At 41.5% G+C, this 128,901-nt stretch overlaps 3 protein-coding genes across 8 annotated transcripts; all 3 read right to left on the bottom strand.

The window, feature by feature from the left end:
• Positions 1–10,577: 10,577 nt before the first annotated feature.
• On the bottom strand, positions 10,578–46,000 carry MAP1LC3A (microtubule associated protein 1 light chain 3 alpha). Its single transcript, XM_052789460.1, has 5 exons — positions 45,953–46,000; positions 43,853–44,285; positions 32,076–32,131; positions 12,361–12,467; positions 10,578–11,823 (listed from the first exon to the last, which is right to left on the bottom strand). Exons 1-5 carry the CDS (start codon positions 45,998–46,000, stop codon positions 11,661–11,663), a joined length of 807 nt encoding a protein of 268 aa, XP_052645420.1. The 3' UTR covers positions 10,578–11,660.
• Positions 46,001–49,499: 3,499 nt separating this feature from the next.
• On the bottom strand, positions 49,500–55,077 carry DYNLRB1 (dynein light chain roadblock-type 1). 2 transcript variants are annotated; one of them, XM_052790298.1, is made up of 4 exons: positions 54,967–55,077; positions 52,048–52,123; positions 51,116–51,289; positions 49,500–50,019 (listed from the first exon to the last, which is right to left on the bottom strand). In XM_052790298.1, exons 1-4 carry the CDS (start codon positions 54,967–54,969, stop codon positions 49,976–49,978), a joined length of 297 nt encoding a protein of 98 aa, XP_052646258.1. In that variant the 5' UTR covers positions 54,970–55,077; the 3' UTR covers positions 49,500–49,975. The 2 variants fall into 2 exon arrangements, with proteins under 2 accessions (XP_052646258.1, XP_052646269.1); XM_052790309.1 differs by having other exon boundaries at positions 51,122–51,289.
• On the bottom strand, positions 52,049–123,839 carry ITCH (itchy E3 ubiquitin protein ligase). Of its 5 annotated transcripts, none has more exons than XM_052790263.1 (25): positions 123,735–123,839; positions 96,891–96,981; positions 94,197–94,335; positions 90,830–90,954; positions 89,438–89,575; positions 87,165–87,207; positions 84,887–85,056; positions 83,463–83,697; positions 82,227–82,322; positions 80,736–80,910; positions 79,681–79,747; positions 77,686–77,770; positions 76,177–76,305; positions 75,445–75,517; positions 74,392–74,463; positions 71,581–71,669; positions 70,753–70,912; positions 70,336–70,469; positions 66,396–66,536; positions 64,391–64,511; positions 63,533–63,637; positions 62,614–62,710; positions 62,158–62,230; positions 61,341–61,479; positions 52,049–52,123 (listed from the first exon to the last, which is right to left on the bottom strand). In XM_052790263.1, the coding sequence occupies exons 2-24, from the start codon at positions 96,958–96,960 to the stop codon at positions 61,380–61,382; spliced, it is 2,637 nt and encodes an 878-aa protein (XP_052646223.1). In that variant the 5' UTR covers positions 96,961–96,981; positions 123,735–123,839; the 3' UTR covers positions 52,049–52,123; positions 61,341–61,379. The 5 variants fall into 5 exon arrangements, 4 of the variants coding, with proteins under 4 accessions (XP_052646223.1, XP_052646239.1, XP_052646231.1 ...); XM_052790279.1 differs by having other exon boundaries at positions 83,463–83,664; XM_052790271.1 differs by lacking the exon at positions 123,735–123,839 and adding an exon at positions 97,276–97,667.
• Between the last annotated feature and the right edge of the window lie 5,062 nt (positions 123,840–128,901).

Genomic DNA, 128,901 nt, shown 5'->3' with positions numbered 1-128,901 from the left:
ATATGCGAAAAGATTTTGGCCGCCGTATAGGTGAGCATATTATCACCTGGCTCCTCCGATGCTGGGACAATGGGGCTAATAGCTTGGAATTAGAAGGTAGGGAAGCCAAGCAGCTGGGATCGCTTGCCAGGGAAGGTGGCATTGACAAGGCAATTGGAAGAGGGACACAAGCCATTAGCCTCTGGAGGCGACTCCTGTCAAGTGTGAAGGAAAGGTACCCCTTTAAGGAAGATGTTATATGTCAATCAAGCAAGTGGACAACCATGGAAAAAGGTATCCAATATCTGAGGGAATTAGCTGTGCTAGAGACAATTCATCATGATCCGGACAACCCACAATTACCCAAAGATCCAGACGAAGTCCAATGCACACGACCCATGTGGCGGAAGTTTGTACGGAGCGCACCATCGTCCTATGCCAACTCACTGGCAATAATGACCTGGAAAGACGAAGAGGCACCGACAGTGGATGAAGTGGCTCGCCAACTCCGTCAATACGAAGAAAATCTCTCCTCCTCCCTACAAGCCTGCATTTCGGCTCTGGAGAAGCTGTCCGAGGATTTCCAGCAATTCAAAGAGGAGATGTCCTGTTGCCCACCTGTAAGGACCAATGTCTCAGCTATTAGGTGTGAGCGCTCCTCTGCCCAAGAGAGAGAATATAGAAGGTACACACCGCGAGGTGCCCTGTGGTTTTACTTATGTGATCATGGAGAGGACATGAGGAAATGGGATGGAAAAACCTACCTCGGTCCTAAATGCACGGGTACGTGAGCTGCGAGGAAAAAACACCACAAAAGGGGATTCTACCAGGAAAAATGCCGCTCCGGTTTCCAAACAGAGTAGAAGGGCTGATGTTATTTCTGATCCTCTTGAAGGGGCTTCTGAGCCAATTTTACGAGAAGTGAATACTGGATACTCTGACCAGAATTAGAGGGGCCCTGCCTCCAGCCAGGTGGAGGAAAGGGATAACTGGGTCTATTGGACTGTGTGGATTCGATGGCCTGGCACGTTAGACCCACAGGAGTATAAGGCTCTAGTAGACACCGGCGCACAGTGTACTTTAATGCCATCAAGTTATGAAGGGGCAGAACCCATTTGTATTTCTGGTGTGACAGGGGGATCCCAAGACTTAACTGTATTGGAAGCTGAAGTAAGTCTAACTGGGAATGAATGGCAGAAACACCCCATTGTGACTGGTCCAGAGGCTCCGTGCATCCTTGGCATAGACTATCTCAGGAGAGGGTATTTTAAGGACCCAAAGGGGTATCGATGGGCTTTTGGTATAGCTGCCTTGGAGACGGAGGGCACGGAACAGCTGTCTACCCTGCCTGGTCTCTCTCAAGACCCTTCGATTGTGGGGTTGCTGAGGGTTGAAGAACAACAAGTACCAATTGCTACCACGACGGTGCACCGGCAGCAATATCGCACCAACCGAGACTCTCTGATTCCCATCCACAAGTTGATTCGCCAGCTGGAGAGCCAAGGAGTGATCAGCAAAACTCGCTCACCTTTTAATAGTCCCATATGGCCCGTGCGAAAGTCTAATGGGGAGTGGAGACTAACAGTTGACTATCGCGGCCTGAATGAAGTTACGCCACCGCTGAGTGCTGCCGTTCCAGATATGCTAGAACTTCAATACGAACTAGAGTCAAAGGCAGCCAAGTGGTATGCTACAATTGACATTGCTAATGCATTTTTCTCAATCCCTCTGGCAGCGGAGTGTCGTCCACAATTTGCCTTTACTTGGAGGGGTGTCCAGTACACTTGGAATCGATTGCCCCAGGGGTGGAAACACAGCCCCACCATTTGCCATGGACTAATCCAGACTGCACTGGAAAAAGGTGAAGCTCCGGAACATCTGCAATACATTGATGACATCATCGTATGGGGCAACACGGCAGAAGAAGTCTTTGAGAAAGGGAAGAAAATAATCCAAATCCTTCTGAAAGCCGGTTTTGCCATAAAAGAAAGTAAGGTCAAGGGACCTGCACGGGAGATCCAGTTTTTAGGAATAAAATGGCAAGATGGGCGTCGTCAGATCCCAATGGATGTGATTAACAAAATAGCAGCTATGTCTCCACCAACTAATAAAAAGGAAACACAGGCCTTCTTAGGTGTCGTGGGCTTTTGGAGAATGCATATTCCAAATTACAGTCTGATTGTAAGCCCTCTCTATCAAGTGACCCGAAAGAAGAATGATTTTCAATGGGGCCCTGAGCAACAACAAGCCTTTGAACAAATTAAGAGGGAGATTGTTCACGCAGTAGCCCTTGGACCAGTCCGGACAGGACAAGATGTTAAAAATGTGCTCTATACTGCAGCTGGGGAGAATGGCCCTACCTGGAGCCTCTGGCAGAAAGCACCTGGGGAGACCCGAGGCCGACCCCTGGGGTTTTGGAGTCGAGGATATCGGGGATCCGAAGCTCGCTATACTCCAACTGAAAAAGAGATATTGGCAGCATATGAAGGAGTTCAAGCTGCCTCAGAAGTTGTTGGTACTGAAACACAGCTCCTTTTAGCACCCCGACTACCAGTGCTGGGCTGGATGTTCAAAGGGAGGGTCTCCTCTACACATCACGCGACTGATGCCACGTGGAGTAAGTGGATTGCACTGATCACACAAGGGGCTCGCATAGGAAACCCCAGTCGCCCAGGAATTTTGGAAGTGATCACGGACTGGCCAGAAGGCAAAGATTTTGGAATGTCGCCAGAGGAGGATGTGGCACGTGCTGAAGAGGCCCCGCTGTATAATAAACTGCCAGAAAATGAGAGGCAATATGCCCTGTTCACTGATGGATCCTGTCGCATCGTGGGAAAGCATCGGAGGTGGAAAGCTGCCGTATGGAGTCCTACACGACAAGTTGCAGAAACTGCTGAAGGAGAAGGTGAATCAAGTCAGTTTGCAGAGGTGAAAGCCATCCAGCTAGCATTAGATATTGCTGAAGGAGAAAAGTGGCCAGTGCTCTATCTCTATACTGACTCATGGATGGTGGCAAATGCCCTGTGGGGGTGGCTACAGCAATGGAAGCAGAGCAACTGGCAGCGCAGAGGTAAACCCATCTGGGCTGCCGCACTGTGGCAAGATATTGCATCCCGGCTAGAGAATCTGGTTGTAAAAGTACGTCATGTAGATGCTCACATACCCAAGAGTCGGGCCACTGAAGAACATCAAAACAACCAACAGGTGGATCAGGCTGCCAAGATTGAAGTGGCTCAGGTGGACCTGGACTGGCAACATAAGGGTGAGCTATTTATGGCTCGGTGGGCCCATGATGCTTCAGGCCATCAGGGAAGAGATGCAACATATAGATGGGCTCGTGACCGAGGGGTGGACTTGACCATGGACACTATTGCACAGGTTATCCATGAATGTGAAACATGTGCTGCAATTAAGCAAGCCAAGCGGTTAAAGCCCCTGTGGTATGGAGGGCGATGGCTGAAATATAAATATGGAGAAGCCTGGCAGATTGACTATATCACACTCCCACAAACTCGCCAAGGCAAGCACTATGTGCTCACGATGGTGGAAGCAACCACTGGGTGGCTGGAAACATATTCTGTGCCCCATGCCACCGCCCGGAACACTATCCTGGGCCTAGAAAAGCAAGTCTTGTGGCGACATGGCACCCCAGAACGAATTGAGTCAGACAACGGGACTCATTTCCGAAACAACCTCATAGACACCTGGGCCAAAGAGCATGGCATTGAGTGGGTGTATCATATCCCCTATCATGCACCAGCCTCTGGGAAAATTGAGCGATACAATGGACTGTTAAAGACTACATTGAGAGCAATGGGGGGTGGAACTTTCAAACATTGGGATACACATTTAGCAAAAGCCACCTGGTTAGTCAACACCAGAGGATCTGCCAATCGGGGTGGCCCTGCCCAGTCAGAATTTTTACATACTGTAGAAGGGGATAAAGTCCCTGTAGTGCACATAAAAAATATGTTAGGGAAGACAGTCTGGGTTACTCCTGCCTCAGGCAAAGGTAAACCCATTCGTGGGATTGCTTTTGCTCAAGGGCCTGGGTGCACTTGGTGGGTGATGCGAAAAGATGGGGAAGTCCGATGTGTGCCTCAAGGGGATTTAATTTTAGGTGAGAATAGCCAGAATTAAACTGTATATTAGTTGCTATATAACCCTGTTACTGTATATTATCCTTAATATAATTATGTGCTATATCCATAGTACTATAGTAAGAATCACTTAGATCAAGCAAGAAAAGAACTGTGATAAAACTGAGCAAAGCGCAGTAGTGATGGAACCAGAACTGACTCCAGCATGCAACAATCCAATGATACACACCATCCTCCTGCTGCGCCAAATGTCACCTGCTTGTCACACTGCACTGAAGCCCAATTCTCCTCTACCGACTGAGAGGACTTTGCACCATCCCTCCTGCCCAGAAAAGACTGGTATGACAGATGGAGCCCAGAGTCGGAAACTAAATGAACTCAATGAACATTTTATGAACATGACCCATGAACTAAAAGAATGATATCTCTGTGTGTGTATACATATATATATATCATTGCTCATATGTCTTAAAGGAATAGAAAGGTGATGATTGATCAGGATGTAACTAAAGGTATGGGAACTGTGCATGACGTCAATGGTATAGAATAAGGGGTGGATACTGTCCTGGTTTCAGCTGGGATAGAGTTAACTGTCTTCCTAGTAGCTGGTACAGTGCTATGTTTTGAGTTCAGTATGTGAAGAATGTTGATAACACTGATGTTTTCAGTTGTTGCTCAGTAGTGTTTAGACTAATGTCAAGGATTTTTCAGCTTCTCATGCCCAGCCAGTGAGAAAGCTGGAGGGGCACAAGAAGTTGGCACAGGACACAGCCAGGGCACCTGACCCAAACTGGCCAACGGTGTATTCCATACCATGTGACGTCCCATCCAGTTTAGGAACGGGGAAGTGGGGGGGGGCAGGGATTCACCGCTCGGGGACTGGCTGGGTGTCGGTCGGCGGGTGGTGAGCAATTGCACTGTGCATCATTTGTACATTCCAATCCTTTCATTATTGCTGTTGTCATTTTATTAGTGTTATCATTATCATTATTAGTTTCTTCTTTTCTGTTCTATTAAACCGTTCTTATCTCAACCCACGGGTTTTGCTTCTTTTCCCGATTTTCTCCCCCATCCCACTGAGTGGGGGGGAGTGAGTGAGCGGCTGCGTGGTGTTTAGTTGCTGGCTGGGGTTAAACCACGACACTTACAAACAGACCAATGGTCTAAACTGCTGTTGTCCACTCCTGAAAAGATATGTTTGACTGTTAGTGCTGAAGGAATTGGCTCTAGGAGAAGGTATGAAGTGACCAAAGATTCCCAGGGAATATGGAAAGCAGGTATGGAAAACCTTCCTATTTTACTGAAGCAGTACCCGATTCCCTTAGCAAAAATGCATCACCATCTAGGGCATCTTGGGACTGCTGCACTAGCCCAGACGGTGCTAAAAATCAGTTCACGCCAGGAATTTATGCTGCAGCCAAATAGGTAACTGTGTCTTGCACGCATTACATTTATCCGTAATGAGTATTTAACTAAGACCTCAACAAACAACAAAACTGTCTCCCTGCAAAATACTATTTGAAAGACTGATATAACAGCCTGGAACTGATGTACCCACTCATATAATTTTATTAGCTGGAAATGAAAATGTGACCCAGTATGTTTTACAGGTTCAGAAATTACTAAAATACAGTCAGGCCCAGGCACAGCTAATACAAGCAGTACCTCTAGAAGGGGCTCTGCACCCCTTCAATCCAGGGAATTAATGTTTGGGTAAAAGTACACAAAAGAAACAATAACTTACCTCCTTGGTGGGAGTGACCATTTTTGTTATTGCTAACCTTTCTCAGCAGTAAAGGTGGATGAAAAATTGACTTGAATCCATCACTTCCAGCTGCAGCCAGTCTGGAAGTGGAACGAGGAAACCCTCCTGCCAGTGAGAGAACATCCCACCATTGCAGAGACTGATTTACCCGCAGCTGGGAACTTACACAGAGCCAGTGGATTGGCTGTGAAACTACTGATCTTGCATAAGAATTCAACAACAGGAAAGTGGAAAGTAATCTGATACTTGGGGATTGCACATGGACTGAACCATACCCTTACTTAGAATTAAAGGTATAATTATTTTTGCTATTTATGTTTGTTTGTTTTTCCTGTTAATAGTGATTTGGAAGCCTAGATTTTGGTATGATAGCCCTTCTTATAAGCTTGTGGTGGAATATGGATTATACATATTCATTCCATAATTCAGCCATAGCAACAGTCCAAACTATTGCAGCAGTGGCAAATAAGCCCGACTGTTGGAAATGCACTAAAAGCCCATCCTCTACCAGAAATCAAGTCTCCTGGATTTCTGTCCCATTGAATTCTCAGTGGGACAAGGATGGGCATATGTTACGGATTTTCACTAAAGAAAGGAAGAAGCCTGAGAAGGGTTCGTCGCTAGTTTGAAAGGAGACCGCTGGATATGCTTGGAGAGCAAACCTATTGAGAAGCATACTTGCTTTGTAAGGGCTGGGAATTGAAAATGCCAATATATCTTTAAAATTAATAGCATTAATGGAAATGGGCAATTCACATCTTGGGTCCATATAGATGGAAAGGGGATTCTCATGCCTGGAATGTTCCATAGATCTATTCCTATGCCTAAAGGCAATCAGTATTCATATGTTCTTCCAAAACCTTACTATATACTACATCCATGGAGTGTGAAAGGGAAATTCTCCAAAAGCCCTTACATAAAACCTATTATAATAAGACAACACACTGTAGATTTGTTCCTGGATGGAGTTTATCAGGCCCTGCAGACTCCAAGACAATGTGGATATTCACAGACAGATTAACTGGATATTCTGTAGGAAGCCATAATCAAACTAAAGATAATTATAAAATTCTGGTTTCCACTACGGGCCTATAGGATCCTGTGCTCTGAGTCATCTAATCTGGGTCCAAAACTTACTGGTTTATTTATACAACCAAACCTGGCACATGCTAACCGTTTTGCAGCACATAGTTTACATGACTCAGATTTATTAGAAGATTATAGTACCCTATTTACACAGCTACCAGGGCAATACTGGATATGTGGAGAAAAGGCATTCAAGTATTTACCTGGAACCTGAGCTGAAAAGTGTATTCTGAGTGCATTAATACCATCCACACAGGTTAGCACCTGTATGTCTTCTGCTTCTGTAACTCATAACTACTGCTATATATGAGAAAAAGCGTTACAACCTTCTGACAGAATGTGGCACTGGGTTCCACCTGTTTGTAAGAGCTTTTATCCCGTGGTTAGGGGTTGCAAAACTAGAAAGAGTGATTGCAAATGCGCCACAAGACTTAGAAAAAGCCATTAATGAAATTGCAAATAGTATTATAGCCCTACAGGAAGAAATCAAATTATTATCACAAACATTAATACAGAATCGATTAGCCTTAGACTACCTATTAGCAGCACAGGACAGAGTATGTGCATTATTAAATGATAGCTGCTGGTTTTATGTAAATCAAGGCCAGAAAAATGAAACTGATATAAACAAGATAAAGACTAATTTAAAAATATTACATGAAGAAAGACAGGGCTCTCCCCTAAATCTGTTTGGGTGGTTAACCTCTTGGCTCCCAGACCTAGGTATAGCTAAAAGGATAGTATTCACTACCTTACTTTGCTTTGTAATTATATATGTGTGTTTACAGTGTTGTATTAGTTTATGAACTCAATTAACTACTAAATTAATGAATAGTGTGGTGTGACCCTGATAGTCAAAAGAAAAGGAGGGACTGTTAGGAAAAACCTCATTCCCTAAGTATTGTGCCAATTAGTCTTTATAGTATGAAATTGTATGAACTTTTAAAAGATATATTTACATTGTATACTGCATATTCATGGGGAAGTAAGCATGAGTAAAGGACCCCAGCTCATTGCAAGAAGGACAGCCCCCACACTGAAGAAGAAGGGATACCCCTAGACTATAGAGATAACACCAGCATCCCAGCCCCTCCAACTCCTCTGTGAAACCCTCCCATTATCTGGCATCATAGATAAGTAACTGTAGCAAAACTGACTCCAGGGATGTTTAGATCAAGAAAGAAGCAGATAGATGATGACACCGTAAAATTATAGATGCCTTTGACACCACTTGGGGTCAAGATCTCTCTGCTGCCCAGCTCCAAGCCTGTATTCAGCAGGGCAAAGCTGGGGGAAAAGGTAAGGGAAGTAGAAAGGGGTAGAAAAGCTGTCTTCTTTTACAGGGTCCCTGTCATTCAGAGTCCTTGTGGCCACCTGCTCTACAGTGGGAGCTGCAGCCCTTCAATTGGACAGGGCTGGGGAGTCGAGGGAAGCTCCTGGCTCCGTGGTGCCGAGAGAAAGGAGAACTTGCCCATAGCAGTGCTCCAGGCTGGCTAGAGCTGGATGGAGAAGAGTGTTGGTGTCAGGTCTTCAAACTACCTTCAGCTTTCCACAAGGACAGCTTGGCATCTCTGGGGATTGCAATCCTGTTTTGCAATCAGAGTGAATTGCCAGAGGAAAAGACATGGCTGCAGGCAACATTTCAGCTTAGCTCCTAAGAGGTGCAGCACTGGGCACAACCCTCTAACCCCCGCAGTAAACAGCTCCTTGTATTCCTACAGCAACAGTAGATAGCCAACAGACAGATGATGTAGGCACAGGGTTTCTTCTCTGCTGGAGAAGTAGAGAGATCTTTCCTCTGGGTGGGAAGTAAGCCAGAAATTAGTCTATACCTTGGAGGTTTGGAAATGCCACCCTGTGCGTGTGAGGAGCTCAGAAGCGTGTTCGTCCCTGCTGCTCTCTTCTGCCCTATTCATACTCTAGAACATCTTTCTTACAGCTTCACCAGCCCTCATGCTATTTTGGCCTGGGAGATCCCTCCAGTTGCCTAATGCACACAGAGTACATCAGCCTGCATAACCTGTATCTGCAGGTGTATCACAAATGCAAAGACAACATCTGGAGGCTGAAGAAAGGGGGTTACATCACCAGCAGTGGCAAAGTAGGTTTGGACGTCAGGCTGATAGAAACAGTTCCCTCCAAGCGGGGTTCCCCAAGCGCAGAGAGAGTGTGTGCAGAGAAGCAGCTCCCCTCCTGCTGGGTTCAGGCTGTTTTGGGGAAGGTGGTCTGCGTAGCTGGCTTGATAGTGCTTGGGTGATTTCTCCCCTCGTCTCACTATAGGTGGTTTGCACTCTTGAAGGAGTTCAATGAGTATAGGCAATATCTGATCAGGCTCAAGCTGGAGGCAGAGAAAATGTTCAGGCAAGAAGAGGTAGGCAAAGCGGGGTGTTTGTGAACATCTCTCAGCAGAATGGTGCTGAGGGGAGGTGATCAGTACAGAAGAGGTGAGGGCTGTGCTGATGGGCGGGGTGTTGTGAGGAAAGGACTGCCCATCTCAGAGCTGAGCTAGCACAGGGTGCTGGGGTGGGCTCAGGCAGGAAGGTCATGTGCAAGCATGCAGAGTCCTGAGGGAAGCCCTTCTCTTCTGCCCTTGTCCCGTGGCTGAAGCATCATGCTGGCCTGGGCCTCCGTGAAGTCTCGGTACGCAGGGGCGTGAGCGCTGGTCCAGGCGACAGCGAGCCACAACCTGGTGTCACCTTTCAGGAAAGGCTTTGGCAACACCTGGCCAAATTAAAGGATGTCCCCAAACTGCGGGAGCGATCGACACTTCTTGCCTGTCAGAGTGGCTGCTGCAGCCTCAAAAACCATCTTGCCTACTTCCACCCAAGAGCAGAAAGATCTCCCTGAAATCAGGGTGATGCAGAAGAGTGAAAGCAGCTTTGGATGAAGGCCAAACCTACTCCCAACCTGAGTTGGTACAGGAAGGTGCTAAGCTGCCCAGGAGGGTCAGTAGTGATGCTGACTCCAAGAGGAAGCCAGATGTCGCTGCAGACAGTGTGTTCAAAGCTGCGTTTGAACGACAAACTGCAACTGAAGCCCAGAAGCTTGAAGAGGTGGCTGAGTCTGTGGTGCAAGAAGATTCCCTGCAGGTGTAGGACATAAACAAGACAGCTGCGACTTAGGCAAACAGTATCTAAACCTTTCTCTGCTGGGCAGTGCAAAGGAAGTAGAGCGAGCCGAGGGGCAGGGAAATACACTGAAATGCTGAATGGCCGTCAGCCCCTGCCTTTGGTTGGAAAACACTTTTGACTGAGTGCTCTGGTAGACTTCCTGCACTGCTCATAGTTTCCTTTAAAAGCAGAGACTTTGCAAATGCCCTCCACCTCTTTTGTTTTTTTCCCCCAGATGAGGAAACTTGGTCACAGGACAAGAGATTTACCTAACACTATGTCACAGGTAGGGCAAGGATAACCATGTTTCCCACATCACTGTCCAGTACTCTGTCCTCTAAACTGAGCTTCCACCTTTGCCTCAGCCCCTCAACCCCAGCCAGCCACTTCTGCCATAGCTTGCAGCTCCAGCTCCACATAACCAGCTCCAAAGCCTGGCAGGCATAGAATGCACCAGCGAACGTGGGCAACACGCATCACTCTTACTTGATACTAGGGTCATTAACATAGACAAATGAGATGGGAACAGAGCATTCCTACAAGACACGACTTGAATTTATGTTTATTTTTTATATATATATATTTATATATATATACCTTTGTATAGATTAAACTGAGTGGGATTTTATCATATACATTTTTTTGGTATAATACATGAGAAACAGGAACATAGCAAACATAAATCAGTACATTCCTTGAGTGAACTCTTTGCCACACCGAGACTGAAAAATAGCATGCAGTGGGGAGACAGAGAGAAGGGAAATCAATTTTATTTAAAAAAAAAAGAGAAACAAAGACAATCTAGGTACAACTGTCAACAGAAGAGCAGCACTATATATGGCAAACCTGTATAAATTAAAAGTAAATTCCACTCTGACATCTACTATGCTTTAAAGTGCAATGAAGCCTGATTTATTTACCTAAAGATCACAGGAAAGATTACGCCCTCTCCCCATTCCAATCTATCCCTAAAAAAAATAAAACCAAACAAAAAAACAATAAAATAAATCTAAAGGATATACATTATCCACAGTCCTACAGAGACGCCTACATCTACTCAGTAGCACCAAGAATCTGATATAGGTGTAATTAAAATCAATTAAAACTCGGGAGCAATGGTAGCATCTGTTTGCTGCTTTTGCAGACCTCCTGCCCTTTATTAGTGTCTCGGAGGAGAGGCAGCTCTCCCTGTGCTGAAAGCGAAGGCGACAGTGTCCTGTCCTCTCTCCATCACCAGCCGAACTGTTTTGGCAGCAGGCTACAAACATGCGCACACACACAGACACAGCACAGTGAGAGCAGCTGAAGGTTACACAAAGGGGGTGGGATGGGATGGGAAGCCGAGGCCCCACGTGTGCGCGTGGGTGTCTGTACGTATGTGTGCACGCGGGTGTGTGTGTGTGGAGGGAGCGGGACTAATCTACACAGAGGTGAAGGGTTGCAGGAGTCCAACACAAGCCATGAGCCTCTTTGGTGACAGGTTGATGGGAAGGGGAGGGAGGGAGAGAAAGGGAGTCAGCACAGTCCCCCTCTTGGGAGCCTCTGCTTGTGTTGTCTTCCAAGGCCAGGGGCCTGTGCGCCACAGTTCATCCACCTCCACATGCCACCTCTCAGCAGGCCTCAGTAGCCAAAGGTCTCCTGGGAAGCATAGACCATGTAGAGGAAGCCATCCTCGTCCTTCTCCTGCTCGTAGATCTCCGAGATGGGGGTAGACACACTCACCATGCTGTGCTGGTTCACCAGCAGGAAGAAAGCCTGGGTCGGATTCAGCTGCAAGCGACGCCTGTAGGGGCAAGGGCAGGAGGGCCTGGGTCATCCCACCTGGGTAGGCACCATGACAGCAAGTTCCACCTCCCCCCAGCGATGCTGTTCACGTGGGGCCAGGCCTGCACAGCTACGACCTCCTCCCACACGCTCAGGACATGGCGTCTATAAGCCCAGCTGAGCTGCTTGGGGCTCCAAGGCCTCCTGAGTCAGGACTTTGCAAAGCCCCTTTCTCCAAGTGCTGCTGGCAAGGGGAAAGCAGAGGGGCCTCTTCCATCTGAGCTGAAGCATAAAAGAAGGGGATTGGAGTGCCCCTCATCAGCTCATGGAATGTCCCTATGAGGAAGAGGTCACAGTCCTTCAACAGGTGCTAAGAACCTGCCTCCCCTCAGCTCCCGCAACAGTCTGTACCACAACACAAGAATGCTGGGGTTGTCATGTTCCCATCCCCACCCTCAGCAGCTGCCTCTGCCTCATCCTCACCCCACCACTCTGTGTTCAGGGCCTGTGCGTGAGAACAGGTTCACAGCGTGCCAGTTGCGGCCACCCCACTCACCGGATTATTTTGACCAATTCACTCATGTTGACATGGTCTGGGACAAGGAACTTGGTCTTGTCCAGCACTGGTAGCTGTTTCTCCCCTTTATAGCGTTCAATGATGACCTGGGGAGAAAGTCAATGGTAGGGTTAGCCACAGTTTACGGTGCCAAGCACTGGCCTCAAGGTCAAACACAAATCAAAGTAGCACAAGTGGAAAAGTTGAGGTAAGGCCCCACCTTGCTTCACCCTCACAGGAAAACAAAGAAAAGGCCATAGGCAGTGACCATCAGGTTGGCTGTAGACAGCTCTTCAGCAAAGAGTCATCTGTCTGCCTGAGCCAGATGGTGCAAAGCATCCAAGATAAGTGAACTAAAGCATCAATTGCTCTGGCTGGCTGAGAAACAGTAGGCATTAGCGGATTGATTTAGCTACCGTCCTTGACATGCAGGAGAACTGGAAGAAGAGTGAAGTGTATTTTAACATCACTTTCAGACTGACCAAAACCACGGGTTTTGCTGGTTTGAGCTAAGGACTGCAGTCATAGTGGACAGCAAGAGACATTTTCCTTTGCCTTTGTGCCACAACTCTGGGCTGCTGCCATTCAGCATCACCCTGCTTGCTCAGGAAGAGCTGCAGATATTCCAAACAAGCAGCTTCTAGAAATCACTGCAAAGCCACCCAAGGCATTCCTTCAGAAAGGGGAAGTTTGGATTTCACCAGCCTCCTACTCCTCACGTTAACACTGAGACACTGTCCTGGTTTCAGCTGGGATAGAGTTAACTGTCTTCCTAGTAGCTGGTACAGTGCTATGTTTTGAGTTCAGTATGCGAAGAATGTTGATAACACTGATGTCTTCAGTTGTTGCTCAGTAGTGTTTAGACTAAAGTCAAGGATTTTTCAGCTTCTCATGCCCAGCCAGCGAGAAAGCTGGAGGGGCACAAGAAGTTGGCACAGGGCACAGCCAGGGCACCTGACCCAAACTGGCCAACGGGGTATTCCATACCATGTGACGTCCCATCTAGTATAGGAACGGGGAAGTGGGGGCAGGGATTCGCCGCTTGGGGGACTGGCTGGGTGTCGGTCGGCGGGTGGTGAGCAATTGCACTGCGCATCATTTGTACATTCCAATCCTTTCATTATTGCTGTTGTCATTTTATTAGTGTTATCATTATCATTATTAGCTTCTTCTTTTCTGTTCTATTAAACCGTTCTTCTCTCAACCCACGGGTTTTGCTTCTTTTCCCGATTTTCTCCCCCATCCCACTGGGTGGGGGGTGAGTGAATGAGCGGCTGCGTGGTGTATAGTTGCTGGCTGGGGTTAAACCACGACAGTCCTTTTTGGCGCCCAACGTGGGGCACGAAGGGTTGAGATAACGACAAACCTGACCAGAGCTTGTTAAAACAAATTTGTTATAAGCATTCATTATATCGGTCTAATAGTCGCTGGTCATTATGTTGATTTATGTGTTCTTAGAGTTGTTGCTCTGGTTTTTAAAGTTCTGTTATGTATCACCTCGCTTGCTGTATGTAGTCCCTCTTCTGCTGCTTATCATCCGTGGGAGGTGGATTAAGGTTTTCGCTTTGATGTATTGTATAATACTGGTTTATGGTATGATAAAGTCGTCGGCTGTGGGATTAATCCGGTACTTGCACCCAGCATTGTCACCTTTATACTGTGGAAGCCATCTGTGGGAAACTATTAATAATTATACCATTTACCTTTCCTCCTTGGAAAACCAGTCTATGGGTGGGATACCTTTCTTCCCCTCTCCTTTCTCCTTCAGTCCAGTTACAATGGTGTTTGAGAATTTTGAAAAATTTGAATACTCTTGGGATGTTGGGACCAGCATGGTCCTAGCCCTACTGCTAGGAATTAGCATGCTTCTGAATGTGGTTCAGCTCTCGTTTAAGGTTAAACAACTATTTAAGAAAATCACCCAGAGATCTGCCCCAAGGCTGGATAATTATGAGTGGCAGGGTGTGTGGGGTAGTATGGGCAAGTACCTAGAAAAGTGGGCACCTCCAATGTTTTGGAAATTCACCCCTGAACAAGTGCAGAATCCAGAAGAACTAGTAAAATATTTGGAAAAGGTATGCTGTCACCCCGGCAGCTCCAGAGAGATACAAATTACTGCGACGTGCTGGGGCCTGGCCCATGCCTATCGAGCCCTGTTCGACACCACTCAGCACCCTCAAGGGGAAGAGAAGGTCTCTGGACCCAACAACAAAACGATGAGCACTGCGGTCACTCAAACCTCGGCAACGGGCACTGCGGCCCCTCCAGCCCCGGCGATGAGCACTGTGGCTACCCAAACCTTAGTGACAGACACTGCAGCCCCTCCAGCCTCGGCAATGAGCACGGCAGCTACCCAAACCTCGGCAACGGGCACTGAGGTCCCTCCAGCCCGAGCAACGAGCACAGCAGCTACCCAAACCGTGGCAACAGACACTGCGGTTATGCAAGACCCGGTGAGCGGTACTGCAACTGAACCAGCGGACCAACCTGCACCAGTATCAGTTGCCCCCGTACAGAAAAAGAAATATACAAAAAAATCAGTTCGCTTAGCAAAGGATGAAGGCGAACCAGGGTCATCACGGGAACAGGAGGAAGAGGCAGAACCAGAGGTAATAACCCGGTCCCTATCCTTGAGTGAGCTGTGGGATATGCGAAAAGATTTTGGCCGCCGTATAGGTGAGCATATTATCACCTGGCTCCTCCGATGCTGGGACAATGGGGCTAATAGCTTGGAATTAGAAGGTAGGGAAGCCAAGCAGCTGGGATCGCTTGCCAGGGAAGGTGGCATTGACAAGGCAATTGGAAGAGGGACACAAGCCATCAGCCTCTGGAGGCGACTCCTGTCAAGTGTGAAGGAAAGGTACCCCTTTAAGGAAGATGTTATATGTCAATCAAGCAAGTGGACAACCATGGAAAAAGGTATCCAATATCTGAGGGAATTAGCTGTGCTAGAGACAATTCATCATGGTCCGGACAACCCACAATTACCCAAAGATCCAGACGAAGTCCAATGCACACGACCCATGTGGCGGAAGTTTGTACGGAGCGCACCATCGTCCTATGCCAACTCACTGGCAATAATGACCTGGAAAGACGAAGAGGCACCGACAGTGGATGAAGTGGCTCGCCAACTCCGTCAATACGAAGAAAATCTCTCCTCCTCCCTACAAGCCTGCATTTCGGCTCTGGAGAAGCTGTCCGAGGATTTCCAGCAATTCAAAGAGGAGATGTCCTGTTGCCCACCTGTAAGGACCAATGTCTCAGCTATTAGGTGTGAGCGCTCCTCTGCCCAAGAGAGAGAATATAGAAGGTACACACCGCGAGGTGCCCTGTGGTTTTACTTATGTGATCATGGAGAGGACATGAGGAAATGGGATGGAAAAACCTACCTCAGTCCTAAATGCACGGGTACGTGAGCTGCGAGGAAAAAACACCACAAAAGGGGATTCTACTAGGAAAAATGCCGCTCCGGTTTCCAAACAGAGTAGAAGGGCTGATCTTATTTCTGATCCTCTTGAAGGGACTTCTGAGCCAATTTTACGAGAAGTGAATACTGGATACTCTGACCAGAATTAGAGGGGCCCTGCCTCCAGCCAGGTGGAGGAAAGGGATAACCGGGTCTATTGGACTGTGTGGATTCGATGGCCTGGCACGTTAGACCCACAGGAGTATAAGGCTCTAGTAGACACCGGCGCACAGTGTACTTTAATGCCATCAAGTTATGAAGGGGCAGAACCCATTTGTATTTCTGGTGTGACAGGGGGATCCCAAGAGTTAACTGTATTGGAAGCTGAAGTAAGCCTAACTGGGAATGAATGGCAGAAACACCCCATTGTGACTGGTCCAGAGGCTCCATGCATCCTTGGCATAGACTATCTCAGGAGAGGGTATTTTAAGGACCCAAAGGGGTATCGATGGGCTTTTGGTATAGCTGCCTTGGAGACGGAGGGCACGGAACAGCTGTCTACCCTGCCTGGTCTCTCTCAAGACCCTTCGATTGTGGGGTTGCTGAGGGTTGAAGAACAACAAGTACCAGTTGCTACCATGACGGTGCACCGGCGCCAATATCGCACCAACCGAGACTCTCTGATTCCCATCCACAAGTTGATTCGCCAACTGGAGAGCCAAGGAGTGATCAGCAAAACTCGCTCACCTTTTAATAGTCCCATATGGCCCGTGCGAAAGTCTAATGGGGAGAGGAGACTAACAGTTGACTATCGCGGCCTGAATGAAGTTACGCCACCGCTGAGTGCTGCCGTTCCAGATATGCTAGAACTTCAATACGAACTAGAGTCAAAGGCAGCCAAGTGGTATGCTACAATTGACATTGCTAATGCGTTTTTCTCAATCCCTCTGGCAGCGGAGTGTCGTCCACAATTTGCCTTTACTTGGAGGGGTGTCCAGTACACTTGGAATCGATTGCCCCAGGGGTGGAAACACAGCCCCACCATTTGCCATGGACTAATCCAGACTGCACTGGAAAAAGGTGAAGCTCCGGAACACCTGCAATACATTGATGACATCATCATATGGGGCAACACAGCAGAAGAAGTCTTTGAGAAAGGGAAGAAAATAATCCAAATCCTTCTGAAAGCCGGTTTTGCCATAAAAGAAAGTAAGGTCAAGGGACCTGCACGGGAGATCCAGTTTTTAGGAATAAAATGGCAAGATGGGCGTCGTCAGATCCCAATGGACGTGATTAACAAAATAGCAGCTATGTCTCCACCAACTAATAAAAAGGAAACACAGGCCTTCTTAGGTGTCGTGGGCTTTTGGAGAATGCATATTCCAAATTACAGTCTGATTGTAAGCCCTCTCTATCAAGTGACCCGAAAGAAGAATGATTTTAAATGGGGGCCTGAGCAACAACAAGCCTTTGAACAAATTAAATGGGAGATTGTTCACGCAGTAGCCCTTGGACCAGTCCGGACAGGACAAGATGTTAAAAATGTGCTCTATACTGCAGCTGGGGAGAATGGCCCTACCTGGAGCCTCTGGCAGAAAGCACCTGGGGAGACCCGAGGCCGACCCCTGGGGTTTTGGAGTCGAGGATATCGGGGATCTGAAGCTCGCTATACTCCAACTGAAAAAGAGATATTGGCAGCATATGAAGGAGTTCAAGCTGCCTCAGAAGTTGTTGGTACTGAAACACAGCTCCTTTTAGCACCCCGACTACCAGTGCTGGGCTGGATGTTCAAAGGGAGGGTCTCCTCTACACATCACGCGACTGATGCCACGTGGAGTAAGTGGATTGCACTGATCACACAACGGGCTCGCATAGGAAACCCCAGTCGCCCAGGAATTTTGGAAGTGATCACAGACTGGCCAGAAGGCAAAGATTTTGGAATGTCGCCAGAGGAGGATGTGGCACGTGCTGAAGAGGCCCCGCTGTATAATAAACTGCCAGAAAACGAGAGGCAATATGCCCTGTTCACTGACGGATCCTGTCGCATCGTGGGAAAGCATCGGAGGTGGAAAGCTGCCGTATGGAGTCCTACACGACAAGTTGCAGAAACTGCTGAAGGAGAAGGTGAATCAAGTCAGTTTGCAGAGGTGAAAGCCATCCAGCTAGCATTAGATATTGCTGAAAGAGAAAAGTGGCCAGTGCTCTATCTCTATACTGACTCATGGATGGTGGCAAATGCCCTGTGGGGGTGGGTACAGCAATGGAAGCAGAGCAACTGGCAGCGCAGAGGTAAACCTATTTGGGCTGCCGCACTGTGGCAAGATATTGCATCCCAGCTAGAGAATCTGGTTGTAAAAGTACGTCATGTAGATGCTCACATACCCAAGAGTCGGGCCACTGAAGAACATCAAAACAACCAACAGGTGGATCAGGCTGCCAAGATTGAAGTGGCTCAGGTGGACCTGGACTGGCAACATAAGGGTGAACTATTTATGGCTCGGTGGGTCCATGATGCTTCAGGCCATCAGGGAAGAGATGCAACATATAGAAGGGCTCGTGATCAAGGGGTGGACTTGACCATGGACACTATTGCACAGGTTATCCATGAATGTGAAACATGTGCTGCAATTAAGCAAGCCAAGCGGTTAAAGCCCCTGTGGTAGGGAGGGCGATGGCTGAAATATAAATATGGAGAAGCCTGGCAGATTGACTATATCACACTCCCACAAACTCACCAAGGCAAGCACTATGTGCTCACGATGGTGGAAGCAACCACTGGGTGGCTGGAAACATATTCTGTGCCCCATGCCACCGCCCGGAACACTATCCTGGGCCTAGAAAAGCAAGTCTTGTGGCGACATGGCACCCCAGAACGAATTGAGTCAGACAACGGGACTCATTTCCGAAACAACCTCATAGACACCTGGGCCAAAGAGCATGGCATTGAGTGGGTGTATCATATCCCCTATCATGCACCAGCCTCTGGGAAAATTGAGCGATACAATGGACTGTTAAAGACTACATTGAGAGCAATGGGGGGTGGAACTTTCAAACATTGGGATACACATTTAGCAAAAGCCACCTGGTTAGTCAACACCAGAGGATCTGCCAATCGGGGTGGCCCTGCCCAGTCAGAATTTTTACATACTGTAGAAGGGGATAAAGTCCCTGTAGTGCACATAAAAAATATGTTAGGGAAGACAGTCTGGGTTACTCCTGCCTCAGGCAAAGGTAAACCCATTCATGGGATTGCTTTTGCTCAAGGGCCTGGGTGCACTTGGTGGGTGATGCGAAAAGATGGGGAAGTCCGATGTGTGCCTCAAGGGGATTTAATTTTAGGTGAGAATAGCCAGAATTAAACTGTATATTAGTTGCTATATAACCCTGCTACTGTATGTTATCCTTACTATAATTGTTATATGCTATATCCATAGTACTATAGTAAGAATCACTTAGATCAAGCAAGAAAAGAACTGTGATAAAACTGAGCAAAGCGCAGTAGTGATGGAACCAGAACTGACTCCAGCATGCAACAATCCAACGGTGCACACCATCCTCCTGCTGCGCCAAATGTCACCTGCTTGTCACACCACACTGAAGCCCAGTTCTGCTCTACCGACTGAGAGGACTTTGCACTATCCCTCCTGCCCAGAAAGACTGGTATGACAGATGGAGCCCAGAGTCGGAAACTAAATGAACTCAATGAACATTTTATGAACATGACCCATGAACTAAAGGAATGATATCTCTGTGTGTGTATACATATATATATCTATCTATCTCATTGTTCATATGTCTTAAAGGGATGGAAAGGTGATGATGATTGATCAGGATGTAACTAAAGGTATGGGAACTGTGCATGACGTCAATGGTATAGAATAAGGGGTGGATACTGTCCTGGTTTCAGCTGGGATAGAGTTAACTGTCTTCCTAGTAGCTGGTACAGTGCTATGTTTTGAGTTCAGTATGTGAAGAATGTTGATAACACTGATGTCTTCAGTTGTTGCTCAGTAGTGTTTAGACTAAAGTCAAGGATTTTTCAGCTTCTCATGCCCAGCCAGCGAGAAAGCTGGAGGGGCACAAGAAGTTGGCACAGGGCACAGCCAGGGCACCTGACCCAAACTGGCCAACGGGGTATTCCATACCATGTGACGTCCCATCTAGTATAGGAACGGGGAAGTGGGGGCAGGGATTCGCCGCTTGGGGGACTGGCTGGGTGTCGGTCGGCGGGTGGTGAGCAATTGCACTGCGCATCATTTGTACATTCCAATCCTTTCATTATTGCTGTTGTCATTTTATTAGTGTTATCATTATCATTATTAGCTTCTTCTTTTCTGTTCTATTAAACCGTTCTTCTCTCAACCCACGGGTTTTGCTTCTTTTCCCGATTTTCTCCCCCATCCCACTGGGTGGGGGGGGAGTGAGTGAGCGGCTGCGTGGTGTTTAGTTGCTGGCTGGGGTTAAACCATGACAGACACACTGACTCCAAAAAGGATCAGAAACCCACAGGCACTTCTCCCGTGTGCCACCACAACTGTGCGGTGAGATTCCAGGGCACTTCAGCAAAGTGCCACCACAGGGATAGCCTAACCTGTTCTCCCCTGCAAGAGGTCTTGCTTGGGAAAGCTCTTACCACACCTACATTCTGAAATGGCTAAACAATAATTTCTGTTCGGTTTTCCTGCTATTATAATTAATGAATTTCTTCTGTTAAGGAGTGTCTGCTGACAACTACAATTGCTATTCTAAACCAGCTTGGAAATGTACTATTTGTATTCTAAGAAACAAGGTGGTAGGCAGTTAAAATAAGTAATAATATTACTTATAAAGCTCAATACATTCCCATTACAGTGATACTCTGACTCTCGCATCTCTCCAGTACCTAGCTGTTTTCTCCACAGAAAGACACTTGTATACTAATCAGTTCACTGTCGTCTCCAAGTTGATACTGAACATTATTTTTCACTATAAGGCAAGGAGTTCCCATAAATCATTTTCCCAGGTCTTTTCCAAAAATACACGGGAGACTGCAAATGCCTTTGGACAGTGGAAGGATGGAGCAGCATGCAGAGATCAGGATCCCCAGAAGATGGCTCTGTGGTGTGGACACATATTTAGCTAACGGTCGCAAGATAACGGTCGCAAGAGCATTCCAGATGCCTTTAGAAGACCTTGAACAGAATAACCAAGAAGACAAAAAAAGGAAGATGCCAATTAGAAGAACACAGGTGCACATTCCAAGATAAAGGGAACTTGGCACAAAGAACCGCAATTTGGCAGTTTATCTTGACCAATTAGACTGAGACAAGTTTCGCGTGTTTTAGTTAATATAACCAATTGTGTCCTATGTTTATGCGCGTGTACAGTGTTAGTATAACCAATTATATCTTATGTTTATGTGCGTGTACAGCGTTGATATAACCAATCATATTTTATGTTTGTGCGCGTGTACAGTGACTTTGCAGAATATATGACTGTAAGTATGTGCGTGTTTTAGCAATAAAGGGTCGTCTGCTGTCTGCTCTCAAGATTACAGGCGTCCGTCTACTTCAATCTCCTCAAATGGTGACCCCGACGTGATTGCGGGCCGAGAAAATGCTGGAATTGCTGGGAGTGTGTCTGGAGGAGACTCTAGCCGAACGATCGTCTAGCCAGCTGGACTGAGCGGACAACCTTCTCCCGGGAGATCAATCACCCTGCTCATTTGGAAGTAAGGTGAGCGGCTAAGAGAATTAAAATGGGTGCCCAGATGTCTGTGGAAGAAGGGGCAATTGTACAAATGCTTTCGCATATCCTCTCCATGAGAGGGATTAAGTATGATTCAAATACTTTACGTATGATGCTGAAGTGGCTTAAGGACCATGGTGCCCCCACTTCGAATGTAGAAGTCTTTGAAGTTAAAAATTGGGAAGAAATGGGAAAAGTAATTTGGGACTTTGTATCGCGTGGGGATGTGAAGGCTCAGAAAATCTCCGCTACGTGGAGATTGGCGCTGGAAACGTTGAAAGCCTTTAAGGCAGAAAAGGAGGTGGCTGCTGCTGTAAAAATTTCAATTGAAGATACCCCGGAAAAAAAGAGAAGTGTGTGTGGCGAGGTGGTAAATAATTCGGACAGTGATGAGGAATTAAACACCAAGGGAGATGTCATTAATGGAGGCAACGATCAACCTTTAAGTAACCTGCCTCTCGAGCAGAGACCTATCCCCTCTGCACCTCCCTATGAGACAGATACATCCCTAGGAGAAGCTATAAAAAAGCGATGGAAGGACATAAATGATAAAATGTTAACCGAAGGTCTAAATCCTGTGGCTCTTCCAGTTACAGTCAGGCAGAATGCCCCAAACGTGTGGCAACGTTTCAGTTGGGATTTAATAAAAGAAGTACAGAAAACAGTAACGGCTAGCGGACTGTCTGCTCCGTTTAGTCAGGCATTATTGGAGAATATATTTTCTGGTCAAATTTTAACGGGCTTTGACTGTACACAATTGGCTACAATGATTTTAACCCCGACTCAGCGTCTATTATGGAAGGTGAAATGGGCAGAATTATGTGATTTAGCGGCACTAAGAAATTTGGACCGCCCAGAAGGAGATCCGAGGTATATGATCACTTCTGCACAAATGATGGGGACTGGTGACTTTGCAGATGTTAATAGGCAAGCGAGGCTACCCGTGGAAGTATTACAAGAATCAGCTTCCTTAGCTCTGAAGGCAATGGTAACCTTGCCTGGAGCTGGAAAGCCAGAACAATCATTTACAAGTATAAGGCAGGGTAATACGGAACCTTATATGTCCTTTATTGATCGTCTGCGAGATGCTGTTGAAAAGCAAATAGATAATGCTGATGCCAAAGAAGCATTGATAATAAAATTGGCTGTGGAAAATGCAAATGCAGGCTGTAAAAAAATACTACAATCGATGCCAGGAAGAGTGACGCTAGTAGGTATGATAGAGGCCTGTAACAAAGTTGGGTCTTTGGAGCATAAAACTACATTAATGGCCAATGCTTTTGCTGTAGCCATGCGAATGGATACAAAAAATGTTAAGAAATGCTATAAATGTGGACAACCGGGACATTTGCAATTTCAGTGTAAAGAAGGGCGAATCACAGTGGAAGCTGGGCCTAATATATGCCCTTGTCATAAAGGGAGACATTACGCTAACCAATGTAGATCTCGTTTCACAAATGAAGGTGTAGCTCTGCCACCTCGAGGTACCCCATCTCCGGGAAACTACAAGAAGAGTGCGAGGAGCGGTGCGATGACCCCAACAGCTCCGAAAGGATCCCAGAACGGCGCCAAGAAGGATGTCTGGCAGAATCGCCAGCCCGAACAGCTGGAAGTGCCGGAGTGGATGTCTCAACAATAGAAACCCTTCTACTATGGAACTCTCAGGTACACCATGTACCAGTAAACGCACAAGGACCATTAGGTAATGGGCTTAGTGCCCTGTTGTTGGGACGGTCTAGTATAACATTACAAGGAATTTTTGTGCTTCCCGGGGTGATTGATGCGGACTATGCAGGTCGCATTTATGCTATGATTTGGACGCCGTCTCCACCAGTATCGATACAGGAAGGAAGCAGAATTGCACAGCTAGTCCCTTTTAAAGCAAATGTACCATGTAAGGTTAATCAACAGCGTGGCAATGCAGGGTTTGGATCTACGGGATTAGAAACTCAAATTATGCAGTCAATGGAGATCAATAAAACAAAACCTAGTATATCAGCAGAGTTACAAAATGCAAAGAACAGGCCAGAAAAAATAAAATTACAAGCATTAGTGGACACTGGAGCAGATGTAACAGTTCTGTCGTGGGAGGACTGGCCTGTTACTTGGGAGCTTTCTGAGATGGATTCGAAACCGTTCGGTGTGGGAGGATTATCAAAAACTCGACAAAGCAAATATATGATTCAATTGATTTGTCAAAATTCAGTTTCTTATATCAAACCTTATGTAACCAATATCCCTATGAACCTGATAGGCAGGGATGCATTAAGTCAAATGGGATGTGTGCTTAGTACAGGAGACAATTTTGTGGCACGGCCATTGACGGGCGACCATGCCTAAAACTGAAATGGAAAACAGAGGAACCGATTTGGGTAGATCAATGGCCGCTGACTGAATCTAAGGTCGCCATCTTGAAACAGTTAGTACAGGAGCAATTGGAACAAGGGCACTTGGTGAATACCACGAGCCCTTGGAATACACCAGTTTTTGTCATTCCAAAAAAATCTGGGAAATGGAGACTATTGCATGATTTAAGAAAGATAAATGAAGTAATGGAAAATATGGGAGCCCTTCAATTAGGGTTACCCACGCCTACCATGATTCCACAAGGATGGAACATTTTGATTATTGATTTAAAGGATTGTTTCTTTACAATATATTTAGACCCAAAAGATGCAGAAAAATTTGCCTTTTCTATCCCCACCATAAACAAACAGGTACCCATGGAACGTTATCATTGGGTAGTTCTGCCACAAGGAATGAAAAATTCTCCAACCATATGCCAATCCTATGTATCCCAAGCTCTAAAAGGGTTTAGACAACAAAATCCAGACTTGATTATTTATCACTATATGGATGATATCTTGATAGCAGGAAAAAGAGAGTTATCCGAAAAGCTCAAAGAATTGACTACACAATTGTCTGATTTTGGTTTAAAAATAGCACCAGAAAAGGTACAAAAAATGCAACCATGGAAATATTTAGGCTGGAAGATTTTAGAAAAAACTATAGTTCCAAAAAAACTGGAAATTACAGACAAGATTGAAACATTGAATGATGTGCAAAAATTACTGGGGACAATCAATTGGGTTCGAACACTGTTGGGAATAGATAATGAGCTTCTGACCCCTTTATTTGAAATGTTACGAGGCGACACTACCTTAATGGCACCTCGACAATTGACTCCTCAAGGTAAACAAGCATTACAAAAGATAGCAGATATAATATCCCAGAGTCAGGCTTTTAGAATTAAAGAAAATCTTGACATTAATCTTAGCATTTTAAACCAAGAAAAACAACCCCTCAGGATCATATATCAATGGGAGGGAAGTCACAAAGACTTGTTAATAATAGAATGGATCTTTTTAGCTCACCAGGCCCAAAAAAACATATTTTCTCGAATTGAAATGATTTCAGAATTAATTATAAAGGGGAGACGTCGGATTATTGAGATTTGTGGACAAGAACCACACACGATTGTCATTCCTTTGACTCAAGGATATTTACAATGGTGTCTACAGAATAGTCTAACTTTACAAATTGCTTTTGCAGATTTCGAAGGAAAGGTAGATATTCATCTTCCTGCACACAAAATGTTTACCTTGCTACAAAATATACAACTAGAAGAAAAAGAATTGTGTGCAGAGTTACCTACTGATGGTCCTACAGTATTTACGGATGGCAGTGGAAAAACAGGAAAGGCAGTAGTAGTTTGGAAAGAAGGTCAGGTATGGAAAAATCACATTGTCACCTGCGAAGGCTCCCCCCAAGTGGTGGAACTTCAAGCTGTAATAGAAGTATTTAAAAAGTGGCAGCATGTTGAGGTCAATATTATTGCTGATTTTTTATATGTGGTAGGTGTAGTAAAACGCTTGAGACGGGCTTATTTGAAAGAAATTGATAACATCACATTGTTTGAAAAATTTAAGATGTTGCTATTTCCGTTAAACCAACGGACAAAGTGTTATTATATAATGCATGTGCGAAGTCACACCAGTTTGCCTGGATGGATCACAGAAGGGAATAAACGAGCTGATTTGCTAGCTGATCCTGTATGGACCCCCCAATAAACTTCTACAGGCACGTGGAGCTCATAGTTTTTTCCACCAACCAGCGAAAGTATTAGCCAAACAGTTTCAAATTTCTATAGCAGATGCCAAAGCCATCATTCAATCCTGTGCTGAGTGCCAGAAATTATCTGGGCACGGAGATGGCACTGTAAATCCTAGGGGTCTGCAATCCTTGCAATTGTGGCAGACTGATGTGACTCATGTACCAGCTTTTGGAAAATTGTGTTATGTTCATGTTTCTGTTGATACATATTCCTTGATGATACGGGCCACAGCACTTGCGGGCGAAACAAGTCGACATCTACAAACACACTTATGACAAGCATTTGCAGTAATGGGCGTCCCGGCCCAGATAAAAACAGATAACGGACCATGTTTTATAGCACAATGGACTCAGGAATTTTTTCAGCAATGGGGAGTTACTCATATTACTGGCATTCCTCATTCTCCCACAGGTCAAGCTATAATCGAACGTACTTATAAAGTATTAAAAGACTTTTTGGAAAAACAAAAAAAGGGGGAATTAGGGGAACCTCCTTCAAATAGAGTCATGAAAGCAATATATGTGATGAATTTTTTGACCCTGCGTGGAGAGTCAGTTGTCTCCCCTGTAGTTCGGCATTTTCAAACAATGAATAGTGGGATTCAAAATATTGATAATGGGTAGAAAGTCTGGGTTAAAAATATTGAGCGTCAGCAATGGGAGGGACCTTTTAAAGTAATAACGTGGGGCCGAGGTTATGCTTGTGTCATTACAGAAAATGGGCCGAAGTGGATTCCAACTAAATGGACGAAACCTTATGCTGAGATTGATATAGAACACGCTGACTGTAGTAAGCAGCATGACAGTGGCACCAGTGATTGATCCACATCATTTAACACCGTGGGACATTAAGAATGTTTGGGTGACACTGACAAAAGCTATTAATCAAACCTCTTTTTGTCTGTCATTGGCATTACCTGAACAGTCTTTTATTCTTATGTATTTTATTAGGTATAATGTTGCTTTTGCCGTGTTTAATTAGCTGTGTTCATAGGTTTTTGCAAAGGGCAATACAGCATGTTGTTACTTGTCGAAAAACAAAAAAGGGGGAATTGTGGACACATACTTAGCTAACGGTCACAAGAGCATTCCAGATGCCTTTAGAAGACCTTGAACAGAATAACCAAGAAGACAAAAAAAGGAAGATGCCAATTAGAAGAACACAGGTGCACATTCCAAGATAAAGGGAACTTGGCACAAAGAACCGCAATTTGGCAGTTTATCTTGACCAATTAGACTGAGACAAGTTTCGCGTGTTTTAGTTAATATAACCAATTGTGTCCTATGTTTATGCGCGTGTACAGTGTTAGTATAACCAATTATATCTTATGTTTATGTGCGTGTACAGCGTTGATATAACCAATCATATTTTATGTTTGTGCGCGTGTACAGTGACTTTGCAGAATATATGACTGTAAGTATGTGCGTGTTTTAGCAATAAAGGGTCGTCTGCTGTCTGCTCTCAAGATTACAGGCGTCCGTCTACTTCAATCTCCTCACTGTGGAGCCAAAAGGACCAGGCGAACCTCTGGGAACATTGATTTGCCTTTCCCTTAATCATTTGTTGACACACAAGCCTCTATCAGCAGCAGCAATGTACGTCCTGCTGCCTGCCCACACCAAAGCCAAATCAGACACTCTGGTTGGGATGCTGCGGTATCACCAGTGAACTGGGAATGTCTGACGAGCTCCCCAGACTGCAGGGCTTATCTCAATGCCCACCAGGATGGGCCAAGCTATGTTGCAGGCAGTTCCCAGATGAGCGAGTTGTGCGAGGCACCTTGGTGACAGCCCTGCACCTAAATGCCCTCTGAAGAGCCCATCCTGGACAAAGCTCATAAAAGGAGAACCTAGGAGCCCAAGGGCCAGACAAGCAGCATATGAAGGCCCCCACGAGTCCACCAATGTATTCTCACATTGGCTAAGTTTCCTCTTGATACTGAGCAAGAGTGCCAGAGAAAAAGACCAGGGAAAGCCAGATATTGCTCCTTTGGCCCCTTCTGCAAGATGGGGACCTGATGAAAGAACAATCTTCTGCAGCAGATCAAATCATGGATCAGGATGCCCCCTACCAACCTGCTAACATCCCTTCCTCCCTCCAGGAGGGCAGAGGAAGTACGAAGACAAGCAGAGCCATCCTGCTGTATTTGAGTCTTACTTGGACAGATGAGTATTTTGGGTATAGGGAGATGAACAGTCTCAAGGGGCTGGCCACTGGGAAACACAGAGGCAACAGCAGGACCTTGAGTTTTTACCAGTAGTCTGCACAAAGGGGCAGCTACGTAGGAACTGTTTGTGCATACACCTTCACATGCAGAGAGGGCCCTGTACACCTGGGCTATGCCTCATTTCTCACATCTAGCAGGAACAGAGGCAGACATCTCTAATTACCAGCCAGTTCCATCCCACAAAGAAAAGCCTCTGAATTAATCCAAGAATGGGCCAAGAAGGTTGTCCTGGCTGTTAAAGCAGCAGCTGCCTTGTGCCCTGAGCAGACAGAGAGCCTGTCATGTAGAACAGCTCCAAGAGTTTCTGTTTCCAGAACATGAGCTGCTATTTGGGTAACCCAGCTATGGGAACAGGTGGCCAATGGACAAAACGTTCTTGTCTAGCTTTGGAGGGAAATGCATGATCAAATGCTAATATTACATCCCTGCGGCCACAGGGCTGGTATACAATGCCACCTCCCCTCCCGTATCCTTTTCCAAGCTGCTGCCTCAGGGCAGGGGGTTCCTCAGTGTGGGACACCTGCTCTTGCAGTGGGAACCCACCACAGATCTCACTGCAGAAATAACATGAGCTGGGCACAGGTGGAAAGGCTTAGGGCAGAGCCTGGGGTCCCAGTTCCATCACAGAGCAGGCTTAGGCAGCATTTATAAACTAAACCCTTGTTCTGAGGCCAGTCTGAAGAGATGGAAAGGGATTTTGGTAGGGAATGGGGCCAGATCTGGCAGCCTGACAGAGGCAAGACTGCCACTGCTCTATGCCCCCCCCCCAGGTCCAACCAGCAGCAAGGCTGAGAATGTATTCCCAGCAGGCACACACACACAAATGTGTATATGTAACATATACATACCTATATACATGGCCAGCCACAGAGATCAACACAGACATGCAGAGCACTCACACAGAGCACCAACAGCCTCATCCTGACCCCCTCTGGCTAAACAGGGTGGAAGTCCTTTAGTGTGAATATATACAGTAACCCCCCTCAGTCCAAAAGGTGCTCTGGTGTTGATCCATCTTGAGTCTTGTCAGCCTTGGGCACTGGGTCTGCAGCTCCCCAAAACAGCTCTCGCAGGAGCCCAGAGAAGGTTGTCACTTCCTCCAAGTCAGTAATTTGGGTTTCTGTCCACCATTGTGCCAGGGCAGGGCATTATTTGGGCTCCTTCACCCACCATAGCCTCTCTGTGCTCCTCAGTGGGTATGCAGATGAGCTTTTTATCACAGAACCTAACAGAGACCTCGCTGCATGGCCCAAACACACCTTCACCCTTCCCTATCAGCATGAGAGGTGACTCTCTCCTAACCCACCCTCTGCAGCACTACAGCCTGTGACACACTAGGCCTCACTGAATTTAGCATTACAGTGCTTTGGGAAATGGTTTGCTCCTGTTGCTGCCCAGCACAAGCTGTTCTCCTGTGACTTTAGACTCTCCAAGGCTCACCGGAGCTGACTTAAAGCTTGTAGCTGCTCCTCAACAGGCCCCAGTTCAATGGGCTCCAGAAAGAGAGCACTGGAGCTGACAGCAGGCAAGAGCGATGGGCAGGCATAAACTTGGTCTATCCTCTAACAGGACAGAAGATGATTTCTAAAGCACCTGCTGAGGCTGTGGATGGAGGTCCCAGCGAGAAGGCAGGAAGCTCTCTGCTTGCTCTGACCGCCCGAGGAAGAGCTGCCTCGCAGCTGCCTGCAAGGGCTAAGCTAAGCGTGGGCAGTATCTCACTGCCAACACAACCAAGCCCTTCCCAATAAGAGCTGTGTGTTCCTGTGGTCAGCACTTTTTACCATGGAAGTGCAGCCAGATTTGGGGAATGCAGAGACAGCAAAGGAGCCCCTGGCATTAGGCAGATACGGAAACACTGGGGAACCCCTAGCTCCTGCCTATCTCTTTAGTACATGTGCCAGTGAGGCATCCTGGGCTGTGATTTCCCTTCAAACAGAAGCAGATAACTCCACGCCTCAGGCAGAGTCCAGGTTATCTACTGCTTTGTCTCTGTTGAGCTCAAACAGACACAGCCCTCTCCCCACGCAGTCCCCCCCATGTGTATGTGGCACAGTCCCTTCCTCAGCCTCCTCTGGAAGTACCCTCATGGAAACAGGAGAGAAATGCCTTTCCCTGGGCATGGGCACACAGCCAGGCCATGCACTCTGCAAATCCTCCTGGGCCTCTGTCAAAGCAAAATGGGACCTGCCCAAGGGCTCCAAGTGGAAACTGGAGATGCAAGAAGAGGGCAGCTGCTGCCAGCAATAAGGGTGTGACCTGGGCTGTCTTCTCCCTAACTCCCCCTGGGCTGTGGGCTCAAACCCCTTTGCTAATTGCAGGTGCCTCACCAGGGAAGCCGGTCACTTGGCAAACACAGCTCCTGCCTTTCACAGAAGACCAAGACCTTCCTGCAGCCAATTTGCCTGCACTGCACTGCTCAGACCCACAGGTATCCCCCACACCATGCTCCATTTTGCAGTACAAGGCTTTGCTCACAGCCCTAGCACTGAAAGCTACATACAGTGGCTTATAGGAACTTTGCTGTGTAAAAGAGAAGAGACAGCATCAAACTTGGTGTCAGGGTCTAATCAGGACCAGGCCTTTAGAGATACCAATGACATAAACACAGATGGACCCCCCAAGGCCTTCAACACCCTTCTCTCCTGATTTTTTACTGCTCCAGCAAAACTTGCAGCTAAACGTATCCTCCCCTGTCATGTCAGTCAGCCCAGGAAAGCAAAGCAGCTGGGCGTTTAGCTCAGTCCCTCATCCTCCCACAATGCTGGCACTCAGGACACCATCAAGGACAATATGGCACTGAACAAAGAGGTCACTGGAACAGGTGTGGGAGGGCTCAGGTGTCTGCCATGGCCAAACCTCCCCGTGCACACACAACTCCCCAGACAACCACACCAGTGGCCAGGCCCTGATGACGCAGAAGCCTTCTCCTGGGGCACACGGTGTTTGACCCCAACACAAAGAGCACTCCAGCCATGGAAGTGCTCCCACCATGTTTCAGTAATGCTGGTAAAACTCTGCATGTGGATACAGAGCTCTGGCTCCTTCTGTTCACTTCCCAGGCAACGCGTTTGTGTACAGGCACTTGATTAGGCATGTGTGTACATTTTATGTACAACTTATTTCTAGCCTGTCCTTATTGCTAGAGCTTTAAGGCATTGTAATTAGCTCTGCCACAGCTCTGGAGAAATGCAGAGCCAGCCTAATGCCATGAAAACCATGTTAAAAGCAGTGGTCAATAAATGTGTAGATGATATGGCATGCTGGTATTCAGCACGCTGCAAGGGGCAAGTCCTGCTCTGCTGAGCTGACAACACATGGACACCACAGTGGTGGTGGAACAGAAGGAAGAGAAAGAATTATTTTTGCTAGAAGGCGCTATGCTAAAAATCAAAAGAAGAGTGAGGCAGGAAGGGACTAGTATGTGCCAAGAGCAGTTTGAGACATTAAGCCCTGAAGGCTAAATACTGAGAGATTGTATGCAATTTTAAGACAAGGCTGATGTTCAATACTGAGAGCGAGCTGAACTAGGAACACGTCCCATTTTTCGGTCATACATGCTATGGTATTGCAAATACTAACTCGAGCAAGCCCTGAGTATGTTATTTCTGTAAGTTCTCCATCTTAGGAAGAGAAGCAAATACTCAGCTAGGATATCAAAAGCACACTCACAGCCAAAGAGCAAGACAGCATATTAGGCAGGAAGAACTGGAGGCAATTCATGGCGTCTCACCTACGCATGTCAACAACAGGTGCTGGGAAAGCACAGAACGGGTGTGACTGTTTGGCTGCATTATGAATTATCCTAACAGAGTCTTTTTGCTTTCAATACAGCGAAGATCATCTCACACATCTTTCTCTGGGCAGATGTAGAGAAATCTTTACCAGGTTATCCAGGAAAAATCAGGTAGCTACTGCAACAACAACAACAACAACAAAAAGGCCATTTCAGAGTTTTCTCCTGCTGCACTAGCTTGGAAGTAGATTTGAGATCAAATCAGTTCCTTGCCTCTAGGGCAGGCATGAAGCTTAAGAAAAAGACTGTATTTTGCACTGATGAGAATGCTGTCTACTACTGAGCAGCTGGCATGCACAAGGCACTAGAGTCTCATGGAGAGCATCCTGTGTTGATTCTGGGGAGCAAAGTTTTGTACCCTCCACGGCTGGCTGGTGGAGGCTATCAAACAGCACAGAGGGGTCACAAGAACAAAGTCTAATGCAGAACAGCAAGAATGATAACTTACCGGGATTTTGTTTGGATGCTGCTCTCGGATCTGCTGTACTTCTTTACAACGATCCGCTGGAAAGAAAGAAGTGAAGAAATGAAGTTAGAAACATCTGGCTGTGCTAGTTCAGGCAAAAACCAAGGTAATCACCCTGCAAGCCACAAACTGACAAAGAGGAACATGGCAAAAGAAATGCAAATTCTGTTCATCGGGCCTTTTCTGAACATTTTGCAGCAGTGAGAAGGTCAGCCAGATGTCGGCTTCAGGGATCAGCCCTTCATGGCTTCCTACCACCTCAATCATCCCCCAAGGCAGGGACATGCTACCCTGCCCGGTAAAACTGGGCAACAACATAGAAACCAAATGACTTAAATGAGACCATAAAGATTACAAAACCGTATTCCTAAATCTACCTTAAGCAAATGCAGCTCATGACCATCAGTGCTGGGCAGCAGCACAGCGTTAGGGTCTCAGCTCTAGAAGTTCAGGATCTTTGTGTCCCCTGGCTGCTTCCCCAGAGGAGATGATTCTCCAACTAGGGCTGGGTTTTAGCCATTTCCTTCTGCCTGTTGCGCACTTCCAAGCACTATCAGGCACAGTGCCTCAGTCCAAAAGAGATACACCTTGCCAAGGAGGACTCCTTCACTATTATAGATCTACATAGTAGCTACAACAGCTATTGGCCTGACAGAAAGCATTTCTAGACCTGTCGTGGAAACAGGAAGAAAAACTTAAGCAAGGAGATGACCCACGTACTAAAAGATTTTTTCTACAGTTGTTCTCATGTTTTCTAACCCATTTTCCTCCAGAGTTCACGTGGAGTGTCACTGACACACACAACAGGCAGCACATAAAAGCTGGTATGGTCTTTGAGCTTACAGGACAATTTCAATGCCCCCTCACTGCTTTACCAGAGGGCCCTCCACTTTCCACAGTTCAAAGCAGCAGAACGGAGGGGAAGAAGCCGTACCAGGGCCAGGTATGGCTCCGTGTGTGTTCCTCCTGGGACACTACAGACCTAAGCTCCTCCTTGCATTACCGTTACTCTAGGAAGTGATTCACAGCCTACAATGGCCCCTCTGAAGTGCCCAGGGGAAGCAGTTTCAGGATCACAGTAGGTAAGCTGGGAAGTGAAGGCCAACGACTAAGGACTGCCTAGAAATGCAAGATCTGGGTATCACAGGATCTGTCATGGGATCATCCTGCCACAGACACAGTCGCTGGTGCAGCACCTGCTTCAAGCCCGACTCCCCTTACCTGCTTCACACAGCCCCAGTTTCTTGTGACCCAGCAGGATCATACAGGGCAGGATAAGTGCATGTGTCTGAATGTGTTTTTTCCCCGCAAACGTTGAGCATTTCCCCTCTAACCACTCAGTAAAACCTTATTGCTTATAAATTGAATTTGGCTAGATGCTACTTTGGGAAAAGACTGGAGTTTCTTTAGAGGCCACAAGAGTACAAAATCACTGGATCACAGAAGCTTTTCAGCACCATTTCTGTCTCCTCTGAGAGGAAAATACCCCTCTGCTAGGAATTGCTAGACCTTTCTTCTGTAGGACTCCATGGGCTAGCAAGACAGAGCAAGATTATCTGGATTTAATGGAAAATTCAGGCATATTTGTTTTGGGTTTTATGACTGAAGATGTGGTTCTTCATGTTTCCTTTTCACCCTATTCAATGCTCCAGGGCATCCAGAGTTATCCTTGTGATACAATTTTCCCCTGAGGTCCCAATCAGCAAGGAGTTATGCAGACATCAGCACTGCACGTGACACTAGTACAGCAATGCCTCTTCAGGAATGCTGAAGGACATGGTGACAAGAAGCACCCAGCATGCAAGCACCCAACACATAGCACCCAACTTGAGCAGCCAGCCAGAAGCGCATGCCCCACCTTCTGCAGAGCTCCGCTCCCACATGTTCATGGTGTACAAGCTTCAGCAGGTCAGAGCATCTGAAAGGCTGGAGATCCAGAGCATGAGCAGACAACACTTATTGGTGTAAGTATTTTAGGCAGCTTGATTGCAGTCAACTCAGGCTTGCTGGGTATTAACAGAGCCTGCAGAAAGCTGTGTCCTCATGGCTGGCTAGTTTTTCCAGCTTCAGTATCTACCCTATCCTGCATGTCTCTCCATACTATCAGATGGCCATGTGGATGAACTTCCTAGACATCTTGCATTTCCCTGTAGGGTCACAGAACTGTCTGCACAGGAAGCCCCAGCAATGCAGGTAATTATGAGACAGGTCTAGAGAAGCAATTTGCCAAAGGCAAATCTGCAGCCTTTGCATGTTATCACGGTTAGCAATGTAGATAATCTCAGAGCATCCAACTAGTCTAGGCTGCGTGTGCCAATGGGCAGCTACATGCCCAATACCCCTTCTTGCTCCCTGGAAGCATCGCCAACTCCAGCACAAGGCTGGCAGCCATCATCACCTTTGCTTCCACAGAGGAGCCAGGGGTGCCCCCTGCCTATCACACTGAAAAAGATACCACACAGAGAATAAAACACTACATCATCCATCCAGTTACACGCCAGCATCGCAGGATCCCACCCCTGAAACCACAGTCCTTTGTCTCCCGAGGGCTGCAGACTGCAGGTGCCTCAGACAGAGGAAGGCCAGGCTGCTGCTGCAGGACGTTTCTTCCAGGTCTTGCTGACTCCACACCCAGCAGGATTTAAGGGCATGAGCAGCCACCAGTGGTAAAGCTCTCAACTAGCCTCAGGTCTGCTGTACCATAGTGGCAGCCTCCCTGCCTCACTCTTTAAGACCTGCCATGTGCCCAGGAGCCAGTCGGTCCCTCTGATCACATGGGCCCAGGGCATTTGCAGCCCTTCTAACCTCGGAGGACCCTGTGGGAGGTGGCTTGATTTGCAGGTTAACGCAATGCAATGACAGTAGGTGCTGCTTTGCTCCAGGGGCTGCTGGATCCCTTCGGCAGGTACGTGTGATTGCAACTACAAGCACCTAAAGCACTGCACTTCGTCCTCTGCCCAGGAGATGCCCATTTCAGAAACTTCATTCAGGAAGGCAATTGGGAGCAACCCCACCTAAGTTGTTCAGGTGCCTGAAGATTCAGGCAGAAGTTTCCAGGACATTTGAAGCTCTGCTAAGGAGCACACTCAGTCCTATCCTAGCCTTGGAGATACAACCAAACAGGCTTGGGAATCAGGAGAAGCTATCCTGCATCAAACCCTGCACAAGGGTAATTTCTGTGCGCACAATAGTTCAGGCGCTAGAGATCTCCTGCTGGAAATAGGTGATGGTCACCCACACCCTCCTCAGCCTGGAGTGGGAGCTAGCGGTTGATCCTGTGTCTCATGAAAGCATCTTCAATATCACACAGCAAGGAATGATTATAAATACCACCTTTAATTTAATGTATATGTAGTCTAATCTAAGTCACAGGAATAAAGAGAAAACCATTAAAGGGCACTTCAGAGGGACCGAGGGAAATGCCAGCCTAGCACCCAACCTCACGCCACATACGGCACCGCAGACAGGAACGCTCCCTCCACCCTTTCATTAGCAGTGTCTGCACACTCACATTTCATACACAACGGGTCTGATTTTACAAGTCTTGTTCTTCTCCTGCAGCTCTCCCAAACTGTAGCTGTGCTAATTGAGGTTAAGACCTTCCCCTTTTCTGTAGCACCTGGCTATCGTAAAGCCTTAGCCCATATGTAAAGTGAACCAGAACTGTTTACACAACCCAGTCCGTATCTACTTTTTTTTCTCTGACCCCTCCTCGCTGCATGGAGAAGCAGACCACCACAACTGATTTCAGCAGCTCAGGGACTCCAAGCAAGAGGGGATGAAGGGGCTACAGCCAGCTGCTGTTTTGAAGGAGCTGAGCAAAGATTAACAAACTGCACACAGAGGGAAGAGCACAGTCTCTGCTCCCAGGTGTGGGCACTGCACATCTGCCATGAGGGAAGCCGGGCTTCTCCCCAGTGCCAGGATGTGAGAGCTCAAGATGGCAGCAAGATGAAAACCACACACTTTTTATTGGTTATTCCTGGCAAAATTTGCCTGCTAGGGCCTGCTGAAAGACAGGAATATTTTTGCAGCATTGCATATGCCAGGAAAATTGCCTATTTCTCTTCCAACTGCTGTTTCAACTGTTAAGTAGCAACAGCAAAGCTTGTAAATTGCCCCAAACACCAGAATCTCAGCTGTTTTCTTGACTGAGGTCCTTCTCAAGCTGTTCTCCCAAAGATGTGGGCACATAACATATCCCATGGCAATGCAGGATGAGATCATTATGACAGTTAGGGAGAAGAGTAGAAAATTTTAAGCCAGACTTTCCAAGCATTAACCTTTTTTATCAGCAGTGCCCAGGAACCTTGGCTATGGGAGTGTATTGGCTTTGTGTGGCAAGGTTTTGGTAGCGGGGGGGGTTACAGGGGTGGCTTCTGTAAGAAGCTGCTGGAAGCTTCCCCTGTGTTCGAGAGAGCCCATACCAGCCGGCTCTAAGACGGACCCGCTGCCGGCCAAGGCCGAGCCAATCAGCGATAGTGGTAACACCTCTGTGATAACATTTTTAAGAAGGAAAAAAAGTTGGGACAGACGGTAAACGGCAGCCGGAGAGAGGAGTGAGAACATGTAAGAGAAACAACCCTGTGGACACCAAGGTCAGTGAAGAAGGAGGGGGAGGAGGTGCTCCAGGTGCCAGAGCAGAGATTCCCCTGCAGCCCGTGGTGAAGACCATGGTGAGGCAGGCTGTCCCCCTGCAGTCCATGGAGGTCCACGGTGGAGCAGATATCCACCTGCAGCCCGTGGAGGACCCCACGCCGGAGCAGGTGGGTTCCCGAAGGAGGCTGTGACCCCGTGGGAACCCTGCGCTGGAGCAGGCTCCTGGCAGGACCTGCGGATCTGTGGAGAGAGGAGCCCACGGAGCAGGTTTTCTGGCAGGACTTGTGACCCCGTGGGGGACCCACGCTGGAGCAGTCTGTGCCTGAAGGACTGCACACCGCGGAAAGGACCCATGCTGGAGCAGTTCATGAAGAACTGCAGCCCGTGGGAAGGACCCACATTGGAGAAGTTCGTGGAGGACTGTCTCCCGTGGGTGGGACCCCACGCTGGAGCAGGGGAAGAGTGTGATGAGTCCTCCCCCTGAGGAGGATGAAGCAGCAGAAAATAACGCGTGATGAACTGACCGTAAACCCCATCCCTGTCCCCCTGTGCCGCTGGGGGGTTGGTAGAGAATCCGGGAGTGAAGTTGTGCCCGGGAAGAAGGGAGGGGTGGAGGGAAGGTGTTCTGAGATTTGGTTTTATTCCTCATTACCCTACTCTGGTTGATTTGTGATAAATTGAGTTAACTTTCCCCAAACTGAGTCTGTTTTGCCCGTGATGGTAATTGGTGAGTGATCTCTCCTGTCCTTATCTCGACCCACAAGCTCTTTGTTATACTTTCCCCTGTCCAGCTGAGAAGGAGGGGAGGTGATAGAACGGCTTTGGTGGGCACCTGGCATCCAGCCAGGGTTAACCCATCACAGGGAGACAGGTCTCTGCTGTGCTGGGCGCTGTGCAGACACAGGATGAAAGGACAACCCTGGATGCAAAAGAGCTTAATCAGACAAAAGATACAGATGGTGGAACAGAAGGAAAACACATGGTAAGTTCTCCAACAGTGCAGTTGCGTAAGGGACAGCATTTTTCAAGAGACACTAGACAAACACTGGTCAGGTACTGGTGCTGCCCTGGGGCAGCAGATGGACTCTACAACCAGCCCTACTGCCTGTGACCAACAGGAATGCTGCTAAGAAAATACCATTAAGAAAAAACACGACCTAGAAATGTCATCAATGTGCTACCAGGTCAACAGCTCCTGAGCTGAGCAAGAGCTGCGTGTGGAAAGCAAAGCAGAGAGTAGAAATTCAGCCTTGAGCTACTGCCTCTCCCCGTGGCCCCACATCCCAGGGCTCTGGGTGCAGCTGCCCACGGCACAAAGGGAGCGTGCAGACATCCCTGCCACTTGCAGCAGGCTGCCATATAGCTTTCTTGCTGCCATCCACAAGACACTCTGCCAGTCAGCTTGGGGGTGGATCTGCCTCAGATCTGAAGCAGATGCAAAAATGAACATGTTTCTTCAAGAAGCTGCTGCAGTCAGTCCCAGAGCAGAGGGTTGCTAGAACATGGTCCCCTCTCCAAGATATTTTCTGCAAGGAGAGGAGGAATTGGATGGTTTGAAATCAGGATGTCTGGTATGAGCTGGCAACTGCTGAAGACACAGGCAAGTTATGCAGGTCATTCCAGATGAACGTCAATAACTATTTTTGTAGTATCACACCACCCTAAGGCCAGACACCTCTAACCACCAGGAAATACACCCCTGTGGATGTGTCATGGCTCACACAACAGCTGACCTGCCCTGCCCTTGCCCAATGCTGGAGAGCTTGTTCTCAGAGGAGCAAGAGGAGACTCCCACATCCAGGAAAGGAGGGCAAAGCTTGTGAGGCCAGCTGTGCCCTGGAAAGCTGTCGTCACTACTAAGAAAGGGTTATTGTCCCAGGCTACATAGCACAGCAGTGTTGCAGAAACTTGACAGTGATTCTGATCCTTGGTCGTATTTTACTTCTTCTGTCTGCAAAGCTGGGGGGCTCTGGACAGGATGAATGACTCAGGACCAAAACTACACCATTTTAAATTTAACGTCTGATAGAAAGTCTGTCTCTGCAACACGGTGTATTGAGCCTCATATGCTCCACTCTCACAGGAAGGTATTACCAACATGAACGTGGAGCAAGGGATGACCTCTCTGCATGACTACCCATTTCACTATTACAGCTTCATTACAAGACGTGTGATGTCTGGAAGGATTTTTGAATGCCTAGCTCCTGGAGCCCTGTGACTGCAGAAGGATCTCAGCAGTCTTGTTCATTTGTGTAAGTTCCCAGTTTTCCTGACTCCAGAGTAGAGCCTGAAAATGGATTTTAAATGACAAACAGGAACCACCTTGATTTTTTTTAGCAGTTTCAAAACTTAACTATGATTTTGAGCCTGGCTCCAGGAATGAGTATTTGTCTCTGGCAAATCCACAATAAGGGCTCAGCTCGTGACCAAGCAGAGCCACACAACAACCGTGAAGTCTAAATTTATGTCAAGACACTTGTTCTCTGGTTGCATAGTACCATGTCCCCCCTGCTGCGGGCCATGCAGGATGAGCATCATTAATGACCTCCATCATTCAAACAGCTTAAAACAGGGTTTCCAACTCACTACACCTCCTGATCATGGGGGTCAAATGGGCAATACCTTCTGTGCCATGTTTGGATGGCATACGGAGTATTTACATCAGACTTCCAGATAAGGAGCTGTTTTTTTGCTCAACATTTAATCAGTTTCACTAGCCTTGGAAAAAGAACAGCAAGGTCCCTCCACAGGAGCAGTCAGGAGGCTGTCCTCTGAAAGGGCTTCCCTCTAGCGTTTGTTTGACCTTTTCTTCTGTCTTGACAACCTTCACAATTATAAGCCTCCAAGACCGCAGGAATGCACTCAAATTTCTCAGAACTACTCAGGACACTTCAAATTGCTCAAACAAAGAACTAGCACTCCTGACAGAACTGTGTTTTAATGCAGAACAACACACACGTGCATGCACAAAGAGACTTTGCACAGCACGGGTCATTGCTGTGTACATATTTGTGAACATATTTGTGCACAAACAAGCACGGATTTGCAGGGCCTATTTGGGGGGATGTGCCAGACACAAGAGTCTTGAATTTATTCCTTCGTTTTCTCTTACAGCCTATTTCCAAACTGCCTTCTGAAGACAAAAGGCAGCAAACAACTGCACGACCACAGTCAGAGGTGTTTACGCCCTGCAGGTTGACTGCAGAACGTCACACAAGCAGGGTGACACACTGGAAGACCTCCTGAGTGACTCTCCCAACCGTGATCCCCGCTGGGACTGATCAAGGAAGGAACACAGAAGCCAAGGGAGGTGACTTGGCTGTGGCTCGTGGCTACTCGATGACAGAGGCAGCAAGAGTCTACCAGTCTCACAGTTCCTAGATTCATCAGTCTCCACCCTTCTGGCTCAAGGGGATATCTGAAGTTTTTGTAGTGAAGAAAGTATTAAGTAAAGAACAAAGGACATACAGGTTTTACTGTTCTTGGCTGCCAGTCAGGACCTTTTGTTATATAAAAGAATAATAATAAAAAAATCAATATTTGTGGTCTACATGTCCAGCTGGCATTTGTTCTGGATGTTTGTTCAGTTCTTCTTGTACCAATATTTTCTTCAATGCTGATCATTAACCCCACATCAAATCATGTCACAGAACGTCCTTGGTAATTAGCACAACTAGACACAGGCAGCTAAGCATCAACTTGCAACAGCAGCCTCATTTCAAGGAATCCCAGCTCTTAAAGCACAACTGCTAGAGCATGAATACTCCGAGCACAGAGTATGAGGACAAGCTGACTCACTAATCAACCTCAGATCAAGATCAAGATGCTTTTCCAAGCCCCCAACAAGCAAAACCATTACAAGCACAGGATGGTGCACGAGACAGACAATTCATCCACTGTTGGTCTTTCAACTGGTACAAGCACAGCTGGCTTATGCTAGATGAGTCCCTAGAGAAGACAATGCTTCACTTTTTCCCAGAGCCAAGAGGAGAAGATACTCAGCTCCACACACTGCCTTTATCTACCACTGCCTTTCCTCTAAAGAGAAGTGGCTTCCCAGAACTAAAGGCAGATCTCCCACAGGACTGAACCCGGGATGGGAATACTCAGTCCAGAGAGGCTGAGGCCAAACCTCTATCTATGTTTGTCACCTAGCCAGGGGCTCCAGCTGACCCATCAAGACACACATGTATGTGTCTTACTGTGAAGTACCTCCATTTCAGCAGGATGCTGAGGCACGAGGCCAACTTACTTTCAGTTAGCCGACCAGTCTAGGTTTAAGGTCCACGTCTGTAACCACACTGGTTATGTACTGCATTGAAAACAAAGCTTGAAGCCTGTTGGCAGCCTTGCAACAGCAGACCAGCCAATTCAAAACAACCACTTCAAGAACAGTGGGAGGTGCGAGCTCTACCCAATACTCTGAAGGACTCGCCCTCTTTAGGGGAAATGCAACGGTGTCATCAGGCTGCTGCATGCTCTCGCCACCAGCCAGGACACCCTGTTCCTTTAACACAGACCACAGCTTTGTTCTGTTCTGGGAATTGTTTTGGACTCCTACAATGGATCTGACTTACACAGAAGACAGCCATCTCAGCATCTACACTCAGGTTCAGCACATGAAAGCAGATAGTTACTGTCAGATTTTACCCCCATGCACCCAAACCAAAGATGCTCTGCTGCAGATGTGCCAAGGACCAGACCAGGTCACAGAGCATCACCCTCTTCTCTCACCACTAATGGCACATCAGATCATGGGAGAAGTCAGCGCTTGGTGCCCTCAGCACACCTTGGCTCAAACCCCTGGCATTTCCCAGCCAGTCCCTTTCTAAAGTCCTCAACGATGATGAATAGAAATCCAGAAATTTTATTCAGGATAGACCCAAGACAAAGCAGATGATCAAGAAGAAGAAATTAATGGAGAAACAAATCTAAAAAATACAAGAAGGGGGAAAAGATGCATTGACAAAAGCAGAATCTTTAGCACGGGGTGGCAGACCAAGACCTAAGCAAGCCACTTGCCGTAAAACTGGAGCCTGGGTGCCTTCTGTAAACAGTCGTATTCCTGACTCTGCCTTTTCTCTGTTTTTTTGGAACCGTTCCACTTCTATAAAGTTTTGAAGCCTTAAAAGTTAAGCCATTCTGAGGGTACAGTGTCGCTGGTGATGTTTTCCATCAGCCCTCTCCAACTGCATTGTAAACAATCGCTTCCTGCTCCTGTTGTGTAATGATTCAAAGACGAAAACAAGCTGTATTTACTTTCTCCAACCGAGCAATTCCAGCCCTGACCCAAAGCAACGGAGTGGGCTGCCAGGCCTCCTCCTACTCGTCCTTCCCCTCCCCCTGGCTGAGCTCTGCAGACCAGTCAGCTGAGAGAGCAAAAGGGCAGAGGAAAGACCACAGAAACAAGAAGCACTTGCAGTTGCCGGCACCCAACTCCCCCACCGCCCCCCCCCTTTCCCTCCTGGGCTATTTTAATCCTGCTTTCTTTCAACTACTCTGAGCCACGGATTTTGTTTTCCTTCTGGCTAATACAAAGTCTGAGCGATCTGCAAAGGCAAACCAGACTCCTCCTGACCATAATAAGCTGATTCTCACCAGTTTAACAGTAGGTAGTTACTAAGGGTTTGATTTAGGACTTTACTGCTTTTAATATGTAGCTTAGGAGAACACACCAGGGTCCCAAGGAAGTATCCCAGGGCTCCCAGGCTTCATTTTATTCTTGTTTGTGCATGTTCACTCGGCTCGGTCGCTGTGGCAGGAGAAGCCTGGGTAAGCATTCAAGGCCAGAAGGGTTGCACCAATAAATTACCAAATATTTACAGTTTCCAAGAGAGCAGCGAGGGGTTGAATCAGCAGTTCAGTAGGAAAAAGCTCAAATTTTAAAACTCCCATAGGAAACATGCCCTCACCTGCATCTGGACAGTATCTGACACAAAATGAGGCCTCGTTTGGCATGAATACATCGATTTCAGCATTAGTCAAGCAGTAAAGCTCAACTGATACCCCCCTTGGGATGTAACCTGCCAGAAACATGCACCTTTCCCAATGCTAGCTAGCAAAGGTCAAGAGAAGCAGCAGTTGATGTTTCATCTGATTTCACTATCAGGTCTGGCAATCAAATCTGGTACCTTCTATGGTCACTTCCTTGTCATTTGAGTTTTCCCACCACGTACATTTAACAAAGGGACGGGTATGACGTGAGCATTAACTCTTCTGGGTCTCAGGGACAATTAGAGAGGGTGTATCAAATTCTTGGAACAACTACTACTCTAATGCTAACTAGATGGGGAGCACGGAAGGTAGTTTTTGAAGAGGGCATTGTGCTCTGACACCCAAAAGCGTCAAGACTGGACCCAGGGAAAGAGTGAAACAAGAACATTTACCTCTTGGCTACTACCCTCGCCCTGTAGATTTCAGAGCCCCCCACAGTCATCACCTCACCCCAGTCACTCGGATGGATACACAAGATGGGAGACAGGAGGGCGATGGCTCGGCAAACACCACACACGCGTTTCTTGCCCTCAACTATAGCAGCTGCCCTTCCAACCACGCTCGTCCTGGACAAATTCGCTGTTCCACGCTTTATAAAAACTGCAGGCTTGTTGAGCGACCGCCTCCCCTGTCGAGGGGTAACGACCAAAATGGGCAGAGACGTACTTTGGTGAAGAGTAACGCTCTGCACGCTTCGGCCGTGAGGCACCGGGGCCGGTGAGGTACCGGGGCCGGCCTGTGCTCGGGAGCACGCCCGCCAAGCAGGCGCAGGGCTCCTGCACACCCGCGGGGTGAGGCTCCAAACGCCCCCCAGCCCGCGACCCCTCCTCCAGCTCTACCGCCTGGTGTCGTGTGTGTCCCCCAGCCCGGGGCTGCTGTCCCAGCCGCACGGCCCGCGACCCGCTGCGGCCCCCGGTGCGGGGGTCGGCGCCCCGCCGCGCTGCCGGCCGGGATGACATCATCGCGCGGCGGCTGCGGCACCGCCACCCCCCCCCCCCCCCGATTCCCCTTCCCGCGGCCCGGCTTCTCCCGGCGGCGGCCGACCCTCCGGCCGCACCAGGGCACGGGGGGGGCGGGGGGAAGTTCACCCCGAAGGTCAGCGCGGCGGGGAGGGCGCGGGAACCCCCACCCAGCCCCAGCCCCACCCCCGCCCCCGCCCGGCTCACCGAAGGTGCGGCGCTGCTTGAAGGGCCGGTCCGAGGGCATGGCGGTCGGGGGGGGGGGGGGGGGGGTGTGGGGGGCGACGGGCCGGGCCGGGCCGGGCCGGGGCGCGGGTGCCGGCGGACGGCTCCGTCTGGCGCCGCGGCCTGCGCTGGGGCTGCGGCGGAGCGGGCCGGTGACGTCACCGCGGCACGCCCGGCAGGGGCGGGGCTTGCCTCCCGAGGAGGGGAGGGCGTGGCCAGGCCCCCGGGTGTTCTGGCGGGGGAGCGGCCCCCGCCGGAAGGGAGCGAGCTGTCGGTGGTTCCGCGGGTGACGGCACAGCTCGGGCCCTTCTGCCGCCCACCCCCGCTCTGATGAGCGGACTGCCAGCAGCAGCAGCAGCAGCAGCCGCCTCTCTGCAAACGCTGCTTGTGAGCGCCGACCGTCGCGCGCGGGGGTCTGGGACGGTTCCCCTCAGAGGGGTGTTTTTTTCTCGTCATCAGCACGCAGCAACCGCACCGGCCCTTTGTGCTGCGAACACGAGAGAGAGAGACGTCACCATGGCTTGAAAGGCCGTTTCTAGTCCGTAAGGAACGCGATGACAGAGCACGGCTGTTTACCAAGAGGACGTGGCGGTTTCTTCAGAGGCTGGGCCCAAACGTCAGCAGGTCTCTTGCTTCAGTCAGAGAAGAGCAACCAGAGGGCCTTGTCTGGCGACAGCAGAAGCACAACCTGGGCTGCGATTTTGAGAGGTGCTGGAAGGACAGAGGTGTCAATGACTCCAGCACTGTGTGGCTGCCTCTGGAGATCTCGGCTCAAACGTCTCCCCAGTGTTACCGCTGGCTCCCCTTAGCCAGCACTGGGGGGAGGGAAGCATCCATGGGGGGATGCCAGCTGAGGCAGTTCAGACCGTGGGTCCATCTGTGAACTTCTACAGTCAACAAACCTGCACGTAAACCAGTCTCACCAAGATAATCAGGTATTTGCAATTCCCACGGCTACCTCTATCATTTCTCAACTAATGAGCCTGTTGTTTTCCCTACTGCATTCAGAGCCTGGATATTTTAAAGACCCCAGCACAACTACAAATAGGGCAGGCTATTTCTGGAGCTACTGTAAATGAATCAAAAAACAACTGCAAACAGAATGTCAATGTTTCACAAAGAGCCATATTTAATATTCCCCCTCAATGTATGCCGCAACACAAGCTGTATTCTGCCGAAGCAATGGTTCATTGTTTACAGTGAATTGGCATGGAACACCAGTGAATGCAAAATGTTAAAGGATTAAGTACAACCTTGGTAAAAAAAGACGTGAAAGATGCATCTATTAAAAAACTGCTTCAATTATTACAAGTGTTACCAATTAAAATAATCAAACAAATTCTTTTCTCCTTGTAGAGTTTACCCAAGAAAGGAAGCAATTACTTTCATGGCTAACATAATGGATTTTCCTTGACCAAGCAGTAGTTAATTAAACACATACTGGTAAGGAAGTGTAAACTCTTCAGATCCACTTTTATGATTAAGATACAGGTAGAGGCATTCATTTCCAATATAGATCCTTTTAATCAGAAAATAGGTAAGGGAAAGCGGTAATGTTGAATTAGACATGGCAAGCTGATCAACTTTACAGACTGCATCCTCAGGCAAAGGATTTTTTATTACCATTGTTATAAAGCGTTAACCCCTTTTTGATGAGAGGCATGAGGAACTCTTTGGGACCATAATTCCACAGAAGATTATTCATACACCCGGGGTGGGAGAAAAGACGCTGGTTCATAGAAGCTCTGGAGCTTCTCAGCATGTTAATGTACTTAAAAAATGGGGCATGGATCAAGGAAGTTTTACTTCTAATCCAGCAGAGTATGATTTATACACTTCTTCCTTCAGCCCTCGGCTTTCCTGAAAAATCTTGCACACACTAATACCTCTCTTGCCTATTCTTACTGATGTCATTGGCAAAACTCCTTATTTAAGGAGGTGCACTTCAGATCCAAAAAACCCCAGAGCAGTCAAAGGTTTAAAGATGGAAGGAACCAGCTGTAACAACCCAGCACCAGCAAGCTGTCCTAGCATGACCTAGATCAACAGCAAGCTTTACGTATAGCATGCCAGTATTCATACAGGGTAAACGCCGCTGATAATAAGCACCCCAGATGCTTGTGAAACCATGCTAGCGGAGGGAAATCTCCCCGAAGGAATCCTGTCACACTGGTAAAGGAAGTGTGTTTTTGTCAACAGAAATCGTGTTGATGCTCAGGCTTCTGCTGACATGGCAGTGTTTGTCAGAGCTCACTGCCCCTGCACACCCCAGCTGCCACAGCTTTTCCTACAGATTATACTGGTTCAAGGAGCTGCTCTAGCTCTACTAACATAAGGCCAGCCTGTATTGGTGTAACTATCTATGCCAGACTTTCATCCCCTTCAGATGTAGCTATACATAACAAAAGTGCTAAGACAAGATCAAACATAAACGTCCTGTATGTGAAGAGGAGCACTGCACAACCAGAGCTGAGCCATCTCAGGCAGACGAAGAGTTGCTTGGGAGGGTGCTGGAGCAAACACAAGCTGGAGCAACTTAAAAGAGCTGCTCTAAGACCCATAGAAGATGAGTTTCTACAAGCCTAGCTTTTGCAGTATTAATATGTTATCACCTCCATTCCTCTGCCAGAGACTTATCTCAAGAGCAGAGTCAGCACAAGAGAGCGCATCCTTCGGCCTCAAGTGCTGCTGTTGACAGCCCAGAGCCATACCTCAAACTTCCTTTCATTAGCGTGTTAATGCATTAGGGTTTGTTTCCCACATCTCAGCAGCAGATGCTTCCTCTGCCTTCAGAGAGGGATCCACGAAAACTGACTTCTCCAAGACAGCAAATTAGGCCAGTCTCCAGCCACAATACAAAGCAGCTCTAAGGCACAGATCGCAAAGGTTATTCCATCCCTCCTTTGAACCACGTCGTCATGCTTTCTGGCTAGAAAAAAGGACTAGAACCATAATGCTTATTTTGCCATTCTTCCTCAATTTGACAATAATTTTATCATATGAATGAGTAGGCCCAGACTCAGCAAACACAGGACAAGAAGCAGAACTTCATCCCATCTCTTTCTTGACCCTCTTTAAGTTAACTAAGGAAAAGTGAAATCCTCCTCTAACTTGCATACAGAGCAATTGCTTCTGGTCAGATCTCTGTGACTCTCTAATGCTCCTGATCCGAGTAAGACACTTTTTCTCCACAGTATCTAAATGGAAATCGTTGTTCTTCAGCTTCATCCAGCCCTCCCCCTTTTTTTTAAAAAAAAAGTGAATTAACTTTGAATGCTAGTGTAAAGGTAGCACTAGCACGGCATAAGCAAGGCCCTGCCCTGAGCAGATGGATTTGACAAGCTCCTCCAGACTCCAAAACCAGCTTCTTCAAGACCACTTTATTCAAATTCCTGAGTATATTTCAGGTCAGACTGCTAACAGTCCTTGAAAAAAAACCAAACAAAACCAAAACACCCCCCCCCCCCCGAATCAACCCCCAACCCCCCTCCAAAACCCCAAACAATCAGCATATAGCAGGAACTCAGTCATTTCACTGCACATTTATGATCTAACACAATGCAGAAAATGGGCATGATCTTTGTTTTGCAACAGGGTTATTTATTACAGTTTGTTTAAAGAAAAAAACACCTCAACATTCTCTGTCCCAAAGTCAGACATGACACAAAACCACTGGTAGAACAGCTATCCTAAAGGAAGTGTCCAAAAGAATGCTGGACACTAAAGAAATCCTTCACTGTTCAAAAGAGTAACACTGACACCTACTAGGGAAAGCCAAAACACGTAAGCAGGTCACCACTTCCCAGGAAACGATTTCTCTGCCTATGAACAACAAAAGATAGAGAAAATAACCGAAGTCACATTTTTCTTCTGCCTTGCTTCACTATTCAGCTATTATCCAGAGACTTCAGCTTGCTGGAAATCATTTTTTTGGAGACAGCACTCAATTAAATTATGACAGATCACATGCATTATATAAGCTGCTGTGTATCAGGAACTACTCCAAACACAGAGCATGATTTCAGACCCTATTCATTGGTTTGATGGTGTGGCTTAAACCAAGATGCAGTAATAAAAGGGCCAGTGAATACATGCTATGCAAGTTATCTGTCAGTTTTCTACAACTAGGAGATGGATGTTTACATCAGTCACTTCTTGGCACAAAATGTGATCCCAGGGCTACACCAGTTTAGTGTGGTCAGACATATGCTGATGGGAGAAACAGTTCATAAACTGAGTAACAGCCAACACCGAGTCACGTTGACAGCTGAGATACCCAAAATACTGCAAAGCACCCTCACCCAGATGCTGCAGGACTGAGCACAGATCTCAAAAAGCATTTCTGAACTTCATGGTCATAAACACTACCTAAAAAATTAGACACAGTCTATAAATTAATGCCCAAGTCTGAACATGCACAGAAAACAAATGCTGAGCATACAGGTTATCTTAGCTGTTTGAGTCACCACATACCCACCCCATCACTTTGTGCTCTGAAATCCAGAAAAGCATCCAAGTCAGCACTGACATTTTTACTAAAGACTCCAAAACTGCACTGCAGCCAATTGCCTGAAATACCCCCTAACCTGCTGAGATTATCCACAAATTCTTAGTCTGTTCCTCAGTACAGAACTGGACAGGTAGCACATGTTCCTACTACTCCATGTAATTTTGAAAGAGCAGGGCTAACTCCCTTCTGCTAGCAGAGATATATGAGTCAGGAGTGATCCCTCACCAGCACAAGAAACAGCATCCCCTAATAAAACTGCAGGTATTCAATCAAAGTTCTTTCTTTAATTGCACACTATGTTTCATGCCTGTAGGCTGTGCCTCTTTGCTCAGGTGCACATTGGGAGAAATTCCTTTTCAGGCTGGTAAAACACTTCTATCACAAGCAGTCTGAGGCCAGGCATGTGATGAGGCTGAAGCACAAGCAGGCAGCTACACTACCTGCAAGCCCCCCCTTCTCTGTGGGACAAACGAGACTGGGGAAGGAACCAGGCTCTCTGAACACTGCTCCCTGCTGTAGCAGTTAGCTGTATTGAGCTACCTGAGTATGCAACGAAAATGCAGTGCAAGCCAATATGCATCATTTCTGAATCTGGGCTATGGCGTTCTGCACATCACTAAGACTCTTCAGTACAAGCCAGAGTTCTGTCTGTCACACACGTCACAAACATATTCAATGCAGACATTCTGCACAAATTCTTGAGCTCTGCATGCAATTAAAAGGCTCTTTCAAGACTACAGAAATAACCCCTTTATTATTTTGGAGGAACCAGATGACCTTTTTTGTCCTTAATGGCCATCAATAAAAAATTACTAAAGGAGGATACCAGATCAAATTGGCTGCTGAACTGTGATAGTATGAGAGCTCCAACAGGCAGTCTTGATGGCCTTACTTAGCCACAGCACTTCTCTGTCTGAAACAAAAAGGAAGTGGTAGGAAAATGCTCTAACATAGGAGGCAATTCTAAGTACATTGCACATGCACTTAGACTAAATCCTTGTTTAGAGAAAGCAACAGAAGAGTAAAAATAGTCCTAGGATGGTTCTGGTTTTTGAAGAAAAAAATCAATCATGGGAATAATTAAAATCTTCAGAAGGAAAACACATAAGACAAAAACAGTCACTGATGACACTTTTTAATTTGATATTGTCAGACTTTTTCAAAGTAACTTGTAAAACCAACAGAGTAAGACACAACTAGAGGATAGGCAAGTTTCATATTTACAGTCATTGAAAAGCAGTAGTGTAAAAGCATATCTCAAATAGTGGTGACAGAAGCATGGAAACATACAAAGAATAATCTTTTTTAGAACATTATTAGAATTTTATTATATTACCTTCTTAACTATTAAAAGAATCTGTTGCATTTTTTACTGCCTGATTCTAATTCATCAACTCCTCCTCGAAACAACTTGTGATACCAAAAAAAAAAAAGCCACTTTTTTCTGTTTGTAAACAACAAAAACACCTGCTTTTGTTTTTCCAGACATTATTGAAGTGGCACAACAGAATTAACACTAATGCTCTATTCTTTACCATTAAATTAAAAAAAACCAGTCGGGCAAAGGGAAAAAAAAACAGACCAAGTCAGCGTAATCATTCAGTTGGGTTCTGGATGACAATCAGGAAGTAGTCTTTATCTGGAGGAAAAAAAAAAGAAAGTATTCTTTCATTGCTGATGTTTGTTCACAGCAACAATAAATTTCAGCATTTTTTCATATCTCACTGATACACTGTGGAAACTAGAGTTCTGACATTCATTCTCAATGAGCAAAAGAGGCTTGGCATGTCAGATCACTTATAATTTTTATGAGTCTTACTGAGAAAAAGTCTCAGTTTTAGAAACTGCATGCTCCCAAGCCAATTGAATTTAATCCAGCTTGTGCCTAGGAAATAACAGTAACTGGCACATGCAATGATGGAATCAAAATAGGTGGTACAAGACAGTGATTTCCCTTATCTCACAGGCAGACTGCTGGGCTGCAGCTGTATTTTTTCTGGAGCAATGCTTATTCCTCTCTTTTCATCCTTCAATATGGAAATTAGAAGGTGCCTCAGCATAAACCCCAGAGCCTGTCTTAAGATCTGCCTTGACCAGTCCTTGCAGAGCAGTCTACTGCAGCCTCTCCATCAGCACAATCCCACCATGGAGCCAATGCAGTATGAAGGCACAAAGCTGAGTTCCTGCCACATTAGTGAACTGTACCCATCTCATTGCTTCCCGTTTCATAATTTGCTGAAATACTGAGGATGTTTCCTGAAAAGAAGGTTGCTGCTGCTATATTCTACAACTCATGATTACAGCTACAATATGCTCTATTACTTTTCTCTGAACTGGAAAAATCTGTTAAACTGTTTTGCTTTATCACTTAGTCTACAGTTCTGAACTGAAATTGCTCTCAAAACATATTCCTTTCCAACTCTTGTGGTTTTATACTGAAAAACACAAAACATGAGAGGCTGCAACACGGTCTCGAACACTATTGAACACTTTCTACTTTGATCAACATGAAATGAGGAAAGTGACTTCCCACATTCAAACATGAAAAAGCAAACTTAGGTCAGTGATAAAAGCTTTCAACTCTGACGAAAGCAAAACAGCTTCTTGGAAAAGAAGAGATTATACAATATGAAAAAAACCAGCAGGCAGAACTCTTCTCTCAGGCTGACACAGCGTCAGTCTCATGAGAAAAGAATTCTGCTGGATTCGCTGATGCCTGCTTTCATGCCACTCACTTTTACCTGGTGCAACCATGATTTCATTTTTCTTGGAGCGGATCCGCAGGAATGTGAGGTCATTCTGGGGATCAATGTCTCGCACAGTGCTCCTTGCCTTCATGATGAAGCTGTGCATGAGGCCCGCATACTGAATTGTTGTGGAGTTGTCCATAGTACTTTTGATAGGAATACCTGCAAGAAACAGGGGACAGCAAGGGTCAGTGACATAACTCCAGAACTAACCCCGCCTTGGGCATCATCAGGTCCAGCTGGGGTGGCTATTTAACCTAAGCAGATGTTGTCACTACACCAGGCATTAGGAGTGTTCTTTTTAAAGGCTTAGAAGAACATGAACAGAAATGAGATGTGGAAAGGCTACGATCTGGAACCACAGGTGTAGGTGAGAACAACTGTTTATCTCTAGTAGCATCAGTGCTTTTCTTTTCCTTTTTCATTTATTTGTTTTTTTATGAGATCTATACATAGAAATAAATAGTAACAAAAATAAATATCTGTGGGGAGACAGGAAATACCAATGTTTCAATCTTGTTCTCCTGACTGGGGACAGCTTTTCCTTTCAGAAAGGCTCCTGAACATCACAGTTAAATGATATTCAAGTAAGCTGGGCTGGGATCAGTGTTGATTATAGAGGACATCAGCTGCTGCATAAAGGCTTTGACAGAACACAGGCTCAAACACTGGCATAACTCAAATATTTCTAAGCTTTTGCAATTTATTTTATTTCCTAAAATAATAAAGTGAGCTTGCAGAACAGCAGAAATAGGAACCCAATTTTCTCTTGTTGCCTAACTATTGTCCATCTGCTTTGGCGACAGGAAAACCTTTGCTAAAGACAGACTGTAATCTAAATGCAAGTAGTACAATCAGTGGTCCTTAAAGTGCATGTTTAGAATAAGTTACATCTCAGAAAACCGAGACTGACACAGTACCTTCAGAATTAACAACAATGATTCCCTGCACTCCTTTTTGGCTCTGAATTCGCTTCAGTGTTTCTTCCACCTCAGCCTGCAAACAGAGAAAGCACAAATCAATAGAGGATTTCAGCTGTTACTTGCTTTCCACCAAAGCTTTGAGATAATGTGTCTGAAAATAAAGCTGCACAAAGATGATTCAAACAAATACTACCTACACCATTCTGTACAGCAAAGCGTCTGTACTTTGGTTACTACCTTTTCTGCATGACCTTTTCAGTTGTTTTCTATCTGTCTTCACTCTTCACTCATTTGTGATTATAATCTTGTGGAAACCTGGAACTCCCCTCTAATCTTTCCCTCTCTCCTCCTCCCCAACCCTCCCACAACCTCACGCATCAGTTCCTTACTGTAGGCTTGCAACCAGAAGCCTGCTTCATCAGACTGCTACAATTTAGGTGTCAAGCAAAAATCGTGTATGAAAATATACATGGAATTTATGAAAAACATAGAAAAAGATACATTCTGGGTGCAAAACTACCTTCCCTTATATAAAATGAATGCTAAGAGCAATTACAAATAAGAAAAGTCAGGGGGAAAACAATGAATAAATGCTATTTGTTTATAATTACAAATCCTGCTGGGATAGCTACAAGATTATAACCACTAACAATAATTTAGAGCTTTGCAAAATCAACTTAACAAAAAAAAGGAAAAATGAAAACTGAAGGCCAAGGCAGCAGTCCCTTTTCCTTCTCTGTAAAAACCACCATCAACAGAAGAGCTTTCAAACCCTTCTGCACAACTTCCTTTGCTACAAGACATCAATCAAAATTTAGCTACAGGTTTTCTAAAACCTCAGCACCTGAGCTGCTTTCCACAGCTGGGTGAATATTTGGCATTTTTTATTCCCACTAAAGGAAACAGAGACAGGCAGCATCTTTCAGATCCTGCATGACAGAGTCCCACAGAAATGGTCTAGGATGGAAGACAGGTATCACCTGAACTCAGGAAAGGTGACTTCCACCCAGCAGCAAAGCAGCACAGTCATGTTATAAGCCTTGTTCCCTGGGAAGAGGACTTCTCCTAACAAAACAACATGGCCTCAACCTGAGAACTACTAGCAAACTTCCTGCAGAGTGCTGTTAGTTTAAGTAGCTTGGAGTAACACAAACTGTTGCAGGTAAGAGATGGTACCACCTGAGTTTGTCTTTATGAAGCAGAGTTTTTCTGTCTTACTCAGCATAGAAAAATTCAGTCATTTCAACAAAACTCCTGATTATTTTTGAATGCTGGACTATTTTCAAGTGGAAGACAAGGGAAGGGAAACAAAGAACAAACTACAGGGTGTACAAATGCTGAGAGAAATATGGCGGCACACTGTTAAATCCGAAATAATTTCCTGACTTCTTACTAGCAGTATTTAAGTCCTGATTCATTAAATACTTTCCTTCATTGGACCTTAACAAACCTATCTGGATGCAATGAAGCATCCACAGAGAATGATATTGATTTTTAATTTCTTCTAACAACCAACAGATAATCTAACACACAAGGTGGAATGATCTGCTCTAACAGTTTACTGCTCTTGACATAGGAAGGTCTTGCTCCTCCTGTTCTTACTCCGACACGCACATACCACTTCACACACACTAGCTATGGTGCTTGTCCAACACCCCTGCAAGCCAGTTCAACTCACCAGACTAGCAAAAATATTACTGAGAAAAAATTTATAAATTTAACTTGTGAAACAAACAAAAACTATCTTAATAAAGGGTTGAATAACTACAAGAAACAGTATATGGAGAAGGAGAGATGCACTCTAGAAAAGGAGAGTAAATACTCCCCCATCACCCATCTGCTCTTATATAACCTTTGCTGTATGTACAACAGTAGCCTTTATCTTCCTGTTTTCATCTAGAAAGCTTTAACTCCTGGGTTTGCCTAAAAAATATGTCTTATTAGACCATTTTAATTTTCCACCTACAACTTAGGTCAGTACTTATTTCTTTAGAAGTTTTTCCACATATTTTGATCCCAAATTTCATGAGTGCATGTGTGCTAGCCAACAATACATTCGAACAGGAAGCAACCTTCAATGCAATTACAATAAAATAAATACGTTCCAGGTTCCACAGGATATTAAACAGCCAGATGTCTTAAGCAGTCTTTTTTCCTGATTGCTTTCCGCTTCAGGAGTTGTAACCCGGTAGCCGTAAGAAATGCAAAGATTTTCCTCTCAACGTATCTTCAGCCTGCCATCCCACGGCGCTATTTCAGTACTTGACAGGGTTAACTGAAGGTTTATGGGAACGATACGCTTTCCGCCGCAATGATTTTGGGACAGAAGCCCACGGCCAGCACTGCCGGGCAGGCTGGGCTCAGCTGTCACGGTGAAACCCCCCCGTGACAAAGCAGGGGCCTCCCGAGCTGCCCGACTCGGCCGCTGCCCTGTGAAACACCGGCGAGCCGCAGGAGACAAGAAACCTCCCGGCACAACACCCACTCAACAAGAAAGGGCCAGACGCGCGCGTTCCCAGCACAGAAACCGAGCCCCAGGCAGACTGGGAGGGGATTGAGAGACACCGGAGAGAGATCAAACAACTGCCCACAGCTGGGTCCCGCTTCTACTCAGTGCAGGGCACCGGCCGGCCCGGACACCCGCCCGGGGCGGGGGCAGCCCCTCTGGCCGAGGGGGTCCGAGGACCGGTCCTCTCCGCCTCGGTCTGCGGGCGCTGGCGGTAGCGCCAACAGGCCGGAGCCCCCGGGGGCAGGGCGAGAGAGGTGGCACGGGGCCTGCCCAGGCGGCACGGGGCCCCCCGGGCCTGGCCGCGGGGCAGCGCCAGACGGGAGGGGATGCCCCGGCCCCGGGGGGGTGACACGGCCCCGCTCCCGCCGGCCCGGGCAGACCCCAGCGCCCGCCGCGGCCTCACCCACCATCTCGAGCCGCCGCCGCCGCCTCTCCGCCCAGTCACGGCGCCGCGCGCATGCGCCGCCCGCTCCGCCAATCCGCGGGGAGGAGCGGCGGGCGGGCCGGCCGTCACGACGTAGGCCCTGCCCTGGAAGTACTTGTCCCACGGCGGGGCGGAGGGGGGAACCGAATGGCGGCGTTTCCGCGGTAAAGCCCCGCCCGGATCGCCTCAGGGCCCGGTGGGGGCGGGTCCGGGGCAGCCGCTGCGGGCGGGGAGCCGTCGCTTGGCGGCTGTCGGGTCCTTGATTCCGCGTAAGGGCCGTTGGTCTAAACCCTCACAACTTTACCCCTCAAATAAAGCAAAGAGTTGACACACACCGCCGGTGCGCGAGGCGCCGGGCAGAGCGGGAATGGTCAGTCCAGGCCCCACTGCCGCGGGCAGGCATCACGCACCCCTAAAACTGCCGGGCTGGTGGGAACCTACCTGCCGCGGCCCCTAGGAAGTGAGGTGAGGCGGTAAGGGTGTCTGCTGCCAGTATGGCTCAACTGCGTGTAGTTAGACAACCTAACCCATAGTGGTTGGTGTGATGGATTGCTTTCTAGGCTGCACAGACTGTGACTGTGATCTGCTGCCTAAAAATTGCCTCTAGTGCTATTTGAAGTTGCTTAGATTATCTGAGAAAACAGATGGGAGATCCATGCCTACATGAAGAAGGAGCTGGAAGACTAGCAAAGATAGTTTAGGACTCAGATGGCACTTGCTATATCTCGTGGAGATTTGTACACATAATTCACATGTAGACACTACCCATGACCATTCAGGGGAATGACAATATATCACAGGTACCATGTGACTGCTGTTTAATCAAGGTGTATCTAAATAATAGTATAATTAATCAAAGTACATATAATCAATATGTTGTTAATGTACATGTATTCAATGTGCATTTAACCATATGTATATTGTCTTGTCCACTGGAAATACTATAGGCACCTCTTCAGGAACTGTAATTTTATTAATGAGATTAGGATGTTAGAGTGTGTTGTGCAAGAGATTCTTCAGACCTAAGTCCAGTAAACGCTCAGCCCGCCTATATAGGGCCATGTCCTGTGTTCTGAAGGCAAAACGAAGTAACACACTCGTGCACCCTATCAAACACAGCCCTAGCTAGTGTTACACAATAGTAGCAGTTGGTACTTTCCCCCTTTCAACTGGAATCCAGGCTATGCTTGATTTCAGTGCTGCTTCTTTCAGCACTAGCCCCGTGCAAGCAGAAAACTGCCATTCAGCTAACACTCGGCTCCTCTCAACAGTTACAGAAAGCAGGTGTTTGTTGGGTAAAAAGTAGAAGCGTGACCTCATAAAGTATTTTTGGGGTTTTTTCTAAGATACTCTGAAAACCAGGATTTGACATAGCAGATAAGCTCACTGGTCCTTCAAATCTGGCAGGGACTACTTTCTGCTCAGAGAAAACAGAAGATTTGTCCAACAAACCCTGTCATTCTTGCACTACTGTAGAGCTGACAGGTTGAGAGTGGACATGAGATCAGGCACCTTCAGAGATCAGACACAAATCCTTCTTTAGGATTCAAGAGATGCTGCTATTTTCTCTTCTAGTGGATATTTACAGCTCTGCAACCTAATTAATTTAAATTCTAATCTCACTTACCAGTCCAGCAGTAAGTTTTAAAGCTTGCTTACAGAAAACTCATTCTACCATAGATTGATTCCACTTCTAGTCCCACCAACGATGACAAGATTTGGTCAATAGGTAAGCAGTGCAGAGCTGCTATTAGAGACCTAAACCAAACAAGGTTTTGTTTAAACTAAACAAGTACTCCCCATCTTGCCAACTACAAACCCATCAATAACCCCACCCAGGACTGGTACAGACATTAGCAGCATCATCACAGAACAAAATAGTGAGGAACTAACGCAATGGTGCAACTGAGGTGTACATTTATCATACCATACATTTACCGTGCATTGCACTGTGATTCTGTTTTAGTTCCTTTGCCCCCCCCCCCCTTTAAACTTCAGATATATGTGAAATATCCTCATAGCTGTACTAACTTAAAACTACCCAAAGCAGTGTCAAATTTTGGGTTTACACAACTTACTAGCATGCTTTTAAGTGATCTCATCCAAATCATGGAGGAAGCAACTCAAAACCAACCTCCCCTGCTGCAGAAAAAAGGCAGTTATTATTGCATATATTTACTTGGCATAGAAAAGCATACGTGGGATTTGCTGCTACTAACAAAATTGTAATAACTGAGCCTGCGTGAACATCTGGGAAAATATGCAGAGTGAAAACCCAGTGGGAAGGTCTGCAGCAAAGAAGATTACCCTCAGTGGAGGACGATCAGTTTAGGGAACATTTGAACAAACTGAATGCAAACAAGTTCATGAGACCTGATGGGATGTACCTGTGAGTGCTGAGGGAGCTGGCCAATGTCATTGTAAAGCCGATCCCAATTATCTTTGAAAGGTTGAGGCAATCAGGGGAGGTTCCTGATGACAGAAAGAATGTAAATAACCGCTTCTCCTTTCAAGGAGGAGGATTAGGGTAACTACAAGGCTGGCCAGTCTCATCTGAGCTTCTTTCCCCTCCTTCCTGTCACCCTGTCATTCCTAAACAGAAAACACAAACTTGCACAGTCATACCTCATTTTTGTTATCACTGCAATAGTGGTACAAGAAAACGTTAAAGCTGTGGCTCCTGCAGAACCTTTCTCCAGACCATCTCCCTCAGAGTACCACCACTAACAGACCAGCAGCCTCACTGTCTCCTTGGGGCAGCATCCCCAGCACCATGAGCACTAAAAAATTCAGGAATTGTTGTATTTGCAGTTTCTAACCAGTCACAGACAGCTGTGTCTGAAATCTCCTAATGAAGTTCCAATGCAACCAACAATAGCAGAAGAGGTCTCAGGAAAGAAACATTCCTAAAGAACTTTGCTAGAAGGACAACTTCAGGCAGCCTAAGCCCTCATCCCCCAAAAAGCAGACAGACAATTTATTTGCACACGGATGCTTCATAACGCAGAAGAACAACGACGAGACTACCAGCTCTTTAAGTAGTTTTATAAAAGTATTTGACTTACTGAGATACTGTTACAGTTACCTGAGTATTTGAAATTACAATGCAAGGAAATTTCAACAATGAATTTCAGTACAGTATTTTACAATCCAGTGCTGCTGATCCCAGTTTATATACGAGTTCACTAGAGCACATATACACAAACAGTGATTCTTGAAGAAAATTAAAAGACACCACAAAAAGGGGGCTGGAGATACCAATATAACAGAGAGAGCTGAGATTACAAATCCAGCGCAGCATGTAATAAAAATGCAAACAAACAAAAAAAAAACCCAAGCATTTTTTTTGTTTTACTTTTCTCAGAATAATAAAAAAAGCTTTTTTTTTTTTTAAAACACAAGTAACTGGATTAAAAAAAAAAAGAAATTCCATACTAGATCAGATGAAGACATGATGCATTTACTGTGCATTTCATTAGTATATTAACATTTCCTGAGCTACCCACAACAATAAGGCTTTGTTAATTCTTAGATCAGTGGCTCAGCATTTAATTTTCTCATGTCATTCTCATAAGGCAAAATTCTAAATAAAAGGTATTTTAATAGTTGAAAACTAGGATCAATTGACAGTTGCGTATGAATATACATTTGTGACATACTATGAATTTATGCAGCTTGGGTTGCTAAATAATTTGAAGTAGTGGGAGACAAATTCGTTAATCTCTGCTGAAAATCTTACTTGGAAGTCCAATTCATAATAACCTATTATCTGGGATACCAGATGATGTGGGCTCATCCACATGTTGTTTTCACCAGATCCCTATAAAGAACAGAAAAGTGCACCAGTGGCTTACATTAATTCCTTTTTATTTCTGCACAACACGCTGTAAAAAATTAACAATTTGTTAGCATTCACAATGCTGACAAAGTAAAATGCCTAAGTAATCTTAACCTCTGACTTCAGAAACATTGCCAATTTAACACAGTAAAGTTGCTTTGTATTTTTTATATTTTGGCCAAATCCAATGTTTCACAGATTATTCCCCCCTGCCCCCCTCTTTATTTGCAACATTTTAAAATCATATCTGGTGCTTGGGATATCCAGCCCCCTTTCCCCCATCCTAATACAGCAGAAGAGACATATAAACATGCCATTTAAATTAAAGAAAGAAAAATGGAGTAAGTGGAATCCCGGACTGCAAAAATATATACAAGCATTTACCTTTTTCCTGAACTAAACATTTCAGCCATAAAAATATTAAACAGCCATACCCTATAGAACTAGGGCTAAGGCTATTTCAATTATAACTATTCTTTATTTTAAAAATATAGGGCTGAAAGCCTTTTGGGTGATATTTATACATTAACAATAGTTCTAGGTTCCCTACATGAATCATAAAGCATTATGCAGAACACAGACTATTTTTCATAGCTTAATCTTGCATTATCTTGCTTAATTTAATCTCTCTTGTAAATATGTTAGATAACTACATTTCATTGTAAGAATTAATATAAACAGAAAATATTTATAAGGCTTTTTTCTCCTCATGAGCTGTATGCTGTAATATATCCATCAAATGTTTTGAAGTTGGCAGATTTTCCTCCTAGCAAAACCATGAAGTCAGGTTAGTTCTCACCATCCATGAAACTGTAAAAGAGGGTCACTTCTGCATCATCAGAAACTTTTCCTTGCCTTTCTTAGAATATGCATGACAAAAGAGCTATTCACTCTAAAGTCTAATCATTCTGCCTTCCAATAAGCATTTATGACTTTGTATGACCCAAAAAACTCTTGAAGTCAGTTAAAAACTGTAGTGTCTTGGTTATTCTTAGGCCTGAATCAGTTTTTCCCTCTTATAGTTTAGACAGAAGGGACAGCAGGAAAGAAATACTCTTTTCAAGACTGGAAGTTCAGTTCTATGGTTTCCCACTGTCCTGTTTCAGCTCCAGTATCTAGAAGCCTCTTAAAAACAGCTCCTGTCCCAATGCTTTGAGCTGCAGTTATGCTTTACTATGTGCTACACGCTATTTCAAGTGTCACGTCTCTTACTATGGCTAACAGCTCATCTCATTGAAGTTTGCTTTCCTCCCTTCAGATAGGGCAAGAGCTGACCATACCCAAAAAGTGCATTCAGTCTAAAGGAGCAGTAAAATGCAAAATGTTATTGTAAACCAGAAGAGAATTGAATATGAACAGATTCTAAAAGGAAGTAAAAGATCTTATTAATACAATAGGAACTCACTACAAAAGTTACTAGCTCTAAGCAGCTTAGGGTGAATTAGCTTAGAAACCTCCCCCAAAAACTTTAGTTTCAGTCTTTATAGAACTATTTACTGATGCTCCAGCTTTTATAAAATCTGTAATCCGTGTCTGAACTTTCTAATCCTCTTAGCCTTAGCCAGTATCCCATATCAGTTCGTCAGCAAAAATGATAAGTATTATCATTTTCTGAATCCAGTTGTTTTGTACCTCTTCCTGAGAACCCAATATTGTCTTCAGAGCAAACTGGCTGCAATATTGAAGAATAACACTGAGAATAATGTCTGTTAACACTTTTGACAAGAAACATCAGTCTGCAAACAGGAATCTAAATGGAATCAGTGCAATCCCAGGTGGTCTTGTCTTTTGCAAAACTAGTGAAGTACCACAGTGTTAAGATCGATTTAAAAGTTAAATGTGTTACACAGAAAAAGATCAGAATTCTTCTGAGGGCACACAGAAATGTTCCAACAACTTTGGGTGGGTGTCTGTTTTGCTGAAATTAGCAGGATTGGGAAAAAACAAAGCAAAGCTATGCCCTGGATTTGTGCCACAGTTTGACATCCCCTTAACAGCAGCTTGAATCCAGCTGGCATGTGAGCAGATTCCAAGCAGGGAAAAAACAGTCTGGCCACACTTGAGTTAGAAAAAAGGGGCTTAAGCAATGAATTTGCTCACGGTACACAGAGGATGGTTACAAGCTGGCTCTAATAACCCTGCTGTAAAGAGGCTTATGATGATGCTGCAGCATTGCAGCTACCAATGAACTTCCCAGTGCATCAGTAGCAAAAAATGCTACTAAAAAGGAAAGACAAAACTATTGTTAAAAATCTGTCAGTCATTAAGGACACATTCTAATTAATGAATGGTAAAACAAAGCAGAGCCCAAAGCTGTATTAAACCTCTACTTAGGTCATAATTCATTTGTAGCCATATCTGCTCATTTGATTTCTGAAAGTGCTCAGTAGAAATCCAGAGTTAATGTGGATAAAACCTCAGGATAACATCCATTTACTTACACATTAGTATTGTTAAATAAATCCAAGTCAAGTCTACTTTACAATGAAGTGTGCAACAAGCAGAAGTGAAGAACATACATCGTGTTGAGTTCACATTCTTCAAGGTGCAAATTTTAGCTATTCTTGCCCAAATCCTTCTGTTTCTTCAATTGCGAACAACAGCTTTTCCTTCAACTGCTCGTAATTCTTATAGGGTGGAAGGTCTAAGCGATTGAAACTGAAAATAAAGAAGAAACTTAAGTACTGAAAAATAATTAAACCATCACAAAAAAAAATCCATTATGAATACGGGTAATTAAACTTTTTGCTGTGTAGATGGATACCTGGATTTATACCCTGTGAAGAGCTGACCACTGACAAAAAATTATATATTTCTGAAAGCAAAAGTCAGAGTTCAAGTGCTTGAACAGTGATAGTTTTCTAGAAATGCAGTGTACGAGGTAAGAAGTTTCACTAACTTTTCCTAGTTGTTAACTAGAGACACCATTCACATTTGAAGTTTTAAATTTGTGTGGTTTTACTAACCACTAATACACCTGAGGAACTGAATATAAGCTACCTTTTCTTTAGGGAAGGGAGAGTGAATGTGGCTACTTCACTGTCAAGATGCAGTGTAGTGATATAAACCCCAAATTCTTTAGACAGTACTGTTTATTACTTTAAATTTTCAGTAATACACAAATCCATGGAATTTACAATGGAATCTACTCCATGCCACAAGAGTTTTTCAAAAGTTTAGCTATTATTCAACAATGAAGTTTATTGGTATAACTTGGTGTTTGCTTTCACACAGTCTCAACCATTTAAATATATTACCCATTTACTAAAATCTCCAAGTACATTGTTGTCAGCAAAACCAGAACAACAGTAATACTCCGATTTGTTACATACTCACCAGGTATGACTTCTAGGTAACCAGTTTTCCTTTCCAACTTTTTCAATACAAAATTTTTGGGGTCCATTGCTCCCTGTAACAAATGCCAATAACAAGGCATAGATCTAGCTATCTTTGTAATCAGTAGGTAATACATTACAACTGAAGTATGAAAGGCTTAAACACAAGATTATCATTACTTGCACAGAAAAAAAGACATCTGTCTTTCACTACGTAACACTGTCTAGATCAAAGTATGCTTGTGGTGAAATGCATAAATTTGAAGAGATTTTGAAACTCAATACAACAGGTGTAAACATTCCCTCATCTCTTTTTCCATCATAGCTCAAGTATATGCAGAACTTACAAATAGCATTTAATATAAAATTCATTAAAAATGTCCATAAATGTAAAACTTGATTCTTTAAAAAAAAAACCCAACTTATTTGATGCATTAAAGGGATTATTAATGCATACCCATGAGGTCAGCAAATCCTCCCACTGGTAATCTGCATGTTCCAGTAACAAACTGCAAGAGCCTCATTCTCTTCTCATTATCTATTTCTTTCACAAACTGAAAAATAGTAATTGAAATAAACATTTGGGTATAGATTTGATATTCAGATTTTCACATCATCATCATCTATAGATTAACAAATTACATGACTGTCACTAATAGCTGGATGTCCTGGTTTCGGCTGGGATAGAGTTAATTTTCTTTCTAGTAGCTGGTACAGTGTTATGTTTTGGGTTCAGTGTGAGAATAATGCTGATAACACACTGATGTTTTCAGTTGTTGCTAAGCAGTGTTTATACTAAGTCAAGGATTTTTCAGCTTCTCATGCCCAGCCAGCAAGAAGGCTGGAGGGGCACAAGAAGTTGGGAGGGGACACAGCCAGGACAGCTGACCCAAACTGGCCAAAGGGGTATTCCATACCATGTGACGTCATGCCCAGTATATAAACTGGGGCGAGTTGGCCTGGGGGGGGGGATTGCTGCTTAGGAACTAACTGGGCATCGGTCGGCAAGTGGTGAGCAACTGCACTGTGCATCACTTGTTTTGTATATTCCAATCCCTTTATTATTGTCATTTTATTATCGTTATTATCATTATTATTTTCTTCCTTTCTGTCCTATTAAACTGTTCTTATCTCAACCCATGAGTTTTACTTTTTTTCAATTCTCTCCCCCATTCCCCTGGGTGGGGAGGAGTGAGCAAGCAGCTGTGTGGTGCTTAGTTGCTGGCTGGGGTTAAACCACAACACTGGATTAGCAGTAACAATTTATATTTACACACTACAGATCTGTTTGTTTGATAATTCTGACTGTTGTTTACTAAGCTGTAGCTGTGCTCTGTAATTTCTGTTGGTCTGAGAATAAAACAAAGTCTACAAACCTGCCAGAACCATACTATCTGTCTGCTGGTCCTGGTATAGTGCCGGTAGATGGTATGCCTCTGCCAGTCATTCAAATCAATTTCTTGCATTCCACACAGAAGCACCTTTAGGGGAGAAAAAGGGAAATCAACCTGTGAGTACAAGTTACGACTTTTCTTCTATGACTTCCCACATGGCAAAATAGAACATCAACGGCACCCATACTTGGAAGCATCTGCAAAGACAGTATACTTGGTTTTTATTTTAAACTTTATCCAAAATTTCTACAACAAAAAACGATGACTGCTTATGAAGCGTATTTGGAGAGGCCACAAAATAGAAAGCATCTCTGTTATGAAAAATGGAATAATTGGTTGCATTTACACATTCAAGCCAGGAAGTTTATCATTGCCCAGCCATACAATTCTCTGCTAGGAACAGGATATTTTGTTTTTATGTTTTTATCTTTTTAAATTGAACAGATGCTTCAGAAAGTGTAAGTTTAAGAGATCAAAACCATCTAGAACCTGGTCCAGTCTGTATGCGATCATCCATTGCATATCTGGTTTTATCTCCCTCTCTGTCAAGTTACTCATTCTTTGAACACCAGCAAATCAAATTGCTGAGCATTACAAAAGCAATTAGATAAGAAATTTCTACTGGCAGAATCTTAGCCTTTAGAAACATTTAAGTAGGATGCAAAGAGGAAAGTGAAAGGAAACACACTAATCAAATACTACTCCGTAAAGTTTCCCTCATATACCCTATAAAACCAAGTTGTCAGCCTTAGAGAGTCCTGCTCTTCAGACATAATAACTGGAGTTTAAGTATTTTATGAATAACAACCTGGATCTAGCAATAGCCAAACAATCCTTTACCTCCAGTTCCTTAGCATCAAAATACTGCAAATACTGTTGTGGCAGAATTTCATTAAAGCCTTCAAAGAAAGCCTGTGTCTGCTCCTCAACACCTCGGGAAAGTCTCCATTCTGCTACTAGCCTGTAAAAGAAGATACAGAAAGATAATTTAAATGGCCTGTGCTAACCCAAGTCCACATCTTTGTTAGCCTATTTTGAGATGAACTGTAAGCCAGGTTAAAAAAAAAAAAACAAACAAAAAACAACCAACCAACCAAACAAAAAAAGTCTGGAAAGTTCTGGGGATAGAGCATTGTATAATTTTATTAGTAACCTTTACTCTGTGCAAACAATTTTGTTTTTTCTTTAAGTTAAAACCCTGTGTTTCCAACCATTCTGCTAGAGAAAGTATTTTAGACTCAAAGAGGAGGCAGCGTCTATTCACTGATTATATTAAAGAGAGCACAGCAGTCCCTAAATATTTGAAGAAAGAAAAAAATGCAGAGCTATATTTGTCTAATATTCTCCCCAGAAATCTCAGTCATTATCCATGAAAAGGTAAAAACTAGGTCAAGTTGTACTGGTGAAGATAAGTAGGACTGCTAGCTTACCAAGAAACGACTATGTCCATTTGGAAAGTTCCATATTTGTTTCTGTTAATCATGAAACTTTGCTCTGTGGCAGAAATTCCACTCTCCATTAATAAAAAGGTGAAAAGCAGGCAGGAGACCCGAAGAACCTGAACCCAGGGAGAAGCAGATATTATGCTGAATTCAAGCCTAACCTGTCAGGAGAACTGGAGTCTAAAGGAGAGATGGCTATTTTCTGATTTTAATCCTAGAAGCTTTGGGGACTTAAAGCAGGACTGAGTAAGACAAAAGAATATGAGTGAAACTGGAATCTGAGCTCTCCCTGGGTTCCTAGAAACTAGAAGAGAATGGTTTTCTGCAGATCCTCCCCATTTGCAACCCCAATATTAATACTTCGCAAAACTGCAAAATGCCAGTATGTTTCTTCTGCAAATACTACCTTTTCTGTGAACCACTGAAATGTCTTCAGAGTACTAACGTGATGAAAACAAAATCCACTCCCTTCTCCCTCACCCCTTCCTGTGAAAGAAGTCTTCACAGAACACTTCATAAGAGAAGAAAATTCTGCTGTGGTCCAGTTTATTTTGTGCCTGCAATGTGTGTGACTTTTTTTTTTTTTTTTTGCAAGCACATCCTCCAAGCTTATACGTTGAAGTTCACACCTTAAAGCAGAGCTTATATACTGTTGCACATTGAGGAAGAAGGGGATATTTCAGGACAAAGCAGGTCACTGTTCACATTTTTATTCTTTAATTGCTCTTAGGCTCCTTCCCTCTAACCTATTGCTTTAAAACATTCTGGTACTGCAAGCATAACCCTTCATTTATGACAATTCAACTTATTACACCATTCATAACACTGTTCTGTTACAAATGCCAAGACCTAATTATAACATAAGACATTACGTTATAATGTCTTATGTCTAATTATAACATATAACATTATAACATAAGTTCAGATAAAACTAGTAGTGATCCGAAGTATCTTTAAAAAATAAGAATCATCACAAAAGCATCAAAAAATGTTCTTAAGTTTAAAAAAACCTCAAACATAAATGGCTGGGTAGAGTATCAGCAGGCTATAAAGCAATATAATTCCAATAATAAACACATGTAATCAATGATTTCATGAAATACCTGACATTCACATTTGTTGTCATGATGCTCTGCTAAACTTAAATATCTCTAGGAAAAAGGTGGACCTTCTACTAACTGTAATCTTTGGGAAAAGTGGATTTTAGAAACTTATTTCTATCAACAGTCTTCTTTCAAATATGATATCCATATAATTGCCACTTGTTGCCAACATCAGCAGTTACTCAGAGACAGAATTTCAACAATACTTCAGATTACATAGTTGACAATCTTTTCTTGCTAAAACTAAAGAAAGAAAATGATGGAGATAAGAGTATTTTCAAATCTTCCATTTATTCTTACCTAATGTATTCTTCTTTGTTTTCTTCTGTGACCAGAATGTTGCTACCATTTGGCTTCAAATCATGGCTTTTGATTTCACCTAGAATTTCTTTATCAACTGAGAAAAACATTTCCAAGCCACATTCTTCAATATCATTCTCTCTGTAAGGAAAAAATAAAAAATAGTTTTAAATAACTGTGTGGAGACCTTGTACTCAGTAGAGGAGATGGTTATGAAGAACCTTAAGAAAAAAAGGTTTGGAGCTAAATAATCAAGATAAGGAAATGTTCCTTACACAATAATTATGGTTTTGCAAGAAGTACTGACTCATTTTACTAATATGCATATATGAATTGTACTCCTGATCAGAAATTTTTGATCAGTAGTACCCTTAAAGTTACCAATCACAAGGCTGACAAACTACCTGCTGACTATGATCTGCGGAATGTCTATGGAATACAGGAACTTTTCAAGTAATGACATTTTTGCATATTTCATTGCATGATTGCTTCTTCTAACAGGTAACGTAAGGACCGTGTTAAAACATAGCTGTCACTTTGTCAGATAATAGCAGATAAGAGGCAACTAAGCAAGACTTTGCATGCTTAATGAATTATCTTCAACTCCAGTAGATTTATGGACTATCTTGTAAGCATATACTAAAATGTCCCAAGCTCCTAAGTTAACAAAGTACAATTACTCCTGCTAAAGAGGAATTCTTTTAAAAATTTCAACATAGGAAGAATCTGTAGCCAATAAACATTGCTCAAATAAACTCTATTCTCTTTATAGGTGTTAAGAGCCGGGAGAATAACAGGTACAACCCTGTAATTTATGTTGATAAAGTGCTTCTGTAAAGTGAAGAATCACCTGCATACGCAGAGGTTTTGATGACCATTTTCCCCCCAAATAAAGCGCAAAATCAAGATATTTGTCCTGAACCGTAACACAGAAATGCCAGTTTTGAAAACATCGCTGTGGTTTACCTAGTACCATGATGCAACAGTGCTTCTGAACTTGATCTTTCCAAAATACATGCTATTGCATGAAATCTCAGATGAGGAGGGAAGGCTTCAGATGGATGGATGATGAAATAAAATAACCTCTTCCTTTTAAAATGAAAGATACCTGCTCTAGCTCAGTTTGAGCAGAAAGGTTTGACTAGATGACCTCTAGAGGTCCCCTCCCAAACTCAATGATTCTGTGAAATTTTCAAAATTGTGGGACTGAGAAAAATGGCCACCTGATAGGAGAAGCACCAAGAAATTAAAAACTACTGAAAGCTTCCTGGAAAGTTATAAAATTTGGTTTTTTGGCGAGGAACAAAATTATGTCCACCCTGATAGACATGACTTTTTTCCCTACAAATTTGCAGTCATTTCCTTAGAGGATAACTTCATCAGCACTACAGATAAGCAGGCTCAACTATACTAAACTTGAAGTTTGGGTCTCTGTACTTAGAGGTCACTGTGCACCCCTCAGAGGACTGAAGGTTTTTTCTCCAGAGTTTTCATATCCTCAAGTGTTTTTTCAAAAGGGCAAAACCTTTCATGGACTCCAACCTAGAAGATTTCTTTATCACTTCAGAAATTGCTACTGGTATATGGGTCATATTTGCTCTAGAGACAGCATTCAGAAAAGTTCTTGTTACAGCCTTAAGCTTCCTTATTGCTTTCTTCTGTGGTAAAAAAAAAAACCAAAACACAATCTAACAAAAAAACCAAACACTGACTGCAGAATAATAAAAGCGTATGTAGCCAGCACAGCTTAGTCATTTGATACCCTCATATACAGAGTGAGATGTAAGAGTTGTTCTTGACAGCAAGTTCTGAGTTTTCTAGTTCCTTACTACAGATGCAGGCTTCTCCTGTCTTTGACAAAATCTTTCATTAAGGACTGCCAGTACCCAAGAATTCAGTCTTGGAAGTTTCACACCAACAATCCACTGGGTGGTATCTGGCAACACTGCATACTTTGAATTAAAATGAGGAGAAAAAGTAGTTTGTGATGTCTATGACAAGTCCCCATTTATTACCATAAACAAGTAGCCTAATATTGACATCCAGAAGCCTCTGTGCTTTCTTTTAGACCATTATAAATTACATACGCACCAAAAGAACCATACATAGAATAAATGTAACACTCTCAAGCAGCACTGAAAGACCTTGCAATTATTGGGTGTTATAAAGAAAACCCATTGCTTTGAAATGTGAAAAGTGGCCAGCTTATGTGCACTGCACACACAAATGCAAAGATGCAACTATGTCTACATATAATGGCTTAAAAACCCCACCCTTTTACTCTAGACTTTCCACAAAATATTAACAGATTGATACTGTTCATAAGGTAAATGTTACATGTGCAACTCGTTACAATTTAGTCAGAAGATCATTCACCAGTAATAGCTTCCCCCACAATTTAATGTAAATTTCTTCCCGATAACGTGCATTTTCTTGTCTCTTGCATATTTGCTTGGTCTCTAAAACTCGGTAAGCCACAAGATGAGAAAAAAATGCCCTTATTTAAAAAAAAAAAAACATACATACATTTTCTAACTACAAAACAGATAACAGGATTCCTTAATTACAGAAATTCAGACTTACAGCTTCGAGACCTTTTCTTCCCTTTCAGGTCTCAGTTTCATGGCATCTTTACTCAAATAGCAACTATTTTAAGTTTTCCTAATGGAATATTAACTCGCTACACCTTTTAGCAGCACACACACTGAGTACAGAAAATACTACTCTTTGAAAACCAAATCAAAATTCCTATCTCAATTTGTAAACATCTCGTAAAGCTGCTTTCCCCCTGCCTCGTTATTTAAGATAATGCTTCCAAGATTCATCACTACAGAATATTACAATCTTGTCTTTTATATTTATTTCTGAATTTTAAAAACCAATCTATACCCACACCTTTTATGAATTTCTCAAAGCATTTTTAAAACTATTCTGGTTTTGTATGATTCTTTAGTAAAACGTTTTATCTCTCTAGTAACATAAGAAAAAAGGACACATTTTTCTGCTAAATTGTTTCTACTATAGCAGAAGAAAAAAATTTTAAATGAACTTGTTTTTTTGTCTTTCCCTTGTAATTTTTTTTTTTTTAAACTTTTGGGAAAGGAAAATCACCTGTGTTACTGAAACAAATGGTACACAAACCATGGACTACAACATCCTGGAGTCCTGCTATTATAAAATAAGTACAGAATTACAATCTGGAGTTTGTAGATCCTTATTACTTGCTGCCCTCTGGAGAGGAATCTGCAAAGGAGGGGAGAAGGAGGACTCAAAAAGAGTATGAATGTAGAATAGACAGATGACTGACAATGCATACATGGAAGGCTATACGTAGGAATGGTCTTGAATCATTCAGCTTGGAGCAAAAAAACCAAGGACAGCTAGAAGAATGCATGAGCATTAACTTCTTTAAAGCATGAAATCTTCAATATTAACCTTGAAGCCAAATTTCAGGTATGACTAACAGAAGAGTTTTGTGGTTGGAAATAATAAACTAAATTTGTTAACTTCACATTATTGTAGCACTAAACTTTTTATGTTTTCCAACTAAACCAGGTACTAGAGAAACATTGAGTGGATTTTTGCTGATTTCTTTTTATCAGTTATCTGAAAAGTTTCAGTGGAATTTACTCAAGCCATTTTATTTGTAACAGTGTTCAAGACTACCACATCTGTATAATGTCTAGCTAGATTTATTAAACAACAGCAAAAATGGAATGCAAGATGCTGTGTAGAATATTCAATGAACCAGAAAGGCTTTTGCATTATCAAATTATTATTTATCTAAAATTACAGTAAAAATTCCAGTACTGCTCTGCAATTGATGTATTATACTTTCCAGTGGGGTTTTTAGTAATAAATTTTACACCTACTTCCTGACATAAGTGAAAACCAAAAACATTGTATTGCTATTTCAAGAACAAAATCAAGTCAAACTCACTTTACCCAGATGAGAGAGTTGTAAAACTCTGGGTCAACAGATTCTAAATCCTTGAGTCCTACTGGCTTGTTTAGGATACGTTTATAGAACGGCAGAGAGAAACCAGTGTCAATGAATTTCCCATGGAACAAAGCCTGAAGAACATGAAAACAGACAAAATAATGCAAAGGATGATTGAATACTTAATATGACAACATTCTGTACTCTGTACCAATGAAATCTGACAGCCAAAGAATTAAAACAACCTGGAATATCATGACTCCTAATACGCTGAATTAATTTATACCAACAGTAGTTACATCCAAACACCTGATAACAGTTTCAACTCAAAAATGAATTGTTTCATTATCCATCTGATGGTACAATATTTATTTATAGGAAAATAACATGACAACCTTTTTCTACTTTTGAACTTACCATGGCAATGAATCTTCCAATAAATCGGAAGTATTTCAGATGGTCTGGATTAATGTAAGAGGCTGGATTTATCTGTAAGCAGTAGTTATCTTTCCCTGCATATTCAAACAGGCAATACATTGGGTTCAAAACTTCATGTGACAATAGAAAGAACCATTCCCTGGAATCACACAAACAATAAACACACATTTCAAAATAAATTCAATTAGAAATTACTTTAGCTAACTCATGTTGACTTAGGAACTTGTTGGCACATGGGTAGTCAATCTGGCTTCTTTACCAGAAAGTATGCTAGACCAAACTGAAACCAAGTTGAAACTAACAAACTACGAATTAATGTACAAAGATGCAATGACATACAATTGTCAGTGGTTTGGATAAAAACCACCCTTATCTAAATAAGCAGATTAAAAGTCTACCACTGATTTAAACTTTAGGGGTTTAGGGACTGCTAATTAATATATGCACTCAGTTACATTCCAGTAAAGACTTTTGACGTGAAAGTAGATTTCTATTCACTTTTTCAATAAACCTCCACTTTGACATTAATGGTTGTACCAAAGGTTTACTGTAGTTCAGTAAACTGTGCATCTCCAATGACTGAGACGATTAAAGTAATTCCTAATGTGAACTGAAAATAATTTTACACAATTTTAAGACATGCATACATCTTAAAGGACTGTCTTCCTCAGATATTCCAAGGAAAGATAAGGAATAAACTTCACTAATATTTTGAAAGCATTGCAGTTGAAGTATCTACTTTGGGGGAAGTCTTCACACCAATAACTTGCAGAAAAAGATATTATTTGCCATTTCAGTTTAGTTTACCTTGCAACACCTCCATAATCTAAGCCTTCTTCACCAGGGAAAATAACCCATAAGCGTCTCCGTAGATCCTGAGGGCTGAAGCTCATTATCTTAGTAAAAGAAAAACAATCAATTCTTTTTAAGAAAATAGCTATAAGCACTGGCTAGACTTGCTACTATTTGCTATCAAGCAATATAGCATTTAATAATTCAGATCATAAGATGACTATGAGTACATGAAGTACCTGCTTATGGGATGTTCAGGGAATCTGAAGCATTACTGCAAACTTATTTCCATAGATTAAAAAGTCAAAGATGCAAGAGAAAAGGAAATAATAATTGTGAAATTAAAGACTCAGGATACTTAGGCCAGCAACCTGTCTATAAGGATATGACAGAAATCCAGCCAATAAATAATGGGCCCAAAGTGAGTCAATCCAGCATTTGTTAAATACTATACTGAATGGCATCCCAGTTACAAGTAATGAAGAGACATGATCAAGGACTCAAAGAAATAAATTAGAAACAAAACAATAATAAACTTTTTTTTTTCTTCATTTTATAGCTTCATGTCCTAAAGAGGATAATAAAAATCTAGCTGGTTTGTTGCTTTTTTTTTTAAAAGTTAGGAAGAATCATAAATGCTAAGGAACTTTACTGATGCTGGTTTTAATACAATGACCAAATTTGTAATTATGCTGATTTGGTCAATTGTTGTAGGTTTACATAAAAAAATTTCACATAACACTTTTGTGTTTCCAAGAACCTTAAGTTTTTGTTTGCAGCGAGAGGCACAGAATTTGGATCAAGATTTGCACTTTCAAATCTCTCCTAGATGTCTGTAGTAATCATCACAAAAAAATTTATAACCCCAACAGGTATCTGCAAATGATCAATGACTAACAAGTATAAAAAAACTTAACTCAGGTCTTTGAGATTATGTCATCTAAATTATTGATAAGGCACCCTGTGTTCCTAAGGAAACCTACATTTGCTGATATTTACATAATTACATAATCTCTCTCTTGATTCTTTACAGTACAGTATAATTTTATTACCTCGATGGTTACCGTAAAAGGACCAAGTGTAATTTTAGAAGTAAGGCTAGAGCTAACTTTCAGTTACAGGATTTATTTTGTCCCCTTCTAACCCCTTCTATTTGAAGACATCATTGTTCCAAAAGAAAAGACTAGCCATCTGCACTATTTGTTGCTTCTGCTAAGCCACTTTACAGTAATTTGAACAAGAAAGCATTAATCCTTATTTAGGAATATATTTGTCTCAAAACATACTATTCTATTTGTTCAAATTTCCTGGCTTGACACATCTGTGATAATTCCTACAAGAAACGAAGCCTGAAGACATATAGGAAGATAAAAAACAATTCAGCTAGGGACAGAGGAAGCTAAAAGTTCCTATATTCTTAGATAAGGTATGCATTTTCTTAAGTTACTTTTAAGTCAGAAGAATACAGAAGTGTCCAAGAGGAGTATCTGCCAAGAGGAATTGTTCCATGCACTTCCAAGCCTGTCTCTATGTATCTTACTAGACTGACAAAGAGCTGCTTTTGGCTTCAATTTAACAAGCAATGGGAGTGATTTATTGCCACAATGAACATTCAAAAGTAAAAGTAAAATTCAAAAGCATTTTAAAATATTGTATAGGAACAAATTTTAACCATGGTTTAGGTCTACAGACATTAATAGGAATTTTGCTACTATTAATCTAAATAGAATGAATACTTTTTGTTTTCTTTTAACCATTTCATTACTCATTTAAGGACCCATAACACCCAGACTGAGATCAACTTTATATATTTCGGTACATAGCCCACACTTATATAACACAGTTAAGAAAAATGTGCCAACAAACATAAGCACAACACGAAAACTTCCTGGGAATGGGGAGCTGCTCTGCCACAGCGCTCCCCTCAAAATTAACTCAGATTTTAGTTATTTTTTTTTTCCTCAGAATTCTTTAACAAAATAACCTTCTCTGTCAGACAAATCAGTCTTTAGAGCCAGAACTTCACATTTTAGCATGATCTTTTAATATTGTTCTGATTTTGGCTGAGATAGAGTTAATTTTCTTTCTAGTAGCTGGTACAGTGTTTTGGATTTAGTGCGAGAACAATGTTGATAACACACTGAATTTTAGTTGTTGCTAAGTAGTGCTTATCGTAAGTCAAGGATTTTTCAGTTTCCCATGCTCTGCCAGCAAGCAGGTGGCACAAGAAGCTGGGAGGGAGCATGGCCAGGACAGGTGACCTGAACTAGCCAAAGGGATATTCCATACCATAGAATGTCATGCTCAGCATATAAACTGGGGGGGGGGGGGGGGGGGGGGGGGGGGGTGGCTGGGAGGCATGGATTACTGCTCAGGCATCAGTCAGTGGGTGGTGAGCAACTGCATTCTGCATCACTTGTCTTCTCTTGGGTTTTATTTCTCTTTTTTCAAAAATATTCCTATTGTTAGTATTTTCTATTTTATTATTATATATTATATTATTATTATATTTTACTTTAGTTACTAAACTGTTCTTATCTCAACCCACGAATTTTACTTTTTTTTTTTTTTTTTTTCGATTCTCTCCCCCATCCCACTGGCAGGGAGGAGTGAGCAAGCGGCAGCATGATGCTTAGTTGCTGGCTGGGGTTAAACCACAACAAATATGTAAGTATGAATGTATCCTAACTATTAAACTAGTATTTTTTTGTAAGACTCAATTAAAATAACATTAGCAAGACATCAAAGGGTCAAGAATGACATGTGACAATAAATTTAAGCAACTCAACTTTTCATGCCCACTACTAACACGTTTTAATACAATACCTGTTGAAATGAGTCCTCAAATAATGTTTTTCTGCTCACTGTAATCTTTATGTGTTGTGGCATTGCCAGTTGCTGAAATGAAATTTTTCAGAGGTGAAGTGTACAATCACTTAAAGTTTCTAATACTGAGTTTGGACTGTTAAAAGTTGTATATATTGTTTGAAGAGGTACAGCTGAATTTCACTAATCCATATAAACCAAAACCAGTAATCAAGATATTTAAATCGTAATTTACTCCAAGAACAAATTGCTTCCAATATTGATATCTACAGCGAGATATACATGCCTCCAGATCCTGCTTAGAACAGGTTCAAATACTGTACTCTTACAAGACATCAGAAAACATTAAGATCAATAACATATTCTAAGTCAGCAAGTCTTTCTACCCCAGAAGTTAATAAAAAATTAGAAAATTTAGGTTATTCTGCACAAAATTCAAAGTGAAAAATTAGGCTAATCTCTCTGCTATTTTTCAAAGGATAATTCATTGACTCTTGAAAACTGGAACATTTAAACCTAAGACTTTTTCCTAAACACCAAGTTATTTAATCTTTTGATATACATAGAGTTTAGAGGACCAAGACTGACACACTGGAATTTGATATTATTTTAGAGCACGCTAACGTGCAACACAGTACATTCTTCAATGTTTAGATATGCACATTCTGTGTCAAATGCCCTGCATTTTCTTCTGGAGGTATGTATTTGTGCAGAAAGTAGATCTTGTATTAACTATAAAAACACCGTGCCTCCATATATTCCCTTATTAACAGCAGAAAGAAAACACTATTCTGAAATGCACCACTTACAAAAAAAAAAGTAGCTAAACTGATGTTCTCCTTTACTCTAAAAAGTTTTAAAGCCATAGCTTACCTAGCTTTAAAGCTTACACAAGTTCATACAAGTCCTGTATTTACTTCCTCTTAATTTAACTCACCTTTAACCTTAAAGTAGTTTGATTACCTTTACTTGCAAGGCATTGAAGAGTTCATTTAAAGCATGTAAGCAAAACCCCAAAATGCAAACAAATACTCCCAATAAATTAATCCGTACCTGACACCAGAATCTGAAATAATGGACCTTTGCCTTGAAATCGCGCACATAAGCTATCTGAGGTCCATTGTCTCTGGAACCAAAAGGAGAAGAAAAATGAATTTCAAAAGTGGTTTTGTAATTTAAGTACAAACCTGCAAATGTATTAGTTATATAGTTGTATGGTTTAGTTGGCTATCTAGTTGGAAGATTCTTATTCACATTTTTTGATTTTGGGGTGTAATTTTCTTGTTTTTAAACTAAAAAAAAATCTTCCTTTGTCAATTGTGGAGTGCATACACAGTACTTTTTAAACAGGATCTGATTATTAACTGTAAAAAAGATTCAAACAGTACGGATGGGGTGACATTCGATTAATTTAAGTTGGGAGTTAAATCAGAATTTAACTCCATTCTGATTCCTAAAAGTCAAAGAAAGAAAGGGTTGAGTGTACTTTTTAAAAGAAAGACTAGTAACTGGAAGGAAGGGATCTGGTCATCAACAGTACTGATGAAGCTCCTTCATTACCCACAGATCTTATATACTACTTGACAAGAAGGATTCTAAAGTGTTCAAAACACAGCCTTCTTCAGGGACAGTTATCAGTGGATGAAAAAAGCTAGAAAATAAAGAAGTATTACTACATGTAAAACTTTCTGCATAAAAAAAACGTACAAAGAGAAAGAAACTTTTTAAAATGATGCGTGCTAACCTTCACTTTTGAAAACTTAGTATAATGTTAAAAACACTTACAGAGCAGATTTGCCCGTGCGGGGATCTATATATGTAGTGGTTCTCCTATTGTGATCCACAAAGTATGGAATACCATCCACAGTAAATCGCATTTCCCAGCCTTCTGGTAAGGGTTTCTCATTTAATTGACTATGGATACAAGAAAATATACGGTAACTGATCAACTAAATACATTGTCAGTTGATAAATACCTGAGACAGTAAAAATTTTGGCATATCTAGAAAAACTATGGATTGAGAAACTTTCCATTCAATATTTATTCTGCCTTTTTTTCCTCTTAAATTTTCATGTCAGCTCTCAATTAGACCAAAATGACTGTTTAAATAAACATTAGCTCATTTGGTTGCACTACCTGGAATAATGGCAAATAGAGACTTATGGGAAAAATATAAGCAAGGTTTATCGATGCTTCCTCCACTTATACAACAGAATTTTATCTTCTAACTATTAGATCTTTACTCAAAAACTGATATAATTTTAATAAGTAGCTTTTGGTACCTCATGTATAATCACAGCAGCCAAAAAAGAGTTTCAGAATGACAAAAATACAAGAAAATGCAAATACTGATCTTGTATGATTTTTCAACAACTTCCAACACCATTTTGGTATAAACAAAAATGGATCTCAATATATTTGGAAGACCTGAGTAGTATCACTCCAAAGTGCTCTCAGAGTGACTTCCCTCCATAGAACTACATTGTAAGACCACGTTTCTAATTGTGAAGCCAGCACGTTGGGTTATATAAAGAATAATAGTGTACTCCACACAGTCAGCTGCTGCAGATGTAATTGGGATGGAAAAGTTGTCATCTCTGGCTACAGGTATTACCTCTCCACACATACTAGGCTATTCCCCTCTCCCTCCTCTTACTCCTCTATGGAGGACAGATGAAGTTGCTTCACCAAATGGAAGTTTTCAGCTCAACCAGGAGGAGTTGTGATTGAATACCCTTCACCCTCAATTTCCTGCCTACATTCCCTACCTCAAAGAGTCAGAGTGACCAGAGCCTGAAATAAACAGTACTCCATTACTTTTAGTAGTGCCTCAAGTTCTCTTTCTGTCTTTTTTCTTTTCTCCCCCCGCTTTTTTTAAAAGGCATGAGGAGGGGTGCTGCAGTTTTTCAAGTTTGCCTTCTTTGTCTTTTAGCTATTAACTGTCTAGGAAATAAATTCAGGATCCTCTGTGCTATCCCATCACCGTATGAAAGAAATCCCTCCCTCTCCCAATGATACAAATGTTTATACATGCGCGTCTTATTTATAAAAAGAGTAGGAGCTGTTCTGGGGAATGAACTTATTGCTGTTGACCAAGACTTTCCCAGTAATTGTACTATTACTAAGTAATATTTTGACAGCTTCCATTTTGGCTAGTACCTTTTAATATTTTAACAGAATTTTGTGTAGGACAGTCCATGTTTCAGCTGTGGGCAGCATTTCCTAGGTCTCAGTCTCACTACTTTGTTACATTTTAATTCCAGACTTACATGAAGCTCCAACTGATTTCTTACCCCTGGCTCCTGGGATCTTCCCACTGAGTGATTCGTGTATTGTGATTGACAAAATACACTCTGCCATTGCTGTCAGTTCTCTTTTCTGAAAAGATGTGAAAGGAAAAAAAATTCAATACCTCCTTAATGTATTGCTGAGACTACATCAAATAAAATAAATTCATAAAATCAATCAACAGACCCTGCCACAGCCTCTGCCGATTTCTCTGTACTTCCTTTGACTCAACATCTTTTCACTTTCATTGACATTATTCCTTAACTGGCTATTCACGAACAGGAACCTCTCTTAATACTACTGACTGCTAATAGTCATACAAAACTGCACCATCACCTACCCTCAGTGAAAAGCTGCACTTGATGGTATTCATAGGTAAATTCTTTGTATCTCAGTTCTTACCCTGAAAAGTTCAGCTACCTCTACCTGCGCTGCTTATACCAACAATCCTGACCACAAGAGATATTCTGGGCATCATAACAACAATATAAACATTGGTGTGAAGGAAGTAGCTCATCACAAGAGATCTACCTTCATTAGATCTACTGGCCTACTGTTTACACTTTTAAAAAAGGTTTTTCAGTATTTTTGAAAGTTAAAAATTTATATAGCTTAAAGTATTGATGAAGTTGAAATTTCTGTCTTAAGATCCTTTACTATGCTATTTATTTTTCAGTTGTAAGAAAAATTAATTGGAAGAAAGAAAAAATGTAAGCTGTTTTCTCCACAGAAAATTTCCAGCTGCTTCGATTATTGTGACATACCTTACAATCAATATAGACAGTAAACACAAAACAGGTAACAGATGTATACACAAGGATCAAGAAAGTACAAGGGCTTCATATTCAAATTATGAGCAGGGAATAAAAAATGATCAAAGCAGTTTCCAAGAAAATACTTTTATATTTTCTCTCAGATAGTTTAGTGTATGCCCGTGATTGAACAAAGCTTATGATAAATGCCCCTGCTTGGTCTTCTGTACCATTCTGCAGCTCTTTATGCAATTTTTATTTAGTGTTGCAAGAGAAATACGGAATATAGAATACAAATTATAAAAACGGGCCAAAATCTGACTACCACAGGTAAAAAGCTTCAGTTTACAAGAGAAGTCTGGAAGTAGACACTTGTCTATGAGAGTTACACTGATAGCAGATTTCAACACAATGTGGCAACTCAGTTTTGTTGTTTCCTGGGCAATGTCAGCCTACAGAACTTTCTTTGAAATGTTATATATGTAATGCAACAAAGCACAAGTGTGGTGAACAACAATTTTATGGCATGAAATTGTATCAATACCAGAACTAAAAATCCAAACAGTTACGTTTGAAAAACAGATGAGCCAAAAACCCAGGACTAACTGCCAACTAATTACTTGCTTTAAAATTACACAATTCTGAGAACTTTGCCTAGGTATCATGAAACTTGAATTCTTATATCTGCTTGACAGTCACACAAGAAATTACTTTTACACTTACATTTTTGTACACACCCCCTCCAATTATATTAATTGTAAATTGTTAACCCTGTAAAGTACAAAACCAAATTTATTACAGGGAGAGGGGCAAGTCAAGAAGTCGTTAGCTGTCATTATAAAATGCATTTTCAGATCAACAAAACTCTCCAAGAATTAGCTTGGAGAGAGAATTTGGCAGTCTGATTTAGAGGGGATTTGGAGTCTGATTTGGCAGGAACGGGATGGTGGGGGGGAATCCCGCCTAATGAAAGTGGTAAAAAGGGCATGACAGTGTGAAAGAAACTATTATGACAGTTACAGGGAGTAAACCAGAATACTTTATAGCTTCTAATCTACTTTGAAATCGCACATCCTTGTCAGGACTCTGTTTTAACAGCACATTTGATTAGATTTAATTTTAAAAGATTTTAAATCCAGATTTTAATTTTAAAAAACTAGCCTAGAACAGCTGACAAAATAATTTGCCAGAAGTATGCTTTAATGTTTAATTACATGGCATTACAAAACACTTTCAAGTCAGTCTTACCCCATCCATGTGGCAGAGGGCCAAGAGGATCAAACTCTTTGTTCTGTGTGGATGAAAAGTCCTGGTTCTGCAAGTCACACAAACAAATGGTGCATTAATGACTTGTCATTTGCCTTCCAGATGTTCTACCATAGCAATCACAAATTACTGAAGTAAATGCATTTTTGTTAATGTTACATATAAGCAAAGATGCCAACAATTTATTTTTCTCCACAGAGAAGGCCTACTTTACAGACCTTGGCATGCTTAATTAACTACAGTGCCAAGAAAATAATTATTCTTTGTTTAGTGCCCCTGCCTACGCAGAAGGGAAATTAGTACAGCAGCACCCAAAACAATCAGAAAGCAAACCACTTCATTCCTGCATTCAGTACGGTTCTCCCTACAACCATTTATGAGGTCCATTTTTACTCTCTACACACATGGCAACTTTAGAACCTACACTATTCTTGATAAACTAGTAGCATGAGTTGGAGTCATCTGAAGACTACTATTCATCAGAGGTAAACAATGGATTTAAAATTCTGGAAGGATTATTTTCAATTTCCTTGCTTTCATAACATTCATTGTGCATATTTCATTTTACCCAAAGCAGAAATGTACGTCCTATGAGATTATTTACCTTCCAGGTCTTTGGCCAAGCCGATACAAGACACAATACAAATAAACCAGCTTATTACTAAGCTGTAGGTTGTTTTGAACCAATGGCTTTTATCAATATAATACATCAAATTTTATCAAAGAATACCACCTATCCAGCTGACAAATAAAAACCATTACACTGCATGTGCTGCCTGCAGTCACTGCAAGGACATGAACTAAGGTTACCAAACCAATTATTACTTCCTGCCATGCTACACACAAAAAGATACTATATTATCATAAAGAATAAACCATAACAAAGTCTGATATCTTTATGGAGAAAAGTCACACACAAGCATGCCCCAAACCCAAATACATATATACTTTCAATATGCAGAATAGAGACTAATGGGTTGAAAATTTGAAAAAGATGCCTCTCACTTAACCTTTACGGTCATCATTATAGTCCTTACCCCATATATAAATCTCTGATTAAACTGCTGCATAGCTCCTTGAAGCTGACTGCGCTGAAGCTGCCACTGCTCATAATTCCGGACAGACTCTAATGTTGGTCTCTGCCACGTTGTTGTTCTAGTGAAGTGGTCAACATAATAAATTCTCCCCATGTTGTCAACTCGTCGCTCCCAGCTTTTAAAAAAATTACAAGCAACAGTTCTCAATAGCAGACAATTTTAAGGGCTCAGAAGCACTTTTAGGCGAACAGGCAGTATGTTGGAAGTGGATATAAAGCATGGTCTCATCAGCAGGCTATTTTTTTTCTCCTTTTACCCTCCACTAAAACTATGTAAGAGCTAAAATAGTTTGAGGAGAATCACTTCTACTTTGTTGCGTATTATACTAAGTCAGACTCATTCCATTTACTGTACTTTTTTGAAATAGTTTTCAAGAGCTACACAAACCACTGTTAATACTATACCGTCATTACTGCATTTATCCTGCCCAACCCATAAGAAAATAGTCTGCTGGTTTCTCCTAAGACAACAGTAGAAACCCTGGCAGTTTGGACTGTACAATGCAAGATTTCCTCACACTCTAATTTGGCAGAAAAGGAATGTGTGGGCATTGGGTTTTGGTTTGGTGTTTTGTTTTGGTTTTGTATTGGGGGTTTTTTTATTATTTTCAGTTCATATGAAATCAGTACTGTTTACAAAACTTGAATGAAAACACTACCATTCTGAGTAAGTTTAAGTAATACACTAGTCAATCCTCTCAAAAAGTTAAAAATAAATTGAGTATGACAGGTGGGTTCCCTTTATGAGACTGCCTGCCAGTTTTTGTTCTTTAATACCAAGTTTTCTTTACTATCCCATGTTTTTACTCTGGAATTCTGTACAGGGTGTGAACCACTTGAGTATGAATGAAGTGCAACAGAGTAATTCTTACATTTTTCTTACATTCCTTAAAAAATAAGAAACGTAGAACAAATGTGAACACCACTTCCATGTAGAGACTAACATCACTGGCTGTTCTGATGCTAGCAGCTGGAAAAGCCTAATAACCAAAGTTGTTTTATAAAAGCATAGTAAATTAGCAGCTGGGAACCCCAAGCCAAGATCAAAGGACTGCAAACAGTAACCTCAGGATAAAGAGGTAACCAAGGGCATTCTTCCTCAAGCTCAATCCCCAAATACTTTTCTGTGGTTTTGGTTCTCTTTTACAGTTGGGGATGTCTATTGTCTTTAACTTAAATCCGTTTCTCAGTAAAGATGCACTTGCTTAATCTTTGACAGGAAATTCAGATTCTGTTATTTTTGACGTTCAACTCTTTTCCATACTATGTACATTTTTGCAGAACTCCTTAGAGATAACCTGGAGCAATTGTTTGCACTGGGTTCACATTTCTATTTACAAACATGCTTTCTAGCTTTAGTAAACTGTCAGTTAATTAGTTTCTGAAAAATCCAGACATATCCTAGACAATCATATAACTTAAGGTGGCTCACCTTGGAGGAAGAGGCTCTGGCCGGTCCCACGTTGTTCTTTTTTCAACATGATCTACATAGTATACTCGACCATGTTGGTCTACTCTTTGCTCCCAACTGAAAATAAAACAATATTTTTATCTTCCTCCAGATCAAACTACTCCAACCATTCATCTACAGTATAAAGATGAGAAATTTTTTTTTTCATAAAATGCTTATTTCTAAATAAAATGCTTGAAACTAACACTTGGTTCACGAGATGCACCAAAATGCTGTAGCATATACAGTGGTTCAATGTTCCTATTAACAGTAATTCTATGTCAACTAGAATACAAAAAACATTCTACATGACCACCTTCAGTTTCTGGGAAACTGAAGCTAAAATTCATGCCTATGCATACAATTTTAGCAAGCAATGAAGCAAAGTTTTGTATTCAAGCATATCAATAACCTGTTGAACAGAGTAATCTGTAGAGCATAATCCCCTTTTAGAGTAACATTAATTCAATTTAAATCCTCAAAACATGCAAATTTTGCACACATCACGTATATGCAGAGTTCATCATAAGGGCACTGGTCACGTATTTTCTGCATATGCAGCATTTGGGATACTGACTTACCCCTGTATTTGCATCAAATGTAACATTGTGGGGGAAAAAAAGCATGCTGATTTGCCATTTCTGATGAAATCAAAACGGTAAAGCAACAACCGATGCTTTCAAGACTGCTTTTATATTTCACAGTTGTCCTGTAAGTGAGGTAATTCAGATCTCTCCTACCTTTTGGTTCAACTGCCTGCAAATTAAGGCAGATATTTCACCAATTACACCATTCACATTGGTAAGCTTTTGCTTTCCCTCATAGTCCAGAAACTTCAAGACATATTGCAGATTATGTACTGCAATAGCAGATTTTCCTCTACTTATCTACACTAATATTTTACTACCTGACTTCATTCCAGTTTGAAGACAGCAAGCTGCTGCACTATTTAAAACTTCTATGTTTCACTGACATGGGAATGTATGACAAGTATCAAAAATATCTGAAAGATTAATTCTTTTCTTGAATAAACCATGCTTGAAGGCCTACCAGACAAAACAGTTATGACAACCTCCAAATTAATATCAGTGCGGGTGGGTTGTTGTGCACCAAAAGGCAGATGTTATGAATGTTTTGTTACACCTACTGTAAGTAAAATAAAGTAAAACCAGAAAGGTCAGCACAAAAAAAGAAAAAAAAAAGTCATTAAACTCGTACCCAGGTGGAAGAGGACCTTGACTGACTGTAGCAAGCGCCTGAGGTGGAGGATTTACTGGCTGGACTTGTCTGGATACTGGAGGTGTGGTGAGTGCAGCAGTTGCAGGAGCTGTTGTTGCAGCTGTTGCCCCCTCAGGGCTCTGTTCTGAAGATGTATTTGCAGCTGTACCTGCCAGCGATCCTGCACTGGCCCCATCACTTTCTGTGGATGTGGATGAAGGACCATTTATACTTGCTATGATGCCAAAGATATCAAAGACAGAAGAAAAAAAGCCTTTAACTGATATTTATCACCAATCTATTTTAGAAGTTGTAAACCACAAAAGTAAACATGCAAGAACTGGTATTTCAAAGTGCACACATACAGCCACATTTTACAGCTTACACAAGAACTAAAAAGCAATTTTGTCTCACTTTGTAAAAATGCTTTAATCCAAGAACTGCCATCAACAGCACAATTTTGGTATTTCTGATAGAATAAATCATATTTACCAAAGCAAGTTGTCTGCATTCCGTAAACACTAATTATAAACAAAAACCTACTTTCTTGCATTGATGAGTTAATTATTTCCCATTTATTATTCAGAATAATAATTTAAGAGATAAGCACAAAATTTTCAGGAAGAGATTTGACATTGCATGGAAAGAAATTACCGGAATGGGAGGGGAATACATACATTCTTTTAACATTTTCAGTTTTTTCTGAATGCCATTTGGTGGGTGGGATTAAAAGTTGTATACGAGTCAGGCCTTGTTACTGAACTCCACTGGATTAATCTTTTAAAGTAATTACTGTATTGCAGTTTCGCATCCAGACTCAGCATTTATCAATTGTAATAATGAGACTACTGAAACAGATTGCAGTGTATGGGCGTAAAGGAGTTACCCTAAATCATCGACTAACTTTTCAGGACTACTTGTCCTAAAGTTTTGTAGTTTTTAAATAATCACATAAAATTTTAAAAAATTATCCATTTCAGTGCAAAAGAGTAATGAATGTTTTAAGTGCTGCTATTTCACAGAATTTAACTAGAATTGTAGAAACAAATAACTAGTGTTTCAAACCCTAATATTATCAACTTGAGACAGTTCTGAGTCCTTCACTAGATTTCATCTCAAGCCTCAAACTCAGTGGATCTCTTAGTGCAGTAGTAGCATTCACTTGTGTTCTTTTGGTCCCAGCCCCACTGTATGTAGCAGTATCTCTGCAATCATTACTTAGCAGACATTGAAGCAAGAAATTTCTAATAGGAACAATGATTAAACAACATGTAATGAATGCAAGCTTAAAAATAGTTCTTCAGAAGTTATATGCCAAAGAATTTACCTTGAAAAAATGTAGTTAAAAATCAGCATCAGAAACAACAATGTTCATTCAAAGAGTGTGCAGCTTTGAAATGAATACCTGGCCCTAGAATACGTACCAGCTACTGAAGTGGGTCTGCGGGGAGTAGGTGGAGGTGGTCTAGAAGGCCTGGGAGGTCTAGAAGGTTTGCAGTTTCCATTTGTGAGCAATGGAGAATCACTGCCATTAACAGTCTTGTTTTCATTGGGAGCAGCATCTTCACAGCCTTCAAGGCCATTTGAGTTAGTCCTTTTGCAGGAAAAGACAGAAAGGAGAACTGTTCTAATAGTGTATGGGTGACATCAAACTTTACAGAAGACACTAAAATGTAATAGTTAGGACTAGGTGAGACTCTTACATTCATAATAATTATAAAAACCTATACATCTGTATAAACAGACTAAAGAGTTTATCTCCTGAGGTATATGAAACCTCAACTGATGAAAAGGTTGTGAAATAGATGTATATAACATCTGTCACTGAAATCTCCTCTCATTTCCCAACTCAATGCACCTGCCTTTAGGCCCAGGCTCTGGATGTTGCTGCTCAGCTATTTTCACCCATGAATTCCACTTGTCTCTAATGAAATGGGAAGCTGACTAACATCTGAGAACAGCCTGTGTGCATTTGCTCCACAGGGCTAGTATATGCTCAGAACACACAGAATGCTTCAAATTTTTACAAAACTTAATTACACATACACCAATTTTCCCCTAAACTCAATTCTGGAAAGGACTGGAGAATTTACGACTAAGCATTAAGGTTTTGACGAACAGCTATGAATATAAGCTTCTCAACTTTACAAGAATTAACAAACTAAATAGAGTACTGACCCATTCTCTACTGTTCAGTAATACCTAGCAATTTATTATTTTGATATATTTGTAGCTCCTTAAGCAGAGTTACAGGTATCTACATCTTTACTTCTAAAGCATTTTCTTTTCAGAATATGTTGAGGAAATAAAAAGATTGTCAACTAAAACTCCAGTGGACTGACAGGTCAAGCACACAGGTCATCAGTAGTAAAACCATAGGTTACTGGTTTCAGCCCAGTACCTCTAAATTACATTCCTTTAAATGTACACAAAATAAAAAACAAAGGGTAAGCCTAAGTAAATCAGAAGTCACAGAGGATCAAGTAGAATCATGTACATTTGACCTCAATATCATTGTCAAACACACTTTTGCTCTATAGCAGGTGTGGTGCACATAATTCATACCATACCACACCAACCCCAAAGTAAATGACTATGAAAGCATGTACAAATCATTAGTGATCTGAAGGTTGCAAGAGCTATAACCGAGGTTTTCCTCAGTCCCAGAAAGCATACTGCTGTTGTTTGAACATTAAAATCAAAAGTGTAACCTTTTATCTTTAGTGTATTTGACCAGTTGGCTTAAGGTACAACAATACATATCAAAACAGTATTATACACCAACACAATATTATAACAATAACCACTGCTAGACATATTCCAGATCATTTACATGATCCTCAAACTGGACCATTAATGAACACAAAACCCCAACTGGTTGGTACTAAAACCAAATCAGCTATTATTACTATTATTATTATACTATCACACACTCAGGTATTCTGAATACCCAAGCATGGAAACATTCTTCTGAGCATGAAAAGGCAACAGAACAAAAAAACCCCAACATTCATGGGAAGACTTCAGACAACATAGCTAAGAGAGTTACAATCTATTAAAAAAAATAGTGAAATTTAAGTTGGCTACTCCAGGCATCATCCAAGTGTTGTGCATAGTACAGATCCTTAAAATACTTGTACTGGGAACTAATTAAAGTGGTATGGTGCTCATTGCAGGTTAATCTACCATCAAGTATGGTCACACTTTTATCCTACCAAGCAGCAGGCAGGGTACATAATCTGGTATTGACTTTAAAACACTGCAACTGCTAGACAGCTCTTGGTATCTTCTTAATAAAGCTAAATATAATTCTGGTATCTCCATGCTATAAAGCAAAACAGTGTAAAAATAACCAGTGCCATTTACTCACCACTGGGATTTTTTTTTTTTTTTTTTTTTTTATATTTTACTTTGGTTAATCACTGGGAGAAGGATGAGGAACACGAAGGGAAAAAAACCAAAAGATCAGTCAGGTATGGAGTCAAACTGAAGCTAGAAGATGGGGCTCAGATTGAAAACAATTTAATATGTGAACATACAATGGTACAGTATTTTTGTTTAGGACATGCTCAGATCTTAACAGATGCTGTTGCAGGGCATGCTCAGAAATTTTTCAGTTGTCTCCTTTATAAAACATACAGTTCCTCTTTCAAAACCGCAAACACTAAAAGGCAGTATAAAAAAAGAGGAAAAAAGTCTTACCGTGCATCATTCTTTACTTTGGAGCTATCATTCTGTGTAGGACCTTAAATACCAGAAAGAAAAAGACAACAGAAGTATAAGAAACATTCTGAATAATTTCCAAGAAAAGAAGCAGTCTTTAATGCTCACATTTCTTTCAAATGTGGAGGTAATACACTATGTGCTGCTTATATACTGTCTTATTTCAAAACTGCATACGTTTTGCATGTCTATGTATATGTTTGTGTACATCTTTTTTTAAACCACTGCCACTGTGACTAATATTTTTCACTTTATGGAAGATATAACAGGGTATCATCTGACTGTATTAATATTCCAAAACACACACAGTTCAGTAACATTGTCTCCTGTCTTTGTAGGAGTATGAAGCAGTGTTCTTCATTCTTGAAGTGGAGCTGGCTTTTCATATTGTCTCCCTTTTCAATGATGACAGGCAGAGCAGGAAGGGCAACAACTTCTCTAAAATCTTCTCTCTGGTTGGCTAGCAAGCAACTGCAGGGGCTTTGTTTTCTGGGGCTCTCTAGCCTGGACCTTTCCCTTTCTCTGTACATTAGTTAGCATAAAGACATTCAAGCAGGTACAAAATACAGCTGTACTCCAAACAGAACTATAGCAGCTCAGCCTAGATTTGCAAACTTTTTGCAACTGCTTGTTCAGCCAACTTGGAAATATTTGCCTTTTGTGCCAGCATTTGCAATACTTGAATATGTAGCACAGAACTGCTCATTCGTGTAGACAGCACAAATACTTTATTTCCATGGAATTAAACAAATGTCATTAACAAAGAAATGAATTATCAATTCTGATGGGAACTATGTACAGATTTAAGCCAAAGACAAGGATGTAGTCATGTAAAGGCTTATGATAATGCGCTGTTAGTGGGCTGTGCACAGAAGTGATTTTAATTCCAGATACAGAAATCTTAACTTAAAAAGCTACTCAATAAACAACATATTTGCCTGTAAGTACCATTAGCCTGTACAATAAGAATGTGTTAGACTACTTCAAGATTTAACTCTTTCCTCATGTGCTCCAGTCCCCTGATTATCTGGGAACCCTCTGCTGAACTTCTGGCTTGGTATGTCAATGTCTGTCTGTACTGTTGAGCCCAAAACTTTATATAGTATTCAGTTCCACTACCTGCATGCCTTTTTCTACTTGCTAGCACCTTTTTCTCAGTAGGTGAATTTCAGGAAATGGAAGAAAGCACAGATGAAAACCAAGTATTGCATAGGAGGAAAATTTGTTACTTTCACTACATATTTCTATTAACACACCTCAGCCCTGCTCTGAAAGCCCCACACAATCCCAGCATTTGGCTTTTATTTTAAAAAAAATCCCACACCATCAGATCATGTGAATGATCCTTTTAACAAGATGCAAAGAAAGATGGACTAAAAGCCTTAAGAAATGATGGTTACAAAGCTAGTGTATTCAAGTTTCCTATGATACTTAGATGGAAACTCAAGGCAACTTCCTCTAGTCTTCTAAAAAAAAAAAAAAAACAAAAAAACAAAAACCAAAAACCAAACCAAACAAACCCCAGAAGCCTAAAAATTGCCAATTAACTGCCTAGCTAGTTGCTACAGCAGACAGCCTCTTCAATGCTACCTTCTGGAGAAATAACCTCTTGTCTATTTCTACTTTGTAACACACAATACCCTCAAAAATGCTCCCTTGCCTGTCCTGCACCAATGGAATTAAAACCTCTCACTTTTTATTTTAGTGTAATTACACATTTTACCTGTATTCAAGATTTTCAGTTAAAAATCATACTAGTTATCTGAAGACACCAACTAAACAGAATAGTGGATCCTTCTCTGCAGCGCTCCACAGCGAATAAAATCTATTATTTAAATGAGATTTTAAGAAAAACAAATATAAACCCTAGTGAGCAGAATACTTATTATTATGATGATGATGAGATCAAACTAACTTATTTTATATTGTTTTCTGTTTATGATGTTATTAAACATTCAGGGTAGCTAGAGGGTTTCATTAAAGTTTGGGATTGCTAGATGTAAGTTAACAAAGTCTGGAAAATAAAGATGCTGATCTTATTTTCATTACAGTAAGGCTGAAAATCTTCACTGTGGACTCCACTGAGGATTCCACCTCAAATAAAAACACATAAGAGTTCTGGTCTCTACAAACAGGAAGTTATAGAAACTGCTGTTATTATAATTATTAAAACACTGTGTTAAAGCTTCCAGAAAAACCGCTTTGTACACCAGATATATGTAGAGGGCACATTCAAACTGAAAGTTACTTACTTCTTGTACTTGAGGCATCACCATTGGTTAGGAGCTCAGGATCCACCTGCATCCCATCTAGACAGACAGACAAATCTCCTACCACTTCTGCTGGTTCTCTGTCACCAACAAGATGCAATGTCACCACTACCTGCTCAACTGAAAAAGTACAGAAAAGAATGGGAGTTTATCTTGCTACATGACAAAAAAGTGCATTTTATTCAAGAAGCCAATCATAGACTACAGTGATCAAGGGAAAAAAAACCAAACCAAAACAAACCCCAGAACTACAGCTCTGTCTCTCCATAATTTTTTGTGTTTTGTGTGGTGAAACTAATAATTTCCAGATGCCAGTAAAAAGTTATTATTTCTACAAAAAGGGGAAAACTGGAGCATAAGCTTGTTGCTGCCTAAAGAAAGGATTATCATTACAGCAGAGATTGAGTCTCACGTTTCTGCCCACACTTCTAAAGCAATTAATACACCTGTCTTCAAAAACCCATAGTTAGGAAATGTAATTCACCTTATTCTTCATACAGAACAAATATCAATTCTATCTTCTGATTAAAATATTTCACATTTATCTAATAACATCAAGATTCACATTTTGAATGTGAAGATTTTGCATCATATCCCCAGACCAAAGGTATTTTCAGGGTAAATAACTGTTTTTCAGTGAAACAGAACTGTAAATAAACATTTTTGACGAAATGGTTTGAAACAAAATCCAGTGAATTACAGCACGGTGTCTGGTGTCACACAGAACAAGGCAGTCACCCAAGGTAATTTTCACCCAGATTCAGCAGGACAGTAACACTATCAGAACAGCTTATTACACTGCTAACATGCTGCATTTACAATGCCCACATCTGCAAGTCTGGAAGCAAACACTTCTTTAAAGGATGGAACATAAGTATGACAGCACAAAGCTATATGTTGTAGCAACATAAATTCTGTAACGGGTGTGTAGATTTCTGTATCTCTCTTTCAAGCTTCTTAAGATGCACATACTGCTGAAAGGCTACCTAGTTCCAAGATGCATGAAATAATACAACACATCCCTATAACACTATTTAGCACAAAAACAACCTTACACAATTCCTGGTCTAGCACCAGGAACATACCAGAGTTTTCATTTTTAAGCTATATAAAAGTAAACACTTTTATTTAATTAGGCTTTCACTCTTGCACATACTAGCAAAGTAAAAAATACAAGTTTTCAGTGACACCATAGCAGACTGTGTATAATGAAAAAAGACTACACTAAAAAGGGAGGAAGAAGCTCATAAATGGAATCTGTAGCAACAAAAGCAATTCTTAAGGGCCATCTACAGAGTTGCACAGAGCACTCATTAACAGACAATTCCTGACAAATTCTGCAGCATTCCAAGGTATTGTTAATCTTATACTTACGTTTCATACTGTTTGATTTCAAAGTCTCATGAATATCCAGAGCAGCACTTCCCAGAAGGACATCAGATTTTAATGTTTGATGGCTCCAGACTCGAAAGTTTAATTTACTTACAGGAGTCACAATTCTGAAAAGAAAAAGTTGAGCACTGTATAAGGGCATTTGTTGGCAGGGGAAGCGGGTGAACCAAGCAATCTACTTCAACTGTCACTTAAAATTATTTAAAAACAAAGAAATAATGGTGGTAACATCAAACCGTTTCTAATTATCCCATTCTAGTATGCAGTCACATTTGTGTGTCATGTAAATCAAGACTGTTGCAAGACCATTCACAGACTGAGTACATTTTTTATTATTACTATTTTAAGGGAAGTATCTATAGAAAAACTGTTGGCTCACTATCAGCATCTGAGTGTAACCAGGATTAGAAAAAAAGACTGATTCTTGCAGGTTCACATTTCATGAGTGTTCCAGCATTTGCATACCTTGATGTGAGAATTTTTCACACAGAGAGGGAAGACAGCAAATTTGCTTTCTGAAGAGGTTATCAGAAAATTTTAGGACATCCCATAAAAAGGGAAGTACTCGGAAATACTAAAAATTATTTCAAGTATTTTTAGAAGATGACTGTTCCCCTAATAAGCTGGCACATACTTACATCATATTATGACAAAGAAGCAGGAATATATACAAAATTATTTAACATTTTACTAGTGTACTTCTGGCTTTACAATGCATTTACTGAGAACAGAATAACACACTACATCTTCCATGGCTTAACAATTCAAAAACTTCCCTCACCATTTCCAGGAGTAGGATGTATTACTTCTACAGTGTGCTAATTTGATTATGTCCCTGCAGAACTGGTTCCGGGTTTACTACCAGAAAAGTCCCTTATGGACGCAACTATCACAACAGTTTCTCTTCATTTCAAATCAATTCAAAAAAGAATTGAACCATTTATTTCAACCCCCCTTCACTTCCCTGAGCCTTTTCTTAAATTTTTACTTGTTTTAGTGATGCAAAAATCTGAACTTCATTCAAAGCATGGTGCTACAACCTGGAAAGATGCCTTCTAGAGAGCAGGCACAGGACAAACAATGGCAATGTAAGCCTCTACATAGTCCAAACAAGAGCCAAAGTTCTCTCTGAAAAACCTTGTGGACTGGTAAGGTCATAAAACCACAATACTGTAGCCTCTGCCAAACACACAGACAATCTGAATTTGTCAACCTGTGGCAGAGAAGGTACATCTCTGCTCCTAGAAAAGCCATCAGCAGAGTCAATCCCCAAACCTGAAAGCTCTTGATCAAGGATTGCCTATGCAGTAAAACCCTCCACTCCCAGATCTAGGCCAGCAGTTATGTACTGGGAGAGCCCCTTACTGGAGAAGAAACACATGCAAACGGAAATATTTTCTGCCACAGCAGTTACTTAGTCTTCCTCCCTCCAGCTCCAAAACAAGCCAAATCAAACCACGCTCATTTCAAAACTGCTAAATCTCACCAAACATTTTGCAGCAAGATGATGACAGTTGAGATAATGTATGCGATCAGGCAAATCTTGGAGAATAAAGGAACTCTCCCAGTGATAAGAAAAACCTAGAAGCCTAGATTTTTCTTTTTCCTTCTTAAAGGTATTCCAACAACAGCAGAAAGATGGGCATCACAAAACAGCTGATATTACAATTAAGAATGGAGTCACAAAACTTTTTTTTTTTCTAGAAAGTTGCTCTTAGAGGTAAAATATTTACCTGTCCCTCATGCTCTCTTGAGTTTTGAGAAGCCGAACAAGAGAAACAAATTTACGTAAGTATCAGTTCCTGACATTGTATGAACACATTTCTGTTTTTTTTAAAGAATATCCCCAACAGCAACTTCAAAGTAATTTTTAATACGGATATTCTTTTTCTATAAGGAACACTCTAACATTTATATATTTTTAAATTATTTCAATTGTGAGAAACAGGTATTAAAAGACTGTTTATTTTCTCAGTGGATAATTTCACTTGTATATCATTGATAAGTCCAGACTTTCATAGTTAGACAATCCCTTCAGAATATGCAGCTTCACCTAACAGACTGCCTCCTAGAAGAAGAACCCATGGTCCATACCCATTTGCAGAAGCCATTACACTTTTCCTTTTTATTCTGAATCTGAATGTAAGCAGCTGTGTCAAAATATTTCCTAAAAACCAATTAACTTACTCCACTAAGTTCCATGTAGCATTAGTTTAATCTTCAATGAAGTTGATATGCATTGGGTGTCTCTGTTCGGCGCTTACTGAACAAGAGCAAAAATTACCCATGTATTATTGTGTGGACTTGCACAGCTCAAGCCACAAACATTTCAATTAAAAAAAAAAAAACAACAAAAAAACCCCCAAAAACAAAGAAAGAAAGAAGGCAGTCTTTAAAAAGCCAAAAGAAAATTCTGCTCTTGCACATTGATACGCATGTAAGGCACAAAGTTTTCTCTTTCTTAAAATACTACTTTGCAAAGTAAGGTAAATAGTAGTAACTAAAGTTACTTATAGTAAGGAAAGTAAGGTAAATAGTAGTAACTAAAACTTCATAATAATCTGAATTACAAGAAAAGAACGGGCACAAAGAAGGTTTTCATCAGGCAGGAATGTTCAAGGTGCCTCAAGAATAATAATCTAGAATTTAAGCAAAAGCAAATGTGCAAGCACAAGACTGACCTTTATCCCAGTATTCCATGTGACACATTCTTAAGAGAAAACTAAATTTCACAGAAGCTGCAGATAATTTTTTTTCCTGTGCTTTATACTTCCTATCATCTCACAACATAAATACTGGGCCAAGCAAACATCACCAGCTGTGTTCATCTTGAATCTGATGTTAGTTTTGTACTCTGAAGGCACAAATTAATCGGGAATTTTGTACCTGTGATTGAATTTAGACATGCGCAAGACAGAGCTAACTACCTATGCTATGGCATGGTACACAACAAAGTGGTACACAAAGAACAGCTACACACTTCAGCCACAGTATTTCTAAAACACCGTAACCTTAAATGTGACAACAAAAACGTGCATGGGACTGTCAGTTTTAATATCAAATTACCTTACTTTCCTTATTACTCACAGAATTAAAGCTCCTTTGATATGCCAATACATTAATACAGAACACATTCCTGCATAAGCACTGGGTCCTTTCCATAGGACATAATGCAATAGTTTGTAAATATATATTCCAGACTAATATATTCGCTCCAAAAATTACACAAATATCTTCATATCATGTAACACTGAATGCCTTGCTTAAAATAAAAATGCAACCCGTAAATCCACTGTCAATTGCATTAATTTAGCTCAAATAAATTGGAAAACAAAACCATCAAACCTACACTGTTAGATGCTGTTTCCACTTGGGGCTATTTGTATTGTTGCATTTTTCTGTCTTCTTTGACTGTCCATCTACTGAGACTTCCACATAAGGGCTAGGTCCAAACCATTTATTTTTTTCTTTTAGCTTTGCTGAAATAACTGTTAAGAAAGAGAAAAATAATAATTTACTCAATAAGATTTCAATTGCAAATAGTATTTTTCAGTTGTGTGCTTCAGTATTCAAGTATTGGGTCATTGATGCCTGACAGTAACACTCAAGAAAAAAAACCACATTAGATGGACAAAAACGCTCTTGCATTCCAGATCATTTTATACAACACTATAGCTCACACAAATGCCTAAAACATGCAACAGTACTTCTATAACATCAGACACTGTAATTAATAATAATCAATATAAGATCCAAAAAAGCAGTTAGGTGTTGTAAGTAGAAAATACCCTCTATAACCTCCTCCTGTCTATCACCAGCCAAGAGAATTCCTGGAGTTTATTATGCTTGCTTGTTAAAAAGCTCAAAACATAATCTGTCTCTCTCATTAAGAAACCATGGAAAACTGCCACTACTTCTGGTTAAAAGAACATCATTAAGAAAAAGAACTTTGTGTTAAGTTTTCTGTATCAAAGCAAACTTACAGAAAAGCTCACTAAAGGCAAACTTTGAGTTCCAATAACTACCTACTGTTCTAGAAACAACAAAACCTGGACAGGACTTGCAGTTCTAGAGCTTTAATTGGGGGTTGGGGGGCAGCTGTGCTGGTTTTTTTGTTTGGTTTGGGGTTTTTTTGGTGTGGGTTTTTGTTTTGGTTTTTTTTTAAACATTCAACATCATTGACTGTAATGCTCCTGTCTTTCCAAACACTGTGGCTACGTTGCCTCCATTTCGCCAAAGAAGTATGCATGTGCATCAGGCCACACTAAACTCAAAAAACAGTACTTAAAGATATTATAATTTCCAACTGGCCAGTGAACTCCACTCTGTTCTTACAAATAACAACTTGGTCTCCTGGGCTTTTGTTACCCACCTCAGCTGCACTACATCCTTAAAAAAAGATGACTAATTCAAGCCCATATGGCTAATCTACCTAGATTCCCTTTATAGTCTATGCTCCTTTAGAGATTTAGAGAAGTAGCTTAGTATAAACTGCTCTGAACTGCTCCCAAGGGAAACTCTTTCTCTCTGTATTACAAATATCTTACAGAAATTAACTTCAATTAGCTAACATTAATTTTCACAAATAGCTCCCCTTCTTTTCCCCTCATGTGTCCAGTACTTCTATACTACAGCATCTCGTATCTCAACATCACTAGCTATCTCAAAGGCATCAAGACCCACTTTGAGGCAGCATAATCAGCACCTTGTACCTACTTTCAAGGTTCTTACCCAGACAACCTGAAACATCACTTAAAACTAATGAAGACAGCAGAATGGGTTGGTGAGGGTAGGGCAGGTGGGGGGTGCTGTTTACAGAAATGTCTACTAAAAGGTTAACGTCTGCTTGCACAGGAAATTGCTTGCAGACTGTGGCTGAACTACAGAAATTAAGAACCGTTCAAACATCTTAAGAGTCTCAATTCTAAACACTGAGGTATTTCTTCAACTTCACTTTCTTTGTGCGAGTCACAGGCCTTTAATGGAGCAAGCCTTAGTCAGCAATCACCACTTCAATCCTTAGCTCTGCTCTCCATAGCTATGTGGAGGATGTACCTCCTTCTAAACCTCTTCAATTTTCTCTTTAGTATCAACCTGTAGGGACAAGATTTCTCTTAAAGTCTCACAGCCTACTAAGAAAAAACAAGCTTGTGACCTCAGTGTGACAGCTAGAGTCAGTATAACTTACTCAGTTCCAACCTTCTTTCTAGTCTAAAGCTTTCCCATCTATTTTTGACAATTCTTTTCATCCCCACAAGATCAGCTTCGTGAAACTTCTGCACATACCCACATATCTTCCACACTAATGGTGCAAAATTTACCCTTGATGCTCTTAAACATAGACCTGCATACATCTACAGGTCTCCCATTCCCAGGCTTCAGCTTTTATGCTTCAGTAAAATTTGTGAGAGCGCAAAAGTGAGGAAAACTTGGTCATTAAGTTTTAACAGTTGCTCTGTTGGTGGGGCACTACAAAAAGCAAAGCATGTCATGTAAATCCATTCCTATGCAATCTACAGGTGCTCAATTACAGTAATATTCTCACCAACACTTTTATTAAAGCTCCTTTACAATGGTGGCCACAAAAACATGTAACAAGGGAGAAGCAGTAAGTCAAATTTAATGAACAGCAGTTCAGATTCACTTAGCTTGAAATGTAAAAAGATTGTTAGGAGAAAGTGTTAGATTTGGTACTACATCAAGTGCTAGTAACTGAAAGAAGTATCATAATACATTATTAAATTTCAAAGAGGACTGTTCTGTACAATTTAACAGCATTCAAGAAGAATTATTCCTTCACTTTTTTTTTTACACAAAAATGTATAATTTCAAAATACGTTTTAGATAAAATCCTGAATAAAATAGCTATATTTCTGCCAAGTAATGATGGCATAACAGCATCAATTTTATTGTGCGACTTCTCTTGGGTTTTGTACACCTCAAAACTTCCTGAAATGCAACATACTAGTAACTTCTGTTTAACTGTGGGAAAAACAGTTTTACATTTCTAACCAGAAAAGATATATTCTTTCAAAAGGCTTACCAGTGATCTGAAGCTGTGATTTCATGGAAAATCCACTGGATGGTCCTGATCTGGACCCACTGCCAGCCATAATATGGACTGGATCTTGAATCTGCATGAAGAGACAATGTAAACATTTGAATCCTCAGAAACTCAAAAATTAAATCATCTGGATTTTTGACACGTAGATACATAATACTGCAAACAAACCCACCACACAGGTTTTCTTTCTAGGTCCTTTCCATTTCCCCAAAGTACAGAAAAAGGTTTACAAAGGGCTTAGTCTCTACTGTTACGTGATCTGTAAATATTCATGTCCTAGACAAAAGAGGTCTTTTGATTTTGTCCCTTCAATTTGCCAATTAACTGAGAGTGAATGATGTTCTAATCACAAAGTTTGCTGTACCTCTTATGTCTGAAAGTATCTGCCCATTCTGAAGTAGTAAGTCCTGGATAAGAAGTTTATCTTCCTATGACAAGTATTACTTGGTTTAAAAAAAAAAAGAAAGAAAAGAAAAAGAAAACCACAATCCACAAGCATAGGGAAAAGGCTGAAAATGAATTATGAAATTAAAAAGGGAATTTCAAATTTGGAGAAACTTGCTTCTGACTGTCCTTTGTTTTCACTTGGTCAGATCAAGTCTACAGACAGGGGCTGTAATTCTTCAAAGCACTTCATTAAAAGAGGAAATACATCACTTCTGAAAGGGGGTAAGACAACCTTCATTTACAGTCCAACCTTCTCCCTTACCACACCCCAATCTTCACACCAATGCTAGCCTGATCCTCCCAGCACCACAGCAAGCAGGTATTCCTACTACATTTTGAATTTAATTCAATTCAGTATTTGGTTTTGGGGGGCAGGGGGGGACAAAGTGGACAATATGCATCACATAGCTTCGATATTAACAGACATAAATTAAATAGCGTGCTATTACATTAAAAAGACATCACTTTGGAAATACCCAGGTATCCTTGTCTCCTATGCATTTTTAAAACACATTTTCAGCTCAACATCCCTTACCAACTAAACTAGATATAAAACTACAGCAGATTACCCTCTGAAAAATGAATGGGTTACTGAAGACTCCAAATTACCTGCTGGATACAATTTCCAGACTACTTACTGCATCCGTCTCATGCCACGTTCCCTCCTTTGTGCCATTTCCTCACTGCCTTCTGTGGTCATAACCTACTGCAAAACCATTCATCCTCCTATACATCTGACCTATCTCTCTTTGGGCTCCCATCTATTGCGAGGCTCAGCTACTCTGGCCAAGGGGTTGGCTAATCAGCATGTGCAAATCTCCCAAGCCCAGTGCTGCACATCCTTGGTCAGCCACCAAATCTGAATCCCAGAGCAGATCAAACATCATGTGCCACCTCTCAGGTCATTTTCCGCACACAACATTATTTCCAACAAGGAAAGTAACATGTTAGCTTAAGCTGCCGATATCTGCATCTTGAGTACAAAAGGCTATACATATGAATTTACCAACTGGTAACACCACAAGCAGTCTAAACAAGTGCTTGTCTTATCCTCTGCATGCCATGCAAAACAGAATTTGTAAAAGGAGACCAGATCTGAATAACTCAACTTTCTTTTTAGAGGCTGCAATCTGAAGCAAAAGTCTGGATCCTGTGACAATTACTGTGAAATTGATAATTCCACAGGTATTTTGAAAGTGGTAAAATGGGAAGTTCTTGCATCCTACAGCTTGCTGATGCTAGTGTTAACTACTGGAGAATATGACTCCACCAAAAAAAGTACTAACGACTTGCTTAAATAGTATATAGTGTTATTCGTGGAGTTCAGTACTGTTAATTACAAGATTCCCAATGTGAATCACACAAATCTAAATATTGCTAGACTGAAAAAGCTTTTGATATAAGTATTTCAAAAGTAGTCTAAATTTAAAAGATTTAGAGGACAATTCTTAATTCTGATCCTGTGATTTGTTCTACCAAACTCACTAAGTATCCTTTATGCTTTAAGAAAGCAGTTGAATAGCATCTAGACCAATGTAGACATACTGGATAGCAGAAAAGCTGCTATTTTCCACCTGGAGAAATAACACTGCACATAATACAAATACAGTTACTGAAGGTAATAATTTTTAAGTGAATTTATACAGTAAGCATATATGGCATACAACATTCATTGAGAAGCACATGTTAAAGCTAACTTTCATTTCTAAGCTGGCAAAATACACTCATTAAGACAATTTTATTAATATTTGATTATTTTCATTGAGAATATGCAGAAAAATTTCTAGCAGCTTAATCACATCTGAAATGACTGTCCTGCAAACATTTGTTGAGTTAGCACATGTATATGTGCAAGTGTGTATGTAGTATGCATAGTTTTCACTAACAACTAGCTTAAGTAAAATTTCAAGAATCTATTGCCTCCCAATACTTCTAAAAAAAAAACCCCAAACACCTACATTATACATTGTTTAGGTCTCTCAGCTACCATAACATTTCTAATTATTTTTTAACAGTAAACCTGAAGAGTCTTATTTCATTGCACGCTTGCTAAAATGAAGAGGCTCTTCACTTAAGCAAGCTCCATTAGTTAACCAGGAAAAAGGAGAGCTCCACAGCAAGAAGCAGAAAGCAACAATCTACCTGTGCCCTGCACTTCAATAGGCCTAGTTCTCTTTTCATTTTTTCGAATATCTTGACTCCAATGCCTCTTCCGCTCTCCTTAACTGCCAGCTGAGAAAGACTCAGCAAACAGAATAGCTGGTTCCAAGCCAGGCATCCAGCAAGGAACAATCACTGAACTCACATTGCAGCTTTTCTCTCAGCTGGGCACTAATTTAAGTCTCTTCCCTACCATGCATGTATATACTCTATCCAGATTTTTCATAACTGATAGAAATTTAATCAACTTTGATGCCTCCATCTCCATCAATTTTTAGCTGGAATCGATCAGCAATTAAGTTTGTAGTGCAAGACACAGGAAAAGAGGAAGAAGAGGGGAGAACAGGATTGGCAGGTAGAACTGTGTACACCTCATTTTTTTAGGAAATGAGGCTAAAATACATTAATTAGTCAAATAAGAATCCATAATGATTAATGAACTACACTTTGAAGAAGCATAAAGAGATTGCAGAAGACAATAACCCCACAAATCACACGCATCCAGCTGATTACTGCATTTAAACTTAATTTTTAGCATTCACCCCCTCTTTGTTTATATAACAAATACACACACAAATCTGGTAAGAAACTACTGTATTAAGAGCTATTTTTAATGGTAACACTGCATATGATTTCAACTCAAAACCAGCCTAGGGCTACTTATAAGCTTAATCACAAAGTAAGACAACATAGACTTTTCAAGCATTATTAAAATATTTCCATTTAGTTTTATTACAATAGAAACAATATTTAGGATTCTGTGAAAAGCAAATGTCTTTAAGACAAGTGATTCTGTCAGCAACTGGATGTGAACAGGCCATGATGTGTGAACAACAGCAGGCATTTTAACTGTACTAGACCTTCAGACCCCTTGCCATGAAAAGAAGTATAATGATTGCTTTCAAACTATGTTATAATCAATCACTTTTATGAACAAAAATATAATTTGAGGAATCATTAAAAACTAGGTATGTCTGCTTCATAAATTCATTGTAATGCAACAAGTACCTCCAGAAGTTGAAACTGTCATTCCAAACAACTGAGAATACATACTCAAGTTTTTTCTGCAGTAGAAAATTACACACACATCTTCATAAATATTTAGGGATTTGGCTTGGGGGGGGTCCCTCCTCATTTGGTTTTGTTTAAAATTATAGTAAGCTCATATTGCCATTTTCTCCCTCAGATGTTGTTACCCACTTCCAAGAAACCTGCCACAAATTGAAATTTAGGAACATTAGTTGAAAGGTTTGAAAGCTGTGACAGAGAGCCCAGGCCCGCGTAACAGACACTCAGAGCATGATCAAGTAAGTATAATTTTTTTAGAAATTAACAAGACAAATTATTTGGCATATAAAAAGATATAATACAGAATTAATATCTTCTTGTCATTAAAAATAAACCATTCAAATGCTTGCCTGAATTTCTTTGTTGGCTGCATACCTACTCCCAGGTAGGTTTGTTTGTTTTTATAACATGCTACCATAATGTGTACATTATTAGATAAATTATGCTCAGCTTCATAATTGCATATGCCATTGTTTGTACTAAGGCAGGTTTGAACAAACATTGCTTAAAATAAATCCGCATCACAGTAGGAAACTTGGTCCACACATCCTTTTGGGATTCAGTTCTTCGAATTCCACCTGTAAATAGAATGCTTTCTCAGAAGGCTCCCCTATGGCATGACCTGATGCTGTTAGGCCAAACTGCATCATCTTCAGTGGTATTTTAATCCAAGACAGCAAACTTCATCACCAGATTTTTCTGAGAGTGGTGTGGAAGAAAGAAGAAATTCTAGAGGAGCACAGCCCAGATGCTACAAACACTTTCAGAAAGGAAGGCGGAAAGGGAGGATCCTCATTTATTTTTCTTTTAAGAACTCATGAGAAATAGTGCAGAGAAAAGCAGCTTTGAGTGCTTCTTGGTTAAAGCAAAGTAAGGGAAGAGGTGGGAAGGAGCTTCTTACCCCACAAAATCAGGGAGTATAAACAGAAGAAAAATGCTATCAAAGGCTTGAGAGATCTTCAGAGCGTCACACCAATTTAACTTACGGTGACTTTTTTCAGCGATGGGATCCATCTGTTAAAGAACTGACTTATCGAAGAAGGTAATTTTTTTTCATATTTATTTGAAAGAATAGAAGACACAACCACGTCAGAATGAAATCCTGTGACTCTGTATTATATATTATACATGCATAGCTTTGAATATATGTTGGCACATGCTCTTTATAATTTAAAAAATACTGAAATAATTGCACATTGTTGGCTGCTGTAAGCCTTATGTTTACTGATTAATTTTAAGAACAGGCTAAACTGCTCTTTACAGGTGTACCAATTCGAAGTGTATTTGCTGTTTCAATAGTCCAGTAAAAAAAAAAAAAGCATAATGAAAGAATTTCCTTAACATAACTAGTAATTTTAACGATGGTTTTGAAAACCATTGTGTAACACAGGAATACAGACTTTTAGAAAAAGTGTAAAATATACAAAGTTTTGTTTAAAAAAACTGCATGTAAGATGTAACATGTCCCCTTTACAAGTTGTTTGGTTTTTTTTTTTATCAACAGGTATGTGAGTTACAGACAATTAAGAAGAGATTAGACTAGATATTTCGGAGAAAGTTCAAAGTCACCTGCTTACACTAATACTGCACTTTTTTTCTGTGCGAGAAATTAAATACGAATGCTTCCTTCCCTTCCCCCAAAACACTGAAGCCTCTTTTTAATTGAAGGCATGCATATTGTGGAAAAGTTTGTTTCTCTTAAATGTTAGATATAATTACCCAGTAAGCCTAGGCAGAGACAGCTAGTTTGGCAACTTACTTGTTTAGCAAATTTGCAGTTACTTTAACTGTTCAACTTTAAAGCAAAAAGTGGTTTAACAAAGCTGTTTTTATTGTTTTACATTTTTATCATTTTTTCCCCTAAAATAAATTTTAAGGACATGGTCAGTTTTGACCAAACAAGTAAGACGACATACAGAAAGAAACTGCTGAGTAATCAACCAGGAAGAAAAGAATAGACACAGATTATAAGAATGTTGAGTACACACTGGAAAGGGAAGCAATTATGAGGTTTGCATCAAGGGATATTCATATAAAGAATGGAAACAAAGAGAGTTTTAACAGCAGAATGCAGCTTAGCTCCCTTGGCCGTTACTGCATGTGAGTAGCACTACACCTATTTACCAAAAATGCACTAAAATCAAAGTATTCTCCGCCATAATACATCTGTTGAAATTCAAAATCCAGATGCCTAAATTGTTTTTGGAGCAAATGTGAAATACAGTGCATACTGGGTCCAAAAACAGACTCCAGGTTGAATTACTGACCTGTTGTTGTCAGATCTCCACTGCTATCAATAACTGTACTCACCAGATTAGAGCCAGCACTGATATGCCAGTTAGCACTATAGGCACACCTCCCTTTTGCTGTGTACACACTAAGTTTAACTATTTACAAAGCTAACATACAGGCAGCTGTTCCGATAAGAATGAGTGAGATGCAGACTCAAAGACAACAGTTGAGCCAATTCAATATACTAGCTAAAAATATATTTGTGGGAAAAACAACTTAATCAGTTTGGGAAGCAACCCAAGTGACATGACCTTCAGAGGCTGCAATGTGGGAAAAGCAAGATATACAAACCACAAAACATAGGAGAAGAGGTGCCCAACTTCTGGCCTTTCTCTCCTATGGACTTGCTAATGAGAAGTCCTTGACACTGAAGTAGAAACTTCATCCATTATAATGTCTTAAAAATGTGTATTTTACATTTTTCCCTAATTCATGTATACAATATATACGATCCATTGGACTTTTGGCTCAACACAGGAACCACTTTCTTGTTATATCTGCTTACAGACTATCATTTCTACACCCTTTCAAAGTACAGTGATATATTGGAGTCAGAAGTCACATCTCCTTTAAATCAACAGGTCTAATTATATTTTATGACATTATCTGAACCTATTCTAAAGAACTACCATCCTGAATCTTTCTATTGGATGTTTTTCTGCTACAAGTAAACATGTCTTGTAGAGAATTGTAATGGAGATGTTAAGATTGGTATGAACAAAGAAAGAATGGAAACATGCGTATATAAATCAGAAAAAACAGTAAAAAAAAAAGGTTAAAAGAATGGCTTTTATTGATAACAAAGGACACTTCTTGCAGCAGTAAAACTGAGGAGTGTTTGTGTCAAGACCAGGGTGCCTTCACTCTGATAAGAATACAGCACAGACTGCCCAGCAAAAGAGCCTGTGCTTTGAAGGGAGGAGAGTGCCAACAGAGTTACATCACATCACATATGTCATTCCTTTTCCTGTTAGCCCAACAGGAAAACATACTGTAGCTATAAAGATATGGATATTCCAAATAAGGAAAAAACAACTAGCATTAGCCTTCGCTTAAGATTTATGGAGGCTGAAGTAAGCCAGACTCTAAAGCAAAGGAGTAGCTTAAAACAACTCTTGACTCCCAGAGGATATAAAATATCCATCTATAAAGTAGTTTGTTGTCACCAAAAGGAACCCGAAGCATGATAAATAGTTGACAGATACCATTAGTTCCATCTTCCATGTTGCACATAAGACACACTGGCTATACCACCTCAACACACACAAACATCCTGGTGCTTGTGAGTACGAGTGTGAGAGAGTCAATGAAATGTATGAGAGAATGAGTGTGAGTAGCTAAAACTGAGACTTTAAAAGTAAATACCACATTCCCTTCCTGTAAAGTCTCACACTGAGTTTTGTTATACTAATTTCCTGTGACCTCATATACAACATGAATGATAATCAGTCTGACACCATATTGATATCCTGCAATAGGATCAAAAGATGGCTCTATTCTGTGTCATGAACAGACTTAAAACTACAGTAGCAAAGACTAAGGAACTGCAGGTTAACAGCCTTAAATACTTTTTCTGAAAACACTTGGACAATTATTTATGCAACACTAATCCTCAGCGGTGATTCCTTGTTTTTCCTAAATATCTACCACTTCAAAAGAGAACTGAGCATGGGAAACTCTTCTGAATCCAAAGTTTCTAAGTTGGAAAAGCTGAAAAACATTTAACCTGACTATCAAAACAAAGAGATTGCCCAAGGAAAGACAGAATAACTCTGGAAACATTGTGGCCAGACACTCAGTGATATTCACACTGTAACTTTTACCTCAATACCAGGGATCACCAATGTTTCTTATGCAAAGTGCACAGATTAGAAAAACTGGTCCATCAACTTCAACCTGCAGAGAGAAATGCTTCCAACAACACTGCTTGCAATCCAAATTAAACTATGTCTTCAGGCCTCCCAAACCAAAGACTTACATCAAAATTATAGAGAATTCAGTCATTAGCATTTCTATGCACCAAGAAAACTGCTTGTATAACCTGCACCTCAGCAGAAATATTTCATATTACTTTTTTCTCCATACATAGAGTATTTGATACAGAATAAAAGAATTGGAAAAAAGACATGTAAAGAAACAGTACTGCAATATAAAAAATTCAAAGAAAAAAAATCATGTAATTTGACATTTTTTCCCCCTTTCAGTAATGCATCAGTAATTCCCCAACCACGAACTGTTCTTAGACTAAAACTGTGGCAGGCAGGACAAAAGGGACAGAACAGGCTTTGCCACCAACTCAGATAACTTGCCAACGAATTTCCTTCCTAACTAAAAGGATGTTAGCTTTTACTAACTTTTAAGAAATGATCAAAGAGGGGAAAAAAAGACAAAAGTGTACATGAACATCATGCTTTTTGCTTGATTCCAAAAAGCCTGGCAAGAAAAGCCACTGCAGAGAGCTGCACAAGATAATTAAAACCATTTGTGAAAACAAAGAGATAGTCTATTTTTATTTCAGCCATTTCCTTCTCATGGTATAATCCATTTCAAAGAGGACAACAATTCATATATGCAAACCACTAAGCTAAAACTGGTTCACTGCTGTAATCTTAGAAAGAGAGCAATACTTAAAATGGCTGGTTCTTAAATACTACTGTTGGAAAACACGATATATTAAATGTGGCATGCATGTTAACCCACAGTAGAAAGAACTAAACTGGTAGTAGGAAGACAGGAGAAGACAGTGAAACTGGCATTGTTGTAACTACCACAAACTTAAACAGATTTTTAAACTGCTGGATTTACTGGGATTAACTGGACATTAAGTGGATTAACCCCTGCGTTTTACAGCCGCTGCTTTTAGAAATTCATTTGGGCCTTTTAAACTCTTCTAAAAAAAAAAAAATCTTTTGTAATATTATACTTTCAACACAATGCTGCATTGACTCAGAACTGCGTTTCATCTTAATACTTCTGGGATGAGGTTTCAGGAAAATTTTTCAGTGGTAGTACACAACCAGAACAATGTTACAATCTGTGGACTGGAAAGTAAGCGGCTACCTTGCTACTCGCAAAACAAGACAAATCGTTTTTCATTCAAGAAACCAGATATTCAAGCCTTTTCCTTTTATGGCTGAAAGTACCCAGGTGTTATCATGGGCTGACAATACATTCACAAAGTAAAAGTTCATTTATAAGGGTTTGTGCTCTTTTATCCATTTCATGATGGGCAAAACTATTTTCCTAGGCCCCCTCTTCTGGAAGCTTACCCTACACATCAAGATTTTTAAATCACTGTTGGTTGCCTTTTCTTAATGGAGTAACAAATCCCTAAAGGTATGAGTACAGAACATTCTTACTTAACTTATCAAAGACAACTAATCAAATTTAGCCCCAAACCTGTCTCCATAGTAGGTGGTTGTATTGGATTTACATGGCATGGTTTTGGTAGCAGGGGGGCTGCAGGGGTAGTCACTATGAGAAGAGACCAGGGGCTATGGCCATGTTGGACAGACCCAGCTCCAGCTGGCTCCAAAACAGACCCACCGCTGGCCAAAGCTGAGCCCATCAGCAATGCCGGTAGCATCTCTGTGATAACATATTTAAGAAAAAGTAAAAAACACTGCACAGCAGCTGTGTGAGAGAGGAGTGAGAAAACGTGAGAGGAACAACTCTGCAAACACCAAGGTCAGTGAAGAAGGAGGGGGAGGAGATGCTTCCGGCAACAGAGGAGAGATTTCCCTACAGCCCATGGAGAAGACCATGGTGAAGCAGGTTGTCCACCTGCAGCCCATAGAGGACCCCACACTGGAGCAGGTGGATGTGCCCTGAAGGAAGCTGCAGCCCACAGAGAGCCTACAAAGGAGCAGGCTCCTGGCAGGAGCTGCAGTCCATGGAGAGGAGCCTGTGTGGGAGCAGGTTTTCTGGCAGGACCTGTGGACCATGAGGAACCCATGCTGGAGGAGTGTGTTCCTGAAAGACTCCACCCCATGGAAAGGGACCCATGCTGGAGCAATTCTTGAAGAACTGCAGCCTGTGGGAAGGACCCACATTGGAGAAGTTTGTAAAGGACTGTATCCCACAGGAGGAACCCCACGCTGGAGCATGGGAAAAGTGTGAGGACAAAGGACTGGCAGATACAAAGTGCTACGAACTAACCGCAACCTCCATCCCCTATTCCCCTGTGCCACTCAGAGCAGGGAGGAGGTAGAAGAGTTGGGAATGAGGAGTGAAGTTGAGCCTGGAAAAAAAGGGGGGAGTGAGGGGGAAGGTGTTTTTAGTTTTGTTTTTATTTCTTTCTATCCTGCTCTATTTTTAATTGGCAATAAATTAATCTTCCCCTAGTCAAGTCTGTTTTGCACATGATGGTAACTTGTGAGTGATCTCTACAGCTTATTTTCAGTCTTATTTTCTTCCTCTTCCAGCTGAGGAGGGAGAGCACAGCTTGGTGGGCACCTGGCAGCCAGCCATGGTTAACCCATCACACTGGTCTACTGTGGCCATCCCATTTCAGCTGCACCACATTTCTTTTAGGATGGTTTAAAGGAACTTCAGCTTCCAACGTACAAACTAAACTCACGATCTGAAAGCTACCAGCTGACAGTATTATGATCAGAGAGCTTATGCCCTGAAGAGGTGAAGGTTCCAGAACTGGGGGTTCTGGATTGACTACATATTGACTACATAGTGAACCAACTTCTCAGAATGAGCAATATTATTCTTTCATAGGGAAATATCCTTTTAACACCTCCAAATACCAAAGTTCCTCTGACCTTATACAATTCCTGTTATTAGGACTGTTAGACTGTTATTATAGATCTCTAACAAAAAGGCATCAAGTTCTAGCAATTAGAAGTCTCACATCTTGTAGAAATTAACTACAGAATTATTCTACTTCCTTGCACTGTGAACCATGTCCTATATGGAGCTTTGCGGAAACAGAGGTTAAAAAAAAATAATTTGTGCTGTATCTTCAGGGACGGCCTTCCTCAGAGAGGAATAAAAGACAGCTACGAAGACTGAAGCAATGTAATCGACAGACATCTATTGACAGAGCCCTAAGGGGCAAAAAATCCTTTCATATTTCACTCTTAAAAAACAACATTGTTTTATTTCCAGGTTTCTAAAAAGAAAGTACCTACAAAGTATAAACAACATTTTCCAGTGGTAACATTAGAAGAAAATTTTCTCAAGGGAAAAGCAGATAGTGTGGCCAGATAGTTACAAGCAGTCACTGTTAAACTGTGCACTAACAGTAAGCTGGTCCAGTATCCAAAAGCATTTAGTGCTTTCTTTGAATTGCAGCTGCTTCATAAACACAATATTCTACAGCATGCAGCCTTGGTTACAGTTTACCTGAGTAAGATTGTACCCTAACTGTAGAAATACATGCATTTGTTTCGTAATTTGGAGATTATGTTTCTCAACACTACTCAAATTTTATCACAAAGGACAACTTTGAGCACAAAGAAGTATTGAACAGAAGTCCAAGATAGTTACTAAACAGTGTTGCCAAAAGCAGCAGGTTTTTTTGTTCTGTCTTCCCTATACAATCGCATTGAGCCTTACAGCTATGTTTATGCTTCAGCTGGCTCTGGGGCTAAGAGGTTCCTACAAAGCAAAAATCGCAGTCTTGAGCATCTCAGTCAAATATTAACGTTGGTGTAAGCAACAGGTTATTTTAAACCTTACCATGAAAGCATGAAAAGGAAATCTTCTGAACAACTTTACCCAGTCTCTTTCTGCCTGTTGCTATGGGAAGGGGAAGGAAAGAATTTATCATCTGGAGGCCTCCACTTATCACTGCTTTAGCTACGTGACACAGTAGTGAGAAGAGATGGTCACGCAAATCCACAAGCCATAAGCTACTTATTCATGTTATTCAATTAATTTTTAATTAGGGCAATGAAATAATCTTAACATGATCACTCAGAGCAAAAACATTTAAGTCAAAATTGTAAGCTATTTTTTCCCCTTTAAACAATTTTCTTACTTGTAATCTATTAACTGATGATTGCCTGCAAGAGGTATTTCAAATTACCTCCCTTTTACCCATCTTTTTGCAGTTTTAACAGTTTGCCTGAAATGCAAGAAGTTAGTAGGAACAGTCAGGAAAAACACAAATTAACATTTCCATATTTAAAGCAAAGATATTCAAGGATTAAAAGTTATTTCACAGAACACATGAATAAAACTTGAAAAGATAAAAAATGTACCACAAACCCCAAAATTTTGCCTGTTATGAAGTGCGCAGAAAATTAAGGACAGGTATACAAAATACATAGAACAGCCACTGACTTTAAAGTCGTGGTACAAAGCCTTGTGAAAAATTTCACACAGGATGAGAAAAGTTTGCTTGGTTTTACTCTCAGACATATCTGAACATAGTCTAAACAACTGTCAAGCAGCATTTATATCTTCCCTCTCAGAACCTTCCTACGTTTATTTTCGTTCTCCCCTATGCTGTGCATTTTAAAAAAAAACTAACTAAAAATTATCTGAAAGTAACATAAATGAAAATGTGTTACTGAAAGAGTATATGAGGAAACAAGGGTATCTTAAAATGAGAACACACTTCTATGAATTACTTTCTAATTTCCTCCCAAACGTTTTTTTTATAGAACTGAACAATAATTTAGGCTGAAAAGGACCTCTGGAGGTCATCCTGTCCAACATCCTCCCAAAACAGGGCCAACTTCAAAGTTAGACCAAGCTGCTCAGTGTCGCATAAAAATGTTCAGTTCACTAAACTAGCAGCAAGATATAAATTGTAATAAAGTTATCTCAATAGATATTCAAGTTTCCAGATACACTAACAACAAAATGAGTGGCTCTGTGGTTTTACACTAATGCATACCCTATTTTCCTAACGCATAAATGTGCACAAATGCCTTACATGCTTAGCATTTCAGGCCTTTCACATACCCCTGCTATACTGCTACTAAAACATATGAACAGAAACAAAACATACTTAACATGAAAGTTAATATATGAAGTTACCTAAAGATGCATTCCTTAGAAATTTTATTCCTCTTGATACTTGCAATAATAGGGAGAAATAGAGTGAATAAAGATAAACAGGTGAACTCCAAAGACAACTGCCTCTTCTACCCTAAGCAGTCACCTTCCAATCAAGTTCAATTACAAGCCAGCTTTCATTTCTTAAGATACTTCTCACAGTCAAGATAATTTACTTCTTTCAGGACTTCATGCAAACCATAAATCAAACTGCTTTACTAAAACCAGAGGGCAAATCTAATAGTTCTAAAAATAAAGAAAAACATTTTACATGACAAGATTTATTTTGTTACTTGATTTAATGCTTAGAGATGTAATAATTTTTCCAGTATATGTTTGTACATTCATTTCATATGGCTCTCAGTTGAAAGACTGAGAAGAGCTTCTAAGCTAACTCCTTCTGAAGCATTCTTCATCTCACTGTTTTCCAAGAATAGTTTTGGGTTTAATTAATGTTAATAGCTAGTCCTTTAACACCTTAGGATGTGTTTCCCTGCACGTTTTGTTAATAAAAATCCATATAAATGCTTCCCTTTCTATCAATCTAGGTTTCTTTTTGGTTTGTTTCTTTTTTCTTCTTGAAGACTTTTACTGCTTCTTCATTTTCTACACTTGTTCATATTGTACACATTCAAGGAAAATGAAAATAATTCCTTTCTAAAAGTTGTATTTAAAAATAGAAATAGGTCTATTCCCTTTTAGCTTATATTAGCTTATTCCACTGTCTTATGGCTTCTAAGCTTCACTGAGGGAAATACTTGCCAAAACAGATTCCTATTGTGTTACAGACAGATTCTTCACCTCCTGTACTCTAATCTTTCTAAAAACTCCTTGCACACACCTTTCAGAAATACTGTAGTCAACCTGTCTCTTTTTTGTTATGGTGTCTTTTAGAATGGCAACAGCCTTTTTCCAGTGATGACAGTCTTTGAACTCTCACTGTATCCTCCTTAATCTGATTTGCTGTAGCTATGTCCACATCAGCAAGCAGTGCAATGTAAAAGAAGTGGAGCTAGGAAGTAAGACAGGTCTGTAGACCTAATACCAATATTGTATACATTCGTGGAGTTTTATTTTGGAACAGTTCTGCTCTGATCCCATAGCCCCACACCAGCTGGACTGCAGCTTCCAGTTCAGATTTATCCAAAAGCAATTCAACTTCCTTGATCCAAGATCATTTCACCAGTCAAATCAAAGTGCAGTCTGTGAGAACAATCAGGGGATTAATTTCCAAAGTGCACTCCTTGTCCAAATAAAAACAATTAAAACACTAATGCAGATGCATTCCCTGTTTCCCCTTCACCTATTCTTCTCTAGTATGCATTCTGGCCATATGGAAAACCTCCACGGGTCTAAGTTATGTCCACTGACTCAAGGTCATTCTTTTGCATCACTTCTGTTCTCTTTCTTTAATTCTGTGAATGTCGATATAAGTATTTTCATGCACAAGCACGCTTAGTCACTAAGACTTCTACCTTTCACTCTGTTTTGACAGTTTCAAAGGAGATTCTTTCATAGAATGCTTTCCTTTATAAAAAACTCCAAAGTTTCCCACTCTCCATCATTGGGACAGATCTGCCTTTCCCCTTCTTCTGCACAAAATCTAGGCTAGAAAATTGTTTCTGCAAAACTACTGGAAAGACATGACCACAGCAATTAAAACTAAGTAAGTAATAAGGATCTTTTTAGTCAAATAGATTAAGATTGCATTTAAAGCATATATCTATTTAACTTGAATGATTAATGCTGTAGGTTAAAAAAAAGCTCTGTCATAAAGCACAAAGTATTTGTGTCTTCAAATAGGGTAACAGATTGTGTTTCTCTGAGGCCTAAGCAATGAGCTGGACCACAGAACTACTAGTTTCATGTGGAAGGAAGACCAGTAACTGGGTACCACTACCTGTGTAAACACAAACGTTTGTTTTTACAGGGAGGATAAATTTCAAGAAGTATTAAGCACCTAAAGAGATGCTGAAAAACTCCTTTCCCATTCATTCTATGTGCTAGAGAAAATCATTCACTAAGACTAAAATTTCTGACAAATCTCTGAAGTCATGTTTGAGCTCAGTGAAGCCCATACCGCGCCATGTAAAAGTGAAAAGGTCACTCAACTCCACATTCCTGGGTACTGTAAAGAGCAAATGTCACTCCTTTCTTCAAAAGAGCAAGAAGGATGATCCGAGAAACTACAGGCTGGTCAGTCTCATCTCAGTCCCAGGGAAGGTGAGGGAGCAAATTCTCATAGGAACCATTTCCAAACATATTATGGACAAGAAGGTGATTTGGATTAGTCAGCATGGATTTATGAAGGGGAAATCATGTTTGACCAACCTGACAGCTTTCTATGACAAGATGCCTTGGTAGTTGAGAAGACAGCAGTGGATGCTGGTTATCTTTGACACTGTCTCCTATAACATCCTCATAGACAAGATGAAGTATGGGCCAGACAGAGGACTGTGGGATGGACTGAAAACCTGGCTGAACTGCACAGCTCAAAGGGTTGTGATCAGCGGTACACAGTCCAGTTGGGGGCCAGTCATTAGTGCTGTACCCCAGTTATACATACTTGGCCAATACTGTTTAACTTCTTCATTTATGACCTGGACAATGGCACCAAGCTCACTCTCAGCAAATACACTGATGAAACAAAAGTTCCACAAGGTGAAGTGCAAAGTTCTGCACCTGGGGAGGAATAAACCCATGCACCAGTAAAGGCCGGGGGACAGCTGGACAGAAAGCAACTTTGCAGAAAACACTGGTTTGTTGAACATGAACTAGCAATGCTTCCTTGCAGCAAAAAAGCAGCGTCACCAACATCCTGGGCTGCATTAGGAAAAGCATCACTAGCAGGATGAGGAAGGTGGTCCTTCCCCTCTACTCAGCACTGGTAAGACCACATCTGGTGTGCTAGTGTGTCTAGTTCCAGGCTCCCCAAGAGCGACATAGACATACTGGAGGGACACCAGTGAACAGCCATAGAGGTGATTAAGTGATTGGAACGTGACATATGGGGAGAGGCTGAGAGCGCTAGAATTGTTAAGCCTGGAAAAGAGAATGCTCATGAAGATCTTATCAGTGTGTGTAAATACCTGATGGGGATATAAAGGGTTAAAAAAGATGAAGCCAGCAGTGCTCAGCGACGGGACAATAGGCAGTGGGCACAAATTAAAATACAGGAAATTCCACTTAAAAACAGGGGATTTAGTTACTTATTTTACTGTGAGGTGGTTGAACAGTGAAGAAGCTTGCCAAGATAGGTTAAGTCACCATCCTCAGAGATATTCCAAACCCAACTGAACACATTACTGACCGCTCTAACTGGCCTTCCTTTAAGCAGATGGGTTTGGACCAGACAATGTCCAGAAGTCCCTTTTAACCTCAATTATTCTGTGATTCTTTAACTTCCCTAAAACAAACTCAATAATTCCTGTTGTACCTGTCCTGTTCTTCCTGCTTACTCTCTTTAGGTCTCTGTCTTGTAGCAGATTCTTCCTCTAAAGAGACATCTATCGAGTTGGTTATATAGTTTGTTGCTGTTTGGTTTTTTTTTTTCAAACTGAGGTTCCCTTTCAGTGCCCAGTTATTGATTACAGCTTAACTTTTACTAGTTTGAATAGAAAGGCACAGACTGCATAAGTCAGCATGTACCTTCTTCAGGTTCAGTCATCTTCATCTCGAATATCATCTAATTTCTGCAGCTTTTCCCAAGTCCTATATTAAAATTCAATGCACAAGCCTACACTAGGTATTTTTTCTCACTTTAAACTACTTCCATTTACCTTATTGCTACTCTCTATTAAAAAGAGCAATGCAATACAGCTTGAGTCAATCTTCTACAAAATGTCCAAGACTGTACATAGCAAAGTGTTAGCTAGCTGCAAGTAATGACAATCAGGTAATATGAAACTGAAAAACATGCAAAAATCAAGGCCAAGTTCAACTGTCCCAACAGAAAGAATGCTATTGTACACTTCATATGCACACTGCTTTCCTGGCTTATTTTAATCCTCTTTTGACCTGATAAGAAACCTCATAAAATTTGCACATATCACTGCCTTGGAACCTGTGGTATCCCTTCATAATTTATATAACAACAGAAATGGGGGAAGTCATTGAATATCATGGTTGATAGTCTGTTTATTCAAAAAGACATTTTACTTTGCTATTGGCACATGTCCAACTGTTCATACTTTTAAGAATTCCCTTCATTTTAACTTATATGGTGATAACTTTCCAGAGCAACTCTGGACAGTTACCCATATGTTGCTCCGTATCTCTTCCATGTGTCTATAAAGCCTTCGTCCCAATCTCTGCAGTACTGTCAATCAAACTAATTACTCTATTTTACATTAGAAATATCCTGTGTGTGACAAATTTGGGCAGGAATGTCACTTAAAGGATGTTGATCCTCTAACAGTTTCTAAAAGTTTCTTCTAGGTATCTACATAAATTAATCCAAACCTCAGTGGGAAAGAATGGCAATGGAGTTTCACTTATCATACTAAAACCAAACAAAAATGATGCTGCCAAAAATCCCAATGATAGATACAGGTAATTTGATCATGGAGGCATAATATAGCTGCATACCAGTCTGACAAATTCACATCAATGTGCTGTTCTACCACTTTAGCCTTATGGTTTTAACATATCCACTACTTTCTCTCATTTCACAGTTCCCAGTGCATACATTTAGCTCCCCTACCTCATTATTACTAAAACACCCACATAGCATCACAGTTCAGATTACAGTGTTATCTTATTTCCCAATTAAAAAGGCAGAAATCATTAAACTTCACGAGCACATTTCAAAAACTGCAGGACTTAATTTGATGCTCATGGGAAGAGTGATAAAAGACTGATACTAGCAGATATGTCAGAGAACCACTTGAGCTTTAACTAATTTGACTGGTTATTTTGTGATTTGGCACCAGAAGACGACTAATGTTTTTGTATTACAGCTATTTTAAAATGTATTTCAAAGGCTTTACTTTTGAAGTGTCAATAAGAAACAATCTCTATATTATAATCTCTGACAGTAAAACAAAATACAAGGCCACCACCTTCTGTTTCACCATCCACCTTGCAGCTTTTAAACATGTCACTTTACAAGCAGTTACATATTCAGTTATTAACAGAGGACAGTGTCTGCAGAGGATTTCATAATCTCCGGCCATTAGTTTTTCTTCTTGTTTACAGCTCAATGCTTGCTTCAACATATTTCCCCATTCCATTCTCAGCGCTACATTTCATTATCAATGGTTCATACACACCCTTATTCAAACAAACCTACATAAAGTTTTTAACTCGGGGGGGGGGGACGGGACGGACGACGACGACACATGACGAAAAAAACCAGAAAGCTTGACTATTAAATTATACTATTACCTGTATTCATTACTAAGAATGACAACTTCACCTGCCATGACAGTTGTTTTAAAGATTGTTTTTAAAAGTAGCCTTTTGAAAGGCTGTTGCTTACTAGCAATCTATAAACCCAGAACTAAAACCAGATCCTGTCACCTGGAAGACTCAAGTCTAGCAGATACATTTTTCAAAAGCATAATAAAGCAGATATCTACATTAACCTAAACATGATTCTTTAGTATGTTCTGTAGAGAACTGTACAGCACCCAACACACCTTGTTTTAAGAGTGTTCAATAGCACTGATGAAGGTTCACACGTGTACAAAGGTGCTTCCATCTGGGGGTATAACAATGAAGAGAGCCCCAGATACACCTCTGTTTCTTTGCTCCCAAGAACACAGATAAAAAGGGCCATGGAGGTGTCAGTAGAAAGATACTGGCAAATTATATTGCCTGACAAAAACTATCTTGCTAAACAGATTGTCACTGTAGGTACCTGTGCAATAAACCAAATCAAAACAGACTGCACAAATCTGCAATTCAACCTGGCAAGGCTCATCAAAGAAATGATGAATCATTCTCTACTCCCAGTGACAACCAATCTGAAATTTGCTGATTATTTGAAATCTCTTGAAAGAGAAAGTTCTTTGTCACTTGCTGCTTGTACTTGCTTTAGCAAATTAGATGGTCCAAGACACAGTGCCTCTTGATTAACTTTGACTCAGCTGTAAGAACAAGAACTACTGTAGCCAATGCACTGAAATTCTTACAGTTAACTAGTTACCAAGGTATGAATATACATACATTGACCCATAAGAAAGATAAGCTGTTTCTCTGAATACCCTTAAGCATTACAAACAATCAAAGAAACTAGAACTGGAAATCTAGTATTTGCAACAAAATGATGTAATATTCCTGTGTGCTAAATTCAATGCCAGCTGGAAATAAAGGTTGCATCTCTCCAACCTAAATTATGCATTACTAAAGTAAAGCACACAAATCCAAAAGATGTAATGGAAATGAGAATTTCTGGGGAAAAAAAAAAATTGATATTATTTAAGTAAACACTGAGGTATCAGAAAGTCTGCTATGGATCACTGTCTTTTTAAAACAGCAAACTGCTGCTAACAAAATCTTGACTTCCAGGGCAATCATCTTCATGTTTTCTAATTGCAACAGAAGTCCACCACCTGCTTCCTATGAATCTTTTGCGAGTGACCAGATGGCAACATGAAACCACAGCCAGGAGTGGACAACACAGCCATCCCAACCCTGTAAAACGCAACTGCTTGCTACATTCCAGCTCATGCTTCTCTGAAAAATAAAACAGAAACTATAGGAAAAAGATGGCTTAGAACTGCACCACTATTTCAATATTCTCAGCACTTCTATTTAACTTGGTTTTTATGGGACTGCCCTAAAACCCTTTTGCCTTTTATCAAAAGATAAAGTAGACTTCTCTTCTGAAATCTTGGGTTACCCAAGACTTCTGACTGTAGTCATAAATAAAATCCTTGAATGAAAGTTTCAGTCTTTAGACTGACATCCTAGATCTTCTATATGAAGAACTGACAATTGTACATTTAAAAAAAGAACAGGATTACTTGCCAACAACAAACATTAATTGCGTCCTTCAACTTCAAGGGAATTGCCATACGACAAGGATACAACTTAAAGCCCACAGGTCTGTGAAGAAGCTTAGAACGATCTCCTAAACTAAACTTGACAGTGAGCCAGAGGTAACTGTACAGTAAGAATGACAGCAATACAGTTGCTGCAGCTATCAGGGGAGCACAGATGGTGAGTTCGACTCTGTCAGCTTGATATTGCTGAAGGAGTGGTCCCACCTTCCCCTTTACGCTCCTCCCAGTCACACAGTCCTTCCCTATCTTTGTGCCAATTCTAGTGCTAAATTGACACCCACTGACCTGTTTAAATCCAGTAAATCTTCGGGGGGGGGGGGGGGGGGGGGGGAAGCCTAGGGCCCCTGATAACTGCAAAACAATATTTTTTTTAATAAAATAGGCATACTTTGCATGCCCTGTCGAAGCATTCTATACAAGGAGTGTAATTCAGTGTGAACACACTTATTACACCATACGTACACCCCTTCATGGGTCACCCATCCATGCATTATGTGGCAAACCAAAAAGATACTCACATACTGGAGTAGAAGTATAGGCCCATAAGCTTATAATGCTATGTAATGACCTTCATCAGCAAAGCATTCTTCCAGATACAAACCCTGAGTCTATATCATGTGAGTTCTAATAATTGTTCTTCTAAATTTTGTTCAGACACTTTTTAAATTTAGTTTGTAATGCATGAGAGCCTTACCACGTTTGATTACAAGTTACTAAGGCAGAAATACAAAATACAAAGTACAGAGTTTACTACTTTTATAAAAGGAAGTGAAATTCCAAAAAGCAAAGAAATCCCAGCTGTAGCACAGGCTTCTAGAACTCACAATAGATCCTATCCCTATCATTACTGTCTACAAAGTCACTCCACTCTCAACTCCCACATCGTCCACCCTTAACTGTGATTTTCATTTTGTTGGTATCTTCTACACTCAAACGTACAGTTCACTAGGAAGTTCACAGCTTTCAATTGAACACACACTAGTCTGAAAGTGTTTCCACCTCTAATATCCTCATCATGACAGTATTATTTTGTTCAGACATTCACATCCCAGATGAAAGTAAGACTTTTCTTAAATGTTATCTTTTGCTTTAACAACTCAAATTGTCACTAATGCCATAAAAGTCTTGTAGTTCTGAGGGTCTGATGAGGGGTGGAAAGGAAAGGAAGAAAGTAATGATATGCCACACCTCACAGGACTATGTTTAAAACCTTTAAACCATTGAGAATACTTAAATAAACCAGCAGCAGTGTCAACAGGTTTCCACACAGAGCAAATCCACTTGCCCAAATCAGATTTCAGAACAGGGGTTAAATACACTGATTCAATGGGTGCACAAAAAGAAGAACAATGAGAACACCATTGCCTTGTGATAGTTTATGCATTGACCTGAACTAGATTTGGTTCAGGCAAGTGTTTAACAAATGTAGCATTGCTCTGGAAATTGGTCATTCTAATATACAGCACATGCCATGTTTGCAAAATACAAAAAAGATATGCTAATGTTTTACTGGTAAAATCAATTTAACAAGCACAAAACAGAGTATGCCAATTATCTGCAGAAGTACTGCCCATTGATCATAAGTCTTCCTCTGTATCTTTAGGTGATGAACACTTTTAAATGGAATTAAAAATGTTACACATGGCCAGTATTTACTAAATAACACAATGCAAAAAACCCACCTGAAAACACAGGTGACAGCTATTTAGTTTGGATAGCTATAGAAACTTTAAATGTAGAGTGAGGTGATCAAAGCATTTTCCTAAAACTTCAGCATTTCCCTCCTCTTTCCTGTTACCATTATACACATTATTCCCCTTCAAACAGCTGGAATAAGAAGCTGCTTTGAAGACTGCATCACTGATGACAACACATGCACTGGATGAATCGCATACATTTAAGAACATAAGCAGCCTTGCTACCCTTATACAAAAAACAAGTCAGTATCACACTGTTACTTTTTATCTTCTAAGCTCCTGCATTTTCTTTTTTCTCACTTCCTCTCTACAGTGAAGTGCCCTTCATATGCAGTATTGCCCCAGAAGGTCTTAACTTTAATAGGTAGGAAAAACGGTGTTCATCTTCAGGGAAAATCTAGTGAAAATATGCAGCTCATCACTTTCATAGAAGTTAGCAAGCAGGGTCAAAGATTAGACCAAACACATTATCACGTTATGAACATTTTTATATATTAATCCCCACATTTTTATCTAGTCTGAAATGATATATTTACAGCAGTAGGAAATACACACATACCTATATATGCAAGGCACATACGCACTTGTAGAAGCAAGCCCTATGAAGAGAAATTAATCAGAGTGATCCAAAGGTCAATTAATTCAGGCTCTGACAAGGCAAAGTATAAAGAACAAACTCACTCCATCTAGCTGCTTTGCAAATAAATCAAGAGAAGAGCAGCTCAGGGCACTGGCAGAGCAAAAATTAAGGTGTCAGAAAAGTACAAATGAAGTATTTGGAGCAATAGGTCTTAATCCATTCAAATGTTTACAAAACCAGCAATGAAGAAATAAAAATTTGGATATCTGACCACTCTAACTGACAAGCAATAGTAATGATTATTAATACATAATTAATTGACAGCTAGCACTGGGGATAGGAGCAGGCACTAGGGATGGATACTGACCAAAAGCTTGTTAAAAATTAACACAATCCACTCTTCTATGTCTCAATACATACTCTTCAACTTGCTCAGCACCTAGTCTTCCTTACATTTTTTCACTGTACTGATCACGGCAAAACTAAAAAGGCCAGTAACCACTTAGGAATGACTTGCACAGGCAAAAGTTCCATCACAACCATACGAAACTGAAGGAGTCCATTTTATTTTTAAGTAAATGAGCACGCTCCCAGTCACAAATTTTATATTCTCAATGGATATTTCACTACAAATGGCTATCTATTTGATGAATTCATGAATAAATCAAAACCAGACTACAGACCTGTCTTTACTATGTCTTTTTCTATTCAAGATCGCTTTAAACCTTTAACTGCTCTTTCTCTTCCTTAGTATTAAACTTTAAAAAAAGATTACCAGGTATCTAGCTAACACTAAGAGAGAAAAAATATGTCTAAAGACTACCCTTGACAAAAAGCTAGACATATAAAGAACAGAAAACAGAGAGCATAAAGATTTTATAGAGCGTGATACTAACACCCTCTTCTTGAAAGCTCCAGCTTCCATATCATGACCTACCCAATCCAAAACCCAAGATCTGCACATTTCAGGTAAAAGGTAAGTCACCTCCCTTTCACTTCTTGATTAGAAACAGGGTTCCACACAATAAAACTTTAACAATCCACCTGAAGAGAATAGGCCTTTTCTTGCTCAACAGCAATACCATTTGAGTCTAAGCTCTGAACTTCAAAATCAATGATCTAAATGCAAACATGTAAGTAGTTCTGTTCATGACTGAAACAATAGGGCTCTCCTACCAGCACAGTTTAGAATAGCTCAGGCAGGTGGGTGGAAGGCAGGCATTATCAGTTTCTAAATGGGAGGACTGTAACAAAACTTTTTTTAAAAAAAAGAACAGCTTATTAACATACTGCTGAGTTTTTAAAAATTATTTGAATAACCAGCATAACAAGATCTAGTATCATGTTTCCACAGAGGGGAAAAAAAAAATCTGCCCTTGATGTTTTACCAGGAAGTTTGTTCTATGCCCCTCTATAGTAAAAGTAGAAATTCCAGGCATAACTTAAGAGCTGGTCATATGAAACAGGGCCTTGGTTACTTTAAAATGCTCTTTCCCAGTTTGTTACAATACCTTCATTTCTATTAAGTGTGATTTGCAATTCTTATGAAGAAAAAGATCAATCCTTCAACTGCAGCAACTCTGCACTACAGTAAGTAAAACCTGAATACCAGTCACTTAGAGAAAACGCTCAAGTCCTTTCTGCTTTATTCTTCAGATGAGAGGGAAGAAGAAGAAAAAACTACCTTTTCCTCTCCAAAATGTGGACACAGAATTAGCTCAGGTAACAGTCAAACCAAGCCCAAGAAGGATTGCCTAAAACCTTTAAAAATACTCAATTTACGAGACAGTAAAAAGTAAATATCTAGAAAAACAGAATACTCCCAAACTAGACTACAATCATGGCTTGTCTACTTCCTCTTCTGAGGCGAGCACACACTTCAAAGTGCTTCTATAGTTGGGCAAAGTATGGTTACAGTAAGCAACTGAGGCAATTACTCTCCTCTAGGTTATGCACATGTATTTGCTTTCCTTAGGTGTAAAGGCACAAAGTAGTTCCTTCAATTACATATAAGTACAGCAGACTGACAAAAATTAGAACATTACATAAACATAACTGGATAGCCAAACAGAAAGGCTTAAAACTAAACAGCATCAGTGACAGCACTCCCAGAAGCTTCACCATTACCACTTGCTAGGGGTTTTTCTTCTGCTCTAACCCTAAAGACTCTTTTCCTTGCTTTTAAGCAGAAATCAAATAGCTTTTGCTGCAACATGAAAAGCACTTCACTATGGTTGAATACATGTACCACTTTGTCTAAACAGCTTAAATTTACAAAATATGTTTGTTTAGATGCTATCATCAACTGATACTGATAATGCTGTTGAGAAGTAACTTACCTATGACATATGCTGCAAAACAGAACAAAATTAATTTACTTTATAAATCTCTCATGAAACATATTTTTCAAGCAGTCCTAAGGCAAGCTTTCTTAGAAACAATGATTAATTTAAATTCTACAAGAGAAACATCATGCTGCTTTACTACCTGTCTTCCTAGTAGCTTATTTATTCTGTAGTTAACTTTCCCAAACCATTTTGAAACTTAGAAACAAAGAAACAGGACAACTTCATATTTCATGTCTGTTTCACCACAGAAGAAACAGAACTTTAAGGGAAAGAAAATTGAGGGAAGAAAACGAGGTGATAAATAATCTTTTCTCAATCTCTCTTAAACCCCAAAATAACTGTCTAATCTGTAAGAAGCTTCCAAAGTTAGCACTCAGAAGTCTCAGTTATTTTCCACTACAACATCATGTTTCACATGTACTGTATCAGTTCTTTGTTTCAAAGACAAGAAAATTCACTTTGGATCAGAATGCTACATATTATTCTAATGATCACTTGGAGGTGAATGCATTCAGTGTGGTGATTAAAACTGTCAGCCAAACCACAACTAAGAATGCACACTAGACCAAGTTCAGATTTAAATGGCTGTAGCAAAAAGCAATGTAACTAATTAAATTAGAACTGCTTTGGACTTTTGTTGTGAGAGAAAAGAATTTAAATTTGTTTTTTCAAACAAGGTTTTTTTAAATTCCTCAGAACTGAAGACAGCTTGCAGTTCGTGTTTCATTCTTAAACATCTATGCCTTTTTTCAGGTAAATACAAGCAAGCAATAGCTGGATCTACTGTCATTCTCTCAACACATACTGTCTTCTTACAAATATCAGTCCAGATTTCTCTCCTTTTCTCTTTGAAAAAGATTAGTGGCAGGGTAGCAGAGACCAAACAAAACAATGAGAAACTCACCAAAATAAGCAACAACTTATTGGTAAAAGATGCCGTAAAATACACTGGTTTCTGACTTCTTCAATTCTAACTAAGCTATAAAGATAAGTTTTGCCAGGGATATCTTCTGAAGCTTCAAGGGTAAAGGATGCCACACAAATGACAACAGATAGCCCACAAGCTACACCTGCCTTTTTCTCTGCATCACATACAGACCTGAAGTTCTTTTGTCAATTTAACATCAGCTATTAAACCAAGCTAAAATCTTGGATATCAGAGCCAATTAGATAAAGGCACCTTCAAACACCCTCTTCTGCTTTTATCTGGATACTATTGCCACGCAAGGTCAAAGACACCCTACTTGGAAGCGGGAGGGTTAACTGCTAGAACTCGGCTGTGTTTCCAAAATAAAGCAGTGGCACCAGCGTTGCCATTCTGCTGTGTTTACAAGAGGGAACCTAGTTCAGTATAAACCTCCAGCTCTAGTCATGCTTTATCGCTGGGAAACATTACTTCAAGGCACGGCTGTACCCTGACAAAGGCAGTGAACCCTCGTAAATCGGCTGCAGCAGCAGCAGCCGCCTCATCTGGACGGAGAGCCCAGGACAGAGGGGACGCGCTCCTGCGAGAAGGCTAAATACAAAGGCTGGAAAGAGGGCTGTGCTACGGAACGACTGCCAGAAAGCAAAGCTCTGGCGGTAGCGAATCCCCAAGGCCCTAAGAGGGTGAAGGTTTAGAGCCTGATCTCAGCGACAAGGAGCCTGGAAAGGATGGCAGGGTCCGACCGGGGAGGGGAAGCCAAGACTGCTAGGGATAACTGGAGCAAGCGATGCAGAGCTGGGGGAAACAGGCACCCCAGCCCGGGGCCCGGGCAGGTGCCCCCACCAGCCGGAGCGGGGAAACGGCTCCGCAGCGCAGATCGGCACCGCCGGAGGAGGGGCGGCGGGACCAGGCGGCCCTCGCAGGGGAGCGCCGGGGTCCCGGGACCGCCGCCCCGTCCCCCGGGGAAGGAACGATGCTGCCGTCCCAGCCCAGCCCCCGGCCCCAGAGCTGCCCCCGCCGGGGCCCGAGGAAGCAGGGCGGCGGGGAGGGCCTCCCTCAGCGAGGCCCTCCCGGGGGCGAAAAGCCCCTCAAGAAGCCAGGCCTACGCCCGCCGGGGTCCCCCGCTCCCTCCTGCCTCCGCCGCCGCGCGACGGCCGCCCGGAACCGAGGAGAGCGGCGGGGCCGCCCTGCCGCGCCCCGCAGGGTCCCGTCCCTACCACTACCGCCGCCTCCGCCTCCTCCTTTCCGCCCCACTCGCAGCGCGGACCCCCGCTTCCCTCACCGGGCACGGCGGCGTAGCAGCTCTTCCGTCGCTCGGCCAAGATGGCAGCCGGTCCGAGCCCAACCTGAGGCAGCGACTTTACAAAGTCGGGCGGCATCTGCGCACGCGCCGAGTCGCTCAGCGGCCACAGGCGCGCGGTGACTACAAGTCCCGGCGTGCTCCGCTCCAGGCGCCGCGCATGTTCACGTGAGGGGCGCGGCGCGGCGGAGCCAGCGCGGCGAGTCGGCTTCGCTGGCCGTGCTTGACCTTTGGGTTGCCCGTGGCTGTGGTTTGTGTACCTGGGCTTTGGCGCTAAGCTCACGTGAACGCTTCGCAAGCAGTCCGTTCCCAAGCCCTACGCTGGTGAGGCTGCCTGGAGCAGCAGGGAGCCGTTTGGGCCCGGTCATCCCCTCGCCTCCCACAGCAACCGTCTGGGCCAGGTGCCTGGAAAGCATTATGTATGTATATACACATACCCAGCGTACGGATATGTGTGTGTATATACCTGTATATGCACACTGCAGCAAAAATCTTTGGTCGTCGAAGCAACCCTGCGGGCTAGGCTAATGCTCCTGTGAAGTTACAAGAATACCTTAACGAACTTGTGGGCATCCATGGCGCTGGGTTATCACAATAATAACTGGAAATTTCTAAGAGCACAAAGGGACATATTGGGTAATCAGAGTTTCTACCTGTCAAGCAACTGGGACATCACTGGTAGCAGTGCAGGCTTTGTGACACACAATTGAGGTTTTGCGGTTTTAACGTATCCACTGCAGATGCTTAAGCTACTGATACAGCCTTTACATAAAACCTTTCTTGTTTCAAGTGTATGTTTTCTTAACCAGAATGCACTATTGCATAAGTGAATACATAGAAATTACAATACACCTCCTCTTTTGACAGTGAGGAATGAGAGAGTTCAGTTTCCATGCACTGAAATCAGAGAAAAGACTTTAATTTTCAAGGAGTAGGAGAATATCCTTGGTAATTTTTCAGGAAAATTAAATACTTCACAAGTGCAAAGTTTAGCATTTTCTTACAACTGGTAGGGATGTGAAACTCCATCTTTTCTTCCCTACTTCGCACATAAACTCCAGTAAGACAGACCCCATAGCTGCAATTATGTGAACGTTTCTGTTGATGAGGCCTAAGCAAGAACACAACTCAGATTGTTTTCCCCTAACAGAATAAGACATATATCAATGCCAGTTAGCCATCTGCGGTTATGACTGGCCAAGGTATATATGCATATAAATTCAAGCACAGGAATCACTTTAATTCCAGCACAAACAATATATGCTGCTCGGTCAGAGCCTGTGAGTACTGAAAAGTCAGAAGTGAGTGGCTTTGTCGGAAAGGTGTACGTCCCTGGGAAGCAAGTTTGAAGCCAATACAAGAACCAAACAAATTGAACAGCTGAAATAAGTTCTGGAGGAGTTGGGTTTTTTTTCTCTGAAGCTTTTCTGTGCACCTTTAAGTCTTTACGTTCCTTTACAGATATTTGACCACATGTATATACATTTACAGTTCCATATTTTAATGGTCCATTCAAATTAATAACAATAAAAATGACTTCTGCTAGCCTTACTTAACAGAAATTTCTCTCTTGTGCATCACCTACATAAACAGTCATCTCTCATCCATTGTTGCAGTACAGATTCCTGTCCTGGCAGGACAGTAAAGCTCAGGCTGACTTTAGCTGGAGTTCCACATCAGCATAGCTGGGTTTACTTTACAGTGTATTTGTTCTGTCTCCCAGCTGGTACATAACATTGGGCTTGTTTTTGCAGGTTGCCTGTGGTTTGATTCCCAAAACTGTAGGAACATTGCAGCTAGGTGTACTATGACCTTTTACTCCAGTTTTCTGAATTAATTTTAACTTTAGTAGACGTTTTGTGCTTGCAGGAAGAAGCTGAATGCTATCCAAGTACACATACATGTGACTCCTATTGAATTCAACAGATGTGCATATATCCCTAGGGCAGTGTGGCCATTTGCAGTCTCTGGTTTTGTCTTACTGGTTTCTAAGCAGATGTGAATTAATAACATTCAGTGTCTCTTTTCAAGGATACCATATAAGTTGTACTCTGTGTTATCATTTTTTTCCTCCTCTTGTAAATGGCATTTCAGAAAAGTGATTGTTGTTCAACCCCAGCAAGCCTAATCTCTTTATTTTTCAGCTTCTGATGCCTCAAGTCAAGTTCCACTGGCTCCATCAGCTCTGTAAATTTCATGAGAAAAAGAATGCATTCCAGGTGCACAGACTACTGATTAGTTTATGCTTGCCAGGACAAGATGAACATAGAGCAATCTTCACACTCTTTCAGAGATCATTTTCCCTGTTAAAAATCATGGCCTATCAGTGAACTGGAACAACAAGTAATGAATTAATGCCAGAACAATGAGGCAAGCACAGATGAATATAATTGAGTGGCAGAAGGGCTACGTATCCAAAATTTTACCTTTCTTTTGTTTGCTTATTTGGGGAAAGGAGGGGAGTACTTGATTATTTTCTTTTTCCTTATACTTTCTGTAACTACAAGATACTCAGGCAGGATGAAATTTTCTTGCTATTCCCTGTCATGACTTTCTTTTGACTAGTAAGAACCACAACAGATTAGGAAAGTTTGCTACAACTGTGCAGGATTATCTTGTACAAGGGCTTTTTAGGAAAACCATGTATACTTTATAGCTTTTCAGATTTCCTAGGTTTGATATGGTCAAGCAGTGCTCCTGAGAGTTAATTTCTGAGAGATAATAATATTCATAACATTTTTCCCATTCTTTCTCAGTCCAATCCAGATACCAAGGTCACTGGGACAGAGACTGTTTCTTGTGGCAAAATATGTATAGCATTTGTTCTCAGTTGGGCTACTGTAAGTAACAATATTCAAATCACTAATGCAGTCTTAACTGTGTTATTACAGCCAGAACTAGCACACTAAGTTAGTGCTGTTGGTGCTGGGAGTTGACTGGGAAACCACTGAGGATAAGGATCTGTGTGGCAGAGTTGCGTAAATCACTTCCATGTTTGAATCTTTTGTGTGGTAATAAAAAAGTCCTGCAGGATCATTAAAATGTTGAGATTCTACTAGATTTTTGAGCAGGAGTCTGTAAATGGAGATTGCTCTCTGATACCTCAAAGTGCTACACTCCCTCAGCTAGAGGGCTGGGACAAGACTGCATACCAGAAGTACTGAACACCCTTATTCTTCTGCCACCCCTAGAGTATGGGATCCTCTCTCCCAAAATAGACCCTGCCTTCATTCACTCCCTTTTTCCACTCTCAAACAACAGATCCTCATTGACCTTGCATATGACATACCTATTCTTTCCAAGATTACATCATTTACTAAAGGTTGCACAGCAAGTCGCTGTCAGACTTGGAAACAGAACTGGGTTTCTTAGCTCCTTGACAAGTGTTTAATGATTTTTTTTTATTTTATTTTAGTGAAGCACACAAAAATCCAGACAGAATCACATAAATACAAAATAGTTCAGATAGGAAGGAACCTCTGGAGGGCTCTAGGTCCACCCCCTGCTTGAACCAGGACAACTTATATAAGGTTGCACAGGGCCTTGTCCAGTCGAGAGACAAGTATCTTCAAGGATGGAGATCCCACAGCCTCTTCATGCCCTGCTTGAGTGTTTGATGACCTGCATAGTGATTTTTTTTTCCCTTATATCTAATTGGAATTTCACTTGCAGGAACGTCTATTTCTTGTCCTTCATCCTGTCCCTGTGCACCTCTGCAAAGAGTATGGCTCCATCTTCTTTACACCTTTCCATCAGGCATTTGTAGACAGCAGTAAGATCCCCCTTTGCCTTCTCTTCTCCAGGCTGAACAGAACCAGCTCTCTCAGCATCTCCTCATATGTCCTGTGCTCCATCCCTGATCATCTTGGTGGCCTCCCCTGGACTCTAGTACATCAGTGCCTTTCTTATACCAGGGAGCTCAAACTGGACCCAGCTCTAGCAGAGGGGTTCTTACCACTGCAGAGTAAAGGGCAAGGTTCCCTTATCTTACCCTGCTGGCTGCACTCTGAGGACACAGCCCTGGATGCAGTTGCCCTTCTTTGTCACAGGGGCACTCAGTGGACTCCCACTCAACTCATTTACCAGGACCCCAGCATGTCTTCCACCAATTGCTTTCTAGGCAGTTGACCCCATGTCCTGCTGAATAGGGGTTACTCCTTCCCAGACACAGAACTATATTTGACCACCCACATTTATATTTGTTGAGTTTCCTGAGGTTTTTGTCCACTTTCATTTAGGACCTCTGTCTGCTAATGCTATTTAAGTCAACAACATAAAGCCGGTCCTTGTACTGCAGAGACCACAGTGACCATCTCTCCATGGAAGCAATTTTGATAGTGTGAATGCTTACCCACTTCAGGCTAGACACAGCCCCAAGCAAATATCACACAATGACTGTTGAATAGTCATCAGATGTCATCAGCATCCATTAGCTGTTAAGCTATTTTAAATCTTTAACTGTGGCTTAACACTTCTGTCTGACTTAAGGCTTTGTAAAATTGGTGATTTATAAATGCAGGAATATTTTCACATCATTTTTCATTACTGGATTTCAAAGCACTTTATAAAAAACTATATAGTAAGTCTTCTTATAAATAAGTCTTCTGGAGCTTTTTGTTAACTAGGTAATTATGGCAGCAAGTGCTTTATATTTTAAAATCAGACTTCTTATCTTGAAATTGTCATGCCTAAAAAGAGAATTTTTGTTGTGCTGCCTTGTTATCAGAGTCTGAATTCATGATTTCACTCATGAAGATAACAGTGTAGTGTCAGAGTGTATCTATTTCTAATTGACTTTAAAATAAGAATTGATTAATTTGACTTGGGATTTAGAAAAGTATCAGTAAGAAAAGATAAATTACTTCCTGTTATCTGGAGAAGGAATGAACGAAATCCTCAGGTTGGTGAGAAACTATTATTACTTCCAAGTAATCTAATTAAAGGGTAAAACAAAGACATGTGGCTATTTAATTAAGTATTTTATTACTCAATTGCTCTACAGTGCATCATCAGAGAACTGGGAGGGAGTGATTAGGTGTCTTGAGAACGGAAATGACACAACCAAGATATGTAGATGTTTTAAAGGAAGGACAAGATACCGGGAAAATTGTTCCTCTCTTCCCCATGCCAAAAGCTGAACATTATTTTT

Source organism: Harpia harpyja, chromosome 1 (assembly GCF_026419915.1).
Source record: "Harpia harpyja isolate bHarHar1 chromosome 1, bHarHar1 primary haplotype, whole genome shotgun sequence".
NCBI lineage: Eukaryota > Metazoa > Chordata > Aves > Accipitriformes > Accipitridae > Harpia > Harpia harpyja.
This window is presented reverse-complemented; position numbering and strand designations above follow the sequence as displayed.

What these genes read in the sequence shown, in the direction of transcription:
- ITCH (XM_052790263.1), bottom strand. Translation starts at nt 96,960, where the DNA reads ATGGCTGGCAGTGGGTCCAGATCAGGACCATCCAGTGGATTTTCCATG. An exon ending in TGATGCCTCAAGTACAAGAA is followed by an intron (nt 87,208 to 89,437) that starts GTAAGTAACTTT and finishes CTGGTATTTAAG; the next exon opens with GTCCTACACAGAATGATAGC. An exon ending in GAAGATCCCAGGAGCCAGGG is followed by an intron (nt 76,306 to 77,685) that starts GTAAGAAATCAG and finishes TTGTATCCATAG; the next exon opens with TCAATTAAATGAGAAACCCT.
- DYNLRB1 (XM_052790298.1), bottom strand. An exon ending in CATTGTTGTTAATTCTGAAG is followed by an intron (nt 51,290 to 52,047) that starts GTACTGTGTCAG and finishes TGTTTCTTGCAG; the next exon opens with GTATTCCTATCAAAAGTACT. An exon ending in CATGGTTGCACCAGGTAAAA is followed by an intron (nt 50,020 to 51,115) that starts GTGAGTGGCATG and finishes TTTTTCCTCCAG; the next exon opens with ATAAAGACTACTTCCTGATT.
- MAP1LC3A (XM_052789460.1), bottom strand. Translation starts at nt 46,000, where the DNA reads ATGGTTTCACAAGCATCTGGGGTGCTTATTATCAGCGGCGTTTACCCT. An exon ending in TTATCAGCGGCGTTTACCCT is followed by an intron (nt 44,286 to 45,952) that starts GTATGAATACTG and finishes GAACCGTCCCAG; the next exon opens with ACCCCCGCGCGCGACGGTCG. An exon ending in CAAGCAGCGCCGCACCTTCG is followed by an intron (nt 32,132 to 43,852) that starts GTGAGCCGGGCG and finishes CTTTCTTTCCAG; the next exon opens with CGGATCGTTGTAAAGAAGTA.